This window comes from Rhyacophila brunnea, unplaced genomic scaffold (genome assembly GCF_057557595.1).
Source record: "Rhyacophila brunnea isolate RB1 unplaced genomic scaffold, BYU_Rbru_1.0 scaffold_23, whole genome shotgun sequence".
Classification (NCBI taxonomy): domain Eukaryota; kingdom Metazoa; phylum Arthropoda; class Insecta; order Trichoptera; family Rhyacophilidae; genus Rhyacophila; species Rhyacophila brunnea.
Window position 1 is genome coordinate 13,117,483 of NW_028232893.1, and position 144,179 is coordinate 13,261,661.

General features: G+C 32.7%; 11 protein-coding genes across 11 annotated transcripts; 2 read left to right on the plus strand and 9 right to left on the minus strand.

Annotated features, from left to right (window-relative positions):
* Positions 1-4,391: 4,391 nt before the first annotated feature.
* Positions 4,392-5,084, minus strand: LOC147069545 (uncharacterized). Its single transcript, XM_085950832.1, has one exon. The coding sequence runs from the start codon at positions 5,082-5,084 to the stop codon at positions 4,392-4,394; it is 693 nt and encodes a 230-aa protein (XP_085806958.1).
* A 12,033-nt stretch (positions 5,085-17,117) lies between these two features.
* Positions 17,118-18,837, plus strand: LOC147069546 (uncharacterized). Its single transcript, XM_085950317.1, has 2 exons — positions 17,118-17,169; positions 17,995-18,837. The coding sequence occupies exons 1-2, from the start codon at positions 17,158-17,160 to the stop codon at positions 18,547-18,549; spliced, it is 567 nt and encodes a 188-aa protein (XP_085806443.1). The 5' UTR covers positions 17,118-17,157; the 3' UTR covers positions 18,550-18,837.
* A 3,599-nt stretch (positions 18,838-22,436) lies between these two features.
* Positions 22,437-32,361, minus strand: LOC147069547 (uncharacterized). The gene is made up of 4 exons (XM_085950833.1): positions 32,242-32,361; positions 28,242-28,792; positions 25,014-25,044; positions 22,437-22,958 (listed from the first exon to the last, which is right to left on the minus strand). The coding sequence occupies exons 1-4, from the start codon at positions 32,359-32,361 to the stop codon at positions 22,437-22,439; spliced, it is 1,224 nt and encodes a 407-aa protein (XP_085806959.1).
* A 1,981-nt stretch (positions 32,362-34,342) lies between these two features.
* LOC147069548 (uncharacterized) lies at positions 34,343-37,067 on the minus strand. Its single transcript, XM_085950318.1, has 2 exons — positions 37,013-37,067; positions 34,343-35,172 (listed from the first exon to the last, which is right to left on the minus strand). Exons 1-2 carry the CDS (start codon positions 37,022-37,024, stop codon positions 34,627-34,629), a joined length of 558 nt encoding a protein of 185 aa, XP_085806444.1. The 5' UTR covers positions 37,025-37,067; the 3' UTR covers positions 34,343-34,626.
* Positions 37,068-45,653: 8,586 nt separating this feature from the next.
* LOC147069549 (uncharacterized) lies at positions 45,654-46,753 on the minus strand. Its single transcript, XM_085950834.1, has 2 exons — positions 46,742-46,753; positions 45,654-46,208 (listed from the first exon to the last, which is right to left on the minus strand). Exons 1-2 carry the CDS (start codon positions 46,751-46,753, stop codon positions 45,654-45,656), a joined length of 567 nt encoding a protein of 188 aa, XP_085806960.1.
* Positions 46,754-51,621: 4,868 nt separating this feature from the next.
* On the minus strand, positions 51,622-52,786 carry LOC147069550 (uncharacterized). Its single transcript, XM_085950836.1, has 2 exons — positions 52,775-52,786; positions 51,622-52,176 (listed from the first exon to the last, which is right to left on the minus strand). The coding sequence occupies exons 1-2, from the start codon at positions 52,784-52,786 to the stop codon at positions 51,622-51,624; spliced, it is 567 nt and encodes a 188-aa protein (XP_085806962.1).
* Positions 52,787-53,933: 1,147 nt separating this feature from the next.
* LOC147069551 (uncharacterized) lies at positions 53,934-57,947 on the plus strand. The gene is made up of 2 exons (XM_085950837.1): positions 53,934-55,521; positions 57,931-57,947. The coding sequence occupies exons 1-2, from the start codon at positions 53,934-53,936 to the stop codon at positions 57,945-57,947; spliced, it is 1,605 nt and encodes a 534-aa protein (XP_085806963.1).
* Positions 57,948-58,994: 1,047 nt separating this feature from the next.
* LOC147069552 (uncharacterized) lies at positions 58,995-59,914 on the minus strand. Its single transcript, XM_085950838.1, has 2 exons — positions 59,903-59,914; positions 58,995-59,540 (listed from the first exon to the last, which is right to left on the minus strand). The coding sequence occupies exons 1-2, from the start codon at positions 59,912-59,914 to the stop codon at positions 58,995-58,997; spliced, it is 558 nt and encodes a 185-aa protein (XP_085806964.1).
* Positions 59,915-66,894: 6,980 nt separating this feature from the next.
* On the minus strand, positions 66,895-68,250 carry LOC147069553 (uncharacterized). Its single transcript, XM_085950316.1, has 2 exons — positions 68,190-68,250; positions 66,895-67,767 (listed from the first exon to the last, which is right to left on the minus strand). The coding sequence occupies exons 1-2, from the start codon at positions 68,199-68,201 to the stop codon at positions 67,213-67,215; spliced, it is 567 nt and encodes a 188-aa protein (XP_085806442.1). The 5' UTR covers positions 68,202-68,250; the 3' UTR covers positions 66,895-67,212.
* Positions 68,251-71,203: 2,953 nt separating this feature from the next.
* On the minus strand, positions 71,204-72,524 carry LOC147069554 (uncharacterized). The gene is made up of 2 exons (XM_085950315.1): positions 72,464-72,524; positions 71,204-72,055 (listed from the first exon to the last, which is right to left on the minus strand). The coding sequence occupies exons 1-2, from the start codon at positions 72,473-72,475 to the stop codon at positions 71,501-71,503; spliced, it is 567 nt and encodes a 188-aa protein (XP_085806441.1). The 5' UTR covers positions 72,476-72,524; the 3' UTR covers positions 71,204-71,500.
* Positions 72,525-76,763: 4,239 nt separating this feature from the next.
* LOC147069555 (uncharacterized) lies at positions 76,764-88,337 on the minus strand. The gene is made up of 4 exons (XM_085950839.1): positions 88,326-88,337; positions 87,005-87,633; positions 78,274-78,325; positions 76,764-77,631 (listed from the first exon to the last, which is right to left on the minus strand). The coding sequence occupies exons 1-4, from the start codon at positions 88,335-88,337 to the stop codon at positions 77,077-77,079; spliced, it is 1,248 nt and encodes a 415-aa protein (XP_085806965.1). The 3' UTR covers positions 76,764-77,076.
* Positions 88,338-144,179: the final 55,842 nt, after the last annotated feature.

The window sequence follows — 144,179 nt, forward strand, 5'->3', positions numbered from 1 at the left end:
TCACTTTATTATCGGGTCTGCCGAATGGCATAATCTGTTTTAACGCCATTACAATAAAGGTGATATTGCTATAAATTCCTGATGCTTTTTGTTGGTTCTGCCAATGGTTTGGTTCGAACGCGTTCGCTCAAATGAACATTGACATTAGAAACACTGCTCTAACGCCATTACAATAAAGGTGATATTGCTATAAATTCCCGATGCGTGATATTGCATAATGGAAATTGCGTGACGTCTACATATACATGCGAATGCGCGAATTTACTAAACTTGCTAGCTACTGTATTGAGTGCGTCGTCCATTAATAACGTCATTGGTTGTAACACACACTATTGCACGTATATAATTGTCGGTTGACAGGAAGCCAGCGGCAAACATATTTTGAAATATTGGGTTACTACATTAGGTTGTTAGATTAGGTTACGTTAAGTTAAGTTAGGTAAGGTTTTCATTCTTGAATTATTCATGAATTTTGCTAAAATCGACTATGAAAATTATCGCGATTCCCGCCTAGTTTCCTGTGAACCGACATGTATTAATTTGTGTTTCATTTTCGTAGAACACTCACACACTCAAAACCTAGGTTTGCAGCCTATCTGAATTATATTTTTTAATCGGTTCTGTGGTTATAAATCATTGATATAAAAGATAATGTATCGCAAAGAAAAACAGAGATACATCTAAAAACACCACGTTGCAGAACTTCTTTCTGCATAGGTAATATATTTATGTGTAGAATGTATTAATCTAAACACATTGATCGACTTGTCGCTTTTTTCCTTCATACATAATATTTAAATGCATTATCGTTAATTTAGCATATCCGGCTAATAATATTTTTTTCAAGATAACCTATCTCCTATTTGCTTTTTTCACACATTAAAATAATTCATACAAAGAAAAAGCTAACGAAAACTGTGCTTGAGGTGGGGTTTGATTCTAAACCCAGAAAGCAAAATCTCTAATGAAATAATCCCGAAAAATAATGTGATATAACCTCTTTAAATATAGATAAAATTCATTATAATATATGCAATGTCAAACCGGGTAGATAACTTTGAAAAACTATTGAAAATAAAAAGTAATTATTTATTCACAATTCTTTTTTCAGAAATATTAGATAGCTTTAAAAAATAATGCTTTATCACGTAACTCAACAAACTATTCAAAATTTCGTTATAGATTATATTACCATATAATTCGTTAAAATTATTTTAGAGTACATACGTTAGGTTATCTCTCTTCTTGGTCGTGCACTCATGGCTGAGGATCGTGACCACATTTAAATTTCGCCATCCTTTGAGCGACCAAGACTTTCCATCTTTCTCGATCTTCCGCTTCTCTCAGGGCAGAATGGATGGTGCCCCCAGTCAGCTCTTTTACTTGGTCGCTCCATCGCGCAGACGCTCTTTCTCTGCTTCGCCTTCCCTGGAGACTACCCAAAACTACCAATCTCTCCAGGTTGTCCGGTCTGCGCCTGACAATATGTCCAAAAAACTGCAGAATTCTTCTCAGACATATCGTCGAGAGCCGTTCCTTTATCTTCAGTCCCTGGATGATTGACTGGTTCGTCCTGTGCTCCGTCCAAGAAATGCGAAGCATTCGGCGCCAACACCACATCTCAAAGGCATCAATTGCCTTCCGTTCTCTTGCCTTCAGGGTCCACGACTCGACTCCGTATAGGAATATCGAGAACACTAATGTTTGCACAAGCATCATTTTTGTGGCGATCGAAATTCCCCGATCCTTCCATATAGTGGTAAGGCGTGTCATCGCACTTTTTGCAATTTGTGTGCGCCTTCTTATTTCCGCTCTTTTTGGATATCTTTACTGTTCTATATTCTCTCTTTTTTGACCATTCCCTCATAGATAAAGGTCGTGGCCACTATGGAGTTCAGTAATCTTTTGACCAACCAATATTCACAACAATATCGTTATAGACGTTAGGTCAGATCAGTCTATAGCTGTCTGTCCGTTTTGACATTGTAATTAAATGTAGTTTACATAGAGAGGATACGTAAATTTTTATTTTTAGGGATTTCTGTATTCGGGATTTTGCTTTAAACTTTCGACTTTCAAGCGGTTGGTTTTCAGGATTTCGGGCATCAAAATTTTAGTCATTCGGGATTTCGGCCTTCAGAATTTCATTTGGCACTCCTTGGGGTCATTATTTCTATTACATACTTATTTTTATGAATAACTACGATATAAAATGATGAGTGTTTATGTTTTTTTTATACATATTAATAACCATGCCCTTGCTTTTTCGTACAAGGTGGTTGGATGGATTAGTTACATTGATATGGGGCTAATTAGGCTCCTCCATCTATATCTTTAATTTTATTTATGGCCAGGATTAAATATTTTATGTAGTGTTCTTGTGTTGTTATATTGCTTAGTACTTAGTGAGGCTTTTGGAGGTCGATTTCATGATTATGCTGTCTACATAGAGTCCTGAGAGTCCATCGCTTCTTTTCTAGTATAGGGCAGTCGTTGATGACATACCACACAGTTTGAGATGTGTTGCCGTCACATGGACAACAGTCATCATCCCTCAATTTAAATCTTTTTAGATAAGCGCGCACCGCTCCGTGGCCTGTTAGTATCTGTGTGAGTTCGTATGATATTTTTAAGTTCCTGGCAAGAGTGATAGCAGAGTTTATGTTTAGAATAAATTTCTGCGTTATTGATCCTGTGGCGGATGTTATGTATCTGTGGTTCCATAGCTCTATTGCGTCTTCGTTTAGTTTTTGTTTTGCGTAACTAAGAGAGAAGTATGTGTAGGTTAAAGGTCTTTTATCTGTTGTGGCCTGTTTAGCGAATTTATCAGCTTCCTCGTTTTCGGCTATCCCTGTGTGACTTCTTATTCAGAAAAATCTAGGGTATTTATGTTATAAGTAAAATCTTTATTTTGATTCAATAATTACTGATTTTAGTAATTTTCTTTATTTCTCTTTTCTACAATAGCCCTCGAGACAGTAGGTATAATAGTGGTAGTGAACCAGTAGTCACAATAACACGCAGGCTTTGATGAGATCACATAAAAAAATTGTGACCTCACCGGGATAGAAACCAGACCCCCCGGATGATAAGCCAATGCCGTACGCATTTTATTACGAAGGTCATGTTCGAGTGAGTACACAATAAATTAATAAGTACACATGCACCGGTGAATAAAATTAAATAATATTTGCCATGGAATATATTTCCTGTTGACTTTGTGTTACCAAAATTACATAAATGTTATGTATTCTTTTTAATCAATGAAACCTGTTATTTCGTGCAATTAAAATTACGTATTTGGATATTTAATAAATATATATTTTTTGACCATGTCCGATCCTAGTAGGATCATATGGGCCTCCACAGAGTAGAGGTTTGTATTAACAGATTTTGTTTTTTTACGAGAAATGGATGTCAGCCACTTGCTCAACCTATTAGGTCCATACCCTGACGTACACAAATTGAAAAACAATATGTGTATTTGCCAAACCCAGGATTCGAACCTGGGACCTACGTCGTTATAGTCCAACGGTTAAGCCGCGCGGATATAAAATTATATCAATTATTTCTAAAATTCATTGGTGTAATTATTTTCATTGGCATTCACTTTTTGCATATATTTTGCGTAATATTCGTTACGTATCATTTACACATGCATAAATTTAATGCTGACAGTACGCATTGTTGCGATAATAAAATATAAAAGGCAAACCTAAACACGTATCGTCGAGCAAATTAGGTACATCACTACTCTCCAACAAGATCTTACGTGGCTACGTGTTAAAACTGTGAACTAACAAGCTCCTCCCATTTTGGATTATAGCGACTTCTGGTTAGCAACGAGTTATCCGCGTGTTAAAACTGTGAACTAAACAAGCTCCTATTATTTATCGACGACAGCGACTTTCGGCTTATACCTAAATCTTCTTGCTGGACAGTAGGTACATGCATGGACCAAAAAAGTTAAGCGACATCTGAATTTTTACATACGAAGCTTATATTATTTTTATACCATTTTGGCACACAACTAATTAACACAAAATATTCTCATAAATGAGATAATTTAAATAAAAAAATAATGTTTCATTTTTGCGATTTATTTCGACTTGCTTCATATATATATATTTACATAATGTATATTATAATATATAATATACATTTTTATAATTTCAGAATGAAAAATATTAATATTTATACAGACAATATACCCAAAAGAATATAACTCAGTGATAAATACAGACAATCAAAGGGTGGAAATTTATAATATAATATATTATTATATACCTAACTACGTACAATTTAAATATTTTAAACTAATATCACTTGTCAATTTGAACGTCCGCGTTGATCGATGTAAGCCCGAGCTCTGGAAAGCAATTAGTAATTAATTACCAGCCTCCGTGAGCGTGTCCGTGTCCATAATGATGGTCACCATGAGAAATGGCGGCGACAGCAGCGAAGTGAGCGGCTTTAGCGTGGGCTACTTCAGGGGTATCTTGGGGAACGTGATGAGCGCCATGAGCACCATGAGCGGCATACACTCCATGAGCTGGGGCATAAGCACCATGTCCGGCATAAGCTCCATGAGCATAACCTCCATGACCGGCGTAAGCACCATGAGCTCCATGTCCTCCATGGGAGACAGCGTTGAAAGCGGCGAAGTGAGCAGCTTTAGCGTGGGCAACATCAGCGGTATCTACAACATTTCCATCATGACCAAGAGGAGCGGCACCATGGGCATAATGTCCACCATGACCGTAAGCTCCACCATGAGCATAAGCGCCTCCGTAGTGTCCAGCGTATCCGGCATTATGTCCCCAGTTTCCATGATCTTGAGATTGGGCCAAACCTTCTCCTTTCCATTGACCATCATGGTGGTGTCCGTGACTGTAGACTCCTCCGTAGTGTCCTCCATGGTTTCCTCCGTAGTGTCCACCATCATGTCCATTATCCCAGTGACCATGGTCTTGAGACTCGGCGAGTCCTTCTCCCTTCCACTGACCATCTTCATGTCCTCCCCAGTGTGCTGACGCGCAAGCGGCCAGGCACAGGAATGCGACGACGTACTGGAAATATACCATACATATTATATTAATTATTTATATCACAAATGACACAAAACTATATAAAACTTCCTATAGTAAAATATAAAATTAGAGGAATACACAAAAAAAGTTTCGTTTACTACAGTGTTTGAGCGGCTGAATGCAAATATTGAACCTATCAATAGGTGACTATTAGAAATTCAATGAATCTTTGCTATGGAAGAATGCATTGAAAAATAAAAGTTATACAATTACAAAATAATTTTATAATATAATAATGTTATCATGACAATATTTTTATGTAAACAATTCTAATACATCCTTATGTAGATTATTTTTTAGAGTATTTACAGTACAAATGTCGACAAAACAATGGATAATAATTGATATCACTTTCAAATATGAAGCATATTATTCAAATGAATTGTTTTAATTATTAATAAATAACATCGGAAATGTGTTCACTTTTAATTGTTTTAGAATAATGGTAACTTTCAAACAATTAACTATTATTTTTAAAAATTAACACACCATGGAGTTCATTTTGAGTGATGATTTAGCCTTTTCGAGCGAAAACTGCTTATGATCATTGGTAGAATGACACAGGCTTTATATTCAAAATAATCTACCCCAATCTAAATTGGCTACTCAGTAGAGGGGGTTTAATATCGTTTGAACAACTTTGATTTCCTTATTAACCGCAACTTACAATAATAACAACAAATTATTCAATATCACTTAATTTTTTTGAGGGACATTAGTAAAAGTTTAAGAATTGTATTATGATTATAATTTTATGGAAAAATTACCATTTGTTGGTTATTTAATTAAGTGTCTTCTTTGGAGGTTTATAAATGACATTTTTTATGCTTGGTTGCGTATTAGCTCAAAACTATTAGCTACATGGTCTGAATGCAAACACATATTGAATAAAATATAATGTTAATTTTGAATCAATGATTGAGATACGGTCCATACTGATGTTTTGTAAAATAGTTTTATAGACAACTCCGATATTAGATTATTATTCTTCTCTGCACTACAGCATGATATGAAACTTGGCTGCTTTAACTAGACTCCTCCATTATGGTTGGGGCTCCGCTATTCTTTTTCAATCGATAACTTTTTATTTATTTATCATTGCTTAACACTCCCATTACTTTAATATCACCAAAGGTAACTCAGCTCATTAAACTGCAAATATTTTAGTTAATAAATTCACTTTGTCATCGTCATATTTCGGCTATTCCTAGAATCATCAATATTGCATCTAATTAAAATGTTATTATTTTCAAAATCGATAGTATTATCCAGTACATACAATATACAAGTAATTGATAGAAATACTTCACATTGTATTACATGTCGTATATTATAAATGCACATTTCAAACAAAGCGTCGCAATCCATTACGAACAAAAGAGATAGATCTAAATAATTACGAGATAAAAAGAACTTTTTAAATACAACGTTTTTAAATTTTCTGTTGAATCATATAAACTTGACTTGACTAGCTTAAACGATCAAAAAAATGTACTTGAAATAAATACTGAATAATGAAATGTCATTCCATGTTGATTTTCATAGTAACGCACGTATATATTATTAATAATTTAGTTGCTAAGACCCCCTAGCAAACAATAATGTTATCGAAATAACTTTTCATACAAAACAGAATTAACTAAAAATGAATCCAATTCTACTTAAAGATGGCTAAAAAAGAATGCATTGGCATCGTGTTCTGATATTCTAAAAGTTTCAAATGTCTAGCTAGTCGGGAAGTTAGTTAAAAATCGATTGCAAGATTTGTACCGGACAAACAACCACCGGACAAATAAGAATCCGACCTAAGAAAAACGTTGAAAAATAAATAGACGAAGAGACACATACTTAATTGTGAAATAATTACAAGATAAAAAGAACTTTTTATATACCACGTTTTTAAATTTTCTGTTGAATCATATAAACTTGACAATTCTCTGTATTAATAAATACTTGTACTTGAAAGAAATTCTGAATAAATATAGAATACTGAAATGTCATATTGACATTTCATATTGATTTCCAGAGTAACGCACGTAATATATTAATATTTTTTATTAGATTTTTTTATTTAATATCAGGACAAGAATTTATTATTTAATATTAGGACTGGACACACAAGAAAAAATGTGTACTGGACAAACAAGAATACGAGCTAATAAAAACGTGGTAATAAAATAGATATGAAAGTAAAGGGTGAATCCACGATAGTATTATGCCTCGTAGGCTGTAAACTGTATAGAAATACTCGTATAATAATTATAATTAGGATGTGATGCAATTTTGATCATTTTAAATATATTATAACAAATATTGATGATGAACCTTATTACACTTATTCATGTCACCAAAATACGCATTTCCCTTTTACGTACTGTAATACTTTAATCTCGTACGGTAACCCAAGGTGATATCATAGGAACGGACAGAATTTATTACCATGCTAAAGGGAAAGTTAAGGGACCGGGTGGCGTCTTGCCAAACTCTACTTATTACAAAAACAAGGCAGAAGCAAATTTTCCAACTATATCAATGTAGCTTTTGGCGACCGCATTTCAACGTCGCCCATATATCCATACTCGAATAAAGTAAAAATTCATATTCTTTTCTTATCAAAGAAGATTGGCGACCAACTTCCAATATACCTACTCTTCATAGGCCAATACAAACAGAGACCCCACTAAATCAACCAACCTCGTACCACACTCGCTCTAAATCTAGCGTATCATGAGGCCATCAAAATATCAGCAGTTTTTTACGCCTGGAAATCCATCAGGAGCAGATGCCCAAAACTCAATTGTGCGTTAACTGAGTTTTCAGAGAAGTTGACATATAAAATTATGTGAAGAGATCTTCACGTTTTGACCAGTAGTATGAAAACTCTTAGTGTATGGGCTGAGTGGACAGCGTTAGGCGGGGCGTAAGCGGCTTGCGCAACTCAAACGTATAACCGTATCAACTTATAACCAAGAAAACTATTGTCATCGGGGGTTGCGTACATGGCCCACCTCACCATTATATCCTCCGGTATTGTATGCACGTGGCTAATCGAGTGCAATCTCTGCATTTTCATATACCATGTGATCTTTTCGCCCCTGTAACGTGTGTACAGCTCCTCATTATACATTGACCTCCAAATATCACTTTATTGAATAGCCCCAAAGATTCTTTTCAAAACTCTCCTCTCAAAGATATATAAGACGTCCAGAAGAAATTAAGAATATTATAAGAACTGCCATTCGACAATATACCCCAAAATACGATGGATCGCCAAATGGATTGATTTTGATAGAACGAGCTAAAGACATATTGTGATTGAATACAAGGGTCCTCGGAGAAGGTATAGTTACGAGTAGCATAAATCGTACCGTCTTTGTCGTGTGCCATCTTTAACCCAAATTACGTACTTATGTTAAAGTAATTACAAGATAAAAAGAATTTTTTATATACCACGTTTTTAAATTTTCTGTTGAATCATATAAACTTGACAATTCTATGTATTAATAATTTAGGACAAATAAAGCAATTGTCAACAAATCATTTTTTTGCTGTATTGCAACAAACAAACAAATATAGAATACTGAAATGTCATTTTGATTTCCATAGTAACGCCGTATATATTAATAATATAGTTGCTAGGACCACCCCCTTAGCAACCAATAACAGTGGATTGGATTACGGATTTCTTCCAAAATAACGTTTTATACAAAGCAGAATTAACTGAAAATGAATTAAATTCTACTTAAAGATGGCTAGAAGTATTAAAAAAATGCATTGGCATCGTGTTCTGATATATTCTAAAAGTTTCAAATGTCTAGCTAGTCGAGAAGTTGGTTAAAAATTGATTACTAGATTTGTACTGCATAAGCAACCACTGGACAAACAAGAATACAAGCTAAGAAAAACGTGGTAAAATAAAAAAAACTCTTGCATGCAATATGATTTCGTATTCATATATTTAATTTTTCAACACACACTTCAATTATGAACAGCGCTCCAATTGTTTATTTCAATAATTATACCAGTTATTGTGTAGTAGACCAATCATTGAAGTTAATATAGTAATAATATTTTTTTTAAATTGATCAATGAAACATTTTAATTACTCAAGGCCTGATTCACAAGTATGAAAACTGCACAACATACACTTGAATAATTTTATTAATAATTAGAATCTCAGAAACATACATATTAGAAAGAATCGTAGCAAAAAAGCATGAATGAATGCAACTCGGTCTCACATCTTTGAGTTTCCGGGTAAGTGATTTAAATCTATCAATCCATCTATGATTTATTATTTGTAATAATTTTCTTTATAATAATACGTTTTAATCTGAGGTACTTATATCAAATTCTGTCAATCGGCTTTATAATAAATTTAGGTAAATAATTACAAGATAAAAATAACTTTTTATATACAACGTATTTAAATTTTCTGTTGAATCATATAAACTTGACTTGACTAGCTTAAACGAAAAAAATATTTATTTGATAAAAATAATACTAAAATGTCATTTTGACACTCATATTGATTTCCATAGTAACGCACGTATATATTAATAATTTAGTTGTCAGGACCCTTGCAACCAATAATATTGGATTTGATTACGGATTTCTTCCAAAATAACTTTTCACACAAAACAGAATTAACTGAAAATGAATTTAATTCTACTTAAAAATGGCTAAAAGTATTAAAGAAATTTATTGGCATCGTGTTCTGATATATTCTAAAAGTTTCAAATCTCTAGCTAGTCGGGAAGTTAGTTAAAAACCAATTGCAAGATTTATACCGGACAAACAAACACCGGAAAAATAAGAATACGACCTAATAAAAATGTTGTGAAATGATATTACTAACTCAATCGTAGCCAACGTCCAGTGATAGCCAAATTTATTTTTGACGTTCTTGTATTTTAGACAGTGACATCCCTAGATAAAATGCCGCCCGTAGGCAGCGCCAATTTTTATGCAGTATTTTTATTATCTTTTCATGGGTCAAATGTCTAAGAAATGTGTTGTACTTGGATGGATACATTACTAACAAAATATCAGACTGTAATTATTCGCAAATCTGCACGTGTCGTTTCTAGTCACCAAGGACGTCGAAGGGCAACGGAAGTAAACTAGATATCACGAACCCGACAAAACCAGTGAGCTAAATTTTTTTATTGGAAAGGTGTTTTCGTTATTACGAAGTTTAGTAATAGTAGTAGTTATTTCTATATTATATTCCAAATTATTCTCCTCGATTTGCCGCCCTTCGATTAACTGTCGCCCCCAAGCGACGCTCAATCTGCCTACCCCCACGGAACGTCACTGACTTTAGATTTTTACAAATAAAGGGTTTTTATATTTAATCAGGCTTGATGATTTCCACAAATTCATTTCTAATAACTACATTTTATCTGAAGTAGCAAACTGCGTTCTGTCGAAAGGAGATCGGTGATAAATGCCGAGCATATATTATATTATATGTCAGCAATAGCATAATATGACAATTATTATTGTAGCTATGGAACGTTGTTTCAAAATTTAAAAAGATGGAGTTTATACATAATATGATTTTGTTATTATATAAGACTGTCTAAATATACGATAACAGTATTAAATGATAATGTTGACAAAAGCTTTTTAACATTAACAATATAATCAAAATTGCTCGGCGTTAAGCAAATGATACTAAACCCCCTTTGCTGATTTGTTTAATTAGACTGGGTTAGATTGTTTTAAATAAAGCCTGCCTATTTTATTAACACGTTTTTCTTAGCTCGTATTCTTGTTTGCACGGTAGTTGTTTATCCAGTACAAATCTTGCAATCGATTTGTAACTAACTTCCCGACTAGCTAGACATTTGAAACTTTTAGAATATATCAGAACACGATGCCAATGCATTCTTTTAATACTTTTAGCCATCTTTAGAATTGAATAATTCATTTTTGTATGAAAAGTTATTTCAGAAGAAATCCGTAATCCAATCCACTATTAATGGTTGCTAAGTGGGTCCTAGCAATTAAATTATTAATATATACGTGCGTTACTATGGAAATCAAAATGAAATTTCAGTATTCTATATTTTGTTTGTTTGTTGCAAAATAGCAAAAAAATGATTTGTTGACAATAATTGCCTTATTTGTCTTAAATTATTAATATATAGAATTGTCAAGTTTATATGATTCAACAGAAAATTTAAAATCAAAAAAGTATTTAAAAAGTTCTTTTTATCTTGTAATTATCTAATAATGATCATAAGCAGTTTTCACTTTAAAAAGCTAAAACCATCACTTCGTCAAAATTAACTCCATGGTGTGTTTATTTTAAATTAATACTTCGATATAAATATCATCTGTCTTCATTTACGAGCAAGTTGCTTTTTTAATATGAAGTATAGATAAGTGGACATATTTCCTAATTATAAATAAATAAATCGTTTATCACTGCGATATATTATTTTGTACAAACTTAAATATGATTTGAATGGTCTTCGTATTCATTATGGATTTGATTTACCAATATTGTTTATCAATTAAAATATAAGAGCACCTTGACTATGATATTAATATTTATCATATTTTTTTTATTTATCATAATTTCGTATGTTTGTCATAATTTAATATAAAAAATATATGAATTAGAATTTCTGAAATCTGGAAAAGAAAAGAAGTAAATTCACTCGATCCATTTTCTATTTTTATGTTTCTAAGATTTTTCTAATTTACATATTTTATTATTTATTTTATTCAAATTTAAATACTTTATTCATTTTCATATTTTAATGAACACCTATCATCGAGCGTAGTTATACACACAGCAGCCAAGCTACAATTTTGAAAAAAATGAGTTATTGTGATTTCCATAATCTCACACGTTTGTTTTACGTTCTGCACAGCACAAGCTGCTGTCATACAAAAATCTCATATAAATGCGTTTTAAAGATTTTTTAAATCGCAGAGTATGACATTTTCGATTTGCATAAAGCAACCAAGCTGCTGTCATTCAAAAATGTCATATAAATGCGTTCTAAAAATATGCCATATTCGTTCTGCAAAAAGCAGCTACATGATAATATTATGTACTTACCTTATTATTAAAATACTGACTATAAGGTGTGTTTTTCTACATTCAATTAATAAACATTATTTTCTCAATAACATTATATGTTTTTCATTTTATTATATATAATATACAGACTTTTCATATAAAAATTAGTGCCAGGCAGCTGAATATTAATGTATAATTTACAAGATTTTCGAATTATTTTCAGAACTTTGAAATTCCCATAATACTTGAATAACTTAGAAGGTTTTTTTTAAGAATATAGATGCAAAAATAACGATTTATTTTACAAAAATAAGAGTTGGCTGCATTCATGAATGAACGTTCTAAAAAACCCGTTTTGCACAAAACATCCTGGACTGCTAAAACACCAAAATTTCATAGATTTTATGCTTTTATCTCTTTATGAGTTACACAAAATCATATATATATATATATATATATATATATATATATATATATATATATATATATATAATATCTATCATTTTAAAGGTATACACAGTATACGGAGGCTTTGTGGATTTAAAGAAACACACTTTACGTAAAAGTGCTTCTATCTATGTTTGAGGTTTTTGTGGTTTGGCTGCTTTGCGTATAACTACAATCAATCTTTATTTTATTTTCGATAATTTTATCCTTCAGATGATTATCTTTCTTGAAATCTTGCTTGCTTGCCTTCCAATAAAAGCGACTAACGTTAGCGCTTTCACATTCGTGTAGCGTTGCCACTTCATAACTTTGCACTCCGGTTCTAAAATGAAAATGACGTAGTATATTCCAAAAAGATATTTTTTACTTATATTTTCCATTTATTTTCTTACATATATTACTACAAGTGAATATATTTTGATCTAATTTTATGCGAAGACTGCGTCATGCAGGTATGCATCTACATTACCACAGAGTGGACCAGTTTTCTTTCAACTATGCTACCAAAAACAAGCATCTGATTAAAAAATGCAACTTTTCCAGGCTTGTTTTCTTTGGGGGCGAGAGAGCGTGTTGTAATCTCGAACCCATTTCAGTTAATAAAAATTAATTTAATAGCCGTATTTAGCATTATCATGTTATAAATGTGCTTTGTCGAATGTGTAAATTAGTACCGAGATAGATAATTTGTATATAACCGTAAATGAAATCAAAATCATGTTGAGTTTTCTACGATGCAATATTTGTTTGTTTGTTTGTTTGTTTGTTCGTATTTTATGCACTGCCATACCATTCAACCGATTGCGATAAAACTTTGTGAACTTATTGCTTGCACTTGCGCAAAGAGTATAGGCTATACTTATCTTATATATAAAAATGAATGTCTGTCTGTCTGTTTGTCCCGTATGCGTTCCTATACCATTAATCCGATTGCGACGAAACTTTCGACAGTTATTGTACGCACACCCGCAAAGGTTTCTAAATTAGAAAAACCATCTTCTTCTTCTTCATTATATCTTCTTTTATTCGTATGGTTCCTATACTATTCATCCGATTGCGATGAAACCTTCGTCAGTTGGTGTGGTAACACCTGCAAAGGTTTCTGAAATAGTACAACCATCTTCTTCTTCTTCTTCTTCTTCATTCTATCTTATTTTATTCGTATGGTCCCTATACCGTTCATCTGATTGCGATGAAACCTGTGGTAAGACCCGCAAAGGTTCCTGAATTAGTACAACTATCTTCTTCTTCTCTTCTATATTCTTATATTCGTATGCGTTCCTATTCCATTCATCCGATTGCAATAAAATTTTGATCAAGTGTTGTGCTCACGCCCGCAAAAGTTTCTGAATTAATACAATCATCTTCTTCTTCTTCTTCTTCTTCTTCTTCTTCTTCTTCATTCTATCTTCTTTTATTCGTATGGTCCCTATACCATTCATCCGATTAAGAAGAAACATTCGTCAGTTGTTGTGGTAACACCTGCAAAGGTTTCTGAAATAGTACAACCATCTTCTTCTTCTTCTTCTTCTTCATTCTATCTTCTTTTATTCGTATGGTCCCTATACCGTTCATCTGATTGCGATGAAACCTGTGGTAAGACCCGCAAAGGTTCCTGAATTAATACAACTATCTTCTTCTTCTATTCTATATTCTTATATTCGTATGCGTTCCTATTCCATTCATCCGATTGCAATAAAATTTTGATCAAGTGTTGTGCTCACGCCCGCAAAAGTTTCTGAATTAGTACAACCATCTTATTCTTCTTCTATTCGTATGCGTTCCGATACCATTCATCCGATTGCGATGAAACTTTTGTCAGTTGTTGTGCGCACACCTGCAAAGGTTTCTGAAATAGTACAACCATCTTCTTCTTCTTCTTCATTCTATCTTATTTTATTAAATACAAAGTTTGTCGTTTGTTTGTTCCACCCAATTTTGATTTTTTTTACTACATATTGATAACATTAATAACGTTTTCATATTTTGGATTCGTTTTTAATTTAATGTTTTTTTGTTTTGACCTTTACTCCTATTAGAATTATTTTCATATTGCCATATTGTATTACACAGATATTTTGATATTAAAAAAATAATTACTTCTTATTATTTTTTTAACTATCTAAGAAAATATAACCACGAAGCGACCCTGTGCGAAGCCGGGTACTTCAGCTAGTTTATCTATAAAAATAATACAGAAAACCAGTGGAGAATCATAAAGCTTTTTCAATAAAATCACCATTACAAGTTTTGTTATTACCTACCTTAATATTAACTGGTAAAGCGATACTTATTTAATATATTTATCGATTTGATGGTCATGTTTTTCTCGGTCCCCCCAACGACCATGGTGGCCGCGCGGCTTAAGCGTTGGACTATCATGCCGTGGGTCCCAGGTTCGAATCCTGCGTCTGGAAAATACACATAGTCTTTTTCAATTTGTGTGTGAGTCAGGGTATGGACCTAATAGGTTGAGAAAATGGCTGACATCTATTTCTCGTAAAAAAAAATCTATTAATACAAACCTCTACTCTGTGGAGGCCCATATGATCCTATTAAGATCGGACATGGTCGGGAAAAAAAATTCTCGGTAATTCTGTATACGCTAATAACTTGCATCATACACCTTATGGAGAGCTTTAGATCCATCGCATATAACATCGTGACTGGTCCATCTGAGCTTTCTTAACTATATTGGGCTAATATTTCCGTTTTAACTTATATATAATAACTAAAAAAAAAAATATCAGGTGGTAGTTTCACCTGTCAACGTTATTGGATATGTCTTAAATTAATTATAATGTCATTTAATACTGTATATGTCATGCTCGATTTAATAGTACTGCTCTGTAACTATATGAATACGTGTATTAATTAGTACCAAAAACATAAAAACTGACATTTTTATAGAAAAATGTTCTACATACCAACGCCAATCACTTCAACTATAGTCTAAGTGCCTCAAGCAAGTCAAAAAAATACAGCAAAATAATTAGACCTGTCGACGTTGTAAGTCCGTTGGCGTGTTTTATTTATAATGGTGGAAGTAGCGCTGCAGTGGTCAACGGCATTCAATATAAAATAGCTGACGATGGTGTGTTGACACTTGCGAGTTCATAATACCTAAATTTATAGAAGCTGCCGTGATTGCTTCACACTGTAAAACTACATTTTTCAAAAGGTCTGCTTCATGAAATTTTACTGCAATGACTCAGTATTTTGTAACTACAGGCAACACTACTTTTTGGTACTTAGAGCCTTATTTGATACAAGTATTCATTATTATTAATAAACTATTTCTTTTATTGATCGAATAAGACACAAAATTTAAGAAGGTAGCATTCTACATATTAATTTGGAAACATCTCATGCTTATGCAATTATAACGATAAGTATTTTATATAACAACTACTAGTTCAAATCATCGTTATTTTTAGTATGATGTCCTTAGTTTAATTGCAAAAGCACACTGGCGCGAATCCAGCAGATACTAGTTCAAATTCCGTGGGGTATCATATTTTTTTGTACAAAAAGATTCTTTCTAGTATGTTTATGCATGAGATGTTTTCAAATTATGTATATTCTGAAGTATCTGTCAAACTATTATGATAGCCATGGCCCCCATTTCCTGACGAGGGCCCCTAGGCCAGAGTTTTTGACAGCCTCCGCCCCTACCTATCGCTAAGCTTAAAGGAAATCTGACGCTTTACAGTGGCGTTTTCCAAATGGTGTTAGAGGTCAAATAAAATTCAGTGTATTTTTAGCGATTTTTTAACACATCGAATTATGGAGTTGTCGAGTATTAACTCACATCAACCAAAAATGCCATTGCACAATCATATATTTTAAAAGGGTAATAACCCCGATGTAATATAGCGCCGCGGGCGACTTTTTTACTAATATAGTAAGCTTAAGATGTGTGTTAATCTCACTTATCTGGTGGACCCGCCACGTCGGGCCCTTCCTGAGCCTGAGTCCCTAGGCTGGAGCCCTGTAAGCTTCCCACTTATGGGGGCCATGATGAGAGTATCCTATCGTTTGCTTTCTTTAACGACCTTTCTTTATTTTTAGTCTTTATGTCAGATTATTTTTTTAATTTAGAATTATGTGTATTTTTCGTCCAGTTTATTTAACCCATTCAAAATATCTTCACCCTGTCTCACTTCAACATATTGACATTATTATACTTTCTCTCGTGCATTACAGATAAATCAAGACAAATCTCTATTTAGTAAAAATCGTAGAATTTACTTTATTCGTTAGCGCTAAAACAGTAGGTGGATAATTCTGTTTGATACTTATGTGGAGATGTAGTTGAAAGAAATATTGGTTGATTTAAATTGCATTTGTCGTTTGTATGATTTTTTTGTGTCGTAAAACATATGAAAAAAAAATCTTGTTATTGTAAGTTGCGGTTAATACGGAAATCAGTATTGCCCGACGTAAGCCGAACGATATTGAACCCCCTCTACTGAGTCGCCAATTTAGATTGGGGTAGATTCTTTTGGATATAAAGCCTGTGCCATTCTACCACTGATCATAAGCAGTTTTCGCTCGAAAAGGCTCAATCAACACTTCAAAATGAACTCCATGGTGTGTGACATCTTAATTTATATTTAATTATTTATTACTTTCGTAATATTAAAGTTTTTAAAAGTGAACATATTATTATCGACGCCTCATAGTATTTGAACGAATTAATTAAAAGCAGTTTTTTTTATAGTAGGACATAATATCAATGCCATTGAAAGTGAAAACAAAACACGGTGAAATTATTGTTCTTATTTCAAAGATAATTTACAAATTTGATTAACAAAAAGTGTATATGTTTTCAATGCTTCTTTCGAAACTAAAAAATAGTAATATTGTGAAGGTTATCCATGTTTATAATAGTGAACATCAATTCATACAAATTTAATATAATTCATTCATTGTTTATTTATAAGTGTCATATAGTTTTAAAAAAGTAGTATAAAATAATCATTATCCTTTTTTATGTCTAATGATATTACCATGGCAGTATCTGACAGGCCGCAGATTTTCAACGACACACATTGAATGTAGAGCGAAGTTCTTACTAAAATCGCTGTAATAGCGATAATTTGTGGCTTAGTATTTCACAATTATTCAAACAGATGTCACTGTGTATTTATTTTTTTAGATTATGCAAATCAATCGACAGTGGCTAGTAATTTGAGTTTAAAGTCAGACGAGATAACTCGCAAAATTTATATGTTCGGCCTGTCATAGCTTCATAAAGCGAGAAAACCAAATAATGACATATCGTGTATTTATTAATTTTCCCCTGTTACAATCTATTATTTTATAGTGACATTTATGTTTTTAAAATTATTATTTTATAAATAATATTTTAATATCATATTTCTAAATATTTATTATGTGATGTTATATTTTCAGTACGTAGCCGCATTCCTGTGCTTGGCCGCTTGCGCGTCAGCACACTGGGGAGGACATGAAGATGGTCAGTGGAAGGGAGAAGGACTCGCCGAGTCTCAAGATCATGGTAACTGGGATAATGGACATGATGGTGGATACTACGGAGGATATGACGGAGGACACTACGGAGGAGTCTACAGCCACGGACACAACGATGATGGTCAATGGAAGGGAGAAGGTTTGGCCGAATCCCAAGATCATGGAAACTGGGGTCATGATGCCGGATATGCTGGACAATACGGAGGCGCTTATGCTCATGGTGGAGCTTACGGTTATGGTGGAGCTTATGGTCATGGTGGACATTATGCCCATGGTGCCGCTCCTCTTGGTCATGATGGACGTGTCGTAGATACCCCTGAAGTCGCCCACGCTAAAGCCGCTCACTTCGCTGCCGTCTCCGCCGCTTCCCATGGAGGTCATGGAGCTTACGCCGGTCATGGTGGTTATGCCCATGGAGCTTATGCTGGTCATGGAGCTTATGCTCATGGACATGGATACGGTCATGGAGGCTGGTAATTAAATACCTAAAGCTTATCAAAGTCTAAGTTAAAATCAACCAACGCAAATGTTTATATTGGAGAAGTTTAATTTTATTAATTCTATATATTGTACCTATTTGTTGTATTTTCTTTATTTATGTCTGGATTATATTCTTTTGGGTATTTTTCCAGCCGAAATATATATATATATATATTTTTCATTTTCTTATATTTAATTCTGATCTAGAATAACATGTATTATATATTATAATATGTGTTGTATAAATGTATATATGTAAATAAAAATCAAATCGAAATAAATCGCAAAAATAAAATACTTTTTTTTATTATGTCATTAAAAATCCAATTGTCAACCTACCTGATAATGTTGACAAAACATAATTTTATTAAAATGTGAGTTTAATCATTATACGTGTGGCAACACAGTGAAAATCTTTCATAAATTTTAATCAAACACTTGCGTTACTAATTCAAGTCTTTTAATTAAAAATGATATAAATAATAATATATTATGAAGCCGTCCTCCAATCTTTAATAGTCCTGAGTATTAATTAATTGAAGAGAAACAATCACAAACATCCAGGTATGATTGAATCACATACTTAAATAGTATATTTGAGGCCTGTAGTTTCAAATTGAACTTATTCCACTTCAACAAATTTTTGGCAAATTCCAAAAAACTATTTACGGTGTCGATGTTACACATGCCTTTTGTATTGAAAAAAGTTACTAACAACGATTTTGAAGTTGATTTTTCTACTGGATTGAATGCTATTAGGTTCTTCTATACAAAAAATACTCGTTCAAAATTATATACTTTAAATTCTGGCATTCATAACTTATTTTCGGCAAGTGCAAGAATAAGTTCACTTTGAAACTAGACGCCTCATTTTCACCTCATCGAGATCGAATTCGAGACTTCTGGATAAAAGTCCAGTACTTTACGTACTGTATTACAAAGCCTGCTGTTAATATGTGGTTTTCTTCTCGTTCCTAGTATTCATCTATTTATTTAATATTTATGTTTTTAAATATATATATTTAAGCTGATTTAAATAGCATTGATCTTTTTTTTAGTGTTTGAGTAAGCATATGGACTTAATAGATTAAGCAAGTGGCTGACATCCATTTCTCGTAAAAACAAAATCTGTCAATACAAACCTCCTTTCTGTGGAAGCCCATATGATCCTATTAGGATCGGATATTGTCAAAAGAAAAAAGAAAGAAGATCTTTAGGTGATGTTGGGTCCAGAGAAGGCGAAGTTAAACGCTAAAGCTACCAAGTGAAGGAGCTTACTATGGATAGAATTATTCACCCGCATCCCGATACAAGCAGAAAGCCATCAAACATCAGTCATGAAGGAATGACAAGAAAATAGAAAGCATTAAAACAATTTTAAGAACAGGTCAAATAAACAAGTTATTCTTTACAATAGTAAGGTCATACCTTAGCTTTTTTGCAATGAATTTATGTATATCTTCGTACCCCATTATGAAGTAGATGGCTCTTGTCACATAGATGAACAACACCATGGACGAGATAGTATTATACACCATTGATATTCTTAAGAGGTGCCTGGCGAATCCTGAATATGCCCTACCTGTTTTCTATGAATGTATCTTCTCTTCATAAATACAATATGCTTACAAAACTTCTGCATGTTTGACCAAAATAAAGTATTATACATCTTCCACATTGTAACAAATATAGGTACACTGTTTCTCTAAAGTAGATTTATATGGTCTGTCACTGCCATAGTATAATAAATTCCTTTCAAATAATTGATTTAAAAAACATTTAATACAAGTAGATAAAAATCAAAAGAGTTTTACAAAACTTTGAGGGCGTTTTAGATATATTGTCATTTGTATTATAAAAAACTTAATCATTATTTAAATTGAAAACAAAAACTTTATTTGTCTTCAAAAGTGACTGCTATTTCAATAAAATAGATAAAAAACTTTTCAATGAAACATTTTACAACACACAAAATTTGAATTCAATACTGGTGAATACTAAAGATAGATTAGATAAACTTAACCAAAGTGGAATTTATCTATCAAGTTGTGACTCTTGTGATGCCAAATATGTTGGACAAACGGGACGTTCTTTTAATAATAGGATCAAAGAACATTTAGCCTGTTCCAAAAATGGTAATGAGTCTTCAGCTTTTGGAAATCATTTAAGTTTAAATAATCACTCTTTTAATATCAGTAAAAATTTTAAAATCCTGCATTTGAATGAGAAATCTATAAAATTGGATAAACAGGAAATCCTAGAAATTAATAGGTATAAATTTTTGCCCAATTCTAATTTGTTGAATGATCAATTATATTTTGTGTCTTCTCCATTATTGTACCCTATTTAATATTTGGGATTGTCACAACATAACTTTATATATTGTACATTATTTATTATTTTTATTTTTATTTAACTCTGACTCATATTTTGGTTGTATTTGTTTTTTATTCCATCTCACTTCAATTCATAATTTTATTTTATTTTTTATAAAAAAAAATTATTGTTAATTTTGACCAATTATAATTATTTGTTAATATTAATGTTATTGTAAGTGTAGATTGTTTCATATTTTGTGGTTTGTTAATATTTTAAATAATTTGTTTAATGCCCCTGATGTAGTATGAAATATTAATGTCCAACCTCATTAGTTTTAAATTAGTCTGTTATTGGGAAGGTATTATTGGACGGATAATTATTATGTACATATTGTTATATTATTTCTATCGCTTTGAATTTTGTTTGATAAATATTGTTTTAAAAAAAATGTATTCAGTTGAAAATGTCCCACTGAGGCGGACGAAACCGGTCCTAATATATTAATTAAAAGTGGAATAAGTACTATAAAAAATTGCGTTTTATTAAATAAAAACAACAATAAAAAAATGTAGAGAAGCTCTTTTGTTTCAACGTACTCAATTACTGAATATAATATTATACCTATACAAGTTTTGAAAATTTGATGCTCTGAGTTTAAATGACTTTTAAACTATAGCTAATCGTACAAAGAGCTTATTTTAGGCTAGCAACACCCATGCAAATCATTTATATTCCAGCGTAATGCGTCAACTACATTGAATTTTGTTGGCGAATTTAAAAGCGGGCAATTCAGCTACTGCGATTGTGATGATGACACACAAAACTTTCCATTCGCGGAGAAGCCAACAAGCTAACGACTATTTTGACAGAAAGTAGTTCGTTTTTTACCAAGAGGTCGCTACTGCGCTCTACTGCGCAGACGCAGTAGGCCCACACGCCGGCGTGTAGCGTGTGAAGTTGACCGGCTTTCAACTTTTCTCTGTAGATTGTTTAAAATCTGCTTGTTAACTTGTTCAATGATGATACTGGGCGACTTTACAGGCAGATTGTAAATTTGCCAACAAACAGCTTGTAAAATAGCTCAATGTAATTGACGCATAAGGCATATGAATAAAAGCAGTAATTTAATTTAGTCATTAGTTTTAGTAACTTTTCCAGGTTCACTTTCATATAAGATTGTTTTAAGCCCATTTTCATCAAAATAGGTTTTGTTAAACATGTTTGAGGGTGCATTTGTGTAATTGCATATATTTTTTATACGTTTCACATATTGTTATAATAAAAAGTAGAGTATTATTTTTGCGATTTATTTCGACTTGTTTTCATTTACATATATACATTTATACAATACATATTATTATATATAATACATATTTTTTACATCAGAATGAAATATATAAAAAGAGGAAAATATATATATATACATTTTTAATGGCAATATACCCAAAAGAATACAATCCAGATATAGATACAGATAAGACAGTCATTGAAACACATAGGTAGATATTTAAAATTAATTACACTTATCAATATGAACGTCTGCGTTGATAGATTTAAGTAATTAATTACCATCCTCCATGAGCGTGTCCATGTCCATAGTGAGCATAAGCTCCATGGGCATAACCACCATGTCCGGCATAAGCTCCATGGGCTCCGTGGGAAGCGGCAGAGACAGCGGCGAAGTGAGCGGCTTTAGCGTGAGCGACTTCAGGGGTATCTACGACACGTCCATCATGACCAAGAGGAGCGGCACCATGGGCATAATGTCCACCATAACCGTAAGCTCCACCATGAGCATAAGCGCCTCCGTATTGTCCAGCATATCCGGCATCATGACCCCAGTTTCCATGATCTTGAGATTCGGCCAAACCTTCTCCCTTCCATTGACCATCATCGTTGTGTCCATGGCTGTAAACTCCTCCGTAGTGTCCTCCGTCATGTCCTCCGTAGTATCCACCATCATGTCCATTGTCCCAGTTACCATGGTCTTGGGACTCGGCGAGTCCTTCTCCTTTCCACTGACCATCTTCATGTCCTCCCCAGTGTGCTGACGCGCAAGCGGCCAAGCACAGGAATGCGGCGACGTACTGAAAATATAAAACAATATACTAATTATTTCTAATTCTAATTGTCATGTTCATTACTAAGCTTTTCTCCATTCATTCCATAAGGTTCAGGTTATATTTATAGCTAATCACATCGTATGCTTGTCACTAGTTTAAATACACATTATACAAAGACGGTCGCTCTATGCGCTTGTCCAACGTGGGTACAGTCAATACACTATAAATGAAACGAATTATACATTTTCATATGAAAAATTATTACTCATAAATTTACAATAATCTATATCTAGATACATAACAATGGTCTAATTGTTATTATAAATAAAATTACTGAGATAAAAAGAACTTTTTTATATACAACGTTTTTAAATTTTCTGTTGAATTATTATGCTCAATATGCTCAATATGCTCAAACTTGTACTTGATATGAAGTAAATAAAAGACAAACAAACAAATATAGAATACTGAAATGTCATTTTGACATTTCATTTTGATTTCCATATTAACGCACGTATATATTAATAATTTAGTTTCTAGGACCACCCCCTTAGCAACCAATATTAGTCTTTTACTTGTTACGGATTTTTCTGAAATAACGATCTATACAAAACAGAATTAACTGAAAATGAATTCAATTCTACTTAAAGATGGCTAAAAGTATTAAAAGAATGCATTGGCATCGTGTTCTGATATATTCTAAAAGTTTTAAATGTCTAGCTAGCAGTGGCGAAGGGTGGAGGTAGGCTGTTAAGATCCGCCATAAATAGTGCACATTAAACTTTTTCAGACATACATATTTGTTTTCATTGAAATAAGACTACAATTTACAGATAATGTTGGTTAGATTTAAAAAATTCAATTAAACCCTGAAAAACCAAGCCATAATAGATAATAGTCAAAAAATACACGTCTATCTATAAAATATCTAAAATTATGCAATTAAATCATACATAACTTTGAGCATTTTATAGATAGAATAATATTTTTTTATTTATTATAGTTTGATTTACGCAGGACTTAATGAATTAAAAAAATGAACCAACAATATGTGTAATATGTAGTTTTAATCCAACGAAAACAAATAACTATGAGTGAAAAATTGTGCACAATTTTGTCGTATTGCCCAAATTAGACCAAATCTATTATGGTTTCGTTTAGGCAGAGTTTAATTGATTTTTAAAAACTAACTAACACCATCTGTAAATTGTAGTCTTAATTCAATAAAAACAAATACATATGACTAACATAGCTTAGTGTGCACTATTTATAGCGAATCTTAACAGCCTACCTCCACCCTTCTCCACTGCTAGCTAGTCGCTAAGTTAGTTAAAAATCGATTGCAAGAATTGTAATGGACAAACAACCACCGGACATACAAGAATACGAGCTAATAATAACGTTGTAAAAAAATAGCATAGCTCTTGTTCTGTAGTCTACATATACATATTAATTTAGCAAAAATCAGGTAAGTAATTATTATTGTTTATTGTAAAACAATTTACTGTAGCAAAGCCTATATATTATAATAATATAATATATAGCCTATTATTTCATATACAATAGTATGTGATTTCCTTAATAATAAGTAGTAATAATTAACACTTATTTATATACAAGGATATAATAAATATTATTATTGGTAAGCTTACGCAATAATTTATAGTTAAAATAAATACGAGCATTAACAATTTAGGTAAATTTTACTACTGTACTAGTTAAATAAACACTACATTGTTACTAATTTTAAAAACTTCGAATAAATATATAAAAATAACAAAATTGTCTTGTTCATTTAATTCCACCACATAATATGGTACATATCAGAAAGATTTTATTTTATTTAATTGATAGATATAGCTGCAAATTATTTATTTTTAAAATACATAAATATTTGATTATTTCACTGTATTTTATACACATTAATGCGAGTCGTTATCAAAAAAAAATGTTTTTAAATAATCATTTTTTACAATTATTATTTACGGTGTCACTAATAATTGTTTTTACTTAATTATGGTAACTTGCATAGAATATTATTAATAATACAATATTATTTAAAATAAAAAGTTCACACACCATGGAGTTCATTTTGAAGTGTTGATTGAGCCTTTTCGAGCGAAAACTGCTTATGATCAGTGGTGGAATTGCGCAGGCTTTATATCCGAATCAATCCACCCCAATCTAAAATGGCAACTCAGTAGAGGGGGTTCAATATCATTCAGTCCACGTCGAGTAATGCCGATTTCCTTATCAACCACAACACACAATGATAACAACATTTTTTTTTCATATCACTGCATACAATATACGACATAAAAACAGTCGCCTATACTACAAATGCAATTTATGTAAATCAATTAATATATTTATCAAATTATATAATGTACAAGTCAAGTTGAATTACTATAATAGTTGTGTAGTTTTATTGTAATTGTTTTTTTTTATCAAAATAATTAAGAGTTAATGCAGGACTTGCGATTTATTTTGAGACGAAAGGAAATACAACATTCTCTCTGCATTGAAATCATTATTTGTAAAATTAAAAAAAAAATGGATGCCGACTGTTGACGTTTTGTTTGCCAAAAAAGCTCATCTTTTGACAATGGTTAAAATGACTGATACATAGTAATTATCGCCTACAATGGACGGTTGGTAAAATGTCCGTTTATGAAGTCTCAGGTTTGAATTATTGCGTAGTTTAACGTATATTGTGAATGTAATAGGTTGAGAAATTGGTCAAAAATACCTACATTTCTCATTAAAGAAAATTTTATAAAGCCTTTTCAAGAGGTGGCTACGGATTCATATCAGATTGTACAGCTAACAAAAGAAATACAAATACTTATACATCTAGCCATTACTTTTTTTTCTAAATAATTTAATTATGACACTTTTCAACTGTTTTATCAAAACTATTAAAATCCAATAGACAGATGACAATCACGTCTGAGTGTAATTTGGCAAAAAATGCCCGTATTCTAAAATATAATTTAATATTATTTTATTATTTATTATTCAACGAATAATTCACAAGTAGGTAGATAACGCAATTTAGAAAGCCCTCAAGATAGTAGATATTATAAAAACCAGTATTTAACTTTATCGCAATTAGATATTATGACACGTATAGCATGCCCGTAAGAGAAACGAATGGGTTAGAAAGCAGACAGGAGTACGCGATTATAATAGACGTTGCCAAACAGCTGAAATGGAGATGGGCGGGGCACATTGCTCGCCGAAAGGACAGCCATCATCCAGTGGTACCCAAGTGGCACGAAACGGCCACAGGGTCGCCCTAAAAGCCACTGGATTGACGAACTGGTAATGCTCGGCGGAAATACGTGGCAGCGAACGACACAGGACCGAGAGAGTTGGAAGAAGCTTGGGGGGGCTTCATCCATCAGTGGATTGACCCCGACTGATAATGATGATAGCATGATGGTAAGTGCACATGGGCACGAATCCTGAGAGGCGCACGTTCGAATCCTGGATATCGTATTTTCTTCAAACAGTTTTTGGGGACCTATTTATTTGAGGTATTTTCAAATAATGTATATGAAATATAAAATTTTATAGATGGGTGGTATCAATTAAATATGAATAACACTTAACAATTAAAATGTGTTTTGTGTATTACATTATATAATTATTATAGTAGAATTAACAACAATACCTTTGTTTCAATACCATTATATTTTTTTATTATTTCAAAAAGATAGATATATTAAAGGCGATTCAATGTTAATATGAGGTAATAGAGTTTGGACTCAACCATGTTCGCCCCTAAGCTGGAGCATAATATTATGGACATCACACGGCGTTTCTAATCATCCTTATCGCTAGCCAGTCTTCTTGCGTCATTCTAGGTCATACCAGCATTCCATAGCTTTGTCGTATATACTCTATAAATAGTATTTAGCGGCCTTCCAGAACTCCGTTATCCGTTGGCTTGAATAACAGGAAAGCCAGATTCTCTTCTGACATCCGCAGCACGTGGCTGAGCTAGGTCCAACGTCGCCTATTCACTCTCAGCATAATGAAAGGCTACTTAGTGCGTTCGTGTATCCCCTCGTTACTCGTTATACCCAGTACCCTCTCGCAAACATCTGTTCTCGAAGCTCGATATAAATGGTTGCTCGTAAGGTGCCATGATTACTTTCCATCAAGCTACACCATCATTATTCAAACGTCGATTAGACGGCATAATATGGTTAAACATTATATGCCACAATATAATTATGTATATTTTATTCTTTCAGTATTCTATAAAACAATTTGTACAAATGAAAGAAAAATAGTTAACCTTATCTATAATTAGCATAATTTAATAATGCTACAAAGCTTGCAAATTGATATAATTTATTTATAAAGTAGTTAAGTTCATCATTTAAAATCAACGTTAAACCAACAGTAATTAAAAAAGTCGTTAAAAAAATTCATCTTATTTTATGATTAAAGTATAATATACAGAAGTACTTAGTCCAGCGAAATGATTTTTGAATTAATCGTAGTATTTATTTTATTTTAAAAAACATCGATTTTAATAAAAATATAATATTATTTAAAAGCTACAATCCTTCAATTGAGCTTTATGTTGTGATCATACCAAAATTACACCATATTAAAGCGTATTGTTCTACTATTTCTATATTGCAAATCTAATAAAAATACATTAATTACGTATGTATAGCAAATTAAATCATCTATTGATTTTCTCAGTGTTGTTTTAACCAAAACGTTTATTCCGTTTTCATAATCAGTAGTAAACAATTCACATATTTCAATTATATAATTAGAAAATCGTTTTCCTGATAAACACAATGAATGAACACACGTACTAAACTGTATAATTAGCTAAACGAAATGTATTTATAATACCTATGGTATTTTGATTTAATTTATTACTATATCTCTTTTACAACTATAGTGTAGGATAATTCTGACAGTGTCATTTAATTTTTCAGTTATATAAGAAAATAACATTGTTAAATTTTTGCGATTTATTTCGGCTTGCTTTTATAGACAGGATATTATATACATTATTTATACAACACATTATAATATATAATACATTGTTTTTCAGGTCAGAATGAAATGTAAGAAAAAGAATTAAATAAATAATATATCAACTATAACTGAGTATATACTCAAAAGAATAAAACCCAGTTATAGATAGAAACATATGATTTTAAGAAAACCAATACAATAAATAGGGAAATTATTAAAAATAGTAACACTTGTCAATATGAACGTCTGTTGGTAAATCGAAGACCGTGCTTTGGAAAGTTGTAGGTAATTAATTACCATCCTCCATGAGCATGTCCATGTCCATGAGCATAAGCACCATGACCGGCATAAGCACCATGGGCATAACCACCATGTCCAGCGTAAGCTCCATGACCTCCATGGGAAGCGGCGGAGACGGCAGCGAAGTGAGCGGCTTTAGCGTGGGCAACTTCAGGGGTATCTACAACACGTCCGTCATGACCAAGAGGAGCGGCACCATGAGCATAATGTCCACCATGACCATAAGCTCCACCATGACCGTAAGCTCCACCATGAGCATAAGCGCCTCCGTATTGTCCAGCATATCCGGCATCATGACCCCAGTTTCCATGATCTTGAGATTCGGCCAAACCTTCTCCCTTCCATTGACCATCATCGTTGTGTCCATGGCTGTAAACTCCTCCGTAGTGTCCTCCGTCATGTCCTCCGTAGTATCCACCATCATGTCCGTTATCCCAGTTACCATGGTCTTGAGACTCGGCGAGTCCTTCTCCCTTCCATTGACCATCTTCATGTCCTCCCCAGTGTGCTGACGCGCAAGCGGCCAAGCACAGGAATGCGGCGACGTACTGAAAATATAACATCACATAAATTAATATGTATAGTATTATTTAAATGAATATCTAGAATTAATTATAACATTTTGAAATTTTATTGATTCACGTCTGTAAAATGCTAATGTTATAGGGAGTATTTGATAAAAATTGTAATTGTGTTATCTTTAAAAAATAATATACTATTTACAAATATTATAATTATTATTTTCGTCTCTGTTCTGGCAGAATACACTAACTGGAGAATACTAGTTTTGAGTAATTTGACTTTGAAGTTGTTAAAATGTTTGAAATAATGGTCTATCATGTGAGTTTATTAAGTAATCGTAAAAAGGATGACTTTAAAATAAAGACTGTTTATTTATTAAGAAGGTTTCCAGGCGGTAAAGTGTGAAATAAGGAACATTTTGGTACTAATTCAATATGTCATTTTTTCGAATTAGTGTTTTCTGCCAGAACAGTGACGTTATGTTCATTTTATCCTCTACGAAAACCTCCATGATATTTTTATATTGACCATATTATAAATCATAGTAAACTTTCACTATTGTATTAATTAAAATAAATACGATAAATCACAATTCGTACTAAAATAAATTAATAAGTGATCTTGTTTGTTTAGATACGATGGCCTTCCACTGCATAGAAACGACAATTAAATACTTATATAGAAATAGGAATAATAATTTCACTGTATTTTATTTTCACTTGCTATGGCATTGATAATAATATGTCACCGTACAAAAAGAATTGTTTTCATAAATGAAATCACTTTTTTTTACTTTACATAACATATTATTAAATATCTTGCAAAAAACTTTTGTAAATGAATATTGATTAAAATGTCACCCACCATGGAGTTCATATTGGCGAAGTGTTGATTGAGCCTTTTCGAGCGAAAACTGCTTATGATCAGAAGTAGAATGACACAGGCTTTATATTCAAAATAATCTACCCCAATCTAAATTGGCAACTCGGTAGAGGGGGTTCAATATCATTCAGTTTACATCGAGCAATACTGATTTCCTTATTAACCGCAACTTACAATGATAACAACAATTTTTTTTCATATGTTGTACGACACAAAAACAGTCTTGCATCTGAAAAATGCAATTTAAACCGAATAATATATGTATCAACTATATATTTACGCCCACGGTGGCCGCGCGGCATAAGCGTTGGACTATAAAGCCGTGGGTCCCAGGTTCGAATCCTGGGTCTGGCAAGTATACATATTGTTTTTCAATTTGTGTGTGTCAGGGTATGGACCTAATAGGTTGAGCAAGTGGCTGACATCCATTTCTCGTAAAAAAAAAACAAAATCTGTCAATACAAACCTCCACTCTGTGGAGGCCCATATGATCCTATCAGGATCGGACATGGTCAAAAAAAAAAAAAAATATTTACAAATAACTATCACTAATAATGTGAACCATACAATTAATATCTAATAATATACATTTGTCTTTATTGAGAAGGCAACGTGAAAGAAACGGTACAATCAAAGCGTCAAATATAATATTATTATGCTCATCACGCACTATCAAGTGACGTCACAATAAGTTTCCGCTACTGGAAAAAAGTGTGTAATGTCGCTTTTATTGGTGTTTAAAATATTATCAGACTGATGCTCCCATCCCGTAACAAATTTTGAACATTTAAACAAACATTATCAGTAAAGTTAGCAAAAATCTGCCGAGATCACCAGAACAACAATGAGGTCACCTCACGTTGTACCTCACTACATCGACACCTGTATGACGTTTTGAAAGTGAAGAAAACTGACAATGTTCTTTTTAAAGGTACAAAATCTGCTACGGCATGGGAGCATCAGTCTGATAATATATTAAACACCAAGAAAAGCGACATTACACACTTTTTTCCCGTAGCAACAGCTTACTGTGACGTCACGTGATAGTACACGATATGCACGATAATATATTTCGCGTTTTATCATTTTCTACATGCCTACACATTTTCGACTCATCAAAATCGCGTGTTTTTTTTATTTTTAGCGGTTGGTCTATTTTATATAGTCTGCAGGTTGGGTTATGTGTAAAATATAATCTATGGATGCTATATCGCAAGTAATTTTACGTACGCACACGTAGATACTGTTAAAATTAATTTAAATTAGCTTGAATAATGAATAATAATTCAAAATACTAATACATTAGCAGTGCAGTATTACCATATCGAGTATATACAATAATTATAAAAATATTTAATTAATTTCTGACAAATTTATGATGTCTAAATGTGATTTTAATCAAAATAATTTATTTTGCAGAACTAAGACTTATCGAAGAATATTGACAAAAATGCCAGTGCCACTTATTAATAAGTAAATTATAATTATTAAAAAGGTAATTTTTCTAGTCTTTATACTGATAGGACACGTCTTTATAGAGATTCAGAACATTTGCGATAAATAGATAACTACATCATTATCATTATATTTTAATCCACTGCTAGATGAAAGCTTCCCCAATCTCTCTACTCTTCTCGGTTCTTTATCCGAACCTTGATATTTCATCAATCTTACATATCTTAAAGTGACCCTTCAATGTCTTATACCCATGGCCCTCACAAGGGGCCCGGCGTGGCAGTCGACCGCTAAATGAGATAAACACACACTAAAAAAAATCTTTAATAGTAAAAAAGCGCACTTTTAGTTGAAGACTATTAACATTTACAAATATGTAGCGAAGTGATGCAATTCAATATGATATGTTGATTAATAATATAATTAAGTATATGATTATTCACGTATAAAAATTTATTAAAATTTTTCCTAGTGTGTTTCCTGGCGAATAAAAATGGCTATTTATTAAATATATTTCGGTATAATTCGGTTAAATATATTAAGGTCACATATTACTTGACTACCACAAAAAGGGGTCGCTATCAGTACTTCATAATATTATGATGCCAAATGCCGATAACTCAATAATTCAATTAGATTTATTTATGTATACCTACTGAAAATTGAAAAAAATATACGGAACGCCCTTTATTGTACTTTGCGGAACCCTGGGGTTCCATTGGGGAATGCTGTTTAGGGAACACTAGTAAGTGTAGAAAATCACCCTGCCCTTACGAGTATCATTAGTGATAGATATTGGGTCCCGTCAAATATCCTGACCTGAGGACGCACTTCAGTATGTCGGCGCCATGCTTATATCCATTGAGTACCACTGGATTGTCACATTCGTCCAGCGGCCATCATGTCTGCGAAATAAGTGTTCAGCCTATCTCCATTATTTAAGGATTTTGACATACTTACTTACGTCGCATACTCTAATTTGCTTTCCTACCGGTTCTATCGGATGTCAACATACTCGTATATATGCCTCCATTCTAAATGTATCTGTTACTGCGAGACCTTCAGATACATAGTACGTGAGAATTGGTTAAACACCCTTGCACTTGAAACACAATGATAGGTTACTCTTGAAAATTACGTTCAGACGACAGAATACACTCCACGCCAACTTCATGTATTGTTCGTGAATGCCTATATTTCTTTTAGATACTTCTCCATCATTATTATCCCAGAATAATCTAATGCTGGAGAGACGCATGTCTAAGCTGATTTCATTAACCTCAGTTTCGTGCGACGCGTTTTTATGTAATTCTTTAGGGCTTCTATTTATATATGTTACGCCGAATGTGCGAAATTGACTATTACATGAAATGGGCAAAAATTTACCTAAATCATGAAAAATGCAAACCCGTTGCCTTATTCATGAATTAGACTAAATATCTGCTGAGTGCGTGAATTCGGCAGCAATTTTTCTGCCTAGTTTATGCATTGGGCAAATTAGATAGTAGCACTACGGTGGTGTTTTTTGCAACTAAATTGAATGTGTCAAATGCTCATGCATTGGTCAAAATAGATGGTCGCGCTCCGATGGTGTTTTTTGCTACTAATCAAACTAACCAAATGTGTCAAATGTCATTGATTATATAAAAATATACCAATCAATAACTACGATGACGTTCATATCCATTTACTATGACTAAAAAAAATCTAGAACTATAATAATATGATAACGGAAGAATTTGAATAAGAATTGAAGGTATTTTCGCGATTTGATTCGTGCTTGGGTATCAGGCAATGGTCGATTGTTTGTTTGTGATAGTATGATTTGATAGTTTGTTGACAGTTGTTAGCTAACCTCAAAATGGACATTCAGTTGAATTCAGAATTACAAAACCTAACCTAATAATAATATTATATTATGTCCAATTATAACTAATAAAACCATCCGTATTAAATTTACTTTTTCTACTGTCACGTCGACAGTTTAGGAATTCCATACCCTGGTGAATTCACGCACTCGGCAGATAATTTACCAAATTCATGAATATAGCAACAGTCTTGACAATTACATGAATTAGCCAAAATTTTGCACATTCGGCGTAACATAATATATAGGTATATATATATATATTATATGTTTAACATATCTTGGGTACCATTGAATTCAAATTTATTTATTTATTTCCTTAAAGAAAGCTTTAAAAATCATAAATTTAAGACGTTCACAACATGGTATTTAAAAACAAAGAAATAGTATCAACAGTATAAAGAGTAAATACAACACTTATTAAGTAGATACACGTAAGTATGCCAAATGAGCTTAAGTAGACCCTATTTTAATAAATTATTAAACAACGTCCACCTATATTCTTCAGGTAGAGGGAATACATCAACATCCAAAGGAATTTGATTGAACAGTTTTATTTCCCTCTCAATTGGCATCACCAATGACAGGTTAGTTATATACCTTGGAAAAACAAACAACTGGTTCCTCCGATTTCTAAAATAGTTATCAAGGATACACATGTCAATACTACCATTAATGGCAGTCCTCATTTACATTAAATTTAGCGTTTAGCTTACAGTATGTTAGAATAATAATATAGATAGATAGTTAGATAAAGCAACGAATAGTATTCATACAACCTCAAGCAAAGGACTCTCAAAAGAATACGTGATAACGTAAAAATAATGTCGTATTTCAACTGATGCGAAGTCAAAATAATCTACCGACTCTCAAGATGTTATTTCAGATTTACCATATTTTTTTAGGTAAATAATGATTGGGAATTTCATAAATAAGTTTTATTTGACTTATAGAATCACTGAAAACATGTTTATACTAGTATCTACAACCCTAAAAAAATATAGAAAAAGTATATAATTATCTTGCTATAAACGAATAGCAAATACTCACAACTAATTTAAATATTTGGGGAAAAGGGTTTTCTTGAACATCTTTCAGCGTATATTTAATCACATATTTTGTGATGCGACAACTCTATTGGCAACGATAATAAAGTATTTACCCGGACAGTTAAAATGTAAGATATATACTATACTTTAGTCTATGATTTCTTCTAGTATTTGGGTTATTTCAAAATTATGTATTTTCAATAAGAGGAATTTGACAATCTTTCCATATCTAATAAAAAAACGTAATTAAATTTAGCTTCAGGTACTTAAAACAACAATAATATTATCGTAAAATGACGGAATGAAAAGAATGTTTTATTTTTGCGATATATTTCGATTTTCTTTCACGATATACACAATATATACAACATAAAAATATATAATATAATAGGTATACATATTTAGCTAGATCAGAATGAAATATAAGAAAAAGAAGAATAATTTTTACTGGACTCCTAAAAGCCCAGTTATACATAAATAATAAATAAATAGTTGGAAAGGCAATTCAAAATATATACACAATAATAATTAAAACTAATAACACTTGTCAAAATGAACGTCTGTTGGTCGATGGAAGACCAAGCTTTGGAAAGTTCTAGGTAATTAATTACCATCCTCCGTGAGCGTGTCCATGTCCATGGGCATAAGCGCCATGTCCAGCATAAGCACCATGGGCATAACCACCATGTCCGGCGTAAGCTCCATGACCTCCATGGGCTCCGTGGGAAGCGGCGGAGACGGCAGCGAAGTGAGCGGCTTTAGCGTGGGCGACTTCAGGGGTATCTACGACATTACCATCATGACCAAGAGGAGCGGCACCATGGGCATAATGTCCACCATGACCGTAAGCTCCACCATAAGCGTAAGCACCTCCGTAGTTTCCAGCATATCCGGCATCATGACCCCAGTTTCCATGATCTTGAGATTCGGCCAAACCTTCTCCCTTCCATTGACCATCATTGTTGTGTCCATGGCTGTAGACTCCTCCGTAGTGTCCTCCGTCATGTCCTCCGTAGTTTCCACCATCATTTCCATTATCCCAGTTACCATGGTCTTGGGACTCGGCGAGTCCTTCTCCTTTCCACTGACCATCTTCATGTCCTCCCCAGTGTGCTGACGCGCAAGCGGCCAAGCACAGGAATGCGGCGACGTACTGAAAAAAATAAAACAATATACTTATTATTTGTAATTATATTATTTGTAATTTTATTTTTTGTTAAATTCTTAGCGAACCATATAAACTTCCACAGGATGTAGATTATATTTATAGAGTTTTACAAGAAGTTGTTGATAACTAATCGCATTGCACTGGTTTCAATATAAATTGTATATAATAATTATACAATGACAGCCGCTCTACACGCTATTCTAACGTGGGTGCAATTATTACAATATAAATTAATTGTAAAATAAATATTCAGATGAATAATATTATTATTTAAAAATTTACGTCCATACCTACAAAACAATGGTTTAAAATATAGATAATTACAATTATTTGGCCATAAAGAAATTGATTGTAATAATATAGAATATAACTTTGATAAATGAATGACAGATCATCCAAATCATTTTTAAACTCTTGGGTTTTACCCGAAGGAGATATGTGGCTATAATTGAAAGTGTGTGTTAAGTGTGACTGACCGGAGATATAGAAATTTTGGGACAGAGATTCCTATAGGACGATTGTGTAGTCATTCATAAACCTGAATGGTCCAACTAACTTAAATCATGACTCGACTGTGCTTAGGAAAAAGAGCGTAACCCTCGATTTTTTGAAAGGTGCTTTTATTAGATATTTAAATGTATACAACTAAATACACGTTCTATAAAAAGGAAGTAAGCCGCAAATGGTGAATTATTATTTAAATTTTGGTTTTAAAACAGATTAATGAAGTTCTAATTTAAGGAAAAAAGCATTTACCCTCAATTTTATTGATTTTTCTGTAATAACTTCTTTAATTATTATTTGATCGAAAATATATTATACCAAATCATAAATCATCATGCACCCAAAGTCTGTGCCTATTTTATAAAAAATATTAAACTAAAATCATTCAAAAAACGTTTTTTGCCCCTCCTGCAAAATTTGTTCTGTGACGGTTACGCCCTTTTTCCTAAACAAGGTCGATGTGTATATACGAACGTTATAATAATTTATTTGGCTTTTAAACAGGTTTTAAAAATAAAATTGACAATTAACTTCAGTACATACTTCCATTATTAAAAATAAAGATCCCATTGTCAAATTTTTCAAACATGGAATAAGTTTTAAAAAAAAAACTAATTCTCTTGTTTAATAAATTACGATGGCTTTCCATTAAATATAAACACGCACTAAAATTGAATATAAACAATTATGTTAATAAACCATTCAATATTCAAATAAAAAATACTCAATATTTAAAAAAAATGCATGCCACTTGGAAGATACATACTTTTTGGTAAGACATCAGAAATATAATATATCAAAACATAATTGCAATAAATGTAATTTGAACTCACAAGCATCGCAATATTTTTTCATAGTTTTTACAATATGCATGTACAAACAAACGAAATTTTGGGGAGATATTGTTACCAATTTGTTTTCAAATTACAAAAGATGGTCGCTAATATTAACATAATTTAAAATACACGCCTGTAATCTATTGTTAGAATATTTAGCGTAGTAAGTGAATGTGTATGTAGCTTATTAAATAAAGCACAGTGCTATTATTGTGATAGTGATGAGTTTAAGTCAATTTTTTTAAATTAACATATTTAAAAAAAAAATAACTTTTAAATATTAATAATAAATGCACTGTGTAATAATTTTCAGTGGTTATCCCATTGATATATCAAAAAATGTTTTTAAATTATCAATTTGTGCAAATATTTATAGAAATTAAAAATGCGTACACATATCTTTACGTTATATTATAAAAAAAACAATGTGAGTCAATCAAAACGTGTATTGTTATTATTGATAAATTAATTGAAATTTCACACACCATGGAGTTCATTTTGACGAAGTGTTGTTTTAGCCTTTTCGAGCGAAAACTGCTTATGATCAACAGTAGAATTGGACAGGCTTTATATTCAAAACAATTCACCCCGATCTAAAATTGCACTCAAGTAGAGGAGGTTCAATACCATTTGGTTGCACCGGTGAGTTGCGATTTCCTAGTTAATCACAGCTTACAATAATAACTACATTAATTTAACAGAACAATAATTCAATATCATCCAATGTATATGCATACATATAACTAACTATAAGATTTATATTATTTTTCATTGTTAAAATCTCTATTTATCGATAATTAAGAAAATATTAGTTATAAATAAATTAAATAAAAACTATATATTTTAATCCAACCGGTAAATTCTACATAAATAAAACACAATACAATTTGTCGAAAGCATACAGTAACATAATCAATGTAATATTAAATTTAATATGGAAAATAATTGGTTAACCATACAATTTATTTATATATCGAACATTTGGCCAGTGAAATGCAGAACTAATATAATATGTTATCTAAATAAGAAAACATAATAATATATTGGTTGATGACTGTGAATAACATTGTTATCAACGATTTCGTCATTCGAGATTTCAGCCAAAGGGATTTTTTTCAATTCGGGATTTTTTCCATTCGGGATTTTGACATGCGGTATTTCAGTCATTGAGATTTTTGCACATCGTTATATCAGCAATTCCTAATTTTGGCTATTCAAGATTTTGGCATATATGATTTTCACCATTCGGGATTTCATTCTTCAGGGCTTGGATATTATTTAGGATTTCGGCCTTTGGGATTTTGGTCATTCGCGATTTTGACCATTCAGAATAATTTCGTTGATTTTACCAATTAGAGATTCTGCCATTCAGAATTCTGGCGATTCGGAATTTTAGCCAGTGACGTCCCGTGGGGATAGATAGATCATTCGTTGTATAGTGGAGGCGTATTATAAAAGCGGTAAATGAATGCACAAATACAATTTTATAAACCCTACATACCTGACACCAGCGCTGTTTGAAGGCAGGTTTCGTGGAAATGTTATAATTTTCAGTATATAGTGTGTATGTCAATTAAAGATTGATGTATTCAAAAGTAAATATTATAATAGATGAGTAGGTAAGTACCTACTAAATTTTCACACGATTTTAAACTAAAAATAAAAGGGGATGGTATTCTAAGTTTACTTAAGGGCGCACTTTGCCTAGTGACGTCACTGATTTAGGCAATCTACATTTTGGCGATTCGAGATTTCAGCAAACTTGATTTTGGATATTGGAATATCGTTAAGAATCCACCAAAAGATCTTAACGTCAGAATAACTTAATAATTGTCAATTGGACGATTGCCAAATCGGCGCCGGTAAATACTAATAAAAAACATGAAGAATTACATAGCGTTATAAATATCGCCCGTACACGTGCATGGATTTACTGCCAGCAATAGTGCGTATATCCATAACAAGAAAATTAAATGTAAACATGTATTATCTTACATTTGGCAAGATTGCATGCATGAATCAAAAAAATTCGGAAATTTCTGAATTAGTCACTATCAGCAGTAAATCCATTCACGTGTAAAGGGGGAATAAATAAAATTTCCAAACAACTCTAACAGGTACTAAGTATCCATGCTAACAAAAAATATTATGTTTAAAAAACAAAATATTTGATAGATCTTTTGCTATGGATACTATCAAAAGATAAAGCCTCGCTGTACATTTCCTCATGTATGGCACGCCCTAATATTCAAGTTGGTGCACTATGATTATTTTGTAACGCGAATAAGGAATGTTAAGAAGCGAAAGGCGTGGAAAGCGCCAAGGGACGACTTCATAGTCCAGTGAATCGCCAAGAATTTCAAAATTCATTTTCAACACATCATAATAATTAATAATTATTTACAATACACTTCATTAGGCATGAATATTTTACATATTTCATAAAAACATTCTCAACGATTGTTGGCTGCCTTATTTTTTTAGAACGTTTTTATTAGGTCTTATTCTTATTTGTCCGGTGATTGTTCATCCGGTACAAATCTTGCAATCGATTTTTAACTAACTTCTCGACTAGCTAGACATTTGAAACTTTTAGAATATATCAGAACACGATGCCAATGCATTTTTTAAATACTTTTAGCCATCTTTAAGTAGAATTGAATTCATTTTTATTTAATTTTATTTTGTATGAAAAGTTATTTCGGAAGAAATCCGTAATACAATCCACTATTATTGGTTGCTAGGGATCTGGGGTCCTAGCAACTAAATTATTAATATAGACGTGCGTTACTATGGGAATCAAAATGACATTTCAGTATTCGATATTTGTTTGTTTGTTTTTTATTTACTTCATATCAAGTACAAGTTTGAGCATATTGAGCATAATAATTGAACATAAAATTTAAAAACGTTGTAGGTAAATAAAAAGTTCTTTTTATCTTGTAAATATTATTAATTATAGTATACATTAGTCTGAAGAATATTAATTATTGGCATTATGTCGGGGTTTATGGGACGCTAAATTAGCATTACTGCCATGCCGCATTCATCACTTTTAACTTCTGACTCCTCTGTTTCAGCAGAGTTTCACTACTCGGGTACTTCATGTCACTAAAGATAAATGACGGCAGAGCAAGTCAAGATTCATTTTTTATTTTCTAAATTCTTTCTTAAAGCGCCGGCTAGACGCTCATGCTTTACCACAAGCTTACCTGCGCAAACCGGTTTGTATCGGGAAGTCCGTGTGTATGGATGGGAAAACTGTACCTCGCGCAAACCGAAAAGCGCTGTAAAAGTGTTCCGTATTTTTTTCACAAACTATACCGCGCAGGCAAGTCGCTTCCGTCCAGACGGCGCATTGAGCACTAAGATCCGTGGTTACTACATCAGTCCCGTGTAGCTTTGTTTTGGGACAATGAAGTGTGGCACTAAATTTTATTCATTCTGACACATTTATAGCGTCATGGAAGGCCGTCGTGCATAAATCGTGGATGCATATAAATACATGATGGGTGGAGATGGGGAAACTCAAATGATGCCACATACTGGTGAGATGTAAATTGGACGCATTACATTTCACCGCAACACACTTCACCGAGAGCCATCTAACAGGAAAAATGACCATATAGCATTAATACCAACAAAATACGCGTTGTTCGTAGAGAATTTCAGACAGTAATATTCCAATTTTATTAGATTCAATTCGGGCATGAATTTGGTATTTGACTGATAAAACAGGTGAGTGCCGTTCAACCGAACGTCTGAGATAAAGAGGTAATGCAATCACTATTTTAGGTACTCTTGAGGTATCCAGAAGACTGGAGAAGGTATTTTATATACTTAGAGAAACTTAGTTTATCAATAATAATTTTAAAATTATTAGTTTATTGGTTTATATAAATATATTATAAGTATATAATTATTATTATATTGTTTAATTTTACAATTCATCTCAATTATTTTGTTTTACTCTTTTATTAATATTATTTTAACCTATTTACTAATTCTCAACTGTTTGTTTTCAATTATTCCACATTCAATAAATTAATATACTGTCAATAATATATAAAAAAAATAATTGGTGTCAAATATCTCATAATTACGTTTTCATTATTATCAAATATTTGATAGATATGCCTTGATATAAATTATAAAATATGATTGTATTTCTAATATTATGTAAAATTAGAGTATACGCTTTATAATTGATATATAACGCCTCTTTGCATGATCACTTGGCATTACATTAGATAAAATGACGTTCACTTATAACAATATACTTATGTAGTAATAAAAAAATACATAGGTAATATATGTAAAAAAATATTTTCAGAATATATAACATCATTTTCATCTTAGACCCAGAGCGCAAAGTTATGATGTGGCAACTTTACCTATCTACTTCTGTGTTTCCTGTGTATTCTGACTGTTTGCATTATTTATTTTGTAAGTGCTTTATTTAAAGATGAATTAATTGTTTCCAATACTATACGGTTATATATTTCCGACGTAAAATATCACGGTAAACTCTGTTACGACCAACTAACTGCACACGTTCAATTTTCCGGAAAATTTTAGATAAATAGATGAGTTAAAGGTAATTCTAATGCCTCTAGCAAGTGCATAGATATAAAGATTTCAATGTTATACATTTAAATGATATTTTCATTTAAAAAATCAAAACCTACTGTCACCAAAAAATAGAGACTGCAGTTTATCGTTCCTACTCACTAATTTCTGTTTTAAATAGTGGTATCAGTAAAGTTATATATTTTTAAAAAAGGGTGAGAGACGTCGTGCGGCTTTCTTTTTTGTCATAATAATCCGTCCTTGTTTCTCCGATATTGATAATGTTTATATGTAGAAGTCGGACTAGATACCTTTTATGCAGTCGGACAAATATCTAATACTAATCGGGATACTGACGTGTCTGGGCCAACGTAATACGTAATTAAAATAGTAATGTAAACTTACTATTTAACCTTGATAAATATTTAAACTATAACAATTAACATTTTAATGAACGCGGACTAGTGATTTTATTCGCCCACTTGCTCTCATATGCTTGTAATATCGTGTATTTTAGAGTTGCAGAGAGACGGAAGTATTACGATCTACCTATTTGAAAATACTTTTAAAAATGGTCATAAAATTAACCTACAATTTAAAAGAAACTGTATGTTATTTAATGTACTTCTCATTGCTGCCCATATTCAAATCCAGAAATGTCCACAGAAAAACTAAGACCCGGCTCTATAAAACCGTCATACGCACAGTCATTGCATACGGGTGCGAGTCATGGACGCTAAATGTAAAAGCAGCTGAAATGGTGAATTGCTTTGAGAGAAAGATCCTGAGGCGGATATACGGACCCATGAATGATGGTGGGGAGTGGAGAATTAGGTACAACATGGAACTATACCGCTTATACCAAGATTCAAAACTCTCCACCTTCATAAAACTCCAGAGGCTGGACTGGGCAGGCTATGTCCAGCGCATGCCTGAGTCACGGATACCAAAGAAGATCCTCGAAGGAAACCCAGGGGGAAAAGGCCATTGAAGTTAAAGTCCCTCCACCAAACCCGCCCCGTACCACCCTCGGTCTTAATCGAGAGTATCACGGGACCCGTCAATTGGTGATGTGAAGCATCTAAGAATTGGCCTGGGAGTGTCCTGGGAGAAGATGCCCAAGACTTAGATTGCTACGCTCAAAGTGAGCTCTGACTGAGTTTACTGAGTTTACTCTAATGCAAAGTGCCAGGGAAAGAAAAAGCACATGGAAATTACTAAAAAGAAAATGAACCTACTTGTTTTTTAAATTAAAGAACGAAGCTAATCATACAGGCAGCAAAATTTATGTGAAGAGATCTTCACGCCCGTAGTAAGACGCCGCAAATTTTTTGAAAGCAAGATAATTGGCCTTAGTAGCAACCAGGTCGGACGGGCCGTGGTTGGACCGACCTGAGCATTTCCTCCCGTTCGGAGCACATACTCAGACACTCCCATAGGATGTGGTTGGCATCCTGTATTTCCCCTCCGCATGGACATGTCGGACGGCTTGCAAGTCCAAGCTCGAAGAGCTTGCCAGCGAATCGACCATGACCAGTCACAAATTGACTGAAAAGGCCAGTGGGAAAGCCACGCACACGATGGGGTGACAACATTACAAAAGATGCCAACCAGCTGCTAAAAATCATGAACTGGAAAAGACGTGCGGAGGATCGTTCCGGCTGGAGGACGGCAGTGGAGGAGGCCAGGGCTCGAATTGAGCTGTAGCGCCATCAAAGAAGAAGAAGTTTATTATTTAATATTTATTTTTATCGACAAAATATTATTTAATAACTCTTCTCAAACGTTGTCGGTATGAAGATGTGTTTAAAATGATTTATAGATTTAAAGTACTGTATTGATAACAAAATTATACCAGGATCTCATCTATGTGTGAATAAATTACATATTATCATTTATCGCACCTTTTTCCAAAATGATATCACGACTCGTAGACTAATGTCTTTAATTGGAAGGTAACCTGAAGTCTAAAGGTTACTAAACCTATGGTTAAAATAGTAATATATAGAGACTAAGATTCTATGCATAGGAAGTATTGCTTGTAAATAAAAAAAAAAAAATAATGGCATACTGTTGACGCCTTGGTGACTTTTACGGTTATTTTAAATTTAAATTATATTAACTGAATTGCAAGAAGATTTATTTAAACTAATTGTAGTATTAATTGTTGTCGCTTTTACCTAAAAACAAACAAAGCTCAATAAATAAAAAAACCCAAAAATGTATCTATACCGTCGATGACATTGAGCTACTTTACAAGCTGTTCGTCGGCGAGTTAGCTAGTGCGATTGTGATGATGACACACAAAACTTTCCACTCGCTCAGAAGCCAACAAGCTAGCGCGTTGAAACCGTCATGCTTGGTACTATTTTGATAGGACGTATTGAGTAGTTAATTTTTTTACCGGGAGGTTGCCACTATTGCTGTAGTGCGCAGACGCAGATCGGCCCACACGCAAGCTTATAGCGTGTAAAGTAATCCGGCTTTCAACTTTTCTCGGTAGATTGTTTACAATCTATTTGTTAGCTAGTTCGGTGATGGCACTGGGCGAGTTTACAAGCAGATGGTAAATTTCCTGGCTTGTAGTTTATAAGGGAATGGGACAACTGGACGCCAGGACAATTGGACGCCGCACTGTCGTAGACACGTAAATAGAACGTAGATGATGAATTTTAATCAGTTTCTATCTACTACTTGGTAGTTTTAATTCATTTTCTCTTAACATAATGTTTTTTTGGTACTGTTCGGTTATCAGGAATACAGCGGAAAACACATTTTGAAAATACCCGATATACTGGATTATTTGTTAGTTTGGGTTAGTTTAGTTTTTAGTTAGTTAGGTTAGATTAGGTTGGGTTAGGTTAACCTAACAAATAATCCAATTTATCGGCTATTTTCAAAATGTGTTTTCCGCTGTATTCCTGATAACCGAACATTACCTTTTTTTATTGCCGATTGAGAATTACCATGCCTAGACTTTATATAAAAATAAAAACTCTTTTTTCGTTGGAACTTAAACACATGCACGATTAAATCATTATTTACATGTGCATATTTAAATTTTCAAGAACTAATAAATCATAATATAATAATTTAAATATAAATAGTAATATTAAAAATTTTTTAAAGTACGTATAAGTACTTTCGTATTTTCGAATTGCATAGCGTCCAGTTTTCCCGCCGCCAAATTGTCCTAGACCCGCTTATAAAGTAGCTCAATGTCATCGACGCATAAAAGATTATTATATGCAGGTACTTTAATCAATAGCCTTTTGGGGTTGATGAGGTGGAGGAGATAAAAGGTCGTTGTTGCTTGGATGAAAGATGACAGCATGAGGTTATAATCGCGGTTACGCATGTACTGGTCAGATCGATATGATCGACTGAGAGACTGGACTCAAGTGAAATGACGATTGACTACGTTAAGTGAAGGATTTGTGATGATAGTAGTGCGCTCAGTCGAGTGACGGACTCATGAATGGACAGACGGATGAATGAGTGAGGATTTATTGAGTGTTCTTTCTGTTTATACAAATGCAGTCCATATATTACAAGATACATTATCGCAATTAATATGCTCAAGTCGCTCCAACCAGCTATTGGGCCCATCGGGTCATCCGACTTGGTTGCCACAAAGGCCAATTATGTTGCTTTTCATAAATTTTTGGCATCTTACTACGGACGTGAAGATCTCTTCACATAATTTTTGCCGTCCATTTTACTAGCTTCGTTTATTGTTATACTTAAACTAAATTCATTTTCTTTTATGCAATTTCCGTGTGCCTTTCTCTCTCCGGCACTTTGCTTTAGAGTAACTCTTTAAACTCAATCAAAGCTCACTTAGAACGTGGTAACCTCAGTCTTGGGTATCTTCTCCCGGGACATTACCAGGCGTAAAAACTGTACAGATGCCTCACATCTTCGTAATGTGCCTCACTAAGCCCAAGTGTGGTGCAGGGCGGGTTGGTTTGGAGTGTCCTTCGTTTTTTTTATCGCAATTAACAAATCATAATATACCCTACTTATCTAGTTATGATTGAGAAAATGCAGACAAACGTCTTTGTTCTATAGTTTTGTTTTGACAACAAAACATACATATAAGTATTATAGAGTGTCATCCATATAATGCAGAAATTATTTTCTATCACATTCATAATTATAAAAATCATTATATATAATAAAGCATTATGGGTAAACAAGAATTTGCATAAGTTTTGTATTAAAAAAAACGGTTAAATTTTTGCGATTTATTTCAACTTGCTTTCATGTACATATTATAAACTTTCATATAAAACATATTATAATAATAATAAATATAACAGCTAATACATTCAGGTATGAATGAAATATAAGAAAAAGAAGAATATATGTACATGTAAATATATACTGAGCACATACATTAAAGAACAGAACCCAGTTATAAATAAAAACAGAAGACAAGAAAGCCACAAAAACAATACAATAAATAAGGAAAATATTTACAAATAACAAAACTTGTCAATATGAACATCTGTAGGTCGATGGAAAACCATGCTTTGGAAAATTCTAGGTAATTAATTACCATCCTCCGTGAGCGTGTCCATGTCCATGAGCATAAGCACCATGACCGGCATAAGCTCCATGGGCATAACCACCATGTCCAGCGTAAGCTCCATGACCACCATGGGAAGCGGCGGAGACAGCGGCGAAGTGAGCGGCTTTAGCGTGGGCAACTTCAGGGGTATCTACGACATTACCGTCATGACCAAGAGGAGCGGCACCATGGGCATAATGTCCACCATGACTGTAAGCTCCACCATGACCATAAGCTCCACCATGAGCGTAAGCGCCTCCGTAGTGTCCAGCATATCCGGCATCATGACCCCAGTTTCCATGATCTTGAGATTCGGCCAGACCTTCTCCCTTCCATTGACCATCATCATTGTGTCCGTGGCTGTAGACGCCTCCGTAGTGTCCTCCGTCATGTCCTCCATAGTTTCCACCATCATGTCCATTATCCCAGTGACCATGGTCTTGGGACTCGGCGAGTCCTTCTCCCTTCCATTGACCATCTTCATGTCCTCCCCAGTGTGCTGACGCGCAAGCGGCCAAGCACAGGAATGCGGCGACGTACTGGAAATATATATAAAAAAATTAACTACATTCGAGCGACAAATATGTCGGCTTATAATGTCGTGGATCCCAGGTTTGAATCCTGGGTCTAATAAATACATGATATGGATCTAATAGGTTGAGCAAGTGCACGCTGTGGAGGCCCACATTATGGTCAAAGGTTTAAAAATAAATCTATATTCTCACAACAATATTAATATAACCAGAAACCATATTGTATGAAAAGACAATTCTTTATGCATTAAAATATCCGGGTTATCGGTAATATCAAATGTTAGATTTACGCCATATCATTTATTAAAACATATTTTTTCACACTTTTTAATATTTTATAGAAAAAGTATTGAAAAACAAATAACAGATCTTGTCAATTGAACTACGCTAGCCTTGAATAATAACTTCACTTGTTACGGCATTGATAACCGGCGATAACAAAAAACAATGTCTACACTTTTTAGAAAGTTTATATTTCAAATTCAATTATTCAAAACTGCTGCTATTAATAACAATATATTAATTAAATTTTCACACACCATGGAGTTCATTTTGACGTAGTGTTGATTGAGCCTTTTCGAGCGAAAACTGCTTATGATCAGAGGTAGAATGGCACAGGCTTTATATTCAAAATAATTCACCCCAATCTAAAACTGCAGCTTAGTAGAGGGGGTTCAATACCATTTGATTGCACCGGTGAGTAGTGATTTCCTTATTAATAACCACAGCTTACAATAATAGCAACACAATATTTCAATATCATTCAACATACACCTGACCTTTTATAAATACATAAATGTATATTATATTAATTTACTAAGATATTCTATGTTATTTATACTTCATTGTATATGTTACGCCGAATGTGCGAAATTGACTATTACATGAAATGGGCAAAATTTTGCCTAATTCATGTAATAGTCAAGCCCGTTGTCTTATTTATAAATTAGGTAAATCATCTGCCGAGTGCGTGAATTCGCCAGGGTATGGGATTCTTAAACTGTCAACGTGACAGTAGAAAAAGTAAATTTAATACGGATGGTTTTATTAGTTATAATTGGACATAATATAATATTATTATTATTAGGTTAGGTTTTGTAATTATGAATTCAACTGAATGTCTATTTTGAGGTTAGCTAACAAGTGTCAACAAACTATCAAATCATACTATCACAAACAAACAATCGACCATTGCATAATGAAATGTCATTTCATATTGATTTCCATAGTAACGCACGTATATATTATTTAATAATTTAGTTGCTAGGACCCTCTAGCAACCAATAATGGTATCGAAATAACTTTTCATACAAAACGGAATTAACTGAAAATGAATTCAATTCTACTTAAAGATGGCTAAAAGTATTAAAAATGCATTGGCATCGTGTTCTGATATATTCTAAAAGTTTCAAATGTCTAGCTAGTCGGGAAGTTAGTTAAAAATCGATTGCAAGATTTGTACCGGACAAATAAGAATATGACCTAAGAAAAACGTTGTAAAAAATCAGCTATTTGGGATTTCGTCTATCGTTTCATGGATTGGGGATTTTGACCATTCCATTATTATATGAATACAATAAAGTAAACGTAAAATGACTTCGTCACGTCATCTAGACTTCAGGATAACTTTACGATATTCTTCAAATGGTTTAAAATTAAAAGTATTTACTTAATTATAAGTAAGTTGTAATTCTGAATTCAATTGAATGTCTATTTTGAGGTTAGCTAACAACTGTCAACAAACTATCAAATCATACTATCACAAACAAACAATCGACCATTGCACGATTGATACCCAAGCACGAATCAAATCGCGAAAATTCCTTTTAATAAAATTCTTCCGTTATCATATTATAGTTCTAGATTTTTTTTGGGCATAGTGAATGGATATGAACATCATTGTAGTTTTTGATTGATATATTTTTATATATTCAATGATATTTGTTTACACATTTGGTTAGTTTGATTAGTTGCAAAAAACACCACCGTAGCGCTACTATCTAATTTGCCCAATGCATGAACTAGGCAGAAAAATTACTGCCGAAATCACGCACTTTGCAGATATTTTGCCTAATTCAAGAATAAAGCAACAGGCTTGCATTTTTCATAATTTAGGCAAAATTTTGCCCATTTCATGTAATAGTCAATTTCGCACATTCGGCGTAACATATTATATACGCGTTTATTATTAAAAAATATAATAAGTGTCCCAAACAAATTAAATCAAAAAGTGTTAACGTTGAATACACCACAAGGTAATAAATCAATACAATAATATATAAAATTTGAGCTTGTTGGTAATACATACAATTTAATTATCCGACATTTCGTCGTCTCAATGAAGAACTTTTATTATGTCATAGAAAATATGAGAGCTTTTTGAAAAACACATATTAACGTTATGTCTGCCATTGTGTGTCTGTCACTGAGTGCTGAGGTCAAACCAGTATCTAAGATTCTTCAGCTAGGATGTTTTTCTTCTTTCAAGACATTGCCTAGCAGAATTCTTTACTAATTGGAAGCGAAAGCCATTATCTGTCGGGATTTTGTATGATATGATGAAAGTACGCCATATTATGAATATTTATATATTAGATAAATATTTCATTCAGAAATAAAGTAAACATGACTTGTTTTCTTTGTTATTAATTTTGTGATTTGGTTCGAAATCCTGAAAGACGAAAGCAAAAACCTTAAATCGCCGCAATCCTAAATAAAAATATATTTAAAGCCGATATCCATGTCAACATCCGAATGAAATTAAGCTGAAATCTTTGGTAATGTATTTATACTTTTATTTAAGACTTTTTACCATGTAAATACTTAAAATTTGATTTTTTGAGATCTCGGGATTTTAGTATTCAGGGTTTCGGCCATCAGAATTTCAGCTATTGAAAATTTCGGGAATTCAGAATTTTAATCATTCGGGATTTCACTCATTCGAGATTTCAGCCAAAAGGATTTTGGTTTTAAGGGCGGACGTGCTCAGCGTGGGTACCTAACCGATTTTTTTATTTATACGGTAGGTACATGTTCAAACACGCGCGTTAACATCATTTTACTCCCTACTTCAATTATAGTTTGTCAATTTATGGCTACGGCCGCATGTTGTAGCTTAACCACTGGGGAATGCCAAAAGAAATGGCGTATTTCAAAAAAACACTACCTTATTCTTAGGTCAATAATTATTATAAAACAATCATTATTCGTAGGATGTTTATCACAATTGAATGGTCAAAAACGTAGCTTATAATTAGTATCTTTAGAATTATCTTCAAATGTGTTAATCTTGCCCATTTTTTGAATAATAAAATGCCCAATTCTTGTCAAATTTGGGATCACAGAGATTATTAATATAATTTTTTATCGTAAATATTTCACTATAATATTGTCGATATAAATTATACTGATGGTTATATAAATGCGTTTAAAAATTAATAAACGTAAAAAATCTTAACACCACTGCACATTTATGTACGGAAATATGACAATATTCTAAAACATTAGAGCGAGAGGTTTAAAAGAATACTATTTTATGTATTAAAAATACTTTATGCAGTCATCAAATGTTTAAAATAAATATAACGGATAATAAGGCTTCAAAATTTTATAAATAGATTATCTACAACGTTTAAGGTATGTCTAGGATCATGCTTTGAAAATAGAACAAAAGCTCAATTTTGACCTACGCTGAGCATGTCCCCCTTTAAGGATTTAAGTTATCAGGGTAGGTATTGGTATTCTTAATTTGAGTCAGAGAAATTTTGCCATCTGGATGTTGGTCGTCAAAGTTATAGCCAATCAGAATAAAATTGTGGATTTCAGAACTTTGGTCAGTCGGATTTTTAAAATTTGGGATTTAAGGCTCCCGAATTTAAAGCTTAAATAATTACAAGATAAAAAGAACTTTTTATATACAACGTTTTTAAATTTTCTGTTGAATCATATAAACTTGACTTGATTAGCTTAAACGATCAAAAAAAATTGTACTTGATAGAAATACTGAATAATGAAATGTCATTTCATATTGATTTCCATAGTAACACACGTATATATTATTAAATAATTTAGTTGCTATGATCCCCGAGCAACCAATAATGGTATCGATATAACTTTTCATACAAAACTGAATTAACTGAAAATTAATTCAAATCTACTGAAAGATAAAAGTATTTTAAAAAATGCATTGGCATCGTGTTCTGATATATTCTAAAAGTTTCAAATGTCTAGCTAATCGGGAAGTTAGTTAAAAATCGATTGTAAGATTTGTACCGGAAAAATAAGAATACGACTTAAGAAAAACGTTGTAAAAAATCAGTTATTTGGGATTTCGGCTATCGTTTCATGAAATGGGGATTTCGACCATTCCATTATTATATGAATACAATAAAGTAAACGTAAAATGACTTCGTCGCGTCATCTAGACTTCATGATAACTTTACAATATTCTTCAAATGGTTGAAAATAAAAAGCATTTTGTTTTCAAATAAAGTCATCTACTGAATATGCTAAATTATAATACTGGATATTAGATTTTGTACGATTGAACGTGACAGAAATGTGTCTAGAGTCCAGCAAGTTTATATTTAAGCTTCAATTTTATAGTTACGTCATTTCATTGATCAATTTCATTTTAGATAATAAACTACCGCTAAAGGGAAGGCCTTTATGCCCTACTAAACAAAAATTAATGTAATGTATTTGCGACGAAATGTATAATCTGAACAATCCGAAGACGTGACGGCTTTCTCTCTTTATCATATGAACCCAACTCTGTTTTTACGAAAACTTACGATGTATTAAAAAAAGAAAATTGTTGCCTTCTGTTGACGTAATGCTTTGACTAATTATAAGGGTAGTTTTTTTAAATCTAAATTACGTTAAGTAACTGTATTTTTTTTGCACTTATATGTATTACTAACATAATTATCGCAGTGCAACCTTTAGTTAATATATTTCAGAACACGGCAATGAATTGCCAAGAAGATGTATATGGAGGTAATATAATTATTATTGCCTAATTTTTTTTTTCATTATATTTATAATATATAACAGAAATATCTTCATATTATATGAAGGTATTCTTCCACAAATTTATATCAGCAAATTCATAAATTATATTCAAAACACAGTTTAGTTTTTGCGATTTATTTCGACTTGCTTTTATATACATTTATGCAACATAATATTATTATATAATAAATAATACATTATTTTCAGGGCCAGAATTACATGTAATAAAAATGAAAAAATATATAAATTATACAAAAAAATATATACCAGTTATACATACAGAAGATGAAAAGTTGGAGAGTCAATTCAAAATAAGTTACAATATTAAAAAAAAATAACACTTGTCAATATGAACGTCTGTGTACGTCATTTTAAAACCGAGCTTTGGAAAGTTATAGGTAATTGATTACCATCCTCCGTGAGCGTGTCCATGTCCATGAGCATAAGCACCATGACCGGCATAAGCACCATGGGCATAACCACCATGTCCGGCGTAAGCTCCATGACCTCCATGGGAAGCGGCGGAGACGGCAGCGAAGTGAGCGGCTTTAGCGTGGGCGACTTCAGGGGTATCTACGACACGTCCATCATGACCAAGAGGAGCGGCACCATGGGCATAATGTCCACCATGACCATAAGCTCCACCATGACCGTAAGCTCCACCATGAGCGTAAGCGCCTCCGTAATGTCCAGCATATCCGGCGTCATGACCCAAGTTTCCATGGTCTTGAGATTCGGCCAGACCTTCTCCCTTCCATTGACCATCATCGTTGTGTCCATGGCTGTAAACTCCTCCGTAGTGTACTCCGTCATGTCCTCCGTAGTTTCCACCATCATGTCCATTATCCCAGTGACCATGGTCTTGGGACTCGGCGAGTCCTTCTCCTTTCCACTGACCATCTTCATGTCCTCCCCAGTGTGCTGACGCGCAAGCGGCCAAGCACAGGAATGCGGCGACGTACTGGAAATATTAAACAATATAATTTAAAAACTCTACTACATTTAAACGAATAATAAACGCCCACGATGGCCGAGCGACTAACGTGTTGGCTTATAAATGTCGTAGGTCCCAAGTTCGAATCCTGGGTTAATACACGTATTGTTTTTCAATCTATGTTTGGAGTCAGAGTATATGTTGAGCAAGTGCATGCTGTAGAGGCCCACATTATGGTCAAATGGTTAAAAAATCTATATAATATATATATATATATCTATATGACCAAATACCATATTATTGTGTGAAGAGACAATGCTTTTTGCATTGAAATATTAGAGTTACCCGTAATATCAATAATGTTAGATTTACACCATATCATTTATTAAAACATATTTTTTCACGTTTTTTAATATTTTTATAGAAAAAGTATTGAAAAAAAAAATTAAAGATCTTGTCAATTGAACTACGATAGCCTTGAATAATAACTTCACTTGTTGTGGCATTGCTGACCAGCGATAACAAAAAAAAAGTCTACACTTTTTAGAAAGTTTGTATTTCAAAATCAATTATTGATAACTGCTGCTATTAATAATAATACATTATTAATTAAAATTTCACACACCATGGAGTTCATTTTGACGTAGTGTTGATTGAGCCTTTTCGAGCGAAAACTGCTTATGATCAGAGGTAGAATGGCACAGGCTTTATATTCAAAATAATTCACCCCAATCTAAAACTGCAGCTTAGTAGAGGGGGTTCAATACCATTTGATTGCACCGGTGAGTAGTGATTTCCTTATTAATAACCACAGCTTACAATCATAACAACACAATATTTCAATATCATTCAACATACACCTGACCTTTTATAAATACATAAATGTATATTATATTAATTTACTAAGATATTCTATGTTATTTATACTTCATTGTATATACTTTCTACGTTTTACGTTTATTACTAAAAAATATAATTTGTCCTAAACAAATTAAAACAAAAAGTATTAACGGTGAATACACCACAAAGTAATAAATCAATACAATAATATATGTAAAATGTGAGCTTGTTGGTAATCCATACAATTTAATTATCCGGCCTTACGTCACTCAATGAAGAACTTTTATTCTGTCATGAAAAATGTGAGAGCTTTTTGAAAAACACATATTAACGTTTTGTCTGTCACTGAGTGCTGAGGTCAAACCAGTATCTAAGATTCTTCAGCTAGGATGTTTTTCTTCTTTCAGGACCTTTTCTAGCAGAATTCTTTTCTAATTAAAAGCGGAAGGTATTATCTCTCGGGATTTTGTATGATATGATGAAAGTACACCATATTATGTATATCTATATATTAGATAAATATTTCTTTCAGAAATAAAGTAAACATGGCTTTTTTTTGTTATTAATTTTGTGATTTGGTTCAAAATTATGAAAGACGAAAACAAAAATCTTAATTGGCCGCAATCCAGGGCTCGAAATGGCCCGGAGCACACCAGAGCGCCGTTCCGGTTCATAAAATTCCCAATTTATCGCTCGGTCTCGTGGAAATATTAATTTAACCGTATAAGCTAGATATGCTATATAATAAACATTCTAAGACACTCGTCTATATAAAATACACATTGAATTAGATAACTATATTAATATTTTCGTAAAATTATCGGGCGGTCCGGTTCGTAAAAAAATCCATTTCGAGCGCTGCCGCAATCCCTATTGGCCAATATCTCTAAAGTCGATATCCTTAATGCCAAAATCCGAATGAAAATAAGTTGAAATCTTTGATAATGTATTTGAAGATATTTTACCATGTAGATACTTATGCCCCTGGAAAGGCCGAGCATCTAACAGAAATACTTTCTCAATACAAGTTAGATGTTCTCGGGATCAGTGAGTGTCGACTCACTGGCATTGGTGAGAAGTTTATTCGTGGGTTTCGTCTACTGTACTCCGGACAAGCCACATTGCGACGTAGTGGAGTCGGATTGCTGATGTCCAAGGAAGCTTGCAAGTGCCTCACCAGCTGGGAACCTATCTCCGAACGTCTACTCCGTGCTACTTTCAAGACCAAGTCGGGCTCCATCACTTTTCTGCAGTGCTATGCTCCCACAGAAGCTGCTAGCGATGCAGATAAGGATACATTCTACGAAAGTTTGGCGGAAGCCGCTGGAAATATCCCCAGCTGTGATCATGCAGTTATCCTTGGTGATCTAAATGCCAAAGTAGGATCTGACCCCTTGCGTGGACCCTTTGTGCTGGGAAAACATGGTCTTGGCCAAATGAATGATAATGGTTCCCGTCTGGTAGATTTTGCCTCAATGAATGGTCTTGTGATTGGTGGTAGTCTTTTCCCACATAAGACCATCCACAAATATACATGGACATCGCCAGACGGTAATACAAGAAACCAGATCAACCACATTTTGGTCAAAGCGAAATACCGGCATGAACTGCTAGACGTGTGGACATATAGAGGTGCAGACATCCACAGAGACCATGAACTCTTGGTCGGGAAATCCCGTATAGACCTCAAACGAGTCCCAAAACCCAAAAGGACGGTCAGACTTGATGTGGAAAAACTGAAAAGTACCCGTGTGCGTGCAACCTATAAGCTGGAGCTGCAGAAGCGCTTATATGATGCTCGAACTCTCACGGCTTCCATCGACTCGGATCCCTTGGAAGGAAAATGGATATTATTCCGGGATGCTATAATGAGCTCTTCAACTACTGCTTTAGGAGAGCGGCATACGCACAGGCTGGCCTGGATGTCACCTCATACATGGGAGATGATTGAGAAGAGGAAGCTCCTGAAAGAATTGCGAGACAATGGTACATACGACCTACAGCGCAGCGCGGAATACCAGACAATGGACCGCGTGGTAAAGCGTTCTGCCCGCCGCGATAAGCGCCGACGCCTGAATGACCTCATTCGAGATGCGGAATCTGCTGCCTGCAAGAATAATTCAAGTGCTCTCTTCCGCATCACCAGAGCAATTTGCGGTAGGAAACGTCCAGTGGTCACTGCATTACGCAACTCTGACGGAGTGACAGTCACTGAACCTGCAAAGTTCCAGGAGCTATGGCGCCAACATTTCAGTGATGTCCTGAATCGCTCACCTCCATTGCATCCCTTCGATATTCCGTCGGAGATCACCGCCCTCGGAATCACTACTGCATCGGGATTCTGCAAAGATCCTCCAACAACTGCTGAAGTTAAAGAGATTGTCAAAAGACTGAAGCGCAGGAAAGCTCCTGGAGATGATGGCATCCATGCAGAATTTCTGCTCTGCGGACTAAGCGCTGTATTGCCGTCCTTGTGTGACCTTCTGCGCGAGGTGTGGGAAAGGGAGCAGTGCCCCAAAGCCTGGAGGGATGGTACCGTTGTTACTCTGCACAAAAAGGGTAACCCACAAGACTGTAATAATTACAGAGGAATCACTCTCCTCAGCGTTCCCGGGAAGGTGTTGGCGCAGATTCTCCTGTACAGGATTAGAAGTCCCATGCTGGATGTTTTTCGTGCGCAGCAGAGTGGATTTGTCCCGGGAAAGTCCTGCTCAGAGCATATTTCAACTCTCCGATGCCTCTTGCAACAGTACCAAGAGATGAATATACCTGTCGCCTGCTGCTTCGTGGACTATGAAGAGGCATTTGACAGTCCTCATCGTGAATCTCTATGGCAAATTCTGCTAGGCTATGGTGTCCCACGGAAACTGGTCGCCGTGATAAGTGCTCTCTACACCAATACAGAGTGTCGCATGAGAGCAGCCGGAACATCCTCTGACCTTTTTGAAATCACGTCAGGAGTCAAGCAAGGATGTGTACTTGCGCCCTTTCTTTTTATCATCATGATGGATTTCATAATGCGTAAGACGGTTTGCCCCGACAGTGGGATACGCCTACATCATGATGACACAAGCGATCTATGCGAAGAAAGACTGTGCGACTTGGAGTATGCAGACGACGCAGTCGTGTTTGACTCGACGATCGAAAGGTTGGAGGTGACCGTGAACAGGCTAGCCGCGAACTCGATGCGTGTGGGTCTTCATCTGAATGCCGCTAAGACCAAATCCATGTGCAGTGCTGCTTGCATTGACGCTGACACTCCTCTGCGGGTTTCTGGTCTGCCCGTCGAGCTGGTCTCCAGATTCAAATACTTGGGTGCCACGGTTGCCGATGATGGTGGTATTTCTAGTGAGCTTGGAATCCGCATGGGTGTGGCGGGCTCTGCGTTCAACCAACTTGAAGTCGCATGGAGGTCAAGGCTATATTCTGTGAGGACCAAATGTCGTTTGTTTAACGCGTGCGTGCTACCTGTGCTCCTGTATGGCTGTGAGACATGGCATCTTACTAAGCTTCAAGAGTCTCGGTTTTTGAGCTTTGAGAATCGATGTCTCCACAGAATCTTAGGGGTACATTGGTACTACCGCGTTACAAGCACCCGAGTTCGTGAGCAGACACAACAGCCTTTGGTGATTGAAGTTATCACAAAGAGACGAATTACGTGGCTGGGACATGTATTCCGGATGCCGCCAAAGAGTGCGGCACTTCGTACCCTTGTGGCACAGCCTCAAGGGTTCCGTTGCCGTGGCCGGCTCTCCCTCACCCTGCAGCGATGCTACAAAAGTGACCTACGTGCTGCAGGTCTGACATGGCGGGAGGCACAGGAGTTGGCGATGGACCGAGGGAAGTAGCGCCAACTTGTGATTGCCCTTTGCTCCAATGTTGGGACGTGACAGGGTGAAAGAAGAAGAAGAAGATACCTACTTCAAATCTTATTTTTCGTGATTTCGGTATTTTGGTATTCAGGGTTTCGGCCAACAGAATTGCGTCTATTTAAAGCTCAATTTAGAATTTTAATCATTCAAGATTTCAGCCGAAGCGATTTTGGTTTTCAGGATTTAAGTAATCAGGATATCGGCACAGAACTATGTACTGAACTGAACTGTGGGTAATTCTAATTTTTTGAATTTGGAATTTAGGGCTCCGGAATTTTGGAATTTAACGTTGAAAAAGGTACGAAACTTTTCGACTATTTGGGATTTCGACTTTCAGAGTTTTATAAAATGGGGGTTTCGGTCATTCAAAACTTTATAAATTCGGGATTTCAATCATCGGGGTTTCGGGAATTAGGAATTTTGGCCATTCCGAATTTTGGCCATTAGGATTCTAGCATTTAACATTTTGGCATTCGAAATTCCACCTATCGGAATTTCGGCCATTCAGGATTTTGACCATTTGGAATTTTGGCATTCTACATCTGGCCTTCGGGATTTAAGCAAATCAGGATTTTATCATTATTCATTTCGGCACAGCGATATATAATCCAAAACCCACCGGAAAAAATGTGAAACTATTTTATATTGGTCTGGTTATGCTTTGATATTAAATAAATTTTATTTGTTTTTTTATTATCGTTTTACAACTAAATACCGCACATAATGTGAAAGATTATCTAAGCGTAGTACCTATTTAAAGTTAATTTTTTTAATAATTTAAGTGTATATTTATTACGTAAAGTAAAGATAAAATCACACCATATAGACTTCAGGATAACTTAAAAATATTCTTCAACTAAACATTATGGTTTAAAATAAGAAATATTCAACAAGTTCTCAAAATAAGTCATTTACTGAATGTGTTAAATTATGATAGAAAGTAATTACAACCGTTCTGCCACACATACGAAGGAATGTATAAATAATTGACGTTATTTTCTCATTTTTGTCTATAATTAATCTCTGTCTAAAGTATTGTTATCTGACAAGTATTTGTGCACTGTTTTAGGATTCATGGGAGGGTGAATTAGCATTACTGCCAAGCCGGGATACCGTAACTTCATACTATTATATTGGATATTAAATTAAATATGATTTAACTTGACGTTAATGCCTCTAGATTCTACCAAGTTTATTTAAAACTCCAATAATTGTTTACGCCATTTTATTGATAAATTTCATTTTAGATAATACACTCTCGCTAAAGGGAAGGCACCCGTTTATCCCATATTAGACAATTTAAGTTTTAAACAGTAAGTTATGTATTTGCGATGAAATGTGTGTCCTAACCATCCAAAGACGTGACGGCTTTCTCTTTTTATCATATGAAGCCACCTCTGTCACTACGAAAACCTACGATGTATTAAAAAAAGAAAATTGTTGCCTCTGTTGACGTAATGCTTTGACTCATTATAACGGTGTTTTTTTAATCTAAATTATATTAATTAAATATATTTTATTTAAATTCTAATGTATTTAAGTACCTTCGGTCGATAATATTAATATTATATTTTATTTACACTTATATTATATATGTATTACTAACTTAACTTTTATCTCAGTGCAACCTCTGGTCAATATATTTCAGAGCACAGAAATGAATCGCCAAGAAGATGTACCTATATGCAGGTAATTTAATTATTATTGCCAATTATTTTTTGTCATTATATTTATAACATATTACAGAAATATCTAAATAATAATATGTGAAGGTATTTTTTGACAAATTTGTGTAAGCATATATTATTATATTCACAAATTATATTCAAAACACAGTTTAATTTTTGCGATTTATTTCGACATGCTTTTCTATATATGTACACAACATAATATAATATCGTAAATAATACATTGTTTTCAGGGCCAGAAGTATATGTAAGAAAAATGAAAAAATATATAAATTATATAACAAAAAAACATAAACCAGTTATAGATACAGAAGATGAAAAGTTAGAGAGTCAATTCAAAATAAGTTACAATATTCAAAAAAAAAAAAAAAAAATAACACTTGTCAATATAAACGTCTGTGTATGTCATTTTAAACACGAGCTTTGGAAAGTTATAGGTAATTGATTACCATCCTCCGTGAGCGTGTCCATGTCCATGAACATAAGCACCATGACCGGCATAAGCTCCATGGGCATAACCACCGTGTCCGGCGTAAGCTCCATGACCTCCATGAGCTCCGTGGGAAGCGGCAGAGACGGCGGCGAAGTGAGCGGCTTTAGCGTGGGCGACTTCAGGGGTATCTACGACATTTCCATCATGACCAAGCGGAGCGGCACCATGGGCATAATGTCCACCATGACCGGAAGCTCCACCATGAGCATAAGCGCCTCCGTAGTGTCCAGCATATCCGGCATCACGGCCCCAGTTTCCATGATCTTGAGATTCGGCCAGACCTTCTCCCTTCCATTGACCATCATCGTTGTGTCCATGGCTGTAAACTCCTCCGTAGTGTCCTCCGTCATGTCCTCCGTAGTATCCACCATCATGTCCGTTATCCCAGTTACCATGGTCTTGAGACTCGGCGAGTCCTTCTCCCTTCCATTGACCATCTTCATGTCCTCCCCAGTGTGCTGACGCGCAAGCGGCCAAGCACAGGAATGCGGCGACGTACTGAAAAGATAACATTTACACTAAGTATATAATATTAAACAACGTAAAATTATACATTATTCTACTATAAAAATTTCTCTATGTCTACAGAATAATTTTATTGGAACCAAAAACCCAATAACATCAATAAAAGTAAATTTTCACATTGTTTATGGGAATATATTAAAAAACAACTAAAATATCTTCTCCATAAAACTACGATAGCCTTGAATAATAATTTAACCAAATATGATCACCACTTGGTATTGATATCCGGCGATCACAAAAAATATGTACACTTTTTTTTAAATATTTGGATTACAAATTCAATAAATGAAAAATGTTGCTATTGATATTAATATATTAATTAAAATTTCACACACCATTGAGTTCATTTTGACGTAGTGTTGATTGAGCCTTTTCGATCGAAAACTGCTTATGATCAAAAATAGAGTGACAGAGGCTTTATATTCAAAATAATTCACCCCAATCTAAAACTGCAGTTGAGTGGAAGGGGCTCAATATCATTTGATTGCACTTGTGAGTAGTGATTTCCTTATTCATCACACCTCACAATAATAACATTACAATGTTTTAATATCATACAACATACTCTTGTACATGTGTGAATACATATAATATATGTATTTACTTACCAATTCTGTAGCATTAATAATTTATTTGTTGTCTTTACTTACCGAAAATATTAAAATATTGGTCTTTAATAAATGAAGCCATATAGATAATACCCTAATCGTGTTTGGTAGATTGTATGTAAAACATTCGCATAAGCTACGTGGTAATAAAACAAATCAATTTACTATCATGTTATAATACAATATTATGAATACATTGGTATATTATTATGTAATATAATTTATATAATTTAAAATGTAATATTCTCTCATTCAAACGCAGAATAACTATAATATTATTTAATAATAAATAATTGTAAGTACATATTATCTTACTCAAATGCAAAATTAAAACAGTTATCTATGAAATTTAACAAAAAATATGTTATCTTTTGTTAAAAAGCAAGTGCAAGATGGCGGAGTGGAAGGAGTGGAAAAAAATGTAAAGAATTTGTCAAAAAAAGACATATATAGTAATATAAATTTTGAAAATTATATAGAACTGGCTGACCCGGCGAACTTCGTACCGCCTCAGAATCAATAATCTTAAGGGGGAGACGCATGCCAGCAGAGAACCTAGCGGAAATATACGAAGCTTGCAATTTGAGATTTTTTTTTGATAATTTACGATTTCAACTGTATTATTTAATAAATATGTATCCGAAAACATCAAAAAGATTTTTTATTTTTTTTTTAAACTTAAAGATAAACTTACAATTGTAAAAAAATGTAATACAATGTGAATTCGTTGCAGGGTCAAATCTTATTATTGCATTATATTTTATGGTCATAATTATCATTAAAATTTAGTTTATTAAGTTTTAGATTTTATGTGGTGTAGATTTTTGACTAATTCATCGTTTTAATATTTTTTATATATATTTTAAAAAACATCGATTTTTATAAAAATATAAATGTGTATAACTTGAAATCCTTTTTATTTATATCAAATTTCATTTTAGGCACGGTCACAATATTGAAGCTTGAGTTGATATAAATAAAAAGGATTTCAAGTTATACACATTTATATTTTTATAAAAATCGATGTTTTTTAAAATATATATAAAAAATATTAAAACGATGAATTAGTCAAAAATCTACACCACATAAAATCTAAAACTTAATAAACTAAATTTTAATGATAATTATGAGCATAAAATATAATGCAATAATAAGATTTGACCCTGCAACGAATTCACATTTTATTACATTTTTTTACAATTGTAAGTTTATCTTTAAGTTTAAAAAAAAATAAAAAATCTTATTAATGTTTTCGGATACATATTTATTAAATAATATAGTTGAAATTGTAAATTATCAAAAAAAAATCTCAAATTGCAAGCTTCGTATATTTCCGCTAGGTTCTCTGCTGGCATGCGTCTCCTCCTTAAGCTGAATTAAAATACTCAAAATGAATTAAGTTCAATAAATGTGCAAAAATCAAATCAAAATGATATAGATTACATAGTTTTGGTTGGTTCAGATTTCGAAGCATGATAACTACTAAGTCAATCTTCAGTTGTAAATTGTGCGGTGGCAAGCCAGGCAGATCCAATAAGTTTAAAAATTCAGTTGGATAGTTGGTTGCTTCGTCTTCGTTTATTACACAGTCGATAGATTTGAAGGAATGCATTGGACCAACGATTTGATTTTGAATTGTGAAGTTTAAGTGATCCACATCTTTGTTCTTTGCCGCAGAAATTGCTCGTTCACTCAACCAATTGTGATTTATGTGGTTAGCAATGACATTCGGGAACACTTTGTTGATGAGGTCGTCCTTCGCTGAGACGAAATTTCAAAAATTCAGCGGAAACGAAATCAATCCATTCGATTCATCGACAGGAACACGGCCGTTACCGATAGTCAGCAATTGCGTGGAGAAATTTTCGGCAGATGGATCGTTTAGCAATGCAACTCGCATGTTTGTCGTCAGCTGAAGTTTCTTCACATAGCGCCACAGAGTCTATGATTTGAGGCAAGCGTTCATTTCATCGGCAGCGGTCGATCTTGGAATGACTGGTAGTGTTTGGCGGAAATTGCCAGATAGTAGAATCATTGCGCCACCAAAACATCTTGAGTAATTGCGCAGATCTTTCATAGTTCGATTGAGTGCTGCCAATGCGCATTTGTGCGCTATTGTGCATTCATCCCAGGTGATGATTTTACTTGCTACCAAAACTTTGGCCATTGCTGAGTGTTTCGCAATACTGCTTGTCGGTGTTTCAGTCGTTTGAAGGTTTAACGGCAATTTCAACGCTGAATGAGCCGTTCGGCATCCTTATAACAACGTGGCCGCTATCCCAAAAGAAGCAACTGCTACAGAAATTTTGGATCTCGCACAAACAGTGGCCAAAATCAATGACATGAGAAATGTCTTCCCAGTTCCACCAGGCGCATCGAGGAAAAATAGCAAACTGCCGCACATGAGATAACACATGTCTTCGATCAAAAGCAAAGCCTGGTTATGTATCTCCTCATTCACTTCGAGATCGGGATTCTCTGAACTGACACGAATTTGATGTAAAATGTCATCTGACATGTCATCCTTGTACTTGTTCCACAGTTCAGGTGGATTTGATGGGAAGCATGTCGAAATAATGATAGCAAATAATGTGCGTATCTGACTTGGAGATGCAGAAACAATTGCTACAGCGATTTTCATGTCACAATGAATATCGTTTTCAAGCAAATTGAGCTGTTGACATGCAGCACAAAATGTTGGACACACTACACCATTGACAGTTCGAAGTGATTCAAATTATGTCGGCCCACAAACATTTACCATCAACAACCGCAAGTAGAAGCATTCGTCATTCTTCGGATGAACTGTGTAAATGCGACCAAGAGCATCATTAGAATGCACATCCGGATGATCAGGAACCGCATCGCCTTGCTTCCAACGTTGAAATTTCTTCGATGAAGCGTTCCAAGTGTAATAACGTGGCATCTCAGAGTAGAACAACGTTCGTGCAAACGGATCGCTTTGACAAATTGAAAAGAAACTGGTCAATGTTGTCGCTGGAGGTGTTACAGCACGTTGAGCAACATTCGATGCATTAAAATAAACTCGTTGACCATTCTCCAGATGCACCGCCAAATGTACAGCAGTGGAATGACGTTCATAATTGGGGAATGAGAAAATACACCAAATTGCTTCATTGCAGCTCACATATCGACAAACTTGATAGTGTGTGATTTCATCGTTGGTATTGGGAGTTTGAACGCCAAAAACTACAATATCGCTGCCTTTGGTGACATATTTGCAGATGTATTTGATGTACTTTACTGAATTGCAATACTCATATATTAGAGATGGCGGCGTATACGGATTTTTTGTGATTTTCTTACTTTTCCAATGCGCGAGAAAGCTTTTCGAGGCCGATACGAATAAAAAAAATTCATCGAAACCAGTCAATCAGTTCTATATCATCAATAGACATCATCAAAAAAGCCGTTTCATACGAAATGTATAAGAAAATTAATGTTCTTCATAATTTCTTTATCCGTGAATTTGTCTGATGTTTTAATAGTTATTTTGCTATTCAGGGCGGAGACAAATCCAACAAATTAAAGATCATAAAAATCGGTCTAGCCGTTTTTGAGTTATAAAATAAATGGTGTAATTACCCCAACTTTGTTTTATATAGATAGATAGATTAGATCTTCTGGCTTGCGGCAATGTAAATAACACTGGAAAATTAATCACACAATTCAAAATTACATAATAAAGCAATTATTGATACGCGCACATTCACAAATTTGATAACTTCACAAAGTGAACATTTTAGAAGGCAACTTATAGTTTGAAAATCACCATCAAAATCGCTATTTGTCTACAACAAAGTCTTTCGGTATTATCTGAGGCTGAACTGAATCAACTGTCAAAAACGCCATGTTCATACTTTCTTTTGTTTGTTTGTTTCTTGTTAATTGTTTCTGTCATGTATCAGAGATGGCGTTGTATACGGATTTCATTTTTTTGTGATTTTCTTTTATTTTCGAATGGCGAGGTTCATTGTTCAAAATGTATGAGAAAATGAATTTTCTTCATAATTTATTTTTTCAGTGATTTATCCAATGTTTTAATAGTTATTCTGCTATTCGGGGTGGAGACAAATCCAACAAATCAAAGATTATAAAAATCGGTCCAGCCGTTCTTGAGTTATAAATGGTGTAACTAACTCGACTTTGTTTTATATATATAGATTAGGAAAATTTATCATTGACTCAAATACCTACATTTACTTGCATGTTTATTTTCTTTCAAAAATAGATTTCTACTTGAATTCCAGACGGATTTTTAACCTGAAAAGCTAATGAATTAAAAGTATATTCTTTGTCAATTTGTAATAATATATTCATTTGTAGAATGGGCATGGTACATGTATTTAAAATCCTGTACCTCACCATATTTACTCCCAAAGGTAGTTGTTTCAGGAAGCTAGTCATGTATTATATTAAACGTGTAAAGGGTATTTTCCGATATATTATTTTTCTTTATAATTTTATGCTTCTAACATTCCAAATTCAAAATGCATTATTTTGATTTCTTCTCATATTATTCAAGATTTTAAAAAAAACATAAGAAGGTCGCAAATTCTGTCACTCGCACACTATCAGCTTATTTTATGGAAGATTAAAAATAACAAATGAATACCAATCCATCTTTCGTCACTTGCGTACAAACTACCTGTACAGACCTACAAACTTATCTGAATAATGGAATGGGGGAGACACTGTCGAAAACTATCCAATCAAGACTCGTAACTGGACAAAATCTGACATTCGAATGAAATTTTCAAAATGGCGTCCTTTGGTTGTTCGTAGTTCCATTTTTGGCCATTCTACAGATAAGTTTGTAGATCTGTATGTATATATCAGAAAGTGTAATTTTTAAACGTATTTTTGTGTATGTGCTACGTATTAATTCTAAAATCAATAAAAAATCAAATACACTTAATAAATATAGGTAATATGCAATTATGTATATAAAAATAATTAGACCTACCTGCGAGTATGTGATGGTATTATTGGTCCAACAGAATAACTTGGATGCCCTCAGTAATTTTTAAATATATTTTCTCAGTCCGACTTATGATACATTTTCATAATATTTTGGCCATCATAAACATTAAAATTGCCATATTATAACAAAAATACAATATTTAAAGTAGGAAAGGTTTTTTTTTATATTATTTTTTTCAATTTCAATTTCAATTTTAATTTATTTTACATATTGTGGACATTACAAATTATAAGTTTAAGACGTTCACAACATGACATTTAGAAACAAATAAATATTATTAAAAAAGTATTATGTAATATTGTAATAAAGTTATTCTATAGTATAAATGTGTAAATACAAAAACCATGTCGTTTATTTTTCGTACAATGTGATTGTTAGTAATTTTGAACCATCTTAAACACCCAGGCTTTGAGAAAATTACATAAATATATTGTGTCCTTACCGAGTCGAACACAGAGCTCCCGGATGGAAGACCAGCGCCTTACGCACTCCATCCGGAAAGCCGCCTAAGTGGGAAAATTTAATGTTTTTTATTTTACTTATTTATAAAGAAATAAGATATGCGTGGATATTATTGTACTTTTATTTAATATTCAAACCAAAATTTGAAATATATACTATATGAATTTTATTTTTCATTATCAAATAACAAATTTTACGACACACCATATACTCTCATAGGAAGTAGTTCTGGACAGCTAGTCACGCATATTAAAATCATTTAAAATTATAGGTAATACATATTTTAAGATATTGTATTATAAAATACGTTTATCAGCCCGGATATTCCAATTTTGAAAAATAAATTATTTCAGTTTTCAGTTTGTTTAAAATCACAAACGAAGGAAGCATTTTCTGACATTAATAATTGTATTCCGTACAAAAAATGTTCACAATTAAATTATACGTGCATAATATGTATAACAGTTGGCAGTGCTTTATTAAGGTACTGTGTAATAATTTATGTATGCAAAGATGAAAACAATATGTTGGAAAATTTTAGTTCATATTCTGGTTACTTGAATAACAATTGTATTTCTTATAAAATATTGACACTACATCTACTAATTATTTTGCAAAACGTATTCCTTGATTATAATAATACCTATTCGTGTATTTACAGTGGCTACTATAAAAATTAATACCGTGTTAACAGTATATGAAGGGTAAGTACACGAGAAGAAATAGGAATGTCATCAATTTTGTGAAATTGAGACTTAAATGTCATCTGGTGGCGAATTTTAGTGTACATAACTTAAATTCAGAGAGTCACGAGATATTTAACTTTCCAATTTTCCTATACAGGCTAATAAAGGGGAATGTCAGTTCGAAACTCGGGAAAAAGGAGAAATGTCTGTGGTCATACAAATCAATCATTCTACCGATATCTGTCAACTTTTGAGGTTATGTTACATTGTCGAATGTCGACGCGTTTTTCGGTAGTTATAATATTGTAATTGTAGTGGAGATTAAAATCATTTTTCCGCCAAGGTAACGAACTTCTGGCCAATAAAGCACAAGAATTAATCTTGTTACAATTAAATCTACAATCAAAAATGGTTTTCAGCTAATTTAAGCATTATAACTAATTGATTACTTTTATAATATTAATGTAATTCTATCATTACACAAAGGGTATTATTTGACATTTTTGATTAAATTTATGATTGTATCATGATTGTATTTTAAGTAAAAAAAATATAGTTTTATTTTTGCGATTTATTTCGACTTGCTTTCATATTATGCATATATCTATTTATACAACAAACATTAGAATATTAATAATACACTGTATTCCAGGTCAGAATGATATGTGAGAAACAGAGAAACATACATATATATAGATATAAACTTTACTGGCAAAATACCCAAAAGAATATAAACCAGTTACAGATACAGAAGATGAAAAGTAAGAAAGACAATTCAAAATAAGGTACAATATTTTAAATTAATAACACTATTAACACTAGTCAATATGAACGTCTGCGTATGTCATTTTAAACACGAGCTTTGGAAAGTTCTAGGTAATTAATTACCATCCTCCGTGAGCGTGTCCGTGTCCATGAGCATAAGCACCATGTCCGGCATAAGCACCATGGGCATAACCACCATGTCCGGCGTAAGCTCCATGACCTCCATGGGAAGCGGCGGAGACGGCGGCGAAGTGAGCGGCTTTAGCGTGGGCGACTTCAGGGGTATCTACGACATTTCCGTCATGACCAAGAGGAGCGGCACCATGGGCATAATGTCCACCATGACCATAAGCCCCACCATGACTGTAAGCTCCACCATGAGCATAAGCGCCTCCGTATTGTCCTGCATATCCGGCATCATGACCCCAGTTTCCATGATCTTGAGATTCGGCCAAACCTTCTCCCTTCCATTGACCATCATCGTTGTGGCCATGGCTGTAAACTCCTCCGTAGTGTCCTCCGTCATGTCCTCCATAGTTTCCACCATCATGTCCATTATCCCAGTTACCATGGTCTTGGGACTCGGCGAGTCCTTCTCCCTTCCATTGACCATCTTCATGTCCTCCCCAGTGTGCTGACGCGCAAGCGGCCAAGCACAGGAATGCGGCGACGTACTGAAAATATAACATCACAAATTAATATTTACACTAAATATAATATATTATACGATTTAAAATTGTATTTACTATAATGAAAATTTCATTGCTTTATAGTTACAAAATAATGTTAATCCGACTAAAAATCCAAGGTGTGATGAAACAATGCCTTACGCATTGAAATACGGGGGTTGCCCACAGCATCAATAAAACTAAACTTTCACTCTATTATAAAGTATTTTTTCACATTGTTTATGGAAAAGTAATAAAAACAAATAAAATATCTTGAATATAAAACTACGATAACCTTGAATAATAATTTCACCAAACATGATCTTAATTTTTTTTTAAAATATATTTTGTATTATAAATTCAATTAATGAAAAATGAAAAATGATGCTAATATATAATATTAAACTATTAATTATTATGTCACACACCATGGAGTTCATTTTGACGTAGTGTTGATTGAGCCTTTTCGAGCGAAAACTGCTTATGATCAATTGTAGAATATCACAGGCTTTATATTCAAAACAAATTTACCCCAATCTAAAACTGCAGCTTAGTAGAAGGGGCTCAATATCATTTGGTTGCACCGGTGAATGGTGATTTCATTATTAATAACACCACACAATAATAACAATACAATCTTTTAATATCATACAACACACACTTGTACTTTATGAATATATATATTCAATAACCAATTCTGTAGCATTGATAATTTATTTGTTGTCTTTACGTACCGAAAATAATAAAATATTTGTCATTATAAATGAAGCCAAACAGATAATATTATTTTAATTGTGCTTGGTGGATTGTATGTAAAAACATTCGTATAAGCTACGTGGTAATAAAACAAATCAATGTAAAATTATGTAATAAAGTTGATGGATACAAGTATTTTCTCGTAACTTAAATATTTGAAATTCGGTACCACACCGTATTTGTTCCCCTAGGACCTCTAAGTAGTATTTTCGGGTAGCTAGTCATATTGTATGTTAATACTTTGGACGCGGAAGACGCACCAGGCGCGTAATGACTAGGCGGCCGATCGATGTAATTAACGTGCATTTTAAAGGTGCTAATTAAAAAATCATTATCTACTCAGCAGAAAATGAGTTAATCGTATAAGAGGTATTTTTCGATACAACTATTTTCTTACAATATTATGTACCAATCTAACTTAAAAACGCTTTATTATGATTTCTACTCATATTAGACATGATTAAAAAAATAAAAGAAGGTCGCAAATACTGTCACTCGGATACTATCAACTTATTTTAAAGAAGATTAAAAATAACAAACCAATACTAATCCCATCTTTTGTCACTTGCGTACAAGCTACGTTTAAATGTCTTTTTATTCTCTAATGTCAGAAAGTGTTCTTTTTTCAAACGTATTTTTGTTTATTTAGTTTTAATGCAACGAATTTTAAAACCTCTCAGAATAACTTAAGTGCCCTGAGAATTTATAAAATGTATTTTCTCTGTCTACTTATGATGACTTTTCGTTCATTTTTTCCGAACTTAGTTCGATATATAAATTATTGCTAATCTAAAATAAATTGAAGAGGAATAGGCATGGTAAATAAGATACTTCAAAAAAATTCCAATTCATTACATCAACATAATATGCAATTATGTCAATGCGATTGGACCTAGCTGCAGATATATGCTGGTATTATTATTGAAGCAGAATAACTTTTGGTAACTTTTTAATCATTTTTAAGTATATTTTCTCAATAGATTTATGATAAATCTTTATTCACTTCTTTGGCCAGCATGTATTAATGAAGAAGAAGAATATAGATGTAAAAATTTCCATATAAAAAATACATGTAAATTGGGAATGGTAACCATAATAATCGACTTATTTACAAAAAAAAAATAAGATATACTTACATATATATTGTTATTCTACTTCTCTGTAATAACCAAGCTAAAATTTTTAATTTATACTATAAAATTTAATTTTTCATTATCGAATAACAAATCTCACATAACACCACATTTACTCATATAGGAAGTAGTTCCGGATAACTAGTCATTTATTAAAACCATGGTGAGTATTTTCAGATATACATGTAACCACTTCTGTCAGGCCGGATATTCTAATTTTGAAAAGTAAATTATTTTAGTTGTCAGTTTATTCAAAAACTTCAAAACAAAAGTATCATTTACTGTCATTTGTATTCCATACTGAACAAAATATTCATAATTAAATTATAAATATATAAGTATAGTTAGCGGTGCTTCATTACGGTAATATGCAATTAATGTTTGGAAGATGGAAACGATTTGTTGGAAAATTTAAACAGATATTCTGGCCACTTGAATTTCTATTACTTCTGAAAACTTGAACTACATTTACTTAGTATGCAAAACGTATTCCTTGATAAAACGTTTTTATTTGTGCATTTATAGTGTATATTATAAAAATTAAAAATATGTCAAGAGTATAATAATATGATGTTCACTCATTTCATAAAATACAGTCTCCCATGACATCAGCTATTCTAAATACAAAAATAACAAATATCATATTTTAAAGGGTATAGGTTGTAGTGTAGTAGTTAAAAAATTAACTCTAAAGTAAAATCTTGTGAGTTTAATTCTCACTGGATGTAGTGCGTATTTCCTTATTAGTGTGGACTTATATAACATTACACTTTTATCTGTATTAAAAGATATATATAAAATATTTAGTAAGTCCCACACCACACTCCTATTGCTATCATAATTATCAGTACCGAATAAATTTTATTATAAAATTAAGTACTTATGTAGTATAGATTAAAATAATTATTAGGTACCTCAAGGTATCATCTGACAAATAAAGCACAACAAGTAATTCTGTTACAAATAAATCTACAATCAAAATAATTTTCAGCTGATTTTCGCATTATACGTAAATGAGTAAGTACATATTTTAATTACTTTTGTAATTCTCTATCTTTATACAAAAGGTATTCTTTGAAATTTTTGATTATATTTATTTTACGATTGTATCATGATTCTAATATCCAATTTTCCTATACAGACTAATAAGGAGGAATGTCAGTTTGAATCTTGGGAAAAGGGAGAAATGTCTATGGTTATAAAATCAATTATTCCATATCTGTCAACTTTTGAGGTTATGTTACATTGTCGAATGTCGACGCGTTTTTCGGTAGTTATAATATTGTTATTGTAGTGTAGATTAAAATCATTTTTACGCCAAGGTAACGAACTTCTGGCCAATAAAGTACAAGAATTAAACTTGTTACAAATAAATCTACAATCAAAAATTATTTTCAGCTGATTTAAGCATTATACATAATTGATTGCATAACTGTTCTATTTACTTTTATAATATTATTGTAAATCTCTATCATTATACAAAAGATATTCTTTGTCATTTTTGATTAAATTTATGATTGTATTTTAAATGAAAAAAATGTAGTTTTCTTTTTGCGATTTATTTCGACTTGCTTTCATATTATACATAATATATACATTTATACAACAAACATTACAATAATACATTGTATTCCAGATCAGAATGACATGTGAGAAACATACATATATAGAGATATAAATTTTACTGGCAAATACCCAAAAGAATATATACCAGTTATAGATACAGAAGATGGAAAGTAAGAAAGACAATTCAAAATAAGGTACAATATTTAAAATTAATAACACTAGTCAATATGAACGTCTGCGTATGTCATTTTAAACACCAGCTTTGGAAAGTTTCAGGTAATTAATTACCATCCTCCGTGAGCGTGTCCATGTCCATGAGCATAAGCACCATGTCCGGCATAAGCACCATGGGCATAACCACCATGTCCGGCGTAAGCTCCATGACCTCCATGGGAAGCGGCGGAGACAGCGGCAAAGTGAGCGGCTTTAGCGTGGGCGACTTCAGGGGTATCTACGACATTTCCGTCATGACCAAGAGGAGCGGCGCCATGGGCATAATGTCCACCATGACCATAAGCTCCACCATGACCGTAAGCTCCACCATGAGCATAAGCGCCTCCGTATTGTCCTGCATATCCGGCATCATGACCCCAGTTTCCATGATCTTGAGATTCGGCCAGACCTTCTCCCTTCCATTGACCATCATCGTTGTGTCCATGGCTGTAAACTCCTCCGTAGTGTCCTCCGTCATGTCCTCCGTAGTTTCCACCATCATGTCCATTATCCCAGTTACCATGGTCTTGGGACTCGGCGAGTCCTTCTCCCTTCCATTGACCATCTTCATGTCCTCCCCAGTGTGCTGACGCGCAAGCGGCCAAGCACAGGAATGCGGCGACGTACTGAAAATATAACATCATATATTAATATTTACACTAAATATAATATATTAAACGATTTAAAATTATATTTACTATTACAAAAATGTCATTGCTCTATGTTTACAGAATAATGTTAATTGAACCAATAACCCAAGGTGTGATGAGACAATGCCTTACGCATTGGAATACGGGGGTTGCCCACAGCATCAATAAAACTAAACTTTCACTCTATTATAAAGTATTTGTTCACATTGTTTATGGAAAAGTAATAAAAACAAATAGAATATCTTGAATATAAAACTACGATAGCCTTGAACAATAATTTCACCGAATATTTTTAAATAAATTTTGTATTACAAATTCAATTATTGAAAAATGAAAAATGATGCTATTATATAATATTAAATTATTAATTATAATGTCACACACCATGGAGTTCATTTTGACGTAGTGTTGATTGAGCCTTTTCGAGCGAAAACTGCTTATGATCAAAAATAGATTGGCACAGGCTTTATATTCAAAATAATTCACCCCAATCTAAAACTGCAGTCGAGTAGAAGGGGCTCAATACCATTTGGTTGCACCGGTGAGTACTGATTTCCTTATTAATAACACCTCACAATAATAACAACACATTTTTTAATATCATAGAACACACACTTGAAACTTTTATGAATACATATAATATATGTATTTACTAACCAATTCTGTAGCATTGATAATTCATTTGTTGTCTTACCGAAAATAATAAAACATTGTTCATTAATAAATGAAGCCATGTAGATAAAACCTTAATCGTATTTGGTAGATTGTATGTAAAAACGTTCGCATAAGCTACGTGGTAATAAAACAAATCAATGTACTATTTTGTTATATATGAATCTGTTGGTGTAGTATATAATTTAAAATGTAATGTTCTCAAATTCTTTAAATGGAGAATAATTATAATATTAAAGCGGGAATCACATTAAGATGCATTTCGCGGGGTTACATGAAAGTTGTACGTATGCAGTTCATCGTGGGACACTTATTCGTGCGCCGCAGTACGTGAAACATGAGTTCGTATAACATTTTATCAAATGACGAGTTTTTCGTTGAACATTTCACCGTGGAATACATTTGTGCGTATCTTACAAAATGCGGCGATAGTTTGCAAATAGTACTGTTTGATTAACCCAATTAGATTTACCCTAACCTAACCTAACCTAGTAAAGACATCTCATAAAATTCATATTAAATCTAATTGGAACAGCAAACTAGCGCCACATGTTGTAGCATACGTACAAATGTATTCCAGGCTAAAATGTTCAACGAAGAACTCGTCATTTGATAAAATGTTATACGAACTCATATTTCACGTACTGCGGTGCACTTTTCGAATGTTATGTCAAAATCACGTTCTTTTGTTTTTAGCAGTTGGCACTATGTATTTTCTATGATAATGTTGTCTATTATCTATGGCCTGCAGGTTGGGTTCTTTTATCTATGAATGTCATGCCGCATGTATTATAACGTACGCACACGTACAAACTGTTAAAATGAATTAAAATTAGCATCAATATTAATAATAATTCAAATTACTTTTACATTATAGTAGGCACTCTTCATCAGTGTCATTCTTCAGTGAATTTACGAGATGGTGCATGTTCAAAATATTGTGCAAAATGACGAAACCATAGACATTTTTATCGCAGTGAGTTTACGTGATAGTCCGCGACATCGTATCTGGAAATTTGTACGTAAACAGTTCACCGCAGGACACGTATTCGTGCGGCCATGAAGAATATGACAAAAACCTTCAAAACGTCTTGCAGGTGGCGATGTAGTTCAGTGCAACGTGAAGTGCTCTCATTGTTGTTTTAGTGATTACGGCAGATTTGGCACCAGCTGATAATGTTCGTTTAAAGGTTCAAAATGTGCTACGGGATGAGAGGCACCAGTCTGATAACATTTTAAACACCAAGAACAACGACATTACACACTTTTTTCGCGTTGCGGCAGCCCGTGACTGTAGGCTACAAGCACCGTGACATGCACCTCAGTTTGGGTCGCGCTTAAGTCACATTTTCGGTAGGTATCCTACACATATGCCAATTAAAATAGTGAACTTAAAAAAAAAAAATTTGGTTAAAAACAAAGTCCGAGATGGCGATTCAGTGGATGCAAGAATAGGTAAAGAATTTTTCAAAGAACGACTTAATTACAATATTCGTTAAAATTTCAAATTGCAATAGAATTAGGAAAATGTATGTTCGAAGAAAATAGATCCCTTCATTTACTATCGTGTTTATTTTTCAATTTTTTGACCAGCATAGATATAATGAAGAAGATAGATGTAAAAATTGCCATTTAAAAATAGGTGTAAAATTTGGAATGGTAACCGTAAAAATTAACTTTTTTTTAAATATATATATGATATACTTACATATACACCCACGATGGCCGGGAGGCTTAAGCGTCGGCCTATAGAGTCATGGATCCCAGGTTCAAAGCCTTGATCTGGCAAGTACACATATTGTTTTTTCAATTTGTGTATGAGTCAGAGTATGGACCTAATAGGTTGAGCAAGTGGCTGACAATCCATTTCTCGTAAAAACAAAAATCTTTCAAACCTCCACTCTGTGGAGGCCTATATAAACTTATTAGGAACGGACATGGAATAAAAAAAAACATATTATTCTATTTCTATATAATAATCAAACCAAAATTTTAAACTTATACTATAGCAATTTATCTTTTCATTATCAAATAACAAATCTCACGTCACACAACATTTACTCCTTTAGGAAGTAGTTCCAGATAACTAGTCATGTGTAATAAAATCAATGAAAACAATAGTGATTTCGAGATAGGTATAAGTAACCACTTCTGTCAGGCCGGGTATTACAATTTTGAAAAATAAATTATTTCGGTTGTCATTTTGTTCAAAAACTTTAAAACAGACGAAGGCAGCATTTACTGTCATTTTTATTCCGTACAAAAAAAAACATAATTAAATTATACGCGTATATAAAATAGTTGGCAGTCCTTCATTAAGGTAATGTGCAATTAAGGTACAAAGGTTTAGGTTTAAGCAAATTAAGGTTCGAAGCCTGGGTCTCGCTAGTACACAATATATTGTTTTTCAATTTGTGTATAAGTTTGATTATGGACCTAATAGGTTTAACAAGTGACTGACAATAATATCTCGTAAAAACAAAATGTTTTAATACAAACCCCTACTCTGTGGAGGCCCATATTATGATTTTATTACAACATGGTCGAAAGAATGTTTGCAAAGATGAAAATGATTTGTCGGAAAAGTTTAGCAGATTCTCTGGCCATTTGAATACAATTGTATTACTTGTGAAATTTTGACAATACATCTACTTAATCTACAAAACGTATTCCTTCATAATAGTAATACTTTTTCATGCATTTATATTGTGTCTAATAAAAATTAAAAACGTGTCAAAAGTATACTATGTTAACGCCTCCTATAGTATACAGTGTCCCATGACATCTATAATAATTACTAAAATACATTATAACAAAATTTGTTAATTAAATCATATTTAATGAATGTATTTGTAGTGAATTAGGTTAAAAATTCAATTCTAAATTATTATGTTGTGAGTTCAATAATTCTCCCTGGATATAATGCCAATTGTTTTATTAGTGTGAACTAATCAATGACATATTAAATGGACAACTCACTTCATACCCGGCGCGCACGAGAAATTGTGCATGAAAGTCATTCACAGATGTATAGGTAGATGTCACGTGACCATATGACGTATCCGTTTCCAATATGCGATACAAGCTTCGAGAATTTATAGTAATATAACCTTTATTGTAATGGCGTATTAGTGTCATGACTCATTGCGTTAGAAATAGATTCTCGGTTACTTACGACTTCTCGGAGATTAGACGCAAGAGAGCCCAGCGAATCACAGGCGACTGACTGTCCAATGGTTCCTGTCATTCAATTCCATTGCATAAACATTCATCAATATCTTAAAATGGCATTTTATAAATAATAAATAATGCTAACACATGAAAAGTGATATCCCATCTTTCTTGGAGTGTGTAGTAGAATTTTTTTACAATTTTTAACTAGGCACATTGGCATTTTGTAACACAATAATAACGGTGGAGTCGAAACTTGACAGTCAGAAATTTTGTATGGGCAGACCCAGCGGTGTCGCCAGACCGCTTGCAAGCAGAATATTCATTTGAGCGTAGGATACCGATATTAAAATATGAATTTCGCCATCCGGCAGACCCGACACAAAGTGAGTGTCATTTTATTTTCTAAATGCTTCGTCCATATTAATGTCATTGGAACTAATTATATAATATTACACTTTTCTCTGTCTTAAAAGATATTAATAAAATATTTAGTAAGTCCCACACCACACCCCTATTGGTATCATAAAGATCAGTACCGAGTAAATTATATTTTAAATTAAGTATTTAGTACATTATATTAAAATATTTTTTACCTCAAGGTTACCTCTAACCAATAAAGTAGGTGCAAGAATTAATCTTGTTACAAATAAATCACAAATAATTATCAGCTGATTTAAGCATTATACCTAATTGAGTAAGTATCTGTTTTAATTACTTTTATAATATTATTGTAATTCTCTATATGTATACAAAAGATATTCTTTGATATTTTTGATTAAATGTATGATTGTATCATGATTGTATTTTAAATGAAAAAATATAGTTTTATTTTTGCGATTTATTTCGACTTGCTTTCATATTATACATATATACATTTATACAACAAATATTACAATAATAATAATACATTGTATTCTAGGTTAGAATGATATGTGAGAAACAGAGAAACATACATATATATAGATATAAATTTTACTGGCAAAATACCCAAAAGAATATAAACCAGTTATAGATACAGAAGATGAAAAGTAAGAAAGACAATTCAAAATAAGGTACAATATTTTAAATTAATAACACTATTAACACTAGTCAATATGAACGTCTGCGTATGTCATTTTAAACACGAGCTTTGGAAAGTTCTAGGTAATTAATTACCATCCTCCGTGAGCGTGTCCGTGTCCATGAGCATAAGCACCATGTCCGGCATAAGCACCATGAGCATAACCACCATGTCCGGCGTAAGCTCCATGACCTCCGTGGGAAGCGGCGGAGACGGCGGCGAAGTGAGCGGCTTTAGCGTGTGCGACTTCAGGGGTATCTACGACATTTCCGTCATGACCAAGAGGAGCGGCACCATGGGCATAATGTCCACCATGACCATAAGCTCCACCATGACCGTAAGCTCCACCATTAGCATAAGCGCCTCCGTAGTGTCCAGCATATCCGGCATCATGACCCCAGTTTCCATGATCTTGAGATTCGGCCAAACCTTCTCCCTTCCATTGACCATCATCGTTGTGTCCATGGCTGTAGACGCCTCCGTAGTGTCCTCCGTCATATCCTCCGTAGTGACCACCATCATGTCCATTATCCCAGTTACCATGGTCTTGGGACTCGGCAAGTCCTTCTCCCTTCCACTGACCATCTTCATGTCCTCCCCAGTGTGCTGACGCGCAAGCGGCCAAGCACAGGAATGCGGCGACGTACTGAAAATATAACATCACATAATTAATAATATTTAAACTATAAATAAAATTAAACTAATCATGAATAGCTCTGTATGAATAGTGTTCAAATTATAACTTTACAATGATACGTAATTATGCAAAAAAAAGATGCTTATTCTTAGATAATTAAAGTCATGTCATCGTAAGCTTATTGATCGTAACAGGGTGTTTATTTTGAAAAATACATTCCAGACATATTATGAATATTATTAAATTGAATTGTTTTAAGTAGTTTAATATTGATTATAATTAATAAAGAACATAAATAAATGAAATCTGTATGTAATTATTTATAACTATTGTATTAATTAAATTATTTGTCCCGTTCATGTTATCTAATGTTAACAGAAACAAAATATATATATATATTATTGCTTAACTATATTTACAAAGAAACATTTAAATATAAATAATAATTTCACTGTATTTTATTTCACTTGTTATGGCATTTATAATATATCGCAGTCTCAAATAAATCGTTTTCAATGAATCGTTTAATTATTAATATACTTCGGAAATGTGTTCACTTTTTTACTTTATAACTTTGTAACTTGCAAATAATATTTAATTTAAATGTAGATTATTAAGAAATAAATAAATTATAAATAAAATGTCACACACCATGGAGTTCATTTTGACGTAGTGTTGATTGAGCCTTTTCGAGCGAAAACTGCTTATGATCAGTGGTAGAATGGCACAGGCTTTATATTCAAATCATTCTACCCTAATTTAATGTAAAAATTCAGTAGTGGGGGCTCAATATCATTTTGTTGGCACCGGTGAGTACTGATTTCCTTATTAACCACAGCTTACAATAATAACATCGACAAAATAATAATTCAATATCATAAGGCATACACTTGAATTTTTCCGAAACCTACATACAAGAAATCGATCCATAAATCTAGTATCATTTTTCTACTTACCTTTATTTTAGCTGTTATAAGTATTTCTCAAAATCTTAGTCTGTACGTACTTGTGATTGCTAATTATTTTTATTAAACTTTTATTCACGGAATATTTTCAGAATGTAACATTATCTACTTACTTCACCCTGTCACACCCCAACGTCGAGGCATATGACAAGCACAGGATGGTGTCATTTCCCTTGGTTCATCGCCAGGTCTTGCGCCAGCCACCATTTTAGACCTGTAGGTCGCAGATCGCTGGAGATTTAAGGAGGTTCGAGTAACGTATTATACATAACACTTCAAAAACACACATTATATTATCGGTACCTTAATTCGAACTATGTACGCCAATCGATATTATGAATGACATTTGATGAAACACTTACGTCGCGTAGGAATCAGTTAATTTCATTATGATTAGATATTTTTCTGGTTGCCTAATAAGTAAAGCATATTGGCGAAAATTCAATGCATGCGGACTCGTGTCTCGCTCCGCAACTACATTTTTTTGGAAAGATATTAATGTGTGTTTCTGATATGTTTTCAAACAATGTATTTTCAATAAATAATGCAACATTCTTAAAGCTTGTGAAATAATAGTGAAAATAGGTAGGTTTTCAACGTAGAGTTTTATATTATTCTTATAATAAAAGTAGAGGGTAGAATAAGAGAGTCGCAAATATGGCCTCCTTATTAACATGTATACAACCAAGTTGATGATTATTTTACCAACAGCAAGTATACTCCAAAACCTAGAAACGGTGGACGAGTTTATATATCTGGGATCGACCATTAGTGAAAAAGACAGAAGTGAAGCAGACATAAAAAGGTGTACACAGTTTGGGTAAAATGTAACGACATGTCTTACCACTATTTATGTTATAGAAGGATCGGATAATTTCAATTGCCACATGATGCTTGCGCAAAACATTTGTGTTATCCATATTTTATACGGTGTTGATTCATGAACCCCGTAAGGGAGCGGAAGTCAATTGATACTTTTGAAATTGGTATTGGCGCCAAATGCTTCATATTTCTAGATAGAACACACTATGAATCAGTAAATTATCTAGAGACTTCAAATTAAAGAACGACTCTCGATAATGAAGTGTCTAAGATGTATTCTGCATTTTTTTACATTTTATTTGAATGGATAATCCGGAAAAACTGATGGTTTTGGATAGCCTGGAGCGCATCTATTCATACACAAGGCTGCTATCAACGGCTATCGAGGGTAGTTCATCATATTTCTGTATTGAAGTATTATAATAATTGTTACAATAAGCCATCTATACTGTCAAACTGTAGATCTCGCTCTAAAAGTTAACACAGCCAAGAGAGGTGCAGTTAAAACATAGAACTTTTTGACAGTTCAGACGGTTAACTTATTGTAACAATTAACCGCTTCAATACATATATATGATAAACTGCCATCAATAGCCACCGATAGCAGCCTTGTGTATCATACAGATGTGCTGGAAATATAAAGCTAAGGAAAAGCATCGGCGCGCTGTAATGGTTCAGGGATGGTCTTCACTCTGTCCTGGGAGAAGCAGAGCACTGAAAGCGGCGGAAAGTCTTGATCACTGATAATGTGTCTGAATAAGAAAGTCCTCACAATTATCAACCACCAGGAAACGACCAAGAAGAGAATAATTATTGAATATAACATATTCTTGAATATGTGATTAAGTTTATCTCATATTTCTCCACACTCGAGAATTAAATGTTGTTTCAGCTTTTTGTATTCTCTGAATTTAATGAATACATATTATGTAGTTCAATACAAATGGTATCATATGACATACATTCCGGAGTACTATAGCTTTCGTTAAAGAGTATTCAAAGATCACTGATTATTAAATGAAAACCTTGTATAAACAAGAAGAATCGCCTAGTTTCAAAGGCCCCTTAAACGATTTTAAGTAGTTCTGAGAAAAATCAGAAAAAAACTATTTTAGGTGGTTTTGAGAAAAATGATAAAAACTCATATCTTTTAAATCTGTGAACTGTATGTATTTATTTTTTAATTTGTTAGATTCTAAAGAGTATTTTGGCTTTCCATTTTAGGGGTATTTGAAAAGCACGCCCAATCATTTTAGCGGGTTTTGAAATTTACCTTATTTTTTGATCATACGTATTGACGGTTTTTAGCGTTTTTTAAAATTCAATTTTTGGCCATCATTAGGTAACAAAAATGTCAAAATCTAAATACAAATCAAACTCAAAAATTTTCGAAACCCGTTTTAGGGGGATTTGAAACTAAGCGCTTCAAAATATTGGATCTCATTAGGTAAGTATTTGTATGTGGTGTTGAGTAAAAGATAAAGTCTCATTGTACATTTCGTCGTGTATGCGATACCATACTAATCAAATTGGTGCAGTATGATTATTTTTTGTACGTGAAAAGTGAATGAGTGACCTTCGTTCGCGGGCTACACGTAGATTCACAAACAGAATTTCAAATCTCTGTCCACTCGGCTGCCACTTTTAATTTATGCGACATTACTTTATTGCCCTGAAAAATTGATTTAACAAGAAACGCACACATACTAAAATAACAAGTCAAGTTTTTATGCATCCACACTTAACAACTAGTGCAAGTCATTTTAATTTGACAAGTAAACAACAAAAAGATTAAGCCGATGTAAGTATTGTGTTTCCACGTCATTGCAACATTTTTTAATGTTTTTCAAAGCGTGTATGCTACCTGTACTCTTATATTGCTAATTATTGCCCAAATAAGAAGTTAAGTTACGAATACCAAGTATAAATATTAAACTTTGTTTCTTTCAATACTAATTAAATTTGAAAAATATATTTTTTATTCAATATTTTTACTTCCAGCTTCAAAACCGCTTCCACTTATATAAACTATTATTTAATTTCCTCATAATTATATAGAACACACGGAGCATTATTGGTAAAACATTTACGTGCGAATCTAGTGGATAAGGGTTTGTATCCCATTGGACGGCGTTTATTTTTCAAAGTTTTTTTCTAGTAGGTATTTAGCGGCTTTCTCTAAGAGGCGGCAATTAGAGTACAAAAAGTCAAATGCAAAAAAAGTGAAACCAAAACATAAAAAGCCTCTTACTAGAGGTCTCGAACTGTCTTAATCATCCGCTGCTCGCAAACTAAGTGAAAAATTTGTAGGCAGTCCAACAAAAAGATGTATTTATTATAATATCTAACACCCAAATGGATAATATGTAAGAATTTCTTTTATGGTGTTAACTGTCATGGAAATACATTTTATCATTAATTAAAATAAAACAAAATATGTAATTCTTATTCCACGTATATTTATATTATAATCAAGAGCGGTTTCGTCCGTTTTCAATAAAGATTGTTAAATAGTCACTACTTGAAAGCAACAGTGGGATAAGAAAAAAATACTAGTTTCAAAACAATTTAACTTTAATGTTTGTTTCATACAAATTAAATCGTTAACTGTATGTTTGTTTTGTGTTTTTCTATGGTTTATATTAGATGATAAAGGTAAGATTTTTTGTATTATTTGTAACATTATTAACAGTGTGTATTTTCTAGTGGCGAAGGGTGGAGGTAGGCTGATAAAATTCGATATAAATGGTGCACGCTAAACTTTTTCAGACATATATTTATTGTTTTCTTTAAATTAAGAATACATATGATACTCGTAGGTGGTGTCGGTTAGTTTATTAAAATGAAATTCATAAAGCTTTACCTCACCAAACCAATTTTAGATATTTTATAGACACACACGAATATTTTTTGACTATTATCTATGTACTAAGGATTGTTTGAATTTTAAAAACTAACAAACACTAACTACACATCGTAGTTTTAGTTCAATGAAAACGAATACGTCTGACTGACAAAATTTAGTGTGCACTAGTTATGTCGGATCTTAAAAGCCTACCTCCACCCTTCACTACTGGTATTTTCAGTTATTTCATTGTTGGTTTGAAGTTACACAGTACAGTAATATTTTTTTTTTAAGTGGAGAATTACAATTTTTAAATTGTAATTCCTCAGTGATTCATTACGTAGATATAAATAGCTCTCAGCAATCGATTAACATGCTTATCTCAAAATTTTTTCACTTTATCTCACTGTTATATAATTGAATAAATCTCTGTTTAAAAATAAATCAATTAAATTTACGTACTTTTTCAGTAAATCATCCGTTCATAACATTATAAATAAATTTGCATTTAAATTTTTTTGAATAGTATAAATATCTGTATTATTTACACCCACTATGGCCTAAAGCGTCGTGGGTCTCAGGTTCGAATCCTGAGTCGTGCAACTACAATTTGTGTATGAGTCAGAGTATGGTATTAATAGGTTGAGCAAGTAGCTAACATCCATTTTTCGTAAAAACAACATCTTTTAATACAAACCTCTACTATGTGGAGGCCCATAATGATCTTATTAGATTCGGACATGGTCGTAAAAAAATATTGTGTATGTCCTGATTATATAAAACTAAGTAATTATTGGTAGACGTATTGTGTCTTATTTTAATATATTAACAGATTGTTATCCCTACTCTAGAAAATTAGGTGCACTTATATACAACATGCTGAACCTCAGCATTTCAAGATTAAATTCAGAAGGTATATTATTTTGAAATATTCCATTGACAAAATAATGAATGTAGGTATTGTAAACTATATTTAAAACCGGTTAAATTTGCCGCGAAACTAGGCTGATTTATTTATTGTTTTACAAAACGTTCTTATTCACAACATCCGGTATGAGATTTACTGTCGATATTATAATATTATTATCTATTTTAATGACTAATGATATTAAACTATTCGATACAAAATATTCGCATTAACCGATAAAAAAATCGGATCATGGTAAGAAAAATTATATCACAAATTCATAGGTGTCAATTTTGAATTGCATTGTTTCTTCTTGCAGTGAAGGTCAAATTTAATGTTAAAGTTGCTGAAAAAATAGAACAAAATATATTATTTATAATTTAAAATATTATCAAAATTAAATTGAATACAAACCAAAGTTGTTTAAGGAAATCTTTTTCTGTAATCTATAAAAAACGGAACCTCAATAGATGAAAGTGAAGCTAAAAAAAAAGAATACTTAAACCAATCATTTAAATAACTGCACCTTCAGATTTACTTTAGCCAACATGACACTTTACGATTTGAAATTAATTTGACAAAAAAATGCAAGAATGCAGCTCCAACAAATTGTTTTGGGTAGCAGATGACAGATCAAAGATTACTCTAATAGTGGCCGACCTCCACTAGGGGATGGCACGATAAAAATAAATATCATGTATATCATAAGTATGCTATTCACTTATCTAATGTAGCGCTAAAACTGTTAGTACAACCCACCTTCAGGAATCTCTATTCCAAACTCTCTCTCTCTCTATCCAGTCAGTTACAATCAACCTCAACCAAGTGCCTTCTATGATTACATCATAAGCCTTAGGGAGAGTTTTAAATATATCGCTGTAATAACATGATTAGTGGCATGTCATCACCGACTGCCCAATACTATAAAAAGAGCGGTGTGTAAAAAACCTAATCACGAAATTGATCCCCAAACACCTCACGAAATACTAAACAACAAAATATCAAAAGAAGATTACACTAATATTTAATTCTGGTCATAATAGTGGAACATAAATATTACTGCACATTTCAACTAAATCTGTTTTAAAAAAGCAGCAACCGGCAGTCTGACATTTAATCGTTTGTTTACGTAAGGAATTGCAAATGGCTGATAATAATAAATTCGTTGCCGAGGCAACGGGACAATACATTCTACTATCAAAACTTGCGTTTGTATACAGCTCACAGATACGTAACTATTTTTATACTGTCGTAACGGTGTGCACGCGCAGCTCTCAATTGCATTCTCGCCCCAAAATAAGTATAATTTCAAAAAAATATTTTTTAATGTCATAACCATAATTTATTAATGCGATCATGTAAATAAATCAATTATCCCCATTACTACACAAATACGAATATGCAATTACCTCAATTTACTCAATAATACAAATGCTTCATCAATAATTTATTATCTTACTATCTAAATAAATGCATATAAAAAAACATGATCAGCCTATCTATGCTTTGCGCTCCATGATATTGACTATATTATTGGAGATTAGCGTTACTACGAATGGATACTTTTGGTTTTCTTTAATCGAAACAAGTATTCTTTGGAAAGTTTTATTTTCGAATACTTGGATAGCCTCTTATTGTTTTCCCACCAAGTTGCATGTTTCTTACATATATATAGGCTTACTATACGTTCCGGTTTGACCGGGATTGTCCCGGTTTCACACATTGGTCCCGGAGTCCCGGCCGGTTTGACATTTTGTCCCGGCTGTTATTCCGTGAATGAATGATTGTCAATAATAAATTGTCATGATTGGCCGTAATAGCTTATAATATGTGATGTGATAGCGGGGAAGGGTGCGAAAAAAGTTCATTCCAGCGAGAAGTAGGTACGACCGGTACAATAAATAAATAAAATAATTTAAATTTCTTCCGCTGCACACCAACAAGAATCTTTTGTACATACTTTTAATAGGTGGATAATAAAACAATTTTTGGTGGTTAAATTTGTTGCTTTGCCCTATACCTCGTTCCATAGCCCTCAGAAGGGGGGGGGGGTGATAAAACCCTAGCCTTAGAGGCCCGGCGAGGCGAATCGACAGTGAGTGAGATAAACACACATCACAAATTTGCTTTACTGGTAAAAAAAGACACCTGCATTTTCCTTCATTAATAATATTATTTAAAATTACGTGGTTGTACGATAAAATTTCTAATTTTGTATCAGTATTCGACAACCAACTTCATAATTCAAATGGATGTATTAAAATATACAAAAACACACTAATTATACACATTAATTTTACCGCATACACCATTTGGAAAACGCTACTGTAGAGCGTCATACTGCCTTTATGCTTAGTGATAGGTAAGGGGGCAACCAAAAATCTTATCCTGGGGGCCCGCTTCAGGATGTGGAGGCCATGTCCCGTTCCTGTCTTGGCTTAGAGTTTCATAATTATGGTAAGCCTGCGTATACATAACTATCGGTTTTACGTTATAGATCACTGGATTTATATTTGCTTCTTGGACATTAGACTAGACCTAATATTAAAAACATCAAGTGCCAATTTTTTAAGAAGGACATACTTAGAGAGTGTTATATTACATAAGTGAAGTAAAGACAGACGTCTATTATATGCAGGCAACTTGGAGGTCAAGGCTGTATTGTGTGAGGATCAAATATCGTTTGTTCAACGTATGCGTACTAAGTAGCCGTCACGTAAACTTCCCATTTGGAATAGATTTTTTTTGAATTAAAACGTGAGTAAACCAATGAACTGTCTGGCTTTTACTAATACAATTACGGTTGCGTATACACACAAATCCTTGTCACTGTATACAATAGCAAGATTATCTAGATGATACTCTAGCTGTGCCGCTGTATGACTGAGAGACGTGGCATCTTATTAAGCTTCAAAGATATGGGCTTTTAAGCTTTGAGAATCGATGTCTCCGCCAAATCTTAGGAGTACATTGATACGACCGCAACCGGTGATTGAGGTGATCACGAAGATTTGCTTCACGTGGCTGAGACATGTGTTCCGGATGCCGCCAGAGAGTGCGACACTTTGCGCTGCAGGAGGCGCGGGATTTTCCGATGGACCGAAGGAAATGGCGCTAACTTGTGCTTGCCCTATGCCCCAATGCTGGGGCATGACAGGGTGAAAGAAGAAGTACAAGAAACACACACGAGGGATAAAATGAACAGAATTTAAATTATATTGAATAATTTTTTGTAGTTTTTTTTTTTAATAGGTAAGTAGGTATATATTTTCTAATTAAAACTGATTTTGAAAAATTTTGACGATTAACAAACCGTTTACTATAGTATTCATTTCTAGATAGGGGTTAGGATAGATACACCCATTGACTAATATGATCTTGATATTAAGAATTTATCAATATTGAATGATAAAAATTAAAAAGAATATAAAAAATGTTTTGTAATACTTTGTTAGTTGTGATAGTGTTGAAAAATATACCTAATAATATTTAAATAAAGGTTTTTTTTATTTTTGCGATTTATTTCGATTTGCTTTTGTACAATATAATACAATATATAATGATTTTATATACATAAGTTTAACAGTCAGACCAACAAGATGAAGAATAAAAATATATAATACATAGTTGGAAAAATCATAAAAGAAAAGAAAACAGAAAACAAGATGGAAAAAAGATGGTAGTGGGGAAAAATAAACAATGTGAAAAGTAAAAGTGATGAGTATTCACATATGAATGTAAGATAAGTATTAAAGCTAAATTAAAGCCTATGGAAGTCACAGGAAGGCTAATGCGGTGGTCGATTTAAGCCCGAGCTCTAAAAAGCTGTTGGTAATTAATTACCAGCCTCCGTGAGCGTGTCCATGTCCATAATGATGTCCACCATGAGAAGCGGCGGCGACAGCGGCGAAGTGAGCAGCCTTAGCGTGAGCTACTTCAGGGGTGTCTTGGGGAACGTGAGCGCCATGGGCACCATGAGCGGCCCATGCTCCATGAGCAGCTGGAGCCCAAGCGCCATGAGCAGCTGGAGCCCAAGCACCATGAGCATCGTGTCCTCCGTGGGAAGCGGCGGAAACAGCGGCGAAGTGAGCGGCTTTAGCGTGGGCGACTTCAGGGGTATCTACAACACGTCCATCATGACCAAGAGGAGCGGCACCATGGGCATAATGTCCACCATGAGCGTAAGCGCCTCCGTAATGCCCAGCATATCCGGCATCATGACCCCAGTTTCCATGATCTTGAGATTCGGCCAAACCTTCTCCTTTCCATTGACCATCATCGTTGTGTCCATGGCTGTAGACGCCTCCGTAGTATCCTCCGTCGTGTCCTCCGTAGTGTCCACCATCATGTCCATTATCCCAGTTACCATGGTCTTGAGATTCGGCGAGTCCCTCTCCCTTCCACTGACCATCTTCATGTCCTCCCCAGTGTGCTGACGCGCAAGCGGCCAAGCACAGGAATGCGGCGATGTACTGTAAATAAATACGAATTTGTCAGTAAATCACGAAAATTTTAACATGTTTTTATACAGGTTTATTTAACTCGTGATACGGATTTCCCAGTTTTGTCATTTGTTACCAGATAGATATTTTGCGTATATTTTTTTATATCTTGCCAGTTAAAAGTCAACCACTTAATACAATGAATCATTTCTCCACCTCGCAATGCTTACAAATTATACAATAATCACTACAAAAATGACAAATCTTTCACGGAGTAATTCTTTTACAAAGTCAATTATCGTCAAAATACTTTTTCAAAGTGATTTTACACGATGTTCATTAGAGCTTTTATTAGACATTAAATTCACAAAAAGAAAGATTCGTATGTTGGCACGGAAGCAAGATTACTTGGTATAATAATTAAAAACTACAATGTACATATAAGTTATCCACACAGATATTAAGATATAATGTATTGACAAAGAAATAATATAACGATTTCAATAAACACAAAACATTGAAGCACTGTTTTTTTATGATATAAAACTTATGAAAGAACAAAGACTTTCCAGTTATTTAGACAATCGGAAAATTAAAAATATATATATTTTTTAACAGGTGCGTAAGTCTTTATGAAAATATTTGTTGAAATTTCACTCAAATGTGATAATGTTAAAATTTACAACTATAAATTATGCAGAATTAATTAAATGCCCACTGACCATTGAGTTCATTTTGTCTGTCGGTTATCGCAAAAATAACTAAGCCTTTTCGAAGTGAAAACTGCTTGTGATTGAATGTAGGCTGTGGCAGGCTTTATATCTCAACGCGGACACCCCTTTTAGGATACAGGAGAGGGGAAAAAAATATCACAACTTGTTATGCGTAGAGTGTAAAATATTCATATTAATAGACACTAATGCAGCTTACATTGATCGCAGTGGCCGGTGACAAATACGCAGTAAATAACATCTCACAAAAAAGGAGGGGCTTGGTACAACATGACTTAATTCATGGGCAACTGTGTTTAGATATCAAAAATGTCTCAAACATGATTATCTATCTATTATTAAATACTTGGGTTCAACGTTTTTTTTTTTAACGTAGGTATGCCATAAATAGAGAGAAAGGTGTTTTTGTTATGTAAACAAGTTTATTCTACAATTAATTAATTCTTTTATAAGGACTCTTGCTTTGAATAAATATTCCCTCACAATAGTATAATTATTGAGTAGGTTTAGTTAATCTTTTTTTTAATTATAGATAAAAAAGTGCATAAGTTTTGTTTTATTACAGACTTTACCTGTAAGACAAAAGGACAGACGTTACATTAGTGTCGTGGAGATGTGCCGCAGTGGCGAAGGGTAGAGTTAGGCTATTAAGATCCGAAATCCAATACTTTGTCATACTTATTCGTTTTCATACATAATAATACAATCACTTCCAAAAAATATGTCATCAATAGAAAAAATCTTTTTTGAAAAAAAATACGACATTCAGCAGGAATCGAACCTGCGTCTCTCGGGTTTTGCGCTCACGCACATTGACCACAATGCTATAGGCTATGCAGTTCTATTAGTATCTAATTGCGACAAATTTTAACTAATGGTTCTTACAATACTCTCTGAAGCGCTTTCCAAATTGAGTTACTATTGGCGATCGGGTTTCGTTTTCAAAACTAAAAAATAAATACAAACTGCAGATGCAGTTTTTTAAATTCAATTTAATCTTGTCTAAACCAAATTTTTACAGCGGAGGTAGGCTGTGGAGATCCGACAAAAATAGTGTAGGGACACTTTTTCAGTAATACATATTTTTATTGTTTTCATTGAATTGAGAGTACATACAAATGATGATGGTTATTTTTTTAAAATACATATTACCCCTGTTTAAACTAAACCATGATAGAAAAAAATTTCTTCAATCTGTAAAATATATAAAATTATGCCAATAAAAAATCAAACATAACTTTAGATATTTTATAGATAGATGAATATTTGTTGACTAGGTAGTATATATTATTATGGCTTGGTATACGCAGGATTTAATTGAATTAAAAAAAAACTAACTCTATTGCAATTTCCTTTATTAGTTCAATGAAAACAAATACATCTGACAGATAAAGTTTAGTATTAAGATCTGACATAAATGGTGCACACTAATTTTGTCATTCATACGTATTTATTTTCATTGAACTAAGACTACACAGCTTATCTCCACTATTACGGTTTAGTTTAGACAGAGGTTAATGAATTTAAAAAAAAAAAAAACTAACCAGCATTTTTTGTAGTAATCATCATCATTATCAGCCTGAATCTATCCATTGCTGGATAAAAGCCTCTCCAAGCTGATTCCACTGAAGCTAATAGAGAACGGTGAAAACGAGAGGCTTTTGGCTACGGCAGGGGTCAGCGGTTTGTCAAGTGAGAAGAGCCAAATTGACAAGGAAACAGAATAACAAAGGTACCAGAGAGCCGCATATATGTAATATGCGTATGTATTTATATGGATTTTTATGGGGGGGGGGTTCAAGATTTTTTATTAAAAAAAATAATTATAACGGAGTCCATGCATCGCTTTTGATAGCTTTACTTTATCTGAAAAATAGCTACTTATATTTAATTGATTACATGATTTTAAATTTTTATACGTTATTTTGGTTCATTGATGAGAATGTTTGTTCGCATAATTATATATGTAGAGCCAAAAATTTTGAGAATACCAAAAGCTAGTTTTTTTAACGCGTCATATGTTTCAGGCAAACTATTCCATGTATGAGATATTATTCTTTATATTTTAGGCAGTTATTTTATAGCTATCCACTTGTGCTGAGAAATCAAATTGGATTTCTCTCTTTCGAGTTCTTCCAAGCGGCTGGTCAGATCTGTAAATTTGTTACTCCGCAGTTCCTTGCTTTTTACATAATATATTAACTGCATCTGAAGTGAACCAGCATCTGTGTCAAACGGTGTCAAGTTAAGTACATTGACATTTATTTTGAGAGGACATACGAAATAAAATGCATCAAAACAAGTGCTATTTACGTCACGATACTGTTTTAAATTCTAAAGTTATTCACCTCTCTCAATATCTTCGGTGATAACTAGTAGTTTATTTTCTAAGCACTCTATTTTTTCTAATAATGTATATGTGATGTTTTCTTTCCCTTGCCACAATATATTCAAAGCATTAAGATGTCAAGTAATGTCGACCATAAAATGTCTTCTTCCAATCCATGATGCTTGATGTTTTTTTCACGTAGGAACAATTTTATTTCATCTAAACAAGAAGCAAAGCGTTTCAGTACGTTACCTCTAAAAATCCAGCAAACCTTATTGTGCAGAAGTAAATCTAGGTACTCGCTATCCATTTCTTCCAAGAGTACCTTAAATTGGTGATGGTAGAGTGGTTAAACTCATAAGTTATAAGACTGCTTGAGATGAGAAGAGCCGCAAACGTCTATGCAAACAGCCGCATGCGGCTCGCGGGCCGCTTATGCCGACCCCTGGGCTACGGAAAGGAATACTCAGACAGAAAAAGCACAGACCAACCCGTCTGGACAGCGTGGTGTGTTGTGTTCAAAACCTTCAAATGAAATTAAAACTTCTAAAACCCTTCTAATTTTTATCGGATTACTATTAGCACAGCTAATCTATTGTAGTTTGGTTAAGGTGGGGTTTAATTGAATCTTAAAAACTAACCAGCACCATCTGCAAATTTTATTCTTAATTCAATGAAAACAAATAACTATGACTGACAAAGTTAAGTATGTACTATTTATGTCAGATCATGATAGCCTATCTCCACCTTTCGCCACTGATGTTTCTGAGGATTGTCTAAAGATTAAATGAATACAATATTTTGATCATTTTATTTTTTCTATTAATCTAATAATTCCATTTAAAACTTTTTGAAATATTAGAATACGAATAATTATTGCATGTACAAATTCTATATGAAATAATAATTGGATACATTACTTTACTCGAGATATAAGATTTTAATCTGTGCATATAACACTATTACGGTAGTATAATAATAATAATTGATATAGTTACATGCAGTACGAGTTTGGTTATCTAATATTTTCATGATTAGTTTGTCCTTGATCGTGAATATAACACAGTATTAATAGAACATACAATATCAAGGTAAGTAATACTTATACTATTTTTTTTACTATCAATGGATTTGATATTATTTATAAAAAAAAAATATTCGAATAGTTTTTCTATACCTATGTAGTACAATATTCTAGTAACTTTCATTCATTTTGTATATATTATATATATTATTACACTACCCTGCTAATTAATATTGATATATCTCATTAGTTAACTCCATTAAATTCCCTATACGTTGCCATGGGCTTTTTTCCCAGTATTGACGATTTTACACCTCTTGAATGTAGTAATAGCGTGTAGTGTTATTATTGATTATTGCCTAATCATCTATTATTAGAGTTTAGACGATTTATACACCTATTGATTGTATAATTAGTGATAGGGCTTTTTTTATAAATGCTTAATAATTTGTTTGTTTTTTTTTATTGTGATCCTTGACTTAATGAGTTGATAATGTTTTCACCTACTTTATTGTATTAATTTATTATATATATTTTTTTTCCGACCACGTCTGATCCTAATAGGATCATATGGGCCTCCACAGAGTACAGGTTTGTATTAACATATTTTGTTTTTTACGAGAAATGGATGTTAGCCACTTGCTCAACCTATTAGGTCCATACCCTGACTCACACAAAAATTGACAAACAATATGTGTACGTGCCAGACCCTGGATTCAAACCTGAGACCCACGGCGTGATAGTCCATCGCTTAAGCCGCGCGGCCACCTTGGGTGTATTTATTTGGGTTATTATATACGTTATAACTAACTGTATTTATTGTCAACATGTATTTACCTTTTGGTGAGTGCATGCAGACGCCAAAAAGCAAAACCTGGGTCGTAAAAAACGACTCAAATGGAATAGTACAAAACTTATAGGTATATTATATATTAGAAAAAGACAGCGTTTTGGTTTTAGTGAAGTCAGAGAACCCAAGTTTTAAAATACTTTTTCTCTTATATTAGTAAAATTATTGGATCGGTTTGACATAATCGCTTAACAGATACGGGTTTATTTAAAGATTAAATGTCAAAACAATTCAAGAATTGTACATAGAAGAAAAAGTAGGTAGTTAAAAACTTGGGTTCATTGACTTCACTAAAACCAAAACATTTTTTTACTTAGCAGGGCAGTACAATATAGGTTAATAGTGATGAAAATCCAGTGACGTACCGTGGGGGTAGGCAAGTCACCCGTTGTATAGAGGCGGCACATTATAAAGGGCGGCGAATGAAAGAATGAATACAAATATTACAACTTTTAAAAGTAGTGGCGGTTTTTACATTATGTAAACGGTGCTATCGCTTCATTGTAAAGTGCATATCGACACCTTACCTTAAAAAATAATCGAAGTATAAAATTTTTTGACAACATACCTCTATTGTTGTGCTGTGATGCGTATTGTATTGGTGGTTTATCGTACAGACAACCTTTTCAGAAGGGGGCCTCCAAACCTTATCATATAATGAATTTTGACAGGGGGATAGGTATTGGGATATAAGGAAATAGGTGGGAATGTGACAATTGATCAGATTGTGACGTAAGGAAGAGAGGAGTGGTTATGGGATATGGAATGGGATAGGGATGTAGGATAGGGATAAGCATGAGACTCGGGGAAATAGGATGCAGGGTCGTGGGTGGTTTGACAATTACCTCTAAGACCTCAGTTACCTGTCCGGCTACTACACTCATTCGTTGGATGTTCCTGTATAATAATAAAGTACATAAAGATGGAATAAATATAAATATCTCGGATTGAGCGCCACTCTATGATGATGCATAGAGACAATAGTGAAGGATAGTTAAATGAAAAGCAAGTAGAGAAATTTAAACAGGTGTATATTAATAAATAAGATAACTTGCGGGCTACAGTGTATAGAGAAGTATAATTACTTAAGTGAATCACGAGCACCTAATGCGATATAATATTTAAATAAATAAGAACAAAGACCCAAAAGCTAACTCGAAACAAAGACTACTTCGGTGGACCGTAACATAAATGAACAATAAATACCAATTACACAAAAGGCTCTCCAGCCTTTTCGCTGCCCTCGATTCCTTCCAGGACGGAATCGAAGGGTCCGTCTTCAAACGTGTGGGAACCGTAGAGTTCCTCCGATCTCCTGGCGTGGGGGGAACGTCCTTCGGATGGCCATCGTCCTCGTCTCCACAACGTCAGGAAATCGAAAACCCTGTGCCCCGGGTCCGAGGCTCGGAACTGGCCAAGACGTCTGCTTCCTTCAAAAGGTTAAGACTGAGAGATCGACTCCCGCTTCACCTTCGTGTAAAAAGCCCGCTATCTCGTATAGCGCCGGAAATAGTGTCACGAACTCCGTACAAACTATCCCGTGCGCAGGCGTGATCCGGTCGTTCTTTTGCGTAGTGTTGCCCTCGTAAAGACTTCCTTGGCTTAGTGTGTTATGTTATAAAATAACATGACAACCTGTCAGCGCCACAGACCTTCACGTACCTAAAACCACCACTGCTTGTGAGTAGGGTTCGTGTAAATTATCTAATTCTCAGTAGATGGTGTCTATGTCAATACAAAGGTTTTTGGTGTATTTGTCTATTTGGCGGCACTCCTAGTTCATAGCATAAGGCGCTGGCCTTTCATCTGGGGGCTCCGGGTTCAATCCAGTAAGGTCACAATATATGTATTTGATTTTTTCAATGTCTGGATGTTTATGATTATTTCACTTATATTACCAACTACACTACTGTCAGTAGTGTAGTTGGGCAATTTGGCATGTTGTAGTATTTAAAAAATATAATATATGCATAAGTATATTATATATATATTATCAAAAAAGGTAGCTAAAAATAAATAATAAAATATATAAGTAGATACCTAATAAATTTTCAGACAATTTGAAACTAAAAGTGAAAGGGGGTGGTATTATAAATCTACTTGAGAAAGGCACTGTGAAAATCATATAAAGATAAACACGGAAAATTAGAAGGCAATAAATTTAAATAAAAGTTGATGACCTAACCTGGAAATTCGGCAAAGTAAAAAATATTAAAAAACAATTTTAATATACATAAGACATACTTGCTAAAATGTAATGAGATTCTATGAGCTGGGTAAAATGGTATTGTCTATGCTTTCTGTAGTTAATCAAAAACCAGAAATGACGTAGAAAAATAATCAACATACATTATCTTGTCGCTTCTAATTAGTAAAAAAAAAATGCGACCAACGAAGGCCTTTTTGCAATTATTTATGCGCGTATTCAGAATATTTTATTGGAAATTTTACTTCTGTTTCAATTAAGTATGCACTTATTAAAATGTAACACTTTCAAAAATATTCAAAAGAAGCCTTGAATTCGCATTGTGCTGTTACTCAATTAAATCGATGGCATGTTTTTTCCTGAAACAATCGCACGTAATGGTGTTCAATCATTTTTCGTATTATTTTGATTTAAAATATTGAATTTATTACCGATTTTTATTACAAAATTGCGAATTGTATAGGATAGCGTGGTGTTTCTTCAACTATGGTTCATAAGGAAACCATTTGCTTACTGCCTTAAATATAGAATTATCAGGCTTATTTTCATTGTGAATTATAAATTGGTTTGAACTGATTTAAGATATTAATGTGTACAACGTTATTATTTAAATGTGTTTGGAAGATGCTAGGCTTTTCTAAAGATATTAAGAGTGAGAATATTGTAGATTCCTAACCAAATTATTTACTAAATTCAAGTAAGTTGTCGACATAAAAACGGGGGTCCAAGACATTACTAAGTTTTGTTAATAAATTTGGTTTAAATGCATTTAGATGGTCAACTTTTTATAGTATTACTCTTTTGAGCATGCGTAATTTAAAAACACCTCATATACATATTGTATATCTACTAGCAAAAAACTGTTGATTAAGTTTCATTATTTTCTCCATAAGCCGGGAGATTTAAATATCTTCGGTTAGATGATCTTCCTGACTTTAGGCTTCCATGCAAATATGACGTGTGTCTGAACCGATGTGGGCATTACAATGCGTAAGTGAGGCTTTAAAGACTTTCAGAGAGAAAGAAAGGCAAATGTGATAAGATTCAGATCAATAAGAACATCTTGAAGTCTTGTAAAGGTCTAATTAGACCGGTAGACTCGCAGACTCGAATAAAGTCAGGCAGCCTTCATTATGTAAACGTCAAATTTGTGTTGTTATGTCAAACGCAAGACAGGACACGCTCACGCACATAGCTCGCGCGGCCACTCATGGAATCTCAAGGTTAATTGACGCGATCGTGACCAACAATATGGGAATTGTTCCATTTTCTTCATGCTCACGACTCCAGAGAAGGGATCAAAAGTGACTTTTCATGATTGGAGCGATCGTAGTAGACGGTTGGCCTGAGAATCTGCCAATGTAATTTGAGCTTAACACGAGCCAAACTGTAAGCAATTGTGTGGCTTGATGCTTTATTGCCTAATTACTTTTTTATTTTTGAACATTTATTACATATTCTTCTTCGATGGCGCTACAGATCAAGTCGAGCCCTGGCTTCCTCCACCGCCGTCCTCCAGCCGAAACGGTCCTCCGCACGTCTTTTCCAGTTCATGATTTTTAGCAGCTGGTTGGCATCTTTTGTAATGTTGTCACCCCATCGTGTGCGTGGCTTTCCCACTGGCCTTTTCCCCCCTGGATTTCCTTCCATTTAGCGTCCATGACTCGCACCCGTATGCAACGACTGTGCGTATGACGGTTTTATAGAGCCGGGTCTTAGTATCTTATCTTAGGGTATCTAACGGGGTAGTGCATGCACACAACACCTATCCTGATAGTGTCGCATAGCCTCTCCTACTCAATTCCTATCTCTACCTCCACGTGATGAACACTGGAAGCTTGAGCAACTACACCTAAGATCAGGGGTAATCCCCCTCCGAAAAGGGGGTTGACAACCCCACCTTGTAAAAACCCAACTGTTACGAATCCTCAACATTTATTACTATACCTATAAATAATAATTATGAATATATATATACTGCAAAATAATATGTACCCTGCGTAATAAATATGTTACAGTCATGTAATCGATTTAATTTAAATAACCGTTTATTTATGGTAATTTCATTATTTTTTGTGTTACATACGAGGCTAGGCCTGATTGTACCTAATTAATCCAATCGCCCTAAGACAATCCCTGATCTTACTATCAATAAATAGCCAATATCCAGTTAAATCGAACCGTTTAAGAAGCATTGTAGTTTTGTATCAACTTCTTGAATAATATCTAGAGCATTCTTTAAAACAGGTCTGTGCCAACACAGATAATAAATTTATTATGGCTATGACCTAATATTGGAAATAACTTTATTTTGACGTAATTAAATCACCTCACTGAATATGTATACTTAGATAATTCAATATGCATTTTAGGAAGTATATTTGTTTTATACGTTGTTTATTTTTATGTATCCGTATTAATTGCATGCCATTATCTTAAATCTGAGTACTTCCTCAAATATAGGCGTGTTTTAATAAGATATTTTAGCTCTCTTGATACAGATTCCAAAACCTACAATCGCAACTGTCTATAGATATGTATATCAACATCTTATGATTAAGTGTTCCCCTTGTTCCTTCTCAATATCTTGTCTTTTACCATAACGTACCTACTTGCACCGCAGTTAATGGGTTTTTGGGTCGTATGCATGAGATTCCCAAATACTTTATAGGCTAAATACTGCTCATTTGTATGCATGAGTGAAAATGTAATCCGTTGGTTAGCGACGTCACGATGTGACGTCGTAATGTGTCATGGCGTCCATATAATGGCAAACTTATAAAATGTCATTCCCCGATCATTAATTTAAAATTTTGAAATTGTAAATGTGTCTGAAAGTGTGCGAACGGTACCATATAAATTTAATAATTATAAATGAATAATTATTATGAACTTTAAATAATTTATCAGTTATTTTATCACATTTATTTTATAATTCTACTGTACGAAAAGATAGAGTATTCAAAGTAAACATTTCCATTTGATGGCAATACCTACAGTTATAGTATGACTAACTTCACATCAATCACTTCTATTATGAGATGACAAAACGGAATAAGAATAAATGAATGAATGAAAATGAATAAAGAGCACGACTAGGAACTGTTTTAAAGTTCGAAAATGTTTTACAGAGTCTACAAAATGAACGAGAGCCTCAAGCAAACGTTTGTTGTAATGAATGCATTATTAAAATGACATTTGAAAGTGACATATAAAGTAGCCATTTTGAATAACGTGTGACGTCAGATTGCTTACGTCACAAACAGTGCTATACGCTATATGGTGTAAAATCGGTTAAATAGCTTATAAAGAATTTGGGAATCTCATACAACCCTTTGACGTTATTCAATGTCCATCGGTAATACTTACATTATTACTGCGCCCTTAAAAACAGGCCACCATTAACATTTTACTCCGCAAAATATAACATAATAGCACCTACACACGTGAATGGTATTTGCACCAATAGTGAGTATTTTAAACTTTCGTGACAATAACTGTTAACTCCTGTCTTACTGACTGTCTCTCCAATCTCATTCTTCAAGATCGAGACGCGATGTCGTCATTTAATGGTACTTGACTCGTCGTAAAAATTGGTTAACCTCAAAATGAGTTTCTTTGCGGTGTAGTTCATTTTTTTGACGGCAAGTTTGCCACTATTCTTCTACTGCGCAGAAACAGATCGAAAAAATCCCAACTGTCGCTTGAAAATTCATAAGCTTCCGAACTTTTTTGATCATGCAAGCTATATTGCAACTTGCATGATAATACATGTTTACACGTGCATTTTATTGTATTGCATTATATATGTTATTTTATTGCAGCAGAAAATCCATGCACCTGTAAACGGGGTATAATGTTTCCATGCATAAATGTATTCAAAACGAGGTAAGTTTTAATACCTATGCCAATATTCCAACTTGTATTTATAGTGGTATGACAAATTGACTTATTCCCATATTCTCAGGGTTTGACTCTTATATTAACTTAATCTGCATAACTAACTATTTCATTATTTCATACCATTTCTATACTATGAACGATTCATTTGTTTATTATTTACTACATCTACGTATATTTCATTTATTTTGTGAAACAATAAGTATAAGAATTATAATAAAAACTAACTGCCTGGACTTACCAAGCTGCCCAGTTCCGGGAAGGCATATCTTAGATACCAGACAATGCTATCCAATGGTGAGATCTGTTAATATTATGTTAATACCTGAGTTATTAATTTTGTTTTGGCCTGTGAACGAGTACACTCGAATTTAACGCTTGCCCGGTCTATATTATTTGTCATCATCATCACCCGGGGTTGATCTACTGCTAGACGAAGGCCTTCCCTAACCCTCTCTACTTTTTTCGGGCCCTAGCTCTTTACTGCCATGTACATCCACCGAACTTCATGAGCTCGTCTACACAACGGATTATAAGGTGCCTCTGGGGGTATTTCGATACGGGTTTGCGATGTAATAGAGTTCGCTAAAAACCTCAAATGGAAATGGTCTGGACACATAGCTCAAAGAAAGGACAAATCTAGTCATCGATTCGTGTCCAAGAGGTACAAAACGTCCGCAATGTAGACCTAGAGGCCACTGGATCGATGAAAATGTTAAATTCTGCGGAAGTACGTGCCAACGCAACGCATATGACTGAGATAAGTGGAATCAGTTTGGAGACGCCTTTATCCAGCAAATTGATGATGATGATGACTTATACTTATATTTTTATCGTATATTTAAACAAAAATCTGTTAATTAACCTCTTCGTGAGGCATCCAAATCCACATCGGATTATAGATCCAATTAAAATATTTCCTGGGTATTACTTCCGTCTTGACATATTCATTTCTCTAATAAACAAAAACAATACATCAAAGTTCTAAGAAAATACAAATGTTTTTGTATTGTCATGATCTGTCCTGAAAAGCAATCATTAAAATCTCAATCCGGCTTCGAAAAAAAATATACTTACAGAAATAGTGTAACCATTACATAATAAATTGTGATCATTGATTGACAGTAGGCGGTACTTGCCTAACAATAATATACTGGCATAAATTATCGTTTATAATGTCATAGTAGAACAAGGATTTACTTTGATTTCAATAATTTTAAAATAAGATTTCAACGTAGGTTGTTTTAATGTTTTTGTTTTATTACAACTGGTGTTAAAATTAAATTGTACATTTCAGCGCCTTTTGATATTTTGTATTCGTCTAAATAACTGTTTTGTAATGATAGATTATTACTAATGTCTTATATTGAAGTAGGTACTATTTCGCTTTTTCATTATGAAATTATAAACAGTGAAGGATAATGTATAAATCAATAAGAGTATAAAAAAAATGGTGTGTGTACTTATGTACGCGCGTTAGACGTTATACTTCTTTGGCGTAACAAAACAAAAACAAAACTTGTGCTAAACTAAATTCTTTGACTAGCTCTTAATTATCTTGTTAAATTACACACTGAATAAAAAGGACCGCTTATTGGAACGCCGATAGTTTATTTCTATACACTACTCATTCGCTGCTGACTAGATAATGATTTTTTTACTACCACCTTTAAAATGCACGTTAATTACATCGATCGGCCGCCTGGTCATTACGCGCCAGGTGCGTCTTCAGCGTCCAAAGTATTAACTTATATTACTAAATTATATAATGGTTTCTCGTTGTTTTTATTTTTTACGTACCAAATGTCGGTTGCTTACGTAAGGAATTGCAAATGGCCGACAATAATAAATTCGCTGCCTAGGCAACGGAACAATTCTAAACTTTGATATTACACTGTATAATCGTCACGATTGCAGTATCATACTGTGGCATAACCGAACAATCGTGGTTCGAATCCAATCGAGTGCGTTTTTTTTCGTGTGAAAAAATAAATTATGTGTTACATATCACACGCCAAAACTACACTCTGATCTGATTTCCCAAACGCGCCAAAAGAAGTATAACTTCAAAATAAAGGACAATGCACAAATTAATAAGAGTTTTAGTAATAAAAATCTATGCGGTTTTACACGTTTGTCTTACTTACTTCTCCTTGTAACACTTAATCATTGGAATATAGAAGGCTTGTGCTATTTGTCATATAAAGCGTACACTATGTAGATCGTCCTTGGAGCGACGCTGCAGAGTTAGACAGATTTTATTTTAATTTTATACTTTTTGGGACTTTCATGCGATATATCCTGGGTATTGTTATATAAAAAGGGTCAAAATAAATACTACTGTTCTAAATTTTGATATTACTTGCTAAGGATGACGATATAAACATTATAGACCAACTGTTAAACTGTGTCTTAGGTATCTCTATCCCAAGCTTTCTCGGTCACAGTATAATGAAAAGAATATATAGTAAACATTTTGTAGCTACATACATTTACATTTTCATGTATGTAATATAAAATGAAGGCGCGGGCGACTTTTTTTACTACTTTTTTGGCCAACCGGCCTATTCGGGCCCTCTTATGCCCGAGCTCTCAGGCTAGAGCAGTGTCAGCCCCCCTTGTGAGGACCATGCCTTTGAAAGATGCTTATTAGAAAAATATGTGGCACCGGGCAGGACTCGAACCTACATCCTTTGGATTTCGCTAATGTGTTTTACTAATTCATCCACCTTCGCCCGCCTACTATGAAACTAACTAGTAATCATGCAACAAGCGCTTTACAATTTTGCTAATATTGTCGACTGGCTTTTGTGGTTGAATTAAAGTAACAATAATTGGTAATCCAAACCTACTCAATTAACTATTTTGTTAATTTTTGATTGAAAATTTATTATTGTAAAACACATCAGTATTGGGTGATTGAAGTACTTACGTTGTGAATTATATAAGTATGTTTTATATAAGTTAATTAAACACATATTATTTTTATAATGTAATATATTTTATTTTAAAAAAGTGTAAAAAAAATCACAAAAGAATAAAACCTAATTCAACTAGAAACAGATCAAGACAAGTTTAACATAATCAAAAATCAATGAAATGGATCCAAATAAAGCATTTCTACCTATTTATCTTATTTTAAAACAATAAGAGTGGTAACAAAATCATAACCAGTATCAGTCAATCAGTCAAATTACCAACGTCCATGGTGACCACCACGGGCTGCTGCCAGAGCGGCGAGGTGCTGAGCTTTGGCCTGAGCTACCTCGGGAGTATCTTGCGGCCCTTGGTGATAATGATTGGGAGCCCAAGTATTGTGAGCGGGAGTCCATCTGTGACTTCCGTGCGCGGCAGCACCATGAGCGGCAAAATGCGCAGCTTTTGCATGAGCAACTTCAGGTGTATCTACAACGCGACCGTCATGTCCAATTGGAGCCATACCATGATGGGTATACTGTCCTGGATAATATCCTGGATGTCCTCTTTGGTATTGTGACTGCGCTAATCCTTCTCCTCGCCATTGTCCATTGTGATGACCTCCGTGATTGTATGCGGCGTGGTTGTATGCTCCTTCGTTGTCGCCTGCATGGTTGTATGAACCATCATTGTACCCTCCGTTGTTGTGTGCTCCATGGTTATATGAACCGTCATTATGTCCGCCATTGTTATATGCTCCGTGGTTATATGACCCATCATCGTGTCCTCCATTGTGTTGATATTGGGCCTCGGCCAGTCCTTCACCTCTATATTGGCCATCGTGGTTGTGTCCTGAATACGCGGACGTGGAGACAATGGCGCCAAAGCACAGGAATGTTGTCAATAGCTGCAAAAATAAACAATCGTTTGATATGCTGGCAATATGGCTATAAAAAAGGGCTGTGTTATACAAAACAATTGCATGAAGTCATAAACAGTGGTGCCCAATACAAACTATATATGGGTGAAAATATTAAGTCAACTTGATAATAATTGAAAGATAAACCTGACGCTTTTTCTTCAATAAAATTGTAAATAATATATAGAGTAAGTAAACGTAGGCATGAAAAAATAATGAGAGATTATCACATGATAACTCGTGTCACATGATGATTTAATAAGCATTTCTTGTAACAACTATATGTTAAAATCGTTGTAATTTGATAAGATGCCCGTAGCTTAATTGGAAAAGCATACTGACGCGAATCCATTTTCTACAAAATGACTTTTTCTAGTATGTATATGAATGAGACGTTTTCAAATTATGTATAGGTAGCATGGCCCCCACAAGGGGGGGCTGACATGTCTCTAGCCTGGGGGCCCAGACTTAGGAGGGGTCCGGCATGGCAGGTCAACCAGTTAAGCGAGATATACACACACCACAAATTTGCTCTAATAGTAAAAATAATTTGCCTGGGGCGCTATTACATGGATAAAAGTTTATTTTATAATTACTTTTAGTGTGTTTCCTGACTAATAAAAATGACTATTTATCCAACATGGTGAAGTTTCACATATTACTTAGCTATCGCAAAAGGGGGTCGCGATCAGAGCTTCAAAATATGACGCTGAGCGCCGACAATTCAAGCGGATTTATTTAAAAATACCAAAAATCGCTATAAATATACATTTTACCCTTTATTTTACACGGAACCCAGTGGGTCTATTCTATACTTATCGAACACTAAATTGATAAATAGTATCAAACTTAGGGTAGGTTTGTATCAAAATATTAGCACTTATTGTAACAATTACACGAAGCTGGTTATTGTTGCAGTAAGTGCGATATTTTAACAGCAGCAAGATAGGTGCTGTTAAAATATAGCACTTATTGCAACAATAAAAACCAACTTCGTGTAATTGTTACAATAAGTGCTAATATTTTGATACAAACCTACCGTAAGTTTGATAATATTTATTACTTTATCACTTTAGCGGTCGATAAGCATAGAATAGACCCACTGGAGTTACTAGAGAGTTTTACCTTAGCGATAGGTTGGGGGGGCCGCTTCAGGATGTGGGGGCCATGATAGGTAGTCAATATATAGAATGTTACATTCGCAAATCATGTGTCTTATTCATTGAATAAAAAAATAGTTTATTAAAACATGATAACTTGTTTAAATCGTCTGATCATTTTTTCATTCATAAAAACATATTTCCATTTAAATACAAAAAGTGTTAAAGCTTTAAAAATATTATTTATGTATATCAGTGACAAAGGGCAGAGGTATACTGTAGAGATCTGATATAAAATAGTGAACATACTTGTCAGACATACTTATTTGTTGTCATTGAACTAATAATTACATTTCAATCATATAATATAATATCAAATAGCGATCTATTAAATTTACCTTTAAATGTCAAATTAAAATAATATTATGTAATATTTAAAGGGACTGAAGCTCTGTTTTTAACTATTACGTTATCTTAAAAACCACTGTGTTACAGATATTATAGAGTATTAACTATTAAGCTTATGTCCAAGGCCAAACGACATTATGCAAACGGAATGAGTTCATAAGAATGTGAACTCTGAATTATTGTGAATTGGTTAACCTGTTTTACTGTCGTGAATTTATTAGAAAGGTTAAGGGGCGGTAAAAAAACTATGTAATAAGATACCATTCAATCATTACAGATATAATTACAAGCTCATTGTCGGAAGAATAAGTGTGATTTGATATAAGTGACAGTATGTAGTCACGGTTATAAATTGATAATCATGAACTACATTGAAAGGCAGTTACGACGATTGTATACGGAGTAATTAATTAAATTAATTTTCTAAATATAAGCAAGGCAATTAAATGGCGCGAAATAAAAATAGATTGTTCTACTTTGAATAAATAAAACGACCAGGTTTTACACAAAATGAATCGGTGGATTTGGGCATAACGTGATAACTGTTTTTTTGGTCATTTTATGTTGAGTTTTACAAGATAAAAAGAACTTTTTATATACCACGTTTTTAAATTTTCTGTTGAATCATATAAACTTGATAATTCTATGTATTAATAATTTAGGACAAATAAGGCAATTGTCAACAAATCATTTTTTTGCTATTTTGCAACAAACAAACAAATATAGAATACTGAAATGTCATTTTGATTTCCATAGTAGCGCACGTATATAATAATAATTTAGTTGCTAGGACCACCCTCTTAGCAACCAATAATAGTGGATTGGAAATCCGAAATAACTTTTCATACAAAACAGAATTAACTGAAAATGAATTCAATTCTACTTAAAGATGGCTAAAAAAATGCATTGTCATCGTGTTCTGATATATTCTAAACGTTTCAAATGTCTAGCTAGTCGAGAAGTTAGTTTAAAATCGATTACAATATTTGTACTGGATAAACAACCACCGGATAAACAAGAATACGAGCTAAGAAAAATGTGGTAATAACCAGGTTCTACACAAAATAAATTGGTGTTAGTTGGACATAATATGATAACTGCTTTTTTGGTAATTTTATGTTGAGTAAAAATTAAGTCACTATGGTATTATCTTCCATTTGGTAATAACTTAATATCTATATTTCATTTTAAATGCTCAAAATGTTATGGTAATATTAAAGACAACAGTTAGTTTGATCAAAATATGATCAAAGACCTTACCATAGTTTGATCACTGACAATTAGTAACTTTAATCTCATTATTGTCATATTCTTTTTAAGTTATTTATTTTTAAATGTTGTCTCAATGTTAGACAAAAAAATGAACCGAGATTTATGTGGGCAATCATTGCCGACTCAAGTAGAAAGCCGATACATTCACAACGACTGGTCCTACTTTTTCCGCCCCTCCCGTTGTTGTCTATATATGAACTGTCATTGCCTGTCATTGTTCTATAGAGTGCTCATACTGATGCGTCTGTTGTGTTCACACAGGGAATGGTTTGATTCGAATAGATAAGTTACATGATAAATAATACACTAGCATTAACACACCTTCTACAAATATTATGCATAGATCCATGCTACTTATGTTTTGGAAATCAATATTACCACCGGTTTTTGTGTGAAGGACTAGTCTCACTTTGATAGCTGATGAATAAAAGGAATGTATATTATTTATAAATAACACTGATAGTTAATATATTTGATTTGAGAATTTTTTTATAACTCAATTTGAAACGAGAAAGGGCGAATCAATATGTCAAGCAATCTGATTTTGACAGCTGAAAAGTGGACCACTCGTTGCTTGTGCCAAAAGTTGTGCTCAGGTTTCATTAATCTAAAGATGACGGTGGGGCAATTCAAAGCTTACAATTATTGCTCTTATATAAATTCAACATTTTACAGTTAACAGGTTATGCCCAAACAACACCGAAATACTTGTCGTTTTCGAGGTGTACCACAACGACAAGTGTGGGTGACTTGAGTGAAACATTAGCAAGAGACTGTCTTCAATATGTCTATGTCGTGTTTTACGATTATTATATATATTGTTTGCCGTATTCCAAAAAGCCTCGACATATTATTTTTTGGACATTATACTTGGTAAAATGGGCAAATGGTGAATACTGATAAAATAAAGTAACCAAATTTATCCATATTTTTTACTAATATAGACACATAATCTGTTGTTAACTCCAAATACTTACATTATCAACATATCAACTTTTGGCAGCAATGCTATATGGTCATCTGTTTGCGATACAATAGGTGACGGTAAACTATGACATGCCCAACTGCATACGTATATGCAACGATGCAACGTTTGCTCCTCTATACCGCGTCGTAATATAAGTGAATATGCAAAAAGTCGATACCAGCTGTATTATTTGTGCAAATTTTAATAACAATATGAAATTTATGTGGGATTAGAAATTAGAACGTTATTGTGTTGAAATTCGTTCATTCAAGCGAACAATGAAAAATGAATAACTAAAATTACACTTAATCATAAACAGCTGTCATAAAATGTATTAATGTAAACAGGGATATTGGATTAATAAATGACTTGCTTTCCGTATTTGCAAGAGCATGTTTACATCCACGCATATCAAACTGTTTTGCCAGTTTTGTTCAAATAGAGTAATAAATACAATTTTATACATATTATATTAAATCTCTGAATGGTTCATTAAAATATTTCAATTTATTAGCAAATATAAATGAATAAAAATATTGATTGGTTTAACGATTAATTTTATTCGATTTTACATGTTTAATATTCTCAAATGAAGTTTCGTCAATCAATGACGTATTAGATTATGACGTCGTATCCGGAAAATTGTACGTATTCAGGTACCGGAAACAGAGATCATCTTCAACATTTATCGCCGAATTTGAGTTTACAACTGCCCGTAGAGGCCAGCGGCAATGTATCGAGGCATTTTCCAAAACTTTGAATTTGGAATAATATTGTTAAAAAATAAGGCGATTAGTTTCTAATTCGATAACGGCTACCAAATTAGTCATTCAATGAGCTGAAAATAAATTCTGATATAAATAGGAATGCAGATTATTAATGACTTTCGATGTCAGTGGGAAGTGCATTTGGTAACACAAACAAAAATGCTTGTTTACACGTACTTAAGTAATAGCATAAGCAAGCCCAAAAATGTAATACTTAACTAAAGTGACATTTAAATTAATGGCCCCACTAAACTACACCAGGTCTTAATCAGACGTATCATACGACCCTATGTTTTGGTGTAAAGCATCAGTATTTTTTATGGCTGGGAATGTCTCAGTTGTAGTTACCCAAGAATTAAGTCGCCATGAACTCAAGTGTGCTTTGACTGAATTAAAATGAGTTTAAGTAAAAATTAGCCATGAGAGATAGGAGCATTTAGAAAAAAAAAATTAAAAAAAAAATAAATAACAAAATTGCTGAACAATCTAAGTAAGTCAAGAAAATAACGTGTTTGGGCTTGTTTACATGGACGTAGTACTAATCATTAGTACTCGTTATTCTCAGTTATACTGATACGTAGTAATAGGACGAACACCAATGCTTATTACTAATTCTGCATGTTTACACGTCGTGGTATTAGTGCGAGTAGTGAGTACTAATCAGTCCGTGTAAATATACCTTTACATTATTGTGTATGTATCGTGTGTTTCATTTATATTAGAAGTATCTATGTCAGATTTACGCCATTTTGACTTATGTATCAAAATAAATAAATAATTAAATAAATAAATATAATCGAGATTTAGGAGCAAAAAGCGATGCAACCTGATAAACGCATAGTTCAATGTTTATTTCTATAATATCAATAATAAATGACACAACACAAAATACAAAACTCTTTGATTATCATAATAATGATATCAAACAATATATTTTTCCTGGCACTCGCCTATTTGTACTTAGGTGAAGTTTCTTTTTACTGTTTAACGGAATGATAAAATTCAGCACATGAGTATATCATGTTGAATTGAACAAGTAATTCCGATTTTATCAACTCAATAGAACTTCCGTTTCTTGCATCTGACCATTTTAAATTGTATATTAGTATATATTATCAAAATATTGTTTCGTCATATTTTACACTAAGAAATATATTAACACGAACACAAAAATATACACGCTCAATAATAAAGTGACCTAGCTCAAAATTTCAAGTTTTTGGGTTACAATGATAAACCGACTTAATACAACACAATCTACTGGGCTGAAATGTAAAATCATAGATTCTTTCAACGAAATAGTGAGATAACAACACATGGGTCTCTTTCACACTGACCGTTTTCATCACCTGCCTGCATATTAAAATGACTCACTACTGTTTATGGCGTTTTTCTAAAAAAAAAAAAAGTAAATTTAACATGAATATTTCATGATAAAGTGACTTATTCGTGCTTATGTCCCTTTTTTACAAAAAAAAATGTTTAAATGTGTTTATGCAGGTCGTTTTACAATTTACAACGTTCAAAACAACTTGGAATATTTTGTAATGAATTGACCTAATATAATAACTTTTTTTAAATACCTAAAAATAATTTTATCAACAATTACCGTTATTAAAATTACTTCAGTATTATATATCTTAATTTAACAAATTATCATTATAAGCAAAAAAAACTGTGGTGACATTTAAAATCATCCTAAAATCAATATTTAATTGAGAGAAGCCCCATGTGTAAATCTGTTTTTTGGTTCTCCTGGAAAATCGCATTTTTTGGATTAGGTCACTTTATTATTAAGCTTGCGATTTGTAGACATAAACTATTTAGATCTTGATATTTGTAGCGTAAAAAGTACCTAATATATTTGCTTAGCTTTGATAGTTATGTCACGAAAAAATACTACAGTATTTTACTTCATATAATACATTTTTAATGTGAAATTAACAATCGTATGTAGGTACTAATCAATTTACATTTTTAAAGTAGACATTTTTATATCCTTAGGTTTCAGATACACGAAATTATATTTTTGATTAAGTATGTTAGTTAATAAATATATGTCAACCTTACTTTTTGAACAACCTATTTACATTACCAAACGGAAGGTGTCTATGGTTCACGAGTTCATGGACACACTGCGGAATGCTCAGATAACAATGCCTTTATTTATTATATTTTATTATACGTTATAATAAAGTAGCCGGTCTAGAACAACAATTATTCTAGAATAAATATTCGTGACATGTACATTAGTTTGTTGGCATTCTGATTAATTGTTGTTTAGACTATAGCGACTTTTAATTGTTTAAACTGGACACGCAACACCTAAAATATTGCTCTGTAATTTATTAAAATTAATTGTTCATACTGTTTCCGTACTATGTCATAAATACTGCAAGGAATAAATTGCAATTAACACTTAAAATTGATTAAAAACATAAATGATCTTTTGTTCATTCAAGAGGTATGTCTGAACAATTTGTTGACTATGTAAAATTATGTCAATGACATCCACTGTCGTTTTATCCTAAAAATCAAAAGTTTTAAAAATGCAATAAATATTCTTTGAAGACAAGTACAAGTGTGTTAAAATTTGACTTATTATTCGACCATGTCCGATCCTAATAAGATCATAATATCGGCCTCAACCGAGTGGAGGCTTATATTAACAGAGCTTTGTTTTTACGAGAGATGGATGGCAGCCACTTACTCAACCTATTAGGTCCATATTCATACACAAATTGAAAAACAATATGTGTACTTGCCAAACCCATGATTCAAAACTGGGATCCACGATGCTATAGGCCAACGCTTAAGCCGCGCGGCCATCTTGGATGAAAATTTCAATTAGAAAGTTATTATTGCAATATCTTAATTTATGGTTACAAAAAATTATCACCACAAACTGAATTTTAAATAATACCTCAAAATTATAGTAATAAATCGTATGAATGGTTTGATCTGTTTCGAGGCACCTTTTTAACTCTTCTTTAATAGAACTAAAATTCAGATGTTTCATGTGAATTTTACGTATGACTGTGGCCTGTATTACAGAAAAGAGATGGCCACATAGCATTGAGATCAAAAATTTTTATATTCCAAGATTCAATAAAAACATTAATTCGATTTTGATTAATATCAAATATATAATGTATAATTTATGTACCTAATAACTGTCATTATTGTCTGATGTTTGATAGGTATGACTTGACACATACGAGCACATACCATAATTTTATATAAATATACACGATAGGTATTATTTTATTTCTAATTTACTTAACTACCTATTATCTTTTGAATTTCCATTATATTCGGATGGTTTTTATTACGTATTTATAATTGATCTCAATACTATACAGCCATCTATTTCCGATACAGCTCATGGTGAACAATAATACGATCAACTGTACGCGTACAAATTTCCGGACACTAAATTCAGTAGGTAACAAATTATGTATCCAATGTTATTTCAGTGCATTCTTAAAAAAAACAAAGAGAGGCTAGCCTGTTACCATTATAGGAATTCTTTATAGCACTTTTAATTGATAATATAAACAAAAAACACCACGTTTACATTCTGCTATTAAAAAAGAAATGTCTAGTTTTTTGTTAAATTCCTAAATAGGATATCGTATCGACATAAAGGAAATAAAATTCAAATCAACCTTGAATAGGCGAACGCGCTAAAATGTCGCGTTGCAAAATAAATTGTCTGATCTAATTTTCTACCTGTGATTGAGTACCCATTAGATGTTGTGTTATAATATAGAAATTTATTATTAAGATGAAGACATTGATTTTATTTTAATTATTAATGAAGCAATAATTAGTAAATTACTGACAGGTGTAATTCAGCGCTAAAATAACTAAAGAATATATATTCTACAACGTTTTTATTAGGTCGTATTGTTATTTTTGTTTGGTGGTTGTTTGTCCGGTACAAATCTTGCAATCGATTTTTAACTAACTTACCGACTAGCTAGACATTTGAAACTTTTAGAATATATCACAACACGATGCCAATGCATTTTTTTAATACTTTTAGCCACCTTTAGGCAGAATTGAAATCATTTTCAGTTAATTCTGTTTTGTATGAAAAGTTACTATTATTGGTTGCTAAGAGGGTGGTCCTAGCAACTAAATTATTATATACGTACGTTATTATGGAAATTAAAGTGACATTTCAGTATTCTATATTTGTTTGCTTGTTAAAAAAAAGCAAAATAATGATTTGTTGATAATTGCCTTATTTGTCCTAAATTATTAATACATAGAATTGTCAAGTTCACATGATTCAACAGAAAATTAATTATTAATTCTTTCTTATTAATTCTGTTTTGTATAAAAAAGTTATTTCGACACCATTGTTGGTTGCTGTCTGGGGTCCTAGCAACTAAATTATTAATATATACGTGCGCTACTATGGAAATCAATATGGAATGTCAAAATTACATTTAAGTATAATTTCTATCAAGTACAAATGTTTTTGATCGTTTAAGCTAGTCAAGTCAAGTTTATATGATTCAACAGAAAATTTAAAAACGTTGTATATAGACAGTCCTTTTTATCTTGTAATTATTTTTAATATATTTACTGGCATTTGTTACCAAATGAATAATGTAATATAAATTATTAGGTTTTCTTAAGATAAATAATTAAATGTTGGTCTAGTATTAAGATGATATTATTATATAAAAAACTATGGCTTTTCAATAGGTACGTCAGCAGATATTCAGTCAGTATAGGGTCGTAGTTAGTAAAAATGCCTATATTGTGACAATTTTTTAATACTGCTCTTTACTAGGACTGGTCATTAGTCATTTAAAATAATATACTCCTTGTAGAATGGAGATTAAACGTATAAGACAAAATGTGAATTAAAACACGATTAATTTATTTACTATCGTGTGATTACTGGACCTGAAATATTGTACATAATAATAAAGTTTTAAATAAATCATCAATTATTTAGGTACTCGTTTGAGATTTCTGGAATATTTTTTTCTTAACCAGACAATTAAAAAAACACTTGATTATGATTATTCTCGTAATTCAAGATTCAAAATGATTTTGTCCTATTTTTCAATATTTTTATTCATAATTTTCACTAAAAATCAAAAAAAAAATGGAGGAACATAGTTAACAGCAGACTGTGTCTTATATAGTATAAATATAAAATAAATCGACTTGGAAAGGAAAAAGGGCGTAATCCACATAAATCTCAAATTTTACAGGAGGCACAAAAACGTTTTTGTTATAGTGTTCATTCAAAGTTTAAATACAAAATAAACATAACCTTGAAGTGCATGATAATTGATAATTTTGTTTTTTATAATATCCTTAATCTGATATTAATTATTGAGTTAATTTTTAAATTGCTAGATAAATTTAGATAATAAATCGCCATTTGCAGTACACATCCTTTGAACACAACGTGTATTTAGTCGTGTACAACGTTATTATGATATAAAACCTATTTTGAAAAAACTGAGGGTTACGCCCTTTTACCTTTCTAAAGTCGAATTATATATTATATTATTTTTAACACTACAATATACCCAATGACAGTAGTATAGTAAAACAGTAGTATAATCAGTAATATAAATAAAACAATCACAAACATTTAGGCTTTGAAAAAATCACATAAATATAATGTGACCTCATCAAAATGGAACCCGGAGCCCCTCGGTGAAAGACCAGGGTCTTATGCACTAGATTACGAGTGCCATACCATAAACACAAATCCGAATATGTAAATATTTAACTCAATATGATTAGTTATGTCTTTGAACCGCTTTGTGTGAAAAAACAAGGACTTAATTTGTAATATATATTATTTTAATAGCCAGGATCTGATTTATCCATTTCAAAATGACATTTTAAGTTGAATGATTCATCGAATCGTAGATGAAATTGATTCTGACTATTGCTTTGACTATATTGCGTTTTTTTTTATTATTACACTAAAGTAGGTATTATCTTTTGTAAATAAAGGTACTTAGAATCTTACCATGGCGTTCATTTTCGATTGATTTTCAGTTGACGAAAAGAAAAGATAGTTCTTCGAATTGTCACTGGAAAACTGACTGTGATATCTTTAATTTTTTTACCGTATTTATATATTATAAACCGAACGCACAATCCGGTGGAAATTTGTCATGGTAGGGGACGATGTTGCAGGTGTTTTTATTCGTTACTTGCTTCTCGAAATGTTGCATTTTACAATAATGCCAGAAATTTGATATCAAAATCGATAATATTGCGACTTGTGACGATTTCGTGTCACTTTTGTTTATTGCTGTTATCTTTCACGGCGCTCACTGGAGCACTGCGTCACGGTTCAGCGGGTACCACGACGCCTCTGACGCGTGAATTGAACAATGCGTACGGGTAAAACAATTCAACATCCCATTAATTAATTCAAAAATGCAAATTTTTCTTCGATACAATAAATAAAACATCATTTCCTCTACAACACGGGGTGGGATAGTATTTCAACTGTGCGATATACGCAAAATTAAAAAACAAATTTAGTGATGGAAAAAACATTTACTGAATTTTGGTTGCATGTAAATTATACGTATCACAGTTCATCGTGAGATGTAGTATGGAAAAGAGATGGCCGTATAGCATTGAGATTTTTTTTTAAATGACGCATTGTTCGCAGAGCATTGCAGGTAGTATGTTCCAATTTTGTTAGGATCAATAATTTTATATTGATTGGTATCAAATTTAATAGCTGATAATAACGTCTTTCCCTTGTATTCCAGTGGTTTTTATTATGTTTTTTTGTTTAGACGTGAATTTAATCTCAGTGCTACATGGCCATCAGTTTCCTATACAACATCTCACTGTGAACTGTTGTACTGTCAACAGCTTACGTACTATTTCTGGACACGCTGAATTCCATGGACGACCAAGTATTCTAATGCCTCTATCCTATAAGACGGATGCTAGTTTCTTTTGATATTCTCTCATGAAGGCATGACAATATGGAAAAGGTGGTAGTCACCGGCAAAGTCTAAGAACGAAATAAACATAGAAGGATCTCGACGAATGACTGCGTGAGGCACATCACGAATGTTTCTCTATCGATGAACCTCAATGTGAAATACCAGAAGAAATATCAAGAGGGTTGGATTTTTGGTAAGCAGAGGTCATGTCCCTAAGCAGTAAGGAAAGTAAATATTGCAAAGAGGAAGAATCAATATAACAATATGTGGAAATATATCTAAAATCTTTGATGGCACCTTTCATCTTATTTAAAATTATTTAAAAAAAAAAAAAAAAAACGTAGGCTGCGTCACTGTTGTGATTGAGAACAAAACAATATATTAACATTTCATTTTTCTTTTTTATCTATAACGACCGTATAAAATTGGAAGAAGGTTGTCCGAATTTACATCACCAGTTATAGTCGACTGTTCCGAAGAAAATTTCATAGCACAAAACAGCTGACAACATAAATAACTCTAATATTGTAACATTAACATACTAACTAAGTACATAATTATTATTTTTTACGCAATAAAGCTTTTATACCCTCCTGCTGTATAATTTACAGTACGGCAATGTCACGTAAGCTTTACGTGCAGCAATAACACTCATCATTGGCTAACTTTCAATGGTGAATAATGTTTCTCAAATTCCTTTGTTTCAATAGATTTCACTGCGTGATCGCGAGAAGTCTTCTCTACTCGGAAAAGCATTTTTTATCAACGTGTAAAATAATAGATTTTATAGCAGTTGAAATTTATGAATGCCGATACAATACGCACTAAAATGTGAGTTATGTCTTATTATTATTATTTATAAATATATATCTGTATTATTTGTCAGCCGTGTGTGTTAATATAATATTTCGAAAGTTATCAAGGATTCTTACAAAATCAATTAACTTACATAACTGTTGTTCCGACATATTAGTATATTGTTATGTTGATATGTCGGAACTAACGATTATAGAACTAACTGATATATTATGAACTAACTGATTATATGAACTAACGAAAAAGCTATTATAGAATGCATCAGTTTATGCAGCAGTTTACTAGGCAGAAAGCATTTTTTTTAATACGAAGCAATAATTATTATATTTATACCCATTGTAAATCTTATGAGGGTACACTAGTGAAACACGAAAAATTTACAAGTCCTCAAGACATTTGTTTTCATTATAAACGGCTGGTTTATAGTATACACATATTGTTTTTCAATGTTTGTTTGAAATCAGGTATAACGTAATAGGTTGAGCAAGTGGCTAACATTCATTTCTCGTAAAGAAAACTGTTAATACGAACCTCCACTCTGTAGAGCTCCATATGATCTTCATAGGTTCGTACATGGTCAAAATAAAATAATAAACCGATAAAATGATCATTAATATTGTATTATGTTTATAGAGCTATTGTATTAAGTATGAGTATATCATTTCTTAATAATTATCCAATTTTTAAAGGTTTTATATAACCTAAAACTTGCAAATTAAAAGTTTGCGTCAAAATATCGAAAAAACAGTATTTGTTTGATTATTTTATACCTAGTATATAGGTAGTAATAATATATAACTATTGATAAGCTATTTTGTTTTTTAATTTACAATTAAATTCAATTGCTAAAAAATAAATTGTAGCACATGCAGGGACTATTTACAATTACAATATTACTCCGTAAGACAGACCTACACGACATGTCAGATTTATCAGACACATTATAGTATATGGCTAAGCGACATAGCGGTGATTCTGTGGCAATTTTTTTTACATGTAGGATAGTAATTTTAAATACAAATTACTTGTTTATGATTTAAATTCTTTATTTTTGCCCTTGGTAGGCTAATTATTTAAATTACTATAATACCCCTGCACAAAAATAGTAATAGAAAACTACAATACGAATCAATTTAGTTGATAAAAAATCAAGTTTAAAAAATCATAGGTACATCATCAATATTTTTATATTCCGTATGTATATATCGCTAGATCACTTTTTGACTAATGTATGGCTTAATATTATAATTTCAATATTTGATTTTGACAAGCATATTAAAATGTCTTTTCTCGAGGAAGATATTAAGACAATTCGAAATTCGAATAGCGAAAAACAATGAACGACATAAAATTCTAATTGGTGTTATTTAAATATTATTTTAGTAATGAATGTTACCAACTTTGGATCTAACTAACTGCCGATTTCAACTGAAAATTGATTTATTTTGCATTGAACGATTTTAAATGACACGAAAATGTCAGTAATTATCTAATAAATTAATTAATTAGCTGTACGTATAGTCTCAATAATGTATTTATATTTTTATTTTCCCTTTGCATTAGGTATTTTTAAATTCTTATATTTTATAATACAATTAAATAATATGACAATGAGCACGACCCACTTTGCATTAAATTTTATTGCCCGTATTTACAGAATTTCCCGACAAATAAATATTTGAACATTTTCAAAATTCAAAATATCTCAATTCGAAATGAAAACTCGCTATAAACAGCATACAATATTTTCACTAGGTACATCGTTGATTTACAGCTAACAACAATAATTCAGAACAATCGAATCCAATTGTTTAAACTTTCTGTCGCGAGTAACAGATGTCAGTCATTTTTGCTATAGATACTTATAATATTATATTTCATAAATATTGTAATTATATTTGTTTTAAAATTATTTATTTTAATAAATTGACGTAGTACCTACTTATTTGGTAATAATTACCATAGATAATAACCAATCGTTAAACTGTTTCAAGGTTTGTTAAGGTAAATTTGTTTATCTGTAACCATAGTTATATAAACAGAATATCAAGATTTATTTACAGTCACTGTAATTAGTGGTGATTTTCTTTGACGTAGGCATCACAGTCGATGTGTTACAATACTTTAAAAGGGGGCCTCGGAAAAGTTCAAATCAGTTACACCGTTATTAAATTATCTTTTCGTATTTCTCACAAATTTAGTACAAATAATTACAAGATAAAAAGAACTTTTTATATACCACATTTTTAAATTTTCTATTGAATCATATAAACTTGACAATGCTATGTGTTAATAAATACTTTTTTTGTACTTTATAGAAATACTAAATAAATATAGAATACTGGACTGTCATTTTAACATTTCATATTGATTTCCATAGTAACGCACGTAATACATTAATAATTTATTTGCTAGGACCCCCTTAGCAACCAATAACAGTGTTTTATTTTTTACGGTTTTTTTCCGAAAAAACTTTCCATACAAAACAGAATTAACTGAAAATGAATTCAATTCTGCTTAAAGATGGCCAAAAAACACGATGACAATGTATTAAAAGAATGCATTGTCATCGTGTTATGATATATTCTAAAAGTTTCAAATGTCTATCTAGTCGGGAAGTTAGTTGAAAATCGATTGCAAGATTTGGACAAACAAGAAAAAAAAATACTGGACAAACAAGAATACGAGCTAATAAAAATGTGGTAAAATATTACCCAAAGCATAAAAAATCCCTATAAGTCCTACAACTAACATCAAAGGACCATGTAATATAAATAGTTGTATAAGTATATAACAAAAAATATAGCACTAATGGTATTATGCATCATCACCGTCTTCTTCAATAATAATTACTCGTATATACAGTGCGGTGAATCTGGGAAAGAGATTCATTGATATCTTACAACGTTTTTCTTAGCTCGTATTCTTATTTTATCCGGTGGTTCTTAGTCCGGTACAAATCTTGCAATCAATTTTTAACTAGATAAAAATATGTAGTTATTAAAAATGAATTTGTGGAAATCGTAAAGCCGGATTAAATATAAAAAAAATCTTTATTTAAAAATACGAGAATGTCAGCAATAAATTTGGCTAGCACTGAACGTCGGCTACGATTAAGTTAGTAATATCATTTTACAACGTTTGTATTAGATCGTATTCTTATTTCTCCGGTGGTTGTTTGTCCGGTACAAATCTTGCAATCGATTTTTAACTAAATTCCCCGCTAGCTAGACATTTGAAACTTTTAGAATATATCAGAACACGATGCCAATGCATTTTTTTAATACTTTTAGCCATCTTTAAGTAGAATTGAATTAATTTTCAGTTAATTCTCTTTTGTATGAAAAGTCATTTCGACACCATTATTGGTTGCTATGGGTCTGGAGTCCTAGCAACTAAATTATTAATATATACGTGCGTTACTATGGAAATCAATATGACATGTCAAGTACAAATTTTTTTGATCGTTTAAGCTAGTCAACTCAAGTTTATATGGTTCAACAGAAAATTTAAAAACGTTGTATATAAAAAGTCCTTTTTATCTTGTAATTATTTATTGTTAGTACATACGTTGAGAGTTGGAATTTATTGTGTTATATTTTATTTTTTGTCGTTGGTAACTTCAAAGTTGATCAGAGCCTCGGTCATCCACTCCTTAAAGCAGTCTATGACTATATTTTTTAAGGGTCAATTCTCGGTGGAAATATTATATTTGTCGTTCTATTTTGTAAATCTCATAATGTTAATTTGTTTTTCGTGAGACAGTATAAACCATCTCACTTCAATTTTAAATACCTATATGTTCGGAATTTAAAAAATTGAAAACAAACTTTCCATATAAAATAACAACGATTGCTGATACTTATGAATTTCAAGCTTATATTTTTGTTATAAATACATAATTTAGGAGGATTTTTTTAGATTCGCTTTTGATATGATAAGACGTGTTATGAAATAATAGACTACGCCTCCCTATTCTAGGCCAGCCGTATCAGATCCACAACGCCTTGGACATTGAGCCACTTACAGAGGTGACGTAGCCAAGAGAATCTCATTATATCTACGCCTATGTTGCCCTCTAGCCTTCCCTGCATTATTAATTGGAGTACATCATACTTGTCATTGCAAGTATACAGCTTATCTGTTCTTTTTAGTGGTTATTAGTTATCATGTTTTATCAGTCCTGATCTTGGTTCAGTCTCTGTGTAGACGGGAATCTAAGTATTTTACATGCTTCACCCTTTTTACGGGCTTGCAGTCAATCTGCAGGTGGACATATCCGACATTTTAATAATGTTTGATTTCATATATATACTACAGTGGCGAAGGGTGGAGGTAGGCTGTTAAGATCCGATATAAATATTGCATATTAAACTTTGTCAATTATACGTATTTATTTTCACTGAACTAAGACTACAATAATTCACAGATAGTATTGGTTAGTTTTTAAAATTCAATTATATCCTGCGCGGACCAAATCATAATAGATAATAGTCAAAAAATACTCGTCTATCTATAAAATATTTATAAATATGACATTAAATCATACATAATTTTGGATATTTTATAGATAGAATAATATTTTTACATAGTATGGCTTGGTTTAAGCAGGGCTTAATGAATTTAAAAAAACTGATCAACAACATGTGTATTATATTAAATTCTTAATTCAACAAAAAGTATGAGTGAAAAAGTATGCAAAATTTTGTCGAATCGCCCAAAGCATACCAAAACTATTATGGTTTGGTTTATGCAAGGTTTAATTGCCACTGATATACTAAGTACGTATGTCTTACTCATGGTATTTACTATAATATACAATATAAATGTCGACAATTCATCGATATTATTTACCAGTAGCACTGTGTCATCTTCACAATGATGAATATTTCATTGATGATAAATATAAGTCGAAAATCATCAATTCATAAGGCAGCTGTGTGCACGTTTGTTTTTCTGTAGTATATCAGATTATGATTTGACACCCACGGTGGCCGCGCGGCTTAAACGTTGGACTATAACGCCGTAAATCCTAGGTTCGAATCCTGGGTCTGGCAAGTACACATATTGTTTTTCAATTAGTGTCTGTCAGGGTATGGACCTAATAGATTGAGCAAGTGGCTGACATTCATTTATCGTAAAAAAACAAAATCTGTTAATACACACCTCTACCCTGTGGAGGCCCATAATATGATCCTATTAGGATCGGACATGGTCGAAAGAAAAAGAAAAAATATCAGATTATATGGTTTTGGATGTTTTAAATTTGAGTAAAATGTTTGTAAATTCTCAACGAACTATAATTTAAAAACATCTCCGATTTACCCAATGACATTAATATGGACGAAGCATCTGGAAAGTAAAATGACACTCACTTTGTGTCGGGTCTGCCGGATGGCGAAATTAATATTTTAATATCGGTATCCTACGCTCAAATGAACATTCTGCTTGTAAGCGGTCTGGCGACACCGCTGGGTCTGCCTATACAAAATTTCTGACTGTCAGGTTTCGACTCCGCCGTAATTATTGTGTTACAAAATGCCAATGTACCTAGTTAAAAATTGTAAAAAATCTACTAAACACTCCAAGAAAGATGGGATATCACTTTTCATGTCTTAGTATTATTTATTATTGATAAAATGCCATTTTAAGATATTGATGAATGTTTATTCGATGCAATTGAATGACAGAAACCATTGGACAGACGCCTGTGATGCGCTAGGCTCACTTGCGTCTAATCTCCGAGAAGTCGTAAGTAACCGATAATCTGTTTCTAACGCAATGACACTAATACGCCATTACAATAAAGGTTATATTACTAAAAATTCTCGAAGCTTGTATCGCATAATGGAAATGGATACGTCATATGGTCACGTGACGTCTACCTATACATGTGTGAATGACTTTCATGCACAATTTCTCGTGCGCGCCGATATGAGGTGAGTTGTCCATTTAATATGTCATTGGATTTATCACAGAAAAGCAACCATACAAATTATTTAAAAAAGATTTTTTTCGACTTTCAATATTTCAATATTTTCACGCCATGCACGGATTTATACATATACCATAAAATATTTTCATGAAGATACTTGGATCAATCTTTAAAAATATTTAAAATAGAATATGGTGCAGTCGACTTATTTTTTACAAGCTGTATAGATCACTGCTTAGTTGCAATATTATTAGGAACAATAATTGGATTATAATATTTTTGTACCTGTAGATCATGATTATATTACTATCTCTAAGTATTGTTCACTGACAGTTAATATATCGACATTACAAGCAATAATGATACTATCTGTAGTATTAAGATCAGCGATAAATTCCTGACAACTATCTCTTTAATAACTAACGACCTACTGATAACAGAGATCAATTAAACTGCAACGGAAATCGTTATTTTTAAACAATTATGTAGAAACAAAGGGCGTTAATTATGTAATAACTCTTCCATCCTTTAAACCAATCAGTTCCGGATTTACTCTTGGGTCCTAGGCTATAATTTATTGGAGGGTCTAAAAACCTTACCTATCGAGGCTTAATAATATCAATTCGACCGTGTTTAGGGAAAAGGGCATAACCCTCACAGAACAAATTTTACAAGAGGGGCAAAAAACGTTTTTTGAATGATTTTAGTTTAATATTTTTTTAAATAGACACATGCATTGGGTGCATGATGATTGATGATTTGGTGTAATATATTTTCGATCTAATAATAATTAAAGAAGTTATTACAGAAAAATCATTAAAATTGAGGGTAAATGCTTTTTTCTTTAAATTAAAACTTAATCAACCTCAATTAAAACTTGAATTTAGATAATAATTCGGCATTTGCGGCTTACTTCGTTTGTATAGAACGTGTATTTAGTTGTATACATTGTTAATATCTAATAAAAGCACTTTTCGAAAAATCGAGGGTTACAACCTTTTTCCTAAACACAGTCGAATTACAACCAACAAATTTCTATCTGATGCACGCTAGTGAACTATTTTTTTAAAATTTAATGGTAGTTTTTATGACATTCTTCAATTATCGTTAACTTCGATTTGATATAGATAGTATTTTAAATTTGGGTAGGCGAAACTAACTGGACTTCAATATTGATAAATGTAATATTTTATCGTTTACCTCGCGAGAACTATTTTTTCAGTATTCGATGCTTGGCAGAGTTTTTTCGCGAATATCATCTTGGCATTACGTTTGATAGTAAGCTTACATTAGTATTGGACTTCGTATTGCGTACTTCCCGTGTCTTTTCAGATGTTACTTTATAGTTATTATATTAACACTTCCTATTGTGTAAACACAGAAGTAATGGGAACTGAAATACCTAACGGATGTGGAGTAACAGGCAAGCGATCTCGAGTGTAGAATAAAATGGGATAAACTAAAACACGTGTCAAGAATACGTCGTTCTAAGTTTATCCTTCGTTCTGACAACTGCTCTCGATTTATGCACTGACGCTCTTTCAATATTGGTGTATTTGAAGGTTGCAACACACAATATTGCACGTATATAATGTTTTTTTCATTTTCGTAGGATACTCACCATTCAAAACCCTGCTTCACAATTAAGTATATTGGGGTATAGCCTATCTGAATTATATGTATTAATCTGTTCTATGTAACTATACATCTTTTTATTGACATATAATCAAGCTTCACATTGTTAATTTAATAATTATTTAAATTTTGTTAGTGGTTGTAGTAGTAAGAGTTGTTCCATGACAAAGATACAACTCATATTCATTCATTTAGCAATCTCGTTCTAGCAATCTCAAAAAATTTTTTTTTTTAGCAATCTCAAAATTCATTTAGCAATCTCGATATGTATGAATATTTTTTTGACCATGTCGAATCCTAAGATGATCATATTTTGAGCCTCCAGATATTAGGTATTTTATTAACAAAGTTTTGTTTTGTTTTAACGTGAAATGGATGTTAGCTACTTACTCAACCTATTAGATCCATACTCTGACTCCAAACACACATTGAAAAACATAATGTGTATTTCCTAGACCCGAGATTAGAACCTGGGACACACGACATTTTAATATTAGCCACTCGGCCATCATTATCATCGTATAAATATGTACAGATAAATTTCCATCTCTATATAAAAAAACACTCATTTCTTTAGTCTACAATCTAGATAATAGGTTGAACGATTATAATCATAATTATAGTTGCTGTAACGACATCAATTCCAACATCTACAGCGTGTTCCTTTTATCTGCGCCACACCCAACAATTCGATATGAAACAAATGTAATAATAATAAATAAAAAAAGTTTTTGAATTCACCAGTCACCGTCCCACCGGAACTCCCAAGGTGACAAAATTATTGCACCGACTGCTTTGGTTTTGTTCACTTCTCTCGGTTTATTGATCGACTTGCACCTTGGGTGCACAACATTTTGTTTTAGAGACGTTTTTAAAAATATTTTTGTTAAGAATAAACATAAGATAACACATTTTTTCTCAGCTTATAATTTATAGGCTTTTATCGTGGGTTACTGCCAAAAGTTGGTAATTCGATAATTTACATATTTCGAGTTAACAATAGATTATGTGTCTATATTTAAATGTATATACTAGAAAAAAACATGGTTATCTGATATATAGACATGCACATAAAGCACAAAGTAATTATCATTATGCCTAATTTTAGAGGGCATCTGAAAAAAAATCTCCATTACATGATATACGAACTATTGGCAGTAACCCCATGTTATATGATTTTTATGAAAATAAGTGTTAACTGCTTTTGACTTCACCGCACGTGCAGATTCAGATATCATAGATCATCCATTTTATAACATTATTTTGAGTACATCCTACTATGATTCATAGTCTGCAAAATGGCTTTCACACATCCCTTCTCTGGGTGGAGTAGATGGGCATCATATGGGCCTTCTAGAGTTTGTGTAATTTTCTCGATTGACAGGGATTCAAGTAAGTCAGAGGTTAAATTCTGTTTCTTCTAATTCTTTTGGGTGAAATAGTCAAGTATGTGGTTGTTATTATAAAATCTTTTCTGGATTTTTGCCTTGGTTTATATATTTTGCACTCGTAAAATACATGTTCTGGATTCACTTCTTCAACAGTTTCTATCGATGCAAGCTAAGTTTGACGTCATATAAATAAAAGATAATTTCCATAAAGCATATGGACATCATTAACAGGTTTAGGCTTTAGGCATCTCGTTACAATTCGGCAGTATTTACATGTATCGTATGCACTGACTTATACTTTAAAAAAATTAAAATCATTACAACATCTAAAACTTTAATCGTGGGTAATTGAACTCACCACTTATCGCAAGTTACTTTTATCATGATTTTTTTCATGATCACTTATGATAATAGTATGTTAAAAATATTTTGTTTTGTCACTAATATTGCTGAATGTGTCAAAAGTTTGATTGTAATGAATATACACAAAACTATTTTATAATCAAAAAAATAAAGATAAACCTTAAGTACGCCTTTGAATAACTTGGTTTATTTAAATATTATGTAGTGGGACTATTTTTAATAGCTCCGAAGTAATTAATTATTATGTTCATTGGATATACTACAGATACATTATATTGGTATGGTAATAATATAACAATGAGGGTTTTACTAAACTAAACAGTGTAATAATATATAAACAGAAGATTTAAAATAACTGTTTTGACAAAATGATTTTATTGGAGGTTTTAAAATATTATCATAACTCTAGCTAGTTAACTTTGATTTTTTTTGAAAAAAAACTATTGAATACATACATAAGTTATATAAATATGATTTGTTTAGCAACGTTTATATCGTCTCTGTTCTGGCAGAACACACTAACTGGAGAATACTAGTTTTGAGTAATTTGACTTTGAAGTTGTTAAAATGTTTGAAATGGTCTATCATGTGAGTTTATTAAGTAATCGTAAAAAGGATGACCCAAAGTGGCAGCGCGGCTTAAGCGTTGGACTATCACGCCGTGGGTCTCAGGTTCGAATCCTGGGTCTAGCAAATACACATATTGTATTTTTGTGTGAGTCAGGGTATGGACTTAATAGGTTGAGCAAGTGGCTGACATGCATTTCTCGTAAAAACAAAATCTGTTAATACAAACCTCTACTCTGTGGAGGCCCATATGATCCTATTAGGATCGGACATGGTCGAGAAAAAAAAAGAAAGAAGGATGACTTTAAAAAAATAAAGACTGCTTATTTATTGAGAAGGTTTCCAGACGGTAAAATTTGAAATAAGGAACATTTTGGTATAACTAACTCAATATGACATTTTTTCGAATTAGTGTCTTCTACCAGAACAGTGACGATATATACATTTAAGGGATATTTTATTTAAATTACTTAATAAAAAAATAAGAAAGCATTCTGGCTCTCGAACTCACGCTGACGCATGAATGTAAAGGTATGCAAAAAAATGTTTCACGGTCAGTCTACCAGAAGTACGCGAACATTGCAAAAATGATAGTTGTTTTATTATGCCACGGAATGTGGGTACCAAACCATAATCATGGTGTACTTTGACAAAAAATTAAGAACAGGTTAGTGCTATTTTCCCAGTTATTCATTGCAGTTTATAATTTAAAAAAATATAAACCTAGCTTATTAAAAAGCAATATGATATTTTTATTGATAACTTCCATTTTTTATAGGACATATCACAATATCTTATGAATAGTCTATAGATTCCTGTAACAGGATAATAACATATTTCGTAAATAAGGGTGAAAATAAAGAAGGTGAATATTCTTTATTTTAGTTATATGGGATAAAAAATCACAATAAGAAATAATAACGATTGCAAATGCTTTCTCTCTACGTCTCACTACGTTATTCATTTTCCGCCTTTAAAAAAATGTTAAGAGTGTTTGACAAAAACTTCACGTGTATATTATAAAATACATGCCATTCACTATAAATAATGCAGGGTTGTTAGATTGTCTTTTCTTATTATCATTTCTGTAAAATTAATGGAAATTCTTTCACTAAATGCTAAGTATTTGTATATATAAGCCATATGACAGACTTAAATATCTCGCGCCTTTTCAGTGTCATATTATTATAATTCAGATACAACCAAAGAATTGATTATATTATAATTGCCATTTTATAAAAATAAAATAAATTATATTTTAAAAAAATTACCTTATATATTATCGGTACGTATATATATATGTCTTGAATTATTTATAAAGCATGAAACAAACATATGAAAATGTATAAAAGAGAGCGAAACATGGAGAAGACGTAATAAATATACAGATTAAAAGCAAATTCTAGATATTAAAAAATCTGAGGAATCTTGTATTTTTTTAATTGGGTCGTGAAAGAAAACGAATCTCATAATACTTTAATAGTTGCTTAAAATGTGGTTATAGCATATCGAGTGATTAGAGTATTAAGAAATTAGTATATTATGATTTATGGGTAATTATAATAGGAATTGGATTGTGTAACATATTGTAACCATAAGCAAAATACACAATCAATCAAAAAATGGAAATATTATGAATGAGGACAAATATCAGCTAAACGTCACCGCTTTGAGTTCAGCGATGGTGTGCTCGGAAAATTCAGGAGACTTCAAAACTTTACAAGACTGATACAGTAACTAAACATATAATTGAGGCTTAAATACCAGAACGAATACAGTATGGCAGAATATACACGTTTACATATGGGAAAGAGGGATACAGTAAAAATATGTATGAGAATGTTGACAAGTGGTACTACTACCGAATAATATTTTATTATAGGTATATATAGTATATACATAAACCCTTTTTAAGACTACAACTATGTAGTGAAACAGTAGAATAGTAGTTAGAAGTGAAATAAATCACATACATAGATAAATATATTGAGACCTCACGAGGAATCTAAGCCGGAGCCCTTGTGTGTGATTCCAGTATTTTAACCCCTTGGTAGAAAACCATTGTATCATGAAGTCAATCATAGTTATGCAACAGAGGCACCAGAATATTTTCAATAAACTAAAGGCATCCACAGCCAGGGAAAATATTATACTATGGCAAGTCTTACTATTGTGTGCTCATTGAGTCATTGTCTCATTGTCTCTCTTAAGGCGATACCTCTACCTACTAGAGGCACCTAGCGGTAAAGTATGAAGGTTGCAATTTGAGACATTTTTTTTTGATAATTTACAATTTCAACTGTGTTAATTAATAAATATGTATAAGAAAGATATGAAAGATAAATTTACAAATTTTGTAAAAAAAAAATATAATAAAATGTGAATTTGTTGCAGGCCCATCTTATAATTACATATATTTTATGGTCATATTTATTATTAAAATTTAGTTTATTAAGTTTTCTATGTTTTGATGCAGAGATTTTTGATGAATTCATAATTTTAATATTTTTTTATATTTATTTTAAAAAACATTGATTTTTATGAAAATATAAATGTGTATAACTTGAAATTCTTTTTATTTATATCAAATCGAGTTTCAATATTGGTAATACTTAAAACTACTAAAATAAATATAAAAAAATATTAAAACTATGAATTATTCCAAAATCTTTACGTCAAAACATAGAAAACTTAATAAACTAAATTTTATTAATAAATGTGACCATAAAATATATGTCATAATGAAATGGGTTCCTGCAACAAATTCACATTCTATGACATTTTTTTACAATTTATTTTAAGTTTATCTTTGACTTAAAATTAAAAATATTTTTCATTTTAATGTTTTTATATACAGAGTTTTTATTAATTAACACAGTTGAAATCGTAAATTATAAAAAAAGTCCCAAATTGCAATCTTCGTATTTTTCCGCTAGGTGCCTCTGATATGTAAAGACATCGCCTTAAGTGAGAATACGATACTATTTGTAAAAAGTTATAAAAATCGATGTTTTTTAAAATAAATATAAAAAAATATTAAAACTATGAATTAGTCCAAAACCTTTACGTCAAAACATAGAAAACTTAATAAACTAAATTTTATTAATAAATGTGACCATAAAATATATGTAATAATGAAATGGGTTCCTGCAACAAATTCACATTCTATGACATTTTTTTACAATTTATTTTAAGTTTATCTTTGACTTAAAATTAAAAATATTTTTCATTTTAATGTTTTTATATACAGAGTTTTTATTAATTAACACAGTTGAAATCGTAAATTATAAAAAAAGTCCAAAATTGCAATCTTCGTATTTTTCCGCTAGGTGCCTCTGATAGGTAAAGACATCGCCTTAAGTGAGAATACGATACTATTTGTAAAAAGTATGCAATTGATAATTTTTATTTTCAATGTTTAATTTAATAAGAAGCTGCTTATCTAAAATATGTTTTAAATAAAAAAATACATTAAATTAATGAATTATTTAAAAAAAAATAGCAATACTTTCAACGAACGTATATTTTCAAAAAGGTTTTTTTTCTTGAAAGCTTGTTATTTGTGAATTTTAAAAATGTTGAGTATTTGAGATTTTCACGGTTGTTTGTTATCGTAAGAGGATTAGAATAAGAATAAGTTATCATTCTCATAATAATAATTACCTTTTGCTACAAGTATGAAACTTGAAATGAAGCAGGAAAAAAAGAGGAAAAACGCGCAGCGGAAACCCAAATATCTATGACGATAAAAATGTTAATTTTTCTTTTCAGTGTTTTATGTAATTACGTACTGTTTGAAAGACACTAAACAATGTAAATTATATTAAAATTAATGTTTCATATTCTTTCGCTAGATGTCACTGACAGAATTATTATAAGATTACACTTTGCACAAAATCCATGAGTCAAATCCGTTTGAAAACGAAAATAAAATTCAATTTGTTTTTTAACCTAAATTGTTTTCTTTTATACCTATAAAGATAATAAGATGAGAACACCATGAAAGTCACCTTTTTATTCTGATTTAACAATATAAAAAGTATTAATCTATTCCTTTTTTGGAATTGCATATAAAACTTATTAATTGTAGTTTCTCGTAGAGCAATTTTGTATGTACCTAATAATGTAGTTATTGAAGGTGTTTAATATTTATAGTCGACATATAAGACCATGGGCCACACATCGTGAAGCGCCCCCCCAGGGCTATGATTCTTGACGGCCCCCCTACCTATCACTAAGGATAAAGGCAGTGTGACGCTCTACAGTAGCGTTTTCCAAATGGTGTACGCGGAAAAATTAATTTCTAAATTTAGTGTTTACTGTATATTTTAATACATCCATTCGAATTATTGAGATGTCGAGTATTGATACATAAATAAAATTGTATAGTACAATTATATAACTTTAAATAATAATATTATTGAAGGAAAATAGCGACTTTTTTTAACTTTAAAATCAAATTTATGATGTATGCTTATCTCACTTATCTGGTCGACGGGCCTCGCCGGGCCCCCAGGCTAGAGAACTGTCAGCCCCCCATTGTGGGGGCCATGGATAAAACATAGGTATATGGCGGTCTTAGAACAACTTATTGAAGACTCTAAGTCTACACAAATAATACTATAATCGACCATTGAATATTAATGAATAGTTTATAATGCTACGTCGTAGCAGTAACTGTATGTTCAACGCATGGTCAAGCAACAAACCTTACAGATAATTTAACTCAATTGTGGCAAACATTTTTGTCAATTATTACACGTGCAGTATTACAAATATATACTTACACAATTTTTCCCCCAAAAATTAAAATCAGGTATTTATTGATCTAATAATATTATTAACTTGGTATTTTATTGAAATGCCAATTGCAACTGCCATTTTTATGGAGAATAATATTGACAACAGTAATGAAATATTTTTCAAAATATAAAAGTCATAATATTTGTATAATGGACTTTACTTTACTTTTGGAATAGATTTTTAGCTACCCATCGATTGATATATTATAATATTAATTGTAAAACATGTGATTTATTTATCCACCCAGGAAATTTACTATACATCCACGCACACACAGTTGACAGATAAAAATATTAATGACGATTTCAAACGAAACCATTATTTAAATTCTAACGGATTTAAGTTCTGTACTATTCGGGTTTCGCTTTTCGGCATCTTCAGGCGCTGTGTACACTCACCAAAAAGCAAACATACACTGACAACGAATATTATTAACTCTAACTTATATAATAAATCAATATATAAAATTAGGTAAAAACTTATCACCTACCTATTAAGTCAAGGATCTAATAAAAACTTATATAATAAACAAATTATGAATAGTTGAAGTATTTGTAAAAAATCCCCGGTACTGTTCGGTTAAAGCGGATACAGCGGAAAACGCATTTTGAAAATAGCCGATAAACTGGATTATTTGTTAGGTTAATTTAACCAAACCTAACCCAACCTAACTTAACCTAACCTAACCCAACCTAACCTAACCTAAACTTACCCAAACTAACAAATAATCCAGTTTATCGGCTGTTTTCAAAATGCGTTTTCCGCTGTATTTGCTTTAACCGAACAGTACCGTAATTATAAACAATAAAAATACTACACTCATTAGGTGTAAAATCGTCTATTCTGGGAACAATGAAAATTGATGGCGTTAACTAATGAGATATAGCTATGATATCAGTTTTTAAAAGTTATTAGTGCAATAATTAATATTCAATAATATTCTTACATGATACCTACTCTTTTTATATTTTATAATATTATTTTTAACTATATAACAAATCCACAAATAAACCCACATTTGAAAGCATCATTTATTTTGAACTATCTATTTAACATCTTTAGAACAATGGTTTGAGATTGGTCAGGGAAATTTTCTTTCGACTAACACTAAATACTTATGTAGGTTATGTAACCTTTTGAACTAACCATTCAATAAACGGAATGTGGTAAAGAAAGCCTAGAAAAAAATCAGTCTAAATCGTGTATATTAGCATAATTTAGTTTTAAATGACCCAAACTCTTCAAGCTACTGAAATCTAAATAGATTGGATATCTTCATGAAATAATAACTTACTTTGCAAACTAAGTTTTGAAATCAATTAAGAATTTAATTTTTCTACGGCATTTCTACATTGGTATTTTTTATGAAACTGCTAAGAATTTTATAATTTCTAAATCGATCGTTTAATGTTTTCACAAACAAAATGTTCCAATAGGTAGATAGTAAAAAATGTATGTACATATTTTACGATTTCAAAATAAAGCATTAGATTTAAATGCAAACTTTTCTTATATCGTTAATTTTTACTGTATTTACGTGCACGTGTTTTTTTCATTTTGCATAGTAAGTCGTTATATGTTATATTTTCATAGCAATTCAATTAATTAAAGGTTCAAATATATTATTATAATCACGTAATGTGTTGTCACATGCTGTCACAGTAAGCTGCCACTACGGGATAAAAATATATAATGTCATTTTTCTTGGTATTTAAAATGTTATCAGACTGATGCTCCCATCCCGTAGAATATTTTGTACCTTTAAACGAACATTGTCAGTTAGCAAAATCTGTTGAAATCACCAGAACAACAATGAGGTCACCTCACGCGAACCGCGCTGCATCGACATCCGCATCACTCAACGAACGTTTTTTCTTATCATTTTCTACATGCCTACACATTTTCGGCTCATGTTAAAATCACGTGTTTTTTTCCTTGGTTAGCACTATATGTTCTATAAGAATGTTGTCTAATATCTATGGTCTGCAGGTTGGGTTTTGTTAAAAATATTACCTATAGATACAATATCGCAAGTAATTTTAACTGAGGGGTATGGGTTTACGTAGGGTGTTGATTTATACTTTTCACTTATTAAAAACACTGATTCAGGGACATTAAGTTACGTAAGTATATTTCGCTTGACAAGTAACAATTAACTATTTACAACATTTTTTGTAAATGCACGACTTGGCGCGAAAAAAGGGTAGCAAATCCTATTTAGAGGCGATGTTCAAGGCTCAAGGGTGGTAACCGACTGGCCGTACCTGCCCTCGACCCTTCGTCCGCCCAGAAACAGATACTGGTAATTTTCTTTTTCTTTGTTTAGCTGTGCGTGCTGTCTAGCCTTGACTCATTTACAGTTACAATAAATCATTATATTCCCAACTCTGTTGATTGGAGGATTTTTGATGGGGGATTTAGGCATTATGATAATATAATAAATATTATTTGGTATCGTAATGTTCACACACTTAGAAACTGTTGAAATTAATTGAAATTAGTATTAATAATGAGTAATAATTCAAAATACAAATACATTATAGTTGGCACTCTCCATCATTGAATTTATAGATGAATTAATGAAAATAAATAACTATACAATACTTACAACTGAAAATATTTATTGTGTACTATGTATGTCGAATCTCCGCAGCCCACATCCACCCATCGCCACTGATATGTAGCATACGTCATATGGTATACATATTATAATGAATTATTACTAGAGTTGTAAGTCAAAGAGGCATGAAAGTTTTGGCTTATTTACACGTCGATCCTGTTCACTCACTGTAGTCATTATTTCACAGTATTACATACACGTAGATATTAAACGTTATTTGTTGACTATTATTATCATTTAAATAATATTATCCTAATCTTTACAAGAACAAAACTAGTTCATTTTTTCAGTGTCCGGACATACCTGTAGCTGTATCGACGTTTTTGTCACCTATCTCTGTTTGGAATATTTTTCATTTACTGCCTTATTTATTTCAAATAATATTACAAGCGTTGTGTTAAATCCTGGGTCTGACAAATACACATTTTTTTTTTCAATTTGTGTATGAGTTGGAGTATAGACCTAGTAGGTTGAGCAAGTGGCTGACATCCATAAAACAACATCTGTTAATACAAACCTCTACTCTGTGGAGGCCCATATGATCCTATTAGGATTGGACATGGTCAAAGATAGTGTATTAAATACTTCAGTTATCTCCTAAACGAAGTGTCTCGTTATTCTTTCTGCTATTTTGCTTGGTGCATCTTCAAATGGGTGCCATAGAGGGAAGGGGGTTAATCCGATGTGTCAGTTAATTTCTCAGCCTTTATCATCACGCCAACTACCAGGTATCATTGAGTATCGCTTATCTTTGCTATTTATGTGGTTTTATGTGGTAAATATGAGCGCTGTTTAGATAATTTTTACTAATATTTACATAATTAATATCTGAGTGCTTGATTTACTATGTAAAATAAATTATATACAAATTAACCTGACATCAAACTCCGAAAATCATTAAATAAATTACAATTGTATTAGAAAAAATATTATTTTCACATAAATATTTTAGTTACTTATTGAGTAATATTTTTTTATTTCAAAATCAATAATTCTTTATTAAATCTTTCACAGAGTAAAATATTTCAATAATGAATTGAGCTTATCACGTCATCTCAGTGTAGTGAAAATCCGTGATCCGGGTCAAACGACGATCCCAGCGTCTGTCAAGCGCGGGCACGGCACCCGCTCATGCGTATCGCCGATTGTAAACATTTCTGTCAACCACGACGTGCGAATATTTCATATCAGTTTTGTTGCTAGACGCCAGAGCATAGTCGAGAGAATTTTTCAAGTTGTAAAATTATCCTTCTATATTTTAAGTATTGATAAATGTGTTTAGAATTATCAGTATCAGTAGTTAGCTTGCGATTATGCTACAAATAAATTATAGTAAAACAAATTATTACGTGTTAGTCAACCGTTGGTATATTTTTAGTCAGTATTTAATATTCGTATATCAAATTTTTTGTAATACTACAACAGGCAATAATATCCGATGATAGTATTGTAGTGCAGTAAGTGAAATGATGACATAAACACGCAGATTTTGAAAGAACCACATAGATAATATATTGTAACTTTACCGGAAATTAAACTCGAAGCCCCGGATGAAAACCCAGTACCTTATGCAATGCACCACAAGGGCCCTAGAGTAAACTCAAAAAAAAAATGAAAACCAAACGAATTACGCCATGTGCAGCAACGCCGGCGCGTGCGTTAGTTAAGTCGGGAGGTGAATTTCACCACAGAATTATTAGATAGGTATTACGTTTAAGCAGTGACAAAATCCAAAACGGTTTATGTTATAATATGCTTGAATACAGACGCTTTTTCACACGGTTTTTGGTGGCTATTTACTTAAGTTTTCTTTTTACTTGTTTTCTGTAGTTTATTTTAGTGACTACAGATGATGTTACGAGCTATATATTAATAAGTGTTGTAAACATTCATTTATAATTAATTATTGATACAAAAAAATAGTCATTAAAATTTATTATATTTTTAATAACTTAACATTACCTACATCAAATTATATTACAAACAAGCTGAAGTATTCGGCTTTGCACAGGGTCACTTTGTGGATATATTTATCTTAGATATTTAAAAAATAATAATAAGTAATTATTTTTTTAATATTAAAATATCTGTGTAAAACAATATGGCAATATGAAAGTAATTCTAATAGGTGTAAAGGTCAAACAAAAGAACACTAAATTAAAATCGAATCCAAAATATGCAAACGTTATACGAATAGGAACGCATACGAATAGAAGAAGAAGAAGAAGAAGAAGAATATGATTGTACTAATTCAGAAATCTTTGCGGGTGAGCACACAACAACTCACCAAAGTTTCATCGCAATCGGATGAATGGTATAGAAACGCATACGGGACAGACAGACATTCATTTTTGTATATAAAATTTAGCATATAACCTTCGCACAAGTGCAAGCAGTAAGTTGGCAAAGTTTTATCGCAATTGGATGAACGGTATGGCAGCGCATAAAATACGTACAAACAAACAAATATTGATTTTTACATATTAGATATGCGATGTTCATACATATAAATTATCATTTTTTTTATGGTTTTACCGAGGCTTTAACTGAGACTCTTTGTCATATCGCCTCTTTTCATCTAGGTGAATATCCGCCGATCAGGTCCTCACTCTAATTTTGTTAAAGTACTTTACAACTTTGCCAAACTCTTCCATGTTACCCACCGCCAGGGCACCTTTCAATTCTTCGATAATCTCAAAGATATCCATAACTCGCAGCTGTACTCTGTGTCGTTCATATTTGAGGCATTGTCCTACTATATGTACAACGTCCTCCAAAACATCAGATCCATCGTAGAGCTGCAAATTGCTTCTTCCCATGAGGACATCAAATCTTTTACCCATCGTGTGTCCTGTTCTTAGCGCTAGTATCATTCAAAGTTATATATTACGTGGGCCGAATCTTTGCATCGATGCTCTCGTGTATGGCTTTTTGGTAAATTGGCTGAAATATTTATTGCAGAGTGGTTGCGTTTGGTCATTATTGACCACTCACTTGTTGCCCGATCGATGCCTGGTAGGGGAAAATCAATCAAAGGTATATAACTGAATAATAACAGTAAAGAAAGCATACCAAAGCAGTTTTCTAACTAGAATAGGCTTTTTAACTACTAACAATATAAAAAAAAAGTTTAGCAACAATTAAGTCAGAAAAAAAAATTACCACATTTATTTACAGTTTCAAAATAAAATAAATTTTAAACAAAATGAATCCAATGGTAAGTCACAAGTATAACACAATACTTTTATCAACAGTAAAGATAATTTTCCTTATTCTTCTATTTAGGTAAAATTCTATATGTATTTGCGTTATTCTTTAATCATTTTATAATACTTTTCTTCCACATGAATAAGGGTTGATGAAATGATTATTACATATACACATTTAAAAACAGTATGTGGAAATATTACATTATATTAACACAATTATTGCTGAGCTGTTAATTAATTTTTAATTACCACATTTAAATAGTATGTTAATTATATCGAATGGCCAGGTAACGCTAACGCGCCATTCGCGGTGTCAGCACTAAATGAGTTAAGAAATCAAATTTCTTATTATTTGGAGGAAAATATTTGTAGAAATTTACTAACTATAGCTAACATAATAAGCCGTTAACTTTTAAGTATTTTTCACATATTATTATTACAAATAACTTATTTCTTTACACAAAAATAAAAAGTGGAAAATTGTTGTTCAATCTTCCAATTTTATATGTCAGGCATTTTCAAAAACTGATGACTTTAAAATTGAATATTTATGGTAAACGACATCATTATGTGTCATATTGTATTTTTAAATTAAATAAAAATAACGATTTTTAATTAAAAATTATCTCTTTTAATTAAAACATTTATTTGTATCCATTATATCATTAAATATTTTAAGTATATTTTTGGTCGGTTTTAGAAGTATGAATAAATATTTTTTTTAAATATTCATAATATAATACATTTCACGTAAGTTTTGTTAAAGTTTTTACAATAATAATATATGGGCTTATCGGCTTTTTTATAAATATAAGCCTCGTATATCAACCCGTATCATGAGGTAGCTTGTTGTGTTCTTAAAAATTTAATCTCTGATTCGATTCACTCAGTTGGGTCAAATTCATATGTATTTATTTATATTTTATTAACGTATCCACACACTGCAAAAGTTCATAATATGCTAATTTTTGAAGTGAAGATGGTAATTAACTTATATAAATAAATATAAATTATGTATTTCTCTTACTCATTTTCATATGCTTAACTATTAAACATACGTTAACAACGTCAGTTAATGGTCGGTAATTTAATCTTGTATATTCTACTAAGCCCAATAATTTGAGAATTAAAGAAATATTATATTATTCAGTTTATTTTAAATAATAATTTTATACAGTAAATGATCTTTTATATTTCTCCAACATTCGGCGCTAATGACATAAAATGTTCATACAAATATTAGTTAATAATAAATTATTTCCCATTAAAAACTCGTTAAATTGATAATATTTAAAGGTGGCGCTAAATTCTCATTCGTAATTTCATTATTTATGCATTAAAATATCATTATTTTATTATTGTGTTTTTTCCCCTGACTCATTTAAAGCATCGTAGATTCTTTTTATGCGTAAACTGTGGCCAGACATTGATACGGCGAGTAATCACTATAGACATAAAAAATGTAAAATACTCAGTAAAGGAAATTAATCATCACCATGACAGCACAAAACAATTGAAGAATTCAAATTAATAGTGAATTAATTAAATTGTACTGATAGAGGAAAAATAAAACATGCAGTGGACGTCTGACGTTTTTATAACTGAATTTGAGGAATTTTTTTACAATCTAAATTAATAATTGTTACTATTTTTCATTGCATAATTATTGAATAATTAATACAATTTAAATATATTTAATATGGATGATATTCTGTACATTCATATGTGCCATATTATATAAATATCCCATCGAATTATCCCAGTTAATTCCTTTCCTTCATAAATTTCTAAATAATGTGCCAAATATAATTGAATAGATAAGAAGCAAAAAGAATTCTCCGTTTATAAAAATGCACAACAATCACTCTTATAAATGTTCAAATTAGTCCAAATAATTTTATTATTTTTTTATTTAAATATTGATCAAATTGGCTCAGTACAATATTCTATTAATATATTATCATAAAACTTATAATGCAACCCTTAAAAATGTGTCATTATTTCATACATATTATAATATCTCAATGTCTAAGTGATCAAGAGAAGTATTTTTGCTTTTAACAGTCCCATATCTTGATTATTGCATTATTAATATTTACTAATTGCTACTTTTAAAGACAGTAATATAAAATATAAAAATATATAGGTATTGTCATGTCACAAAATCAAGCATACTTGTAACTTAGTCATAAATGATATTCCAATTAATCCCACAACTGATATTTACTAAAGCGGTTCTCATGGTGCAGTGCGTAAGGCACTGGCCTAGCATCCGGGTGCTCTGAGCTTGATCCTGGTGAGAACACAATATATTTATGTGATTTTCTCAAAGCCTGGGTATTTAAAATAATTACTAACAACCACCTTGTCCGAAAAAGCAATGATATGTTTATTATTAATTAAAAATATAATATATTATTTACGTATTTTTGGCTCAGCAATCTTTAAGCTAATAAATCAAACACAATTTAATATTTTTCAGCCACTTAATAATTGTGCTTCTTATGTTTCTTGGTTTTATGAATTCTATGTATCTGTTATGAATATATTCGAGGAACAAATTGGCTCTGAAAGATATGCTACTTTAGATGCAAAAATTGTACCAACTCATTTTCTAAAAATTTCACAAACGACATACTGACTATATTATCGTCTGCGGCGAATTTTCAGTAAACCGGTAGAGATGGGGTAATTTCAAATACCTATCTAGTTCACTGCTTGAAATTGTTCTGAAAACTAAATAAATGCAAAATTGTACAACTTCACTTATATTGATTTGGTTTCTTAATATCGATTGAAAGCAATTCTGCGCATTCATCCACGAAATCGTGCAGTTTCGTTCGCAATACATATGATATAACTCAAATATTTCCGACTTGTTTACGATTTACGCCAATATACCACTTACAACCTTTTTGCAGCAGTAAGTTATTCTAATTGGTTTTTTGTAACAACGGTGCAATTGTAAAATACTTACACAAAGTTACGATATAAAATGCGAACGTTTATTATTATAATTATTACAATAAGTTGAATTAAAATAACAGAAATCGGTTATGTTATAAAATATAAATAAAGGATCAAACTAATACAAGTAGGCCGGCGTAGAAGTAAATCTAATTCAAAGTTGAATATGCAATTTAAATTAATGTTACATAACTATTTTCAGCATTCTACATAATTTTATAATCAATGTTGAATTGTGGAAAAAAGGCAGCAATGAGTTAATTGGCTAATAATTGTTAAAATACTTATAATTTATTCTACGTTTTATATTTTAGTACATCGTAACACTGCTATGCATCGTCGGAGCTGCTTCAGCAACAAGCTGGAACGATCATGATGACTATGATGATCACCACGGTGGCCATCATGGCGGCCACCACGAAGGTCAATGGAAAGGCGAAGGTCTCCACGAATCTCAATGGCATGGTGAAGGTTTCGAGGCATCCCAATGGCACAAAGAAGGATTAGCTGAATCTCAAGATCACGGAGACCAAGGAGGCTATCACAAATACGGACCGGCACCTTTAGGACATGACGGAAGAGTAGTCGATACTGATGACGTTGCACATGCCAAGTCTTTCCATCACGGTGCTCACGCTGCAGCCGCTCATGGAGGTCATGGTGGTCATGGTGGACATGGTGGACATCACCACGGATCATATTCTCCTGCTTCTCACGGCTCTCACCATGGTCATGATTCTCATGGAAAATGGCATGGACCCCTTGCTCATATTGAGCTGACTCATGACGGAAAGTACGTTAAGGATACTCCTGAAGTCGCTCATGCTAGGGCTCATCATTTATCTGCTCTGGCTGCAGCTCATCAACGTAGTGGACACCATGGTGGACATAACGGTGGACACCACGGTCATCATGGACACTGGTGAATAATTAACGCAATCCTATAATCCATTTCACAAAATCATATCACATCTAATCGATATTCTGCAAAGTACATATATGTATGTAATAAAAATATTTTAACTCGTTTAAAATATTGACCCATCATTATTATGAACAAATTCATAAATATTTTTTTCTACTTTCGACATATTATATGATACAAACTAAAAAAAATACGTGGTTTCACGAATCTATTTCTATGAAATGAAAGTACGACCATCTTTAATATATTTTTAACTTCTTCGATATAATATAAACTTCCTTTTTTTCTTTTTTTATACGTAAGTATTAAAATTATTATGTTGATATAATTATTTTATTACTTTGAATGCAAACGTTTGAATGCAAAAATATACTTTAAAATGCAAGGCCTCCGGTTGATCAAAAATTGGTTAGGTACCAATGCATGATATTTCACCTTAATATCTATATTAATTCGTACAAATATTCCACTCTTATTCTATTTCTTTACTGTATTTCAAACTGAAACAATTGAATATCAGTAAATTAAATTTACATTTGAACAGTATTGTCAAAGAACATAAATATAATATACATATATTGTTTTAGATACAATACAAACATACTATAATGAATGATAATATCCTACAACCGTTTAAATACAATATCTATGTTTGTGTTAATTTTGTTATAAATATATGATTTTTTTTCTAGATTGCACACCTTTTATCAACAAATAAGATTAAAATACAATTTATTATTGATTTGTAATAATCTCCAATATTATCATTTATATGGAAGATGAATTACTACTTATTTGAATTGTTAAATCAATCAACAATATTTTATATCAATTTTTAATCATAATAATAATATATCATGTATGTGTTTTCAAGACTCTTCAAAGAATAGGCACTTATTACATATCATTTCTTATTACGTAATGTATATTTTTTTTACAATGTTATCAGCTTCTGAATATTATTTATCTAAATATATTATATACATAGTCTGTTAGATATTATATTAAATCATTAGTACCTATCATCTTTTATATATAATATATGACTTAAATATTTTTGTATATATCCCTATTTATGATGAGTAAATTATTATTACTTTTATATGTATTTTGTATAATAACACGCGCCAAAAAATGTTTTATATTTTATTAAAAAATGTTATTTAAATCGAATTTCTTTTACTAATTACTTTATTCTATCTTGCTTTAGTTGCCCCAAAAGATTTGCAAGTGCAGATTCTCATTCAGAATTGTCAATTGACGGTGGAGTGGTATGTATGACGAGATTCGTCGCCAGAACTAACCTGGCATTGAGTGCATTTGGGCGTCTGAAAAGTGACCTCTAATTGTGTCTTAAGCGTAAAGTGTTCAACTAATGTGTATGCATGTGAAACATTAACTATAAAGCGTCAAAGACATTGAGCTACTATACGAGCTGCTTGCAGGCGAATTTACAATCTGCCTCTAAAGTCGCTCAGTGTCATCATCGACAATGATAACAAGCAGATTGTAAACAATCTACCGAGAAAAGTTGAAAGCCGGTCAACTTTACACGCCACACGCCGGCGTGTGGGCCTACTGCGTCTGCGTAGTAGAGCGATGGTAGTGACCTCCCAGTAAAAAAATGAACTACTCATTTTGACATTTACCGTTTTGACGTTTTAAAATGGAAACATTATTCGGCAAGCATTTTACGTTCATTTATATTCCACTGCATAGCGCTAGAGCCTGATAAAAGTAAACAACAACACAATATTATGACTTCAACTCGCTAGCTTGTGTATAATTATTATCTATGGTTTTTTTATGTGTAATTATCTATTGTCTATAATCTGCAACTACGTTCTGTCAAAATAGTCGCTGGTTTGTGGCTTCTCAGCGAATGGAAATTTTGTGTGTCATCATCACAATTGCAGTAGCTTAATCGCCCGCTTTTAAATTCACCAACAAACAGCTTGTAAAGTAGCTCAATATCATTGACGCTTTAATGTAAGAGAAATTCAAAGATTGCAGGAAGCGCAACGTGGCATGGAATAGGGCATAACGCTTAAAGACCATAAAAGAAACTAATCGTTATCGATGAAGCAAGACAACGCAATGTGATAGAGATCGCTAAGGAATGAACTGAAATGTCGTTCGGCGAGTGGACAACCGCTGGACAAATGCTGTCATACAAGAAGCAGTAAACGCTCACAGGTACGCTTTAGCCGACTCGCACATCACAACTCGCCTTGTGTGCCTGACGGCCATAAATCAAAACTTCCTAGACCCGCCGGTCAGTGTTACATGATACAACCTCGCACATCTCTAGCGACATCGACATTCGCTGCATTCACGCGTAATCTCCCGAAACGTCAAAATATACTCTAGCTAGACGACGCTATATGTCATCGGACGCGGAAATAGCGATTATTATGTATTGGTACCGGAGACATTTAAGGAGAAGTCTCTCGTCTACCATTTTTATTGTGTTGATTGTATGAATAAACGTCAAACGCGGTGACCAGCAATGAGCGAGCAATGACTGTGTAGACAGAGACAGAAATAGCCGATTGTGCAGCTGTGCGCATGCGCGGAGTCGACATTTGTCGATATCGACATGCAGGCTCTAGCAAACGCAACTCGTAGCGTCACAGTTGCATCAGCCAATCTTCGAAGCTCTATTTAATAACGTTTGTTTCTTGGTTTACGATGACGTCACATCGACGAATTCGTCGTAAGACGCATGCGGCGAGTTTTGATGTGCGAGCCCTCTTAAACCCCGCTGGTTGGACGACCTCATAATGTTTGGTGGATGAATGTGGCAGCAAATAACTAGGAACCAATAAGAGTGGATTTCATGCAGCAGTGAATCGACCCCGTCTGATGATGATTAGATGATTATAGCCTTGTGATGCACGCCATTATGATCATATCAGTCACTTATCAGTGGTTGTATCAGTAAGTCACTAAGTTATCGATTAATTAGGTACTTAATAAATTGGAATTAGAACGCAATTAATGACCATTAATAAATCTAATAAATACAATATTTTTCCGTAATATCTAATGAATACAAAACATGTCCATTAAGAATTGACAGTTAACACAATAAAATATATATTTGAACCTTGAATGGAAAATGGTCAGGTTATTTGTTTACCCTCAAAAGCTTTTTGGTAACCGTTTTAATGTCGTGAATACAAGCATTCAATAATTAGTACAAGTCTGTTCACTAGAATCCAGGCGGAAATGAATGATAACCTAACTTAAACTTACAGATAATCCAATATATCGGGCTATTTTCAAAAAAAAAATTGCCGCTGTCTTCCACTAAATAGGCAAGAACCAAATAATTTTCTAGTATAAGGCAGTTATGAGGGTCACACTAAATAAAGAAAACGTAAATATACACCAAACACAACAGGCAGGAAAATTACGACACGGTTAACTTAATGGTCAAAAGTGAGACCAGAAGTTAAAGGGCTTGAAGATTGCAGAAAGAGGTGAAAGGATTTGAGAGATTTAAGGAGTCTGCCAAGGTACACATGCAAATTTTCCAAAATTTCCTGTTTCAAGGAATCAAAAATTAGATGTAAATGATAGTTGGGACGATAAAATCGTTAAGATTGACAACAAATTAATTCGCAATGTGAAATTAATAAAATTGTTGTTTAAACTGTTAGTAGATTTGATATTATATTATTATCTTGCTATACGCCAGTCTTCAAATATTTTTGAGAGCATCTTATCGTTTGTATTTATTCAATTCAAATATATACTCAAGTGCAACTGATAAATATTTGTTAATCACGTAATGGACTCGATAGATATTATCATGTATTAATACTATTATCAGCTACATCGTCAAAAAATAAGATAGGTAATGTACTGTGTGCCAGTGGCGGAGTAGGCTGTTAAGATTCGACATAAATAGTGCACACTAATCTTTGTCAGGCAAACGAATTTGTTTTCATTTAACTAAAACTACAATGTGTGAATAGTGTTTGTTATTTATTAAAATTAAATTAAACCTTGCCTAATTTAAGCCATTATCTTTAAAATAACTAACATTATGTCATTAAACTTTACATATTTTATAGATAGAAAAATATTTTTTATCGATTATGGTTTGGTTTAGATAAGGTTTGATTGAATTTTAAAAACTTGCCAGCGCCATCTGCATTAGTTCAATGAAAACAAATAAATATGACCGACAAAGTTTAACGTGCACTATTTATGTCGGATCTTAACAGTCTACCTCTATCCTCACCACTGCCATATGCTTATTATATAGTCCTAAAAGGCCAAAACAACCAAGCCGGGTTTCTACCTGGTCGAGCGTGTGCAGACCAAATCCACAACCTTTGATGTCTTCACCAGCAGAGCCATGAGTTGAACAGTTCGATGGCTTGCTGCTTTGTGGATTATGAGAAGGCTTTCAACAGTTCGCACCACCCCTCCCTCTGGATGATACTGGGAGCATACGGGATCCCTCCCAAGATCATTGCCATAATCAAAACCCTGCACGAGAATAGCGAATGCTGTGTCAAAATTGGAGACACTGTCACGGAATGGTTCGGGGTCACGACCGGAGTCAGACAGGGTTGTGTCCTTGCACCGTTTCTCTTTATCATTCTCTTTGACTTTATACCACGAAAATCAATACCACCCGACCGAGGCATACATGTTACCCCCACGGTGAAGCTATGCGACATGGAATACGCCGATGATGCTGTCCTATTCGACAACTCAATCGAGGGCATTCAAGAGACAATCGACAGGTTGCATAACAACTCCTCTCGCGTTGGTTTGAAAATCAACGCGAAGAAAACCAATGTCTTGTGCAATAGTACCTGTCCTGATCCAGATTTCCCTCTGATTAGCGATGGACAAAACATCGAGAGCGTCAACAGCTTCAAGTACCTGGGGGTACACATTACGGGAGATGGCATTTTGCAGAAAAAGCTCGCTATCCAAATGAGAATGGCTGGAGCAACATTCAACTCGAGGCGAAATGT

What these genes read in the sequence shown, in the direction of transcription:
- LOC147069545 (XM_085950832.1), bottom strand. Translation starts at nt 5,084, where the DNA reads ATGGTATATTTCCAGTACGTCGTCGCATTCCTGTGCCTGGCCGCTTGC.
- LOC147069547 (XM_085950833.1), bottom strand. Translation starts at nt 32,361, where the DNA reads ATGCGTCTCTCCAGCATTAGATTATTCTGGGATAATAATGATGGAGAA. An exon ending in GTGTATTCTGTCGTCTGAAC is followed by an intron (nt 28,793 to 32,241) that starts GTAATTTTCAAG and finishes TTATATTTTCAG; the next exon opens with TACGTCGCCGCATTCCTGTG. An exon ending in GGACATGCTCATGGAGGATG is followed by an intron (nt 25,045 to 28,241) that starts GTAATTAATTAC and finishes TCGCTCGAAAAG; the next exon opens with GCTCAATCAACACTTCAAAA.
- LOC147069551 (XM_085950837.1), top strand. Translation starts at nt 53,934, where the DNA reads ATGTATTTGAAGATATTTTACCATGTAGATACTTATGCCCCTGGAAAG.
- LOC147069555 (XM_085950839.1), bottom strand. An exon ending in GGACACGCTCACGGAGGCTG is followed by an intron (nt 78,326 to 87,004) that starts GTAATTAATTAC and finishes ACTGATCATAAG; the next exon opens with CAGTTTTCGCTCGAAAAGGC. An exon ending in ACGTCAAAATGAACTCCATG is followed by an intron (nt 77,632 to 78,273) that starts GTGTGTGACATT and finishes TTATATTTTCAG; the next exon opens with TACGTCGCCGCATTCCTGTG.